Source organism: Anopheles cruzii, chromosome 2 (genome assembly GCF_943734635.1).
Source record: "Anopheles cruzii chromosome 2, idAnoCruzAS_RS32_06, whole genome shotgun sequence".
Lineage (NCBI taxonomy): Eukaryota > Metazoa > Arthropoda > Insecta > Diptera > Culicidae > Anopheles > Anopheles cruzii.
Genome location: NC_069144.1, coordinates 39,627,767 through 39,762,820, shown reverse-complemented (window position 1 = coordinate 39,762,820; position 135,054 = coordinate 39,627,767). Strand labels below are relative to the sequence as shown.

Here is a 135,054-nt window from a genome sequence, read left to right as displayed (position 1 = left end):
AGCCATCGGGCAAACACGGTCCGCCCGGTGGCGGCTTCGATCCGGACTAGGATCGTCGCGTTTCGAGTGGCAACGTGGCAGCATTTTCAATTAAACCGCACTTTTACTCGCCGACGTTAGCATTCCGGGCCCAGAATCGAACTCCAACTAGTGGGAACTAACTTTGAAGAGATTATAATCATGCAAATCAACACTTGTTATTGAAGCGAATCGACACCACAAAGCACTCGGTTCGGTTCGAGACAGCGGCAATGGAACTGGTGACGCAAGTTTCGTGATTCGTGAAGTGAATGGTGATGCGTTGCGACACCAAAACTCACCGTTTATTGAGCGATTCTTTTTCCCCGATTTAATGTGCTGTGGCCGACTTTGGATTCACCAAAGTTTGCTCGAAATTGGAATTTTTATTAACTCATTTTCGACGGTCCGGACTCCGCCGGTCCGGAGAGGAAAACTGTCAGAGGCCGGAAGAAGGGGCTTGTCGGGCTGTCAATTGCAACCGTAATTGCATCCGATTGCTCTCTCTCTCTCTACGAATGACAGCGGTGAAAAGAAAAGAAGGCCCCAACCAGAGGCCCCTCCCAAAGGACTTCCGAAATCCCGGCCCGGGTGCTGGTGACAATCTGTTTATCGATCTCCTCGTTGATTAAACTCTCGATAATGGATCCGTCAAACTAGAATGCGGGCCAACGGTAAAGTAGCACACATACAAAAACAAGGAAAAGGAACGGGAAAACTACTGCTTCGAAAGAACGTCCGCAAGGATGTTGCGTCGAAAAACATCGATACCGTTCCGGTGTCCGGCGAGCGGAGCTGCTTTGCATAAATTTGTCGCTCAGCTTCCTCCCGGAGGTGGCCAGCCAGCCCTCAGGATGCCTGCTTCGTGTGGCCGCGGTGTTTGTTTTTGTGTTTAATTTTTCCGTTTTTCTCATTATTCGCACGAAGGAAAGCGAAACACCAATAATGGGATCGGGCGCACGGGGAAAAAGAAACGCCACAGACCGCTCCGAGCAGGGCGCGATCCTGCTCTTAATGGCCCTCGGTGGCGAATGATGGACTGGCGATAATAAGATGAAAGCAAACAAGCGTCACAATGCGGCCGGCGCGTGTTCTCTTTTGCAACCGTCAGCCGAAAGGCACGGTGAAACGGGCGATAAGTGGAAAATTCATTTCCAGTTGTCATCGGGCGTTCTTGGGACGTGTTAAAAATATGCTTCCCGGTGGCCAGCTTGTCTTCACCTGACAGCATGAAAGCAAAGTGGCGTTCGGTTTCAGTTTCCTCGGCCCTGAAGCGTGCGTCATTCACGGGTTTGCATTTCCGTTCCGTTTTCCGCAAAGCCGGCATTTTTAGCAGTAACTCCAGTTCGTCAGTTGGCGTGTGGGAAGGACACTGAACGAGAGCGGTCTGAAGCTGAAGTACTCTTGTTGATGCAGATGGACTGCTTTTATGAAAATGATAGCCCAATGGGGTTCTCCTGGCGAAGCTCGAAACACATTATGCCTAAAATAAATAACTCAACGCGAAACCCAAATAAAACCTCAATTTGGCCAAAGTTCGGTCCTTAAACAATATCCGTGCCGTGGCCATTCCGGTGCGGGCCCTTCTGGGTAGCTCTGTAAAACCGACATCATTTGCAACTGCAGCAGAACGTTGTACGCTAAAATACACATTACAGCCATCCAATGTAATAACAACTGTGTGTTCTAACTAAATATTACTGTGCTCTTAGGAAACGGAAACAGAAGCCGTCCCGAAATGAACTCAGCTGCAGCCGCTAAACGCCGAAGGACGAAACGACATGCGGCCGGGGTCGCTCATACATCCGGCAGCATGTTTCTGGATGCCGCGTGATGGATGCTTTTTAATTAAATATCGATTAGCATTGCGCCACTATCGATCGTAAACTGTCTAAACACCGTCACCGTAGCTGCTGCCAGCTGCCGACACCGAAATAGCCGACAGCCGCCAGGATCGGGGCCGATAAATTACTGGCGCAAGTGGACAGACGATTACGCTCGAATGTTTCCCCCGAATCACGTGTCAAGTGGCCGGCTTTGGTGGATTTGGCAACTGAGCTCAGGCGGGCTCATTTGCACAACGATTACCCAACACACAACCAGCGGAGCTCGTAATTCACTTTTTACGAGTCAGCATCATCCGCAGGGCTGCTGACACAAAGATACATTTGGCTCTCGATCCTGATGCGAGGCTGGCCACCCATCCATCCATCCATCAACTAGCGCCCTGCCTGCGACTGACGTTAGTTACTCGTCATTCGGCCTCCCGGAGTGCGGTCTCTCCAAGAAATCATCGATTCCCCTCGGTCGGTTCTGCAGCCGGCAGGACGAATATTATAAACGGCCCCGTCCTGAGCGAACGGGGCCGAAAGTTGCATGTCATTTGCTCGAACACACGACGGGATAGCAGCTTCTGTTTGACCACACAAACCACCACCGGAAATAGATTTAGTTACACATCACATCAAACAAGCGCCGTGCCGTCTGGCTGAACCGAGAACCGAGAACCGAGTCGAGTCGGTGCCAAGGAAAAAATCGTTAAACCAACAACTGTTACGTTCGATTTGATCGGCGACCAGTGCGAACTTCCGGTACAAGTGCGGTTGGCCGTTCGCCGGTTTTTTTTCCCGGCGTAGCGTACCGTTACCGAGCCGGGGAGTTGACGTGTTGACGGTGGGCAAATACGCAGCGCTCGCTGCGTGTTTGTTGAAGCGCAGACAGCAATTCAATTAAACATTAAATTTACATATTTCCCACATTTTGCCACGCTTGGCAAGCTGCCTGATGAGAGCTGTTAGCCGGCTCAGCCGATGATCGCACCAGCCGGACGATGGATGAGAAGGATGGTGAGCGTGTTGCAGGTGAAGGCGAAAGATGAGCCAACATTGAATATTTACATTGTTAGTGTTAGTCCGCACCGAAAAATGTGCGAAAATATCCTTCACCCACCACGGGGGGGGGGGAGATATTTAATAATCTTTTGTGCCATCATTTTCTTGTCTAAACAGTCGCCATCGGGGCGTTCCTTACCTTCCGGTTCCTGGGCGATCCAATCCGTCGGGATGGTCCTGGTGCTTGGTGCTACCGGCGGCGAGCCGGTGGCCATGATCCTTGCGCTGGGCGATGGCTTTGGCAGCGGCGTGGCACCGTTCGGTGGCCGTGGGCTCGATGTGGCCCCACCGGAAGCGATGGATGACGTTGATGATGGTGCTGTTGGGGACGGTGCGGCTGATGATGTCACCGGTGGGTGGGCTGGCGGGTTGGTTAGTGGATGGGAAAGAAGCGGCACGAAATGGCAGCGAAACGGTCGTCGGAAATGATTAGCATTCTTGGGGTGTAAATGAGCGTTAGGTTAGCAGGGGTTAGTTTTTGTGGGCCGCGTATTTTTGGGGCAACTAATCTCGCAACTATAACTTTAAAATAACCCATAACGCCGGAACACACAAACTGCCAAAAGGCGCCCTTTAGAGGATCTTTTGGGGCTGTTCCTCGGGTTAGTCCGTTGGGTCAGTCCAAAGGTGATCTCGGTTACCAGATAAAATTTCTAGGCCTCTGATTAATTGTTTAGTTTGGTTGAAAGGTTTTTATAAAAGTGGAAAACATAAAACAGTGAAAAACAATTGAGATGCTAATAATTGCATAAATGGAAAGAACTGATCTGGCTGGTCTGGCGATTTTTTCTGAACTTCTGTTGGGATTTCGATATTTAAATTTTTCCTTTAGGCAATTTAAATTTGATTTAAGCCTTCCATTAAAAAAACTCCAAATAAAAAAACAATTTATTAAAATCATAAACCGTTAAAATAATAAGTATGTAACACAACACAGTGTGCTTAATCACGACAGGGAATATTTAAATGTTAGATAACAAATGAACAAGATTGCAAAACACACAAAAAGTGGGTGTTTTAAATGTTTTAAATGTTCAGTTCTTCAATGGTCTTCGGTTGACTGGCATAAACCTTACTCTTCAAAAAGCCCCACAGAAAAAAAACAGAAGAAATTCCTCAACAATAAACACGCATAGTTTTTACAATCGAACGATTATTTTCACTGTAGAGCGCTACAATTTCAGTCCATTTTTTGGCGTAAATTTAGTCATGACTGAAACGGCATAGACTAACGTTTCGAAATCTGGCAGATTTGTAAAAATTGTCTAACAGGTGACGGAGTTATTCTACATTTAAATATCGCCTGTCGTGATTACGCACCCTGTACATTTGCGCAATTGCCTTATGCCATTGATAGTAACATTTAGAAAGATGTCCACGTACCAATGAATGCAGTATTAGTAGTACTAACTATAAGGCACGATTAAAAATGTGATGCGCCAAGAAAGCTACAGATTAACGTATCAGACGCATGAGGACTTTCAAACGCTATACTAAAACATCAAACTAACCTAAAACAAAACAAGCATAACACAGCATATAATATGTAAAATGCATTTGAAATGATAATATTGTTTAATGAAACCTAACCAAAGCCTTGTTGAAATGATTGCATTGAAAATCGACATCACTTTAAGGTGAACCCAATAACACAGCCCGTTCCTTGGCTCCCGGTTTAAGCTCGCGACACCGGAGCATCCCAACACGCGTTACCTCCAGCATAAAAACGGGCACATTCGAGGCATAAAGTTTATGTCTGCCTCTGCAAAAGTCCCGGCTTTCGCGGGACTGGCTGTGACCGCCACACCCCGGGACCGGCTCACCGGAGTTTTCCCGCGGTCGGAACCATCGCCGGCGGTTGCGGTAGCGCATTAGTTTAATCGAGCGTACGAGCGTCTTGTGCGCTCAGCTGAGCGTGAAGTCTGCGCTGAGCTAATGCGTGTGATATGCAACCCGGCCCCGCTGAGTCAGGACTTTCCGCGTCGGAGTCACGGATTTCGCATGAATGAACTACGAGTGCCCCAACTTCACACCACCACGCGGAGCGGTAAACGCGACGGAAAAGGTAAGGTTCGTCCCGGGGTGCCAGCCGGCGCAATGTAATAATGGAACGGTCCCGAAAAAGTTTCCCCCCCGAATATTTCCGACTCCCAGAGTGGCCAGGACAATAAAACCCCGCTTGTGGTTGCGGCCACACAAACACAGCTTGCCGGTGCCGGGCCGGCCAGGTACACTTACCGTTCACCACGACCGTCACGTTGACCGAAACGTTGCCGAGAGCGTTTCCGGCGCAGCAGGTGTAGACGCCGTTGTCGTCCAGTGTCGACGCCGGCAGGATGAGCGACCCGTTGCCGAACAGCTTGATGCGTCCGTTCTGGATGCCGTCGCCATTGAACTTCCACATGATGCTCGGCGTGGGAGCACCTAGCAATGAGCACCAAGACATGAGGGGGGTTGGATCATAACGCGGGGGGGTGGGGCTCGGTTCCACCGTCCTACCTACCAGTAACGACACAATCCAGCACGATGGGATCGCCCTCGAGCAGCTCGCGCTGGTCGGCAGGTGTTCGCAGGAACTTCGGAGCTTCGGCTTCACTCTCCACCACCTCGTTGTTGACCGTCAGGCGGGCCGAGCGGGACCTCGTGCTGCCCAGCGTGTTCCGGGCCACGCACCGATACCGGCCGGCGTCGGCCGGTACGACCTCGTCGATCCGTAGCGAGCCGTCGGGCAGGAAAGTGGTCCGTCCGTCGGCCGATTCCGCCCGGATCGGCTGCTCGTCCGCCAGCCACGCAATGTCTGGCCGCGGGTCACCCGTTGCCTTGCAGCTAAAGATGGCCGTCTGACCGTAGCCGACCTCGATGTCCTTCGGCTCGGTACTGATTTCCGGCTTGGCTGGTGTGCGAGGAAAAGTCGGGAAGGAAAAAGGCATCAAAACACGGCGCCACACCGGACTGACCCACACCGGAGGGTGGGTTCCAAATTAGGGGATGAAACCCTACGATAAGCACGATAGCCTGCTGGTCCCCCCCCAAGGGATCGCGGTCTAATCGGATTTCGGGGATCGAGTTTGGGGAAATGGTTTCAAAATTGATTCCAGCCGGCGGCGTGGCGAAGATACGAAGCGGTAGGGCTCGGTCTCGACACCGACTTTTAAAGTCCTGCATACGGTGGGGTTCGCGAGCTGGAGGTGTTACCCCGAAGGCGTCGTTCCGTCGGAGTTGGGTCGAGTTAGAGTTAGTGGATGGTTGGTGCCAGACCAATCAGCTAATTTATCTACTTTGAAGTGTGAAACGGGTACCGAACGGTTCGAATCGGACGTTGCTTTTGCTCGGCGCCCGTAAACTTTATGTAGAAACTGAGCACTGAGTGCTTGCAAAGTCCATTAAATGAGTTTACTCAGTTTGTTCAGTGAAAGGTTGAAGAAAGTGTTCATTTACCTATCGCTTTTCCTAGATTGACTAAAGTGTCTTTCTGCTTTTGAGGAAGGAACATTCTTTGAGCCGACTAAAAGAGATCAACTATAGTATTCTAAGTATATTATATATTATTCTGACTTTAAAAAGGTCGAATAAGACCGAGAGATGGTAGATTTACTAAAAGAAAATGAATAATGAAGAACTGGGGACTAAACTGCTTAACAAATTTCATTCCAAAATTCTAAACCTTGACCTTTTTCTAATCAGTAAATATGTTTGGCTTCATTGGTTATTTCCGGCTACTGTTCCAACAGAATTTGTAACGTTTTCTAACAACAAAATGTGTATTCCACCTCCAATTCAAGAAACCTTGAGGAAACACACACATTTAATTGCGTTAGAATCCTTTTCGAGCCATTAAGCCCTCGAGACACTCAAGCGACTCGAGATTAAGTGCCCAAGACACGAAAATCGTCCGCAACGCTCGGTTTAAGCACCATAATTGATTTCTTTGACACTCACAAACCAATCGTAGTAATCAGCGGTGAAGCGTTTTTCTTCGTGTAGAAAGTGAATGGCGAACATCGCTCACGTTGCAACTTCGTTTTCCGTCCCGTAAATCGGAGGTCGCGGTCGCGCTGGTGATAAACGACTTCCAAGATATGAGACGGAGCAAAGCCAAAAAAAAAGTCAACGGCTGTCCCACTAATTAAGCAGTTCGACACGCCCGGTGAAACGCTGTTGAAACCGCTGTTGGCCGTGAAAGCTGAACTTACCGCAGTGAAAATCGTCCTCCGTGATCGCGCTAATTGGTTGCCCTTCGAGGGTGGGTGGGGTGGCGCAGGTGGCCCCGGCCACCAGGGCTTTCCGGTTCGGGTGCTGCATCGTCCGCACGAACCACAGCAACGAGCAGTCGCATTCCAGCGCATTATCGTCCAGCCGGAGCCGGTGCAGCGACGGCAACCCCTCGAAGCTGCCCTCCGGTAGGTGCTTAATTTGGTTGCCGTGCAAATACCTGCCAGGTGTGGGTGTGTGTGTGTGTGGGAGGAGTTAAATTAGTCGAAGAAGTGAAGCTGACCCGCACCCGCACAGCACGTGTCGCCTGTCGGTGCAATCAACCGCTTCCTTTCACGGCAAAGGGGAACTTGAACAGCGGAACGTAAACACAGCATGTGCAGGGGCCGTGGCTTTGGGATGAATTAAAGTGGACACCAAGAAAAAAGGATGCACTGGAGAATCGCAGCAGAGTGCCGCGCCGGTGGATGGGAAACATCAAAGTGCTTTGTAGATGAATTGGTTCCAAATACTGGGCGGAATGTAGGGAATCTCGGTTGCAGCTTTCTTTGGAAAATGTCATACCAAAATGTTGCTGTTAAATGTGTTTGCTAAATTGGTGGAGGAATTCCGCCAGTATTCTGATGCCCGCCAGCTGCAGCCAGATCGGGCTTCTCAGAATCGAAATCCCATCAAACGTTGTTCGCATCACACAGAATGTTGTGCGCCCGTAACATGGCTCGTAAGCCAATAAGTACCCACAACCTGCGTCAAAGTAACTCGAAGCAGTTCATATCCAACTTCTTACGTGGGGCCAATCTGCCCTAAAACCCGGGAACCGATTTCGTAATCAGATTTCCAGCATTTTCCTCTGTTTGCGCAGCATTTATTAAAAGTTGTTGCACCGATTTCGCTTCGCTTCTAATTATTTGCAGTATCAAGTGTCATCATTAACGCTTATTATTTCTTGGTCCCTCATCATAGGCAGCCTGGTCCGAAGGGACCACCCAGCAGGGATGAAGAACCGAGCAAAGTGGAGCAAGTATCGGGTCGAAGGCGACCAGCCTGCACGGGATGCCTAGGATGCCGGGGCAACGGCAACTGGCAACGGCAATGTTTGCTTTTAATTGCTCGCCCATTCGGCTGTGCGGCCACCGAATACGAAGGGCCCGACCGACATAGGGAGCCGGACCCCCCCAGGCGCCTGGAAGGCGTAAAAAATCTCGGCCACGTCGAGAATGGTTCCACCGGCCACGGGTCCCGGTTCCAGGAAGCTATTTCCGTTTTCGGTAAGCTCCTGCGGCAACGTTCCTGTTTTCTTCCCTCAAACACACTGTGTGTCTGGCCGTTTAATTTCATCTTCTACCGGAATAATCCGCTGCCAAAGGCGGCCGCGTTTTCTTTTTTGCACCGCCCATTTCTTTCCACTCCGGAAGCAAGAAAAGCACAACAGGAGATAGATTGCAGCCAGTGGAAACGGTACACACCCGAAAGGTGTTTCTTTTTTGGGCCTTTTTGGGCGCCGAAAGCGAAGGTAGCCGGTGGGCCGACGGAAAACAACAAAACCTGGGACCGAGTTTTAAAAAGCGTGAAGAATACCAAAACCAAAACCTCTACGATACTTTTAATTTCTTTAATGCACACCCACGTGGCTTCGACGGAGGACGTGGCTGTGGAGAATTTGTTGAAAAAACTAACTTCACGTAATACTTCTTGATTCGGCAATATCGGTAGAGTGGCAACGATAATGTCGAAAAGCTTCAAATTACACCCGGTTTGGCCCGGGGTCTTGATTCGGACCGGAAGTCACGGTACTGACGTTGCCGGAGTGACAGCAACAGCAGCTGCCAGCGATGTTTAGACAAGGCAATTTAAGTTTAACAGGATTGATTACGTCTGTTTAGAAAATGTTACTGTCCGCCAGTGCTTCTTAGTCCTTCAATTCTTAGTCCAACAATTTTAGGTGTGTTTTCTTGCTTTTTCGGGTCGATGTGCCCGTTTCGGGTCGATGTTGTCAGCCACAATTTATCACAATCACAATTGATCGATAAATCTTTCCTCCGTTTTCGTCGTTCTTTGATTTCTCTCGTTTTATTGCTTATGTTGCGAACCATAAGTTGCGAAAGGTACACAATGGCTAAAAGTTGGCGGTCTCCCGCCGCCAAAGGAATCCTTCCGCCTTGTGCAGCGAGATACAATGGCCCGGCGACGACGACGACGATGACGATGTTTTAGCTCTGCTCTTCAATCTGCCGGCAGCATAATCCGTTCCCGCTGGATCACGTACTCAAGGAGTGGAGTTTGGCCACCGAACCACGGCTGGCTGGGCGTGTTTTAATCAAATGGTTAATATAGCTGAGCCCGCGAGGCGCTTAGTTTAAATTAAAAACTGGAAACTTTGCACACACCACATTTTCCGCACTCCCGGTGGGCATAAGGTGCGGTCACTGCCGAGCGGGGCGTGTGTATCTGCGTCGAACATGTCCGATCCGTTAAAAGATTAACTTTTGTCAGCTATACACGTAGGTTCCGTAGGGCCACGGGCAGCGCATCGATCATCGGTCGCGGATCGTTGTTGGCCAGGAAATTAAAAACCGTTTTCGCTGGTTTCCCCGCGGCACGGATCGGGTCGTCAAAGTATTTATCAAGTACCTCCATCAGCTCCATCAGCCATCAGAGGATTGGATTATTTCGCACCCGCGAGTGGCCTCCAAAAAGAGAAGTACCCGTTTCGGAGAAGGACCTATTACGTTGCGAGTGCTTGCACCATTTCACTGCTCCAGTGCCAGGAAGTAATTGCATTCACTATAACACAGACACAGACAAAAGTACTTCAGCGCTCCGAGGGTTGCGGTAAATTAATTGCCAACGAAGACCCACACAGCGTTCTTCGTACGAAACCCACGATTTTACGGTGGAACCAAATTTTTCCACAAATTTTGATTAACGACGCTAATGATTCCCAAAATAGATCTAAGACACCAGTTCTCTCGAATTTAGCTAATTATAATCGTGGTAACTACCCCTGCAGAGCTGGGCCAGTTCCTGCGAACCACCCCATCCTTCTTTTCGGTCTTCGGTGCGAAAAATGAAATAATGGAAATCCCCGTTTCCCGTCCGGGGCAAGTTCGTAAATTACAACAAACAATCGTCGAAATTGGCTTAAAGCGAAAGTTTTCCTTTGCCGGCCGGATTGACTGCATTAGCGGCCGGGTTGGTTGCACCGGTACACGGCGAACGGGAACCGGAAGCCACCGGAAGCGCCACCATACTTACAGCCGCTCCAGCGATGGCATACTGGTGAAGGTTTGCGGTTGCAGCGCGCTCAGATTGTTGAAGTGTAGGTACCTTTTGTTGCGCCACGAAGCCCCGAGCAAAACACGCACCGGAACATGGAACGAAACAGCGAACGAAAAATTCGGTTGCAGAGCTCTCGGGGCGGAGTGAATGGATTTAGCAATCAGTGGCGATTCATCAATTATTCCGGAAGAGTTTACCGGAAAGCGCTCGACGAGCCGGGCGGACGATTTTTAGCGGCAAAAAATCCGGCCTGTCTTGCGTACTTACATGCTGTGCAGACGGTTCAGTGCCGTAAATGCATCCGGTGCGATGGCTGCGATCCGGTTGCGGTTCAGGTAGAGGTACTTGAGCGCCGGCAGGTCCCGGAACGCACCGGAGTGCACCCGCGTCAGCTGGTTCTCGTTCAGGAAGATCGTGTGCAGATGCTGCAGTCCCTCGAAGGCACCGGTTGGCACTTCGCGGATGTGGTTGTAGCGGAGGTCGCTGAAAGTTGAAGAGCGAGGGAACGAATCGATTAGCATTCGCCTCGTTACGGGGCAGTTAACGCAAACACTCTGGATCGAAAGATTGAAAAAATAGGTTCGGATGGACAGAGCAGGGATGCCGTTTTTTTGAAGGAATTTAATATTCAAGGTACCCGATATTAATTGAATCATTTAAAAAGGGGAGCAAATTATTGCAAAATTAGTACACGAAAGCTGTCGATGTTTTTTTTCAACCGGTTTCACCACAATTTATGGCCTCCGCTAGGTTCACTGCTTAACAATGCCACAAACCACAACATGGGTTCCCGGGGGCAGCATGCAGCTGTTGTGGGTCTATTTTATTTCCCTCACTTTGGCGGTGTTTGCGCTTACATTTGCGCCTAGCAGCATTGCGTTTTGCAATTTTCCAAAAGGAAAAAAAAGCTTGTTATAAAAACATAAAGCAATTACTTTCTTTTGTTGCAACAAACCACACGCAACGCACGGATCATTTACTATTTTATTATGCTCAATGTATTTGCATTTTACAGTGTCAATTTTCGTCGTCCACTTTATTGTCCTGCCGAAAGAAACAGTGAATTAATTTAAATCACACCCAACCGATCGGTCGATAACCAGGCGGCTATCACTCTGGTGACAATACAAATGGTATAATTTGTTTGACGACGCCAAGTACGCCAAGTGCGATATCTAAAAAGGAAAAGTTAGTACAAATCGCTAGAGTGCCTTTTTGACGGTCCGCCGCCAGCGAAGCCATTCTCCGGCGCGAGGTCGCGTCAGGACAACGCGTCGCATGAGTGCAGTCGGCTCCCGGGGGGGACGAAACGCTGCACGGTAAGTAAAAGCAAATCTAACTTTGCTAACGAAATATTCATATTTCCATTTGCACATTCCCATGGCTGGGCGAAGAGCCAAGGACTCAACAGTACGCTGTAAGGAGGGCCCCAGAAGAATGCAGCCAAAAGTCACAGCACAGATAAGTGAGATCGAGGACGGGGACCGGACCCGAAGCCAGGAGTGCAGAAAGTGAAATGTGAAGTCGGGAAAAAAGACGCACACACCCCAGATCGGTACCGTCGACAGGAATGGATCGTTCCTGGTCGAGGAGTAAAAGTTTTGCCACCACCCCGAAAGGCCATCGTCTTGATCAAACTTCTCCCACCGTCGGTCCCCGGTCGCTGGCAGCGTTATTTAAAGTGTTTTTCCACTAGCGCATCGACCCTTGGTCGAAGCAGATAGACAGACAGAGAGAGAGAACGCCCGAAACCGCTAGCATTCCACAGGTCTATAAATGATTCGGTCGGCACCGCGTTTTTCCGTCTTATCGCACGCTTTGTCGCCAGGATTTTTTTCTGCTGGGGTTCTTTTTGGCCGCTTCGCATGGAAAAAGATGTATTGTGGGCGATATTTTTCACGCGCTTCGCATCGTCGTCTCGTAAATCCCGAGATTTTCTGCCCCGTGCGACCCTCGATGGAGGCGCCCGGTTCCCGGTGTCCTGCGTCGGCAAATGATACAAAGCATGCCATATATCCGCCAACGATGGTTCATTGGCACCTGTTCGGTTCGGCTCGGCCCCGTCACCGGCCCGTGAACCACCCGCTGGCTGGCTGGCCCGGAGCCAGGAGCAACTTTCTCGAGGCGCCCAAAACTTGCCCAAACTCGGGGTTTCTGTGTCCCTCGCATCACATTCCATCATACGAATGAGTTGGGGCGTTTCAGGTTGGGTGAGTTTGTTTGCGCACAAATGGCAAGATCTGCCACTGGCAGTCCCTCGCCCTTGCGTTGGCGCGTCTCCACAGCATGATAAGTTATGATTTTTGGCGAAATAATAGACACAAGTGCTGCCAACGCGGGCGCGCGTACCAAACGGGCGCAAACTTTTACCCAAGCACCCACCCGGTGGGGGGTCGCTTTGGTTGCGAGCGGATGAAAAGATTGGCTCAACTTTGCATCCGAGAGGCGGCCCCGGCCGAAACTTTATCCTTCTCGCGACGACGACAACCCAAAAAAAAAACCCTGGCTCCGGAGTTGGGTTGCGCTGGCGAGAGTTTTGCAATCAAACAACGATTGTTGAAGCCGAATCGTCGGAAAATTGTTGCCGCCGCACCGGACTCCGATGTGATTATGAATTATCCCGTGTCTTGCATGGTACCCGGGAGGACGCTGCATAAACATGTCCCGTCTAGACAAGTTTATGGTCGTAGAACTATATTTATCATGCACAGATAGGACCACCCGGTTAAAAGTGCTCCCAATATCGATCCATCTTTCGTCCGGGCCATTGCGGAGGGGAAGAACTTTCATTACACCCGGAGCATGATAGCCGCACGATCCAGCACCAGCAGATGCTGCGCCGTTTTTGGACCAACTCTCGTGCGATGGCGACAACGGCAAGGCAGCATACGTCGTCGTCGTCCTGTAGCAGACGTAGACCAGTGTTGGTTCACCCAACGGCGGGCAGGACGGAAGCGTGGGGACGGGTGGTCCCCCGATGCGAAAGAGTTAGAACTTAATTTACGCCTGCATAAATAATTAACTTATCGTTCTTGGTGCTGCAGTTCCCAATTGCCTCCAATGCGGCACAGAATGAGAGAGAGAGAGAGAGAAGCACACCCTCGGCGAAGAACTTGGAAAGTGGGCAAATTTGTGTGCCGAGGACGGATACGGTGAAAGTGTGTTTTAAGGATGTGCATTTGTTAATGCCCGGACCTCCGCTTCCCGCGGGGGCGACTGCTGTGCGATGGCGAAGTGTTGTTGGAAATTTATGAGCAATTACCCGCCCAATGACACTCCACGGGGAGCACGGGTCCAGCCATCCCCCCGGGGGCAAGGACATGTTGTGGAGCGCTCGAAGAAGTACCCGGACCCGGTCCGACGGGTGGATGGATGGATTATAAAATCATGTGAAACCATGGAATTGAGCGATCACGCGTCACGGGAGATTATATCTCGGTGCAGGTCGCCGGACCGTTCGGATGAATGATTCATTGCCACCATAAATGATGTATTCGGTAAGATTCCTGCACAGTCATTCGGTCGGCTTATCGGCAGAATTTGTTTTCAAACCTATTTGCAAACAACAGTCAGGTTTGGTAAAGAATCTTGGAGGTTAAAAGTTTCCGTTGCCGGTCACTCAAAATGCTTTCCACTGATCCTTTTGATATTGCAACATGGTCACCAAGATGTTGGACTGCCAAACGACGATTTTGGAGCACCTATTCTTTGATTTTATTAACATCACTTGATGTCGTCCTGGCCGTCGCTCGCCCTTAACGCTTTCCCGACCCTCTTTGAACATTTTGTACCACTTATAAGCTCTGGTTTTCGAAAGAGCTTGACCACCGAAGAGCTTTTGCTACATTTTTCAAACTTTTTGGCAGCAAAAATTCACTCCCAATACCGTGAAGGATTTTATTTTAAAAGAATTAATAAATAAAACGTAAAAGAGGACGGCAAAACTGTCCAAATGATGCCAACAATCGGATGCCTGAACTCCTGACCAGACGTGGCCCTATCAAACTGCATTGCACACGAAAAGCTGCACAACAGCTGGCCGGTTTAAACGAAACTTTGAAAAATTGACCCCGAAACCAAACAATTTCAGGAGAGAAATTTATAATCAGCGTAAGAGGAAGCGAAAATGTGTACCTAACTAATTCACTTTCAATAGGTCCGAAGATCATCCCTCGCCCACACTACAGACTACGGGCCATTAGCGGGCTTCAGTCGCCCAAAAAAGAAAAGCTACAATTTAAAGCAGCAGGATTTAAAATCAAACCCCGAACCACTCCGGAGCTGAACCGCTGCTGCGTTCCGGAGTGAGCTGATCAAATTTACCACTTGAAACAACATTTCGAGCCCACATCAAACAAACGCCGCTCCGCTCCGGACGCTGACGGCTGATACTGAATTAAAACCAGCCCTTTGATGCTTCACAGTGCACGAGTGCCGCCCGGGTCCGTGCGGCGTGAAATTTGAGCCGGCCGACAACAACCGACAGTACAGTTGGGCACGGCAACACTTGGGGTCGGTGCTCGTGAAACAATATTAAAGTGAAACCCCTGACGGCTGGCGGCGCGATTCGGGACTCCGGGACCCGGGCACTGCATTATTGCGGTTTTGCACCCACGCACCCCAACCCCGCCAGCCGGCCAATCAGTCCCGGGACGGTGGGCGGTCGTGGCCACAAGAACGTTCCATGCTCGATTATTTACATTCCGGTCAACCGCACAGCGGAGCACGGGCACAAGCGGACCATAAAACCGGCACCAGCTCGCACCACGGTACAGGTCATTACAGACTCCGGCACCGGGTTCCGGCATTTTTCGGTGTCCCTCCGGACTGCTCCGGAGCTGCTGTTTGTACCCGAACCGAGGGGGCGCGCCAGGCTCCGGTTCAACATCACCGCATCGTGTTCGGGTGCGGTCCTGGACCTGGAGCCTTCTGAAGTGTCGGGGCCGGTAAAACTGTAAATGTAATTAAAATTATCCCTTAACTTATTGCTCCGGCACCGGACGCGAGAGAAGGGACCGGTTTCACGAAGGCCACCAGTTGGCCGCATGAACCGTACCGTCATTTGTCGCATTCTGTGTGCCGTGTTTCTCGCACCTAAGGGGTGACGTAATCCAGACCGGACGTGGCCAGCCAGCCAGCCAGCCCGGTGCAGTCCGTTCCGAAAGGAATGAAGTAGCAACCGAATGGAGTATTAATCTTTACGCTTAATGCCGTGCTGAGGTGGGAAGATTATCCAACCTTAGGGATTGGGTTTGGGGGATTGGCAATTAAATTTGCAAAGTGAACCCGAGAACGAGCCGGGACAACAGTTTGTTTGTCAATCGTCTGAAAATATTCCGACACGGGTCCGATTCACCGACCAAGGCTTGGCGCATCAACCGAGATTAATGCAGCGACCGAAGCAAGTCCTCGAAACGGGGAAACAATGGCCCTTTGGCAACAGATTCAGCAACCCTAAATCGCTGCCACTTTCAGAGAGAGGAAGGAACCCACATTAATCGGCTTAACATGACGGAGAACATTGGCCTCGTGTGTGTGTGTGTGTGCCGGCACTCCGCATAAACATGTCCCCGCATGTGGTACGCGGAACGGAACGACCAACAACAAATCAGCCCGCGGCCTCCGCGAGATGGGTCTCATGGGGTCGAGGCACGGCACATGAAATGAGTATTATTTTTCAACACGGTCCTATCACGCCGCCATCAAGCCGCGCCGCCAGCCGTGATCGCGGTGATGGATTCATCGTCCGGGAGTTCGAGTTCTAGGTCGGCGCGCCCCACACGAAGAAGCCCCATTCATTTGTTTGCGACCAAACAGGCAGGTGACAATTTTGGACCCCCCCCTGGGGGGGGACCCAAAAAATGGAGTAAATTTCCCAAATGGATAGCTTCCTTCCCATCGAAGCGAGAGCGAAGATAAATGGCTGTTTAAGGTTCAACGCCTCACCAACGTCGAGCGGATTGCGAAAGGTACGAAAACAGTGTCTGTTCCCCGGCCGAGGCTCGAGGTGTGTTGGGGTGGTGTGGGCGTTGTAATCCGATAGGGTGCCGAGATTTTTCTTAAGTCACTTCTGGCTTCCGCCCGGTGAACCCGGTGTGTGCAGTTTAATGGAACCGACAAATATGAACGACGGCAGCACGACGAGTTCTGGTGATCACAAATTGAATCTACTCCCAATCATGGATTTATTAGGGGCCAGCGACGTTGGGTAGACGGTAATGAATTGTGGGGTTTGTGTGCCATTTTTTACGGAGCACCAGGCGTCTCCATCAACGTTTCAAACCAGCAACGAGTATCCTAACGAAAAATGCGCAATGGAACTCAAATTTTTCAAACGTTTTATATACTTTTGCCAAAACCAATTTATCGTAAAATGAGAAAATAGAAGCAAAGAACGAAAGAACAGCAGAGAAAATATGCTTCGCGATTTTCACGTTCACTGCGCAACACTTCAAAACATAAAACCGAAGCCTTGCGCGCTAAGCCGAAAGCCTTGTGTGAAGTCTGTGACAGGCGGACGCATGATGGATGGCAGCCATGGTGGCCAATGTGTTGCATGTGCTGTGAGATTTTTATGAAGGCAACCTGCCATGAAGCCAGCCAGCCCCACGGTTCATCAAATCGGTCCCACAGGCGTCGTCAGCCAGGCCTGTGCGAACTTCACCTTTCAGCTTAATGTTGGACGCGCTGGTCTTCCAAATATGTAAAACTGCGCCATAACGCTGTGCCGTTGTTATAAGTATTAAATTCACACCCAAAATTCGGTGACTGAACCCAGAAAGTTGCTATCCACAATCAATTATCGGCCAGGCTAGGCGCTTCATCACTCCTGCGAAACATCAAACGCGCCTGGCGCAACCCCTATCGAATGCTGCCAACCTTTGATTGCGCTCCGATCGATTGTGGCCCGACAAACATAACCTAATTTGGAACGAATTTCCAAACCGACCGGCCATGAATCTTCCTAATCATCCACTTTTCACCATTTGCCGATCAAATGGGGCAATTTGTGTCCAAGCGCCTTAGCGTATCGAAATCCCCGAACGACGGACCAGCGGGGATTGATGAACAAAAATTAATCATTGAACCGGGAGGCGCAATGTTTTGGGCCACTGCGGTTGATTGTCTTCGGGGGAGCGAGCATAAAAAAGGACTGTCCGGTTCATCTTTTTGCCCCGTTTTCCTGTCCTGGCCACTTACTCCCGAACCGTGGGGTGAACGGGTTCGAGGGTAAAACCGTACGAATGTGGCAATAAAACCGAGTGTGTACAGTGTTTCTTATCATTCCTTTTATCACTGTTTACAGGAGCGGAGAGGGGTGCACGCGACAAGAACCGTCTGCCGCGTCGCGTGCGGGTTCGTAATCCATAAACGCGCTACATTATCGGGGCGTCGGGGCGTCGTTAAATTTGCATAAGTTTGTGCCGACCGACCGACCGACCTACTCGAAGAAAGGAGCTCAGGCTCGGGGTCCCAAAAAAGGGTCAGCCCTTTGCTGATGGGAATGAGAGTGAGAGCAACATCTGTGTGGCTCGATTAGCCCTCCCGATCCCGGACCCCCCCCCCCCTTGTGGACCGTTTTTGATCGCTTTTTTGCTGTTACTACTCACATAATGCTCGTATCGGGTGGCATTTCCGGGACCTTATCGAGCTGCTGCTTGATACAGCGCACCGTCCGCTGCTGGCAGAAGCACTTGTCCGGGCAGCGGACCGCGCCGACCATCGTCGGCATCATCGCCATGGCAACGCAGAGCGACGCGATAGCGGCAATTAGCAACAGCCTGCTGCTGTTGCTGCTGCTGCTACTGCAACCGCTAATCATCACCCGCCGATACTGCTGCTGCCTTCGCTCCATCTTGTGACCCTCGGTTTTCGTACACGCGTCAGCAAAGGTCACTGCTTCTTCTGGAACCCTTCACTTCAGCCGATAAACATGTGTGCCGCCGGTCGGAGTTTGCTATCAATGACGGTGCGATTAACACTGCACGGCACTATGTTGCTAGCGACTTCTTTCTTTGACGTTTCACTCTTGATTTCTGCTGCGTCGGCTTCACGGAGTCAGTATTAGCCAGTTCTTGGAGTTATTTAAAAGGCCAAGCACTGTCCTAGTTGGCTATGTTGAGCTGTCCTGCAAACGAACCAAATCGACATTTGAATCGTACAGATTGACGCAACAAATAACCTTCTAAATCATCTTGCTAATAACCGGAGCCAACACTTTTGGATCACAACTTTTCCAATAGATTCCCCGTTCCCTGGTAACTTTCTCGACAGTCTTTGTTCGAGTGTTTTCGCCCAAAAATTTCATTTCACAGCACTCCGTATCGTTCCGAACCGCCGTCACTAAACGCAGCAACTTAACGAATGTTTAGGGCCCCCCGAAAAGTTTCCCGAGCGTTGTTCTCGGTGCGCCAACGGTGACAACGCGCAACGATTGAAGTATTTCGCAAGACAAACAATTTTCCAGGCCTACTCTGAAAGGGCTCGCCTTTTTTTTTGTTTTGTCACTCGACACTTCCAAAGGAAACTACTGGCTGGCAGGGCAAGGCACTGGTAAGAATCCTTTCGGTGCCCGGAACGGGCCGGGACACTCCGGGCTCCGGGCGTTGAGTTCGTTTTTAATTAGCAAAGTTTCCGGGTGCAGCAAAGTCGGACCGGAAATTAGATCGACCCGAGAATGTTCCAAGGCGGACCGTTCCATAGGGCAGCGCCGGGCCATCCCATCCCGGGGTTGTCCGGGGCCGCGGCCATAATTGCATATTGGCGCGGCGACGCATCCCTGGGTTGCGCTTTTTGGCAAATTGTTTCCCGAGTGTCCCGGCCGGGCCATGCGGGTCCCGACATTCCGTTGCGCTACGGCCCCTCCGTTGGTCGGTGTAAAGTAGTTCCAATTTGTGGAATCGCTGGCGAGATGGCTAATTAATTGGATCCACATTCCGGGCGGCGAAACTTTTACGCTCTTTCTCGGCTGTCGACTGGAATGTCCTTCAAATACCGGAAAGGTATGCTATGGAGCCGATTTTTACGCAGCCGGATTTGGGCCGCACCGGAACGGAATGTCTTTTGGCGGTGGATGATGAAGGCCCCAACCACAAGGACATCATCCTTGTGGACGTACCCTTGAAGGCTACCAGCGGAAAGCGCAGGGGAGCTCAGGGTTAAAGCCGCCTATCGGGGGCAGCAGCCGAAGCGTTCAATCAACGCAACGGAATGGCAAGATCCGACGGACGATGACGGCCACAATAAAGTCACCGGACCGACCGACCGCGCCGATACCGAAAAAGCCGGTTCCGGGGCCCCACCGTGTAATGCCGATAGTGTGCCTACCCCGATTCGGCCGTTTCCGCCGGATACGAAGATAAAAGCATCGGCAGCTCTCGGAATAGTTGAGTGCCGCAAATGGGGCTCTCTGGCCGGCTGGTGACTTTCGGTGCTTTTGGGACGACTTCTAAGGAGCCGAGGACCGAGCAAGAAAAAAATCCCCCATCCCGGTCCGCACGTCTGCGAGCGCTTTATACCGCCTCCAGATAAAAGGATTACGTGTGGATGAGGCACACACACACAGACAGGCCCGAGGGCTTTGGGCGTTTGGGGTTTTTCCCGTGCACTTTTAATCGAATTACGGAGTAAGCTCTTAGAAGCAAACGATTACTCCGGATCTTGTCAGTTTTGTTTGTTTGCACTAAAAGACACAAATGATTAAGCCAAGAAACTACACTGACTAGAGGTCCTTAGTTCGGTTAAGACCGGTCCTCTTAGCCTTGAGACTGGAGCCCGACCGAAGAACCTTTCCAAAGCTGAGCGGACTATTCGCCCCGCGTTGGCAGCAATTCCATCGAGAGCCACATTTCGCATTCCGGCCCCGGCTCCCGGTCCGACCCGGCTAGGATCCGCTTTTTAGTCGTCCGTGCCGTCGAAGCGCAAAGTAAAGTTTGACCGTCTACTACTCGTTCATCCGTCGGACGTGATGGAATGGCTTCCAAAGTTTGTTCGTTGGTTTTTGGTGGTCCGTTTCCGAACCGAACGCGGCTGACGATTCCCGGCAGCCCACTAACCTAACCGCGGAGCGTGCATATTTACTTTCGATTTCCACTTTGTTTATGATCTCCGGAAGCGGTTGCAAAGTAATAAAGTTCGGTCGAGCGGACATCCGCCGATGCGGCGCGATGATTGTTTTCTCTTTCAGCATAAAAACCCCTCCAACGATCGGTCGGTGCTGATAACCGAACCGACACGGTTTCTTTGTGATGAAGGCGCGTTTCTTGTTAACTCGAGTGATCACCGGCCAAAAACCGGTCCCGGGAATTGGTAACTAATATTTTGTTTAAAGAACGTTTGATTCGCAGTATTCACGTTCGTGGCCGCCACTAGCTAGGGTCCTTCGGATGGTTTGTAGTTTTAATATTACACAGACCATAAAGCACTCCACAAATAGCTTAATCCTTGATAGGAACATGCGAACACACACGCGAGCACTGAACTAAAGGCAATCACCATTTAACCAGTCAACCGATCGCACAATTCTCTACGAACGCTCATGTGCCGGGAGACAACTAGAGCACCGACCCTGACCACAGATTAGCACATTAGCGCACGACATTGACCGGCTTTCCGGGGGTGGTTCAAACCGACCCGCCAAGCTGGCAACCCGCCACAGAAATAATGTGACACACTTTCGGCCGACGGCACCGGCACCGTCCGCAATCTAATCTCCGGATCGGTTAGTTAAAACTCTTCACCGACACCGACGATGTCACCGACACCATCATCTTACCGGAGGACAACGCAAACGATGCTGTCGCTCCACCGGGCGGTCTAGCGGACACTGAGCGGACTCTCTGTGTGCGGGTGTGTGGTAAGGGCAAAACGCTTCCCGAGGCAAACGGCTTCGTTCGTTCGGCTTCCGGCGCACGCACATCCAGCTTCGAGCTCTGTTTGTGGCCGACTGTCGGACTCGGAGCAGCACTCTGGGGCGCTCCATCGCAGCATCGGAACTTCCTTTTCCTCTCACTCTCGCGCTCACGCGCGCTCCCCGGTTCCGTATCGCTCATCTGAGAAACTGCATCCGCGCACTGTGGGTGTACGGGGGGTGGGTTTGGGGGCCAGACACTGGCCCCGTGCATCGGAGTTGCTGCGCGCTGCAGGGAATGCTTTACACAAAAAGGTCAGACTGGCTGGCTATCTCTCCGGCCGGATGCCGGCAGTTCGATGAGTCGGAGAGCGCGAATTGGCCGAGCACACACACACACCCACACAGGGAGGCGCTCGGGTCAGGCTTCGGCCGCCGCTGCCTGCTTTTTGTTTTCTTTGGGAGAAACATCCCCAAACAACCCCCTTTTTGTGGACGGCATTTTCTACCTCCTGTGCTGTCGCTGATTTTTGACACTTGACCACCCGGCGAGCCAGTCGGGGGTCTTGGTTGGCGATTGGGATCGGACAGGGGTTATTGGTTAATCCACCGGCAAAGGAGGCCGCACGCACGGATTACGGCCGCATTTAGCATGACCTTTCGGACTTTTGGGTGGGTATCAGGACCCGACTTAATCATGGCCAAAAGTTGGTGGAATTTGCCGACAGTATTATTAGTATTATTATGCTGGTGTGGGTTTCGGTCGAGGTCCTTTAAAAAGGTGTAAGATAAATGTTAAATGTCAATCGCCCTCAACATTGAGCTGATGCTAATAGTCTTTTCGGTAATCGGAGCCAAGAACTCTCTCATCCAGTGAGCGATATTGGTGAGCTGGTGAGAAGACACTCACTGTGAGAAAACCGAACTCACTATGCACTTAGACGGTTCTGAACTCTATATAGGAGTTGGTAAAATAATCATTTTGGCTGCAATTCTGAGCGTATCCCGGGAAAAGTTGGCCACTAACGTCTTACTGTTTATGTTTCCGCCTCATCGGTCCATCCATTGGTCCGACGAAACAGACGGAACTTAACGGGCTCTCCACGTTATTTCTCAAGAGATTCCCCTCTGTCCAGTAATTAACGACCGAAACCGTATAAAATTAGTCAACGATTCCGTGCGGCTCTCGGCAGATGGCGGTGGGATCCCCTTCCGCGTATCTCCCCGTTCCGCACATTGCACTGAAATTCTTGCATAAAATACATAAACCCCTTTTCCGGTTCCGGTGTTCTCCCTTTGAAGTATTCGTCCTTGGCGCTCGGTCTCGCCCGTTAGGAGCCGCCACGGAACGGCACGGAATGCAGACTTCATTTGCCATGACACTTGGAATGCAAAGTGCACCAGCCAGCCCGTGGGTGAGGCAACCGGATGGGGATACTTATGTCCCGGTTTTTTATGACGACGCCATCCGACTCCCAGTCCCAGTTCCAGTTTTGTTTCGCTCGTGCCGCTAGCGAAGTTTCCAATCGATTCAGCGGCGGCGGTCGCGTTTGCATACCGATTAACGGAGGCAACCTTAATCCGGGCCGCGTTCCGATTTCTTGAGCCGCCGGCCGACTACAAAGCGAACGAAGAACGAACGAGCTGTCGCGATCAAATGTAAGGTCCCACAAGTTTCGAGTGGCCTCTCGAATGACACAAAGTCCGCCGCCGGGCCGCCGGGCCTTTCTTGGTGTGGGAAAACAGCTGTTGGGTCGTGCCGGCCCGTGCCAGTTCCGGTCGCGCGGAAGCCGCTTCCGGCAACAGCACGTGACAATTTCCCAAAACACTTGAAAGCACTTCAGCCGCGCGCTCTCGCTGGCCCGGTCCGTTCGCCCGTCCGTTACATCGTGTTAGGGAAGGAATTTACCCTAGGAGATATTAAATTACGGGCGCTCATGGGATGCTCTGAAGCGGATTTGCAATCCGAACAGATTCGGGAACGATTCGGGACCGCTGGGGTTGGGACTGTGGTAATTCAAATATTTGCCAACATTTTATACGCCCGGGCCCCGGTGTTTGGGGAAACAATTCTCGAGGATGCACTTCATCGATGGTGGCCCGCCGTGAAAGTTTTCGTAAATTACAAACTACGGACCAACTGCGAACCGAATCCGGTTGGCTTCCACATCCTGCCGGCTGGCAGGATATCGATTGCGAATATGTAATCCGCGGGCCGCTGGTTTGTGGCGATTGTGGGACATGGAAGCGCTGCCACAACGAGGCCACGAAGAGCTGGCCGTCCATCTCGGTAGATCGGCGTGTATCCTGTCTCTCGCAGGGGTCCTTTGGCGCCATGATCTTACAACAACCCGCATCCCGGTCGGAGCAGCTTGATAAAACTTTCATTAACTAACTTTTGGCCACCTCCAATGGAGCGGGGCTTCCGCATTTGTGGCGCAGCACTGTTGGCGGCAAATAAATTATTTATATTTTCTTAAAACACACCAGCGCGCCCCCAAAAAGTGGTCCAGATAAACTTTCGGTTTGTTGTAGCTGGTGGCTGGCTGGATGCTTCCGGAATTGTTGTGTGCGCGCGATGGGTCGCACCCAAAGTTTTCCACCCAGGAGTCAGGAGTTTTTACTTGCTCGGCCTTGTTTGCGGCCTAGTTTTGCGGGTGACCCACAAAACACAACCGCACAACAACAGCACACGAAAGGTGTCTCACCCGGTTGGGGAATTTCTTGGCGCTTTTGCGAGAAAACTGCGCTATCCGTTTTTCGTTTTCCAATCGGCCTCAAGGTGACGCTCTTTCACTGGGGCGAAATAAAACCAGGCGAATCGCCAGTTTGATTGAATCCACAAGCAAGCAACCCGAAACGCGGTCCCGGTTCGGCAGAGGCTTCCCATTGCATCCGGCCGTTGGTGAAGCGCAGAATCGAATCCTTTGGAGGATGCACTCGCCGTGGAAACGCCGGTGGAAACACGAACCACCGGAAAATGGAGCAAAAAATGCGGACACTAATTCGATTGCGCCGGCTTTCTTGTTGCTTCCGTCGGTTGCTTCGACAGACAAGTCGTCTGGCATTGGCTGTGAGCCTTGGCTCATTAGTCGCGCTTAAACTTTCCTGCCCTCTCTGCCTCTCTCTCTCTCGCTCTTTGCATTTCTTTCGTTTTCGCTGAAGCCACAACTTTACAGCGCAAAGTTAGTGTTTTGCGTTGCCGGTTTTTTTTTCGGATCCCGGACAGTTATCGGACGATTTTCCAGTTCCATTCCATTTTCCTGGGAACAAGAACGGCGATGGTAAATGGGGATTTCTTTTCATTTCACAGGTTCCCTCATCGTCGGCACCGGCGATTTATGGAGAAGTCTTTACATCTTTTGCTTCATTCGAGGCACCAAAAACCGATTTGCGTAAAACGATTGCACTGTTTGGTGCGATGCTGCCACATTTTTTTTAGCCCTACAAAACAGCCCTTTCACGGAGCGTTGGCCATTGGCCATGGATGGCCATGGCCTGCCCGCAACGGATGTGCTGCAAGCGCAAGTGGTTCTCGGTTTTTGGGGCGAACAAATTGGGCGAACGAACCTGACGATTGGCTTGGCGATACCGGACACCGGAAGTAGGGAGCACGGGGAGTGTGTTATTATAGGCCTGGGGTCAGTTAATGAGTTGTGTGCGTGCTTGTGTGCACCCGAATCGCGTTTCGTTGCCTCTTTCGCTGTGTGGTGAAAATTGCATTTTATGATCGCCGGTTTTGGCTGGCGCTGCTCGGGCGTGTTTCGATTAAATTTTGTCGGTGCCCGGGGGATCGGAGGTGGCCAGTGAAACGTGCTGGTGTGCCTGGTTGGAAATTCATCCGGGTGTATGTGTGTAATTTTTATCGTTTTGCAACATTAATGCAGTCTAGTCACATGCACGCTCGTTAGCCGACGTCGCGAACGTGCCCCGGCTAGCAGAGACCGGCACCGGAACATGCGTTCCTGCAACACACTCGTGTGCGGGTCAACGTACCAAAAGTACCGGAAGAGGGTCTGCAATGGACCATCTTAAATCTCGGCTACCACGGCTCGATTATTGGCTTGATAATATAATTAAAATCATCCCATTTTCAGTGACTGATCCGTCGGCAGGGCAAAGGTCCTCGGAAAATTTATTAGTAGCGGACGAAAACTTCATCCTTGCTGTCCATCTCACACCTACCTCCCTTAGGCTGATCTGGAATGCCTGGACCGGGAATTGAATTCTGACAAACGCACACTCATCATCCGATGTTCCGATGGTGTGCGTGTGAGTGGCCCAGCGCTGCATCAAAGTCGCGGTGCAGCTGCCACGCAGCAGCAGCGCATGCATCTCATAAAACTTTTAATGGCCACCAATGGATGGACCCACGGGGACTCGGCAGCGACGGATGCATTATTAAACATTCATTCATTATCGCCATGTCGCCCCGGCGCCCGGCCAGCCCGATGCTTTCCGCCGTGTCCAATGCCGGCAATAATGCTGGCCCAGGCCCACCATTTGGCCGCTAGTTAGCCAAATGGTCGGCGTGTGAATTGTGGACAGTTAATATTTGATTATTGACACCGGTGGGCCACGTAGCGCATAGCTCGGCGCCAAAAAAGGCAGCCAAAGAGAACCGGCCGGCCGACCAACCGACAGGAGCAATAACGGTACGGTGCCAAATGATGCCCAAACATGGTTGCTATTCCGAGGACCGTGGCCCGGGGCGCGATATTGTCGCCATTTTGCCGTGTGGCCGATTATTTGAGCTACACCGAAGCGTATTGCGAAACCGTATTTGCGCAGGAACTGGTGCTGTTTACGAAAGCGCGATCCCGAGTCAATATTGGGTCCGCGGAACTTTCCAGAAGTCAATCACCGTGATGGATTGGAGCTGCTACCGTTCTGCCTGCCACACGAACACCTTGGGCCCAATGGGCGCTTTATTGTTTTTCGCTGCCCATTAAAAACCCAACGCCAACCCGGGGGGCGACAAACGAGCGCGGTGAGTTATTTAATAAACACACAATTCACTCGACCTCGACCGGGCGAAGCAATAAAGCTCGTAACAAATGTCTTCATATATCCATTTACTATGACAAATGGTGGCCACGTTCTGGAGTTTATACGCGCGCACGCTTAATCAATTCCGGTGCGCCGCATGTCTTGGATTTGGCCAGGATTTGGCCCGCAGTTCGTCGCAAATTTAGCTACGGCCCCGGTCGCCGGGAACCTTTCCACTTCCGGCTAAAGAATGTTAATCTCCATTTTTGAGCAACTTCACGTACCACGTCGGAAGCCGAAGCCACCACACACACACACACACGCATGTCGGTGGGAAACCACCAACGGAAGGATTGTTGGTTTGCCGTGCGGCGGGAAGCAAACCGCATCCTTCCGGGATCCGCTCGCCATCCGCTCGCCTGCCTAAAGAAGCCTGCTGCCAGCTGCGGAAGAAAAACAACGTTTTGCTTGGCGAAAACAACACCGCCGCACTTGCACTCGAGCGCATCGAGCGGTGCAGGTGCAGGAATTTTGGGAAGGAGCAGCTCCCCGAAGAAGCACTTTCCGTCTGCTGGACGGTCGGTCGGTAGTTTGCTGGCGCAAGCGACTAGCGACGTGGTCCATATTTCGGGCTAGGAGAAGTCGAAAACCTCAGGAAAGCCGAAAAAGACGAAACAATTCAACATTCTCATAAAAACCACTCAACCCAAAAACGAGACTCGTTCCATCAAGGGTGGGCGAACCCTTGGCGAGGCCAGTTCGCCCCAGGATACCGGGATGCCTGTGGGTCTTCTTAGGTCTGCCCGGTGGTGGTCGGTGGCGATTGTGAAGAAGCCAGCCCGAGAAGGATGAAAGAAATAACCAAGCGACTCTGTGGCTTTATGCGGTGGTTTCGGTGGCCATCGGAGGGTCATCTCTTTCGGGAGTCTTTTGGGAGCGCCTTAACAGATGTATGAATCAAAGCGAGCATGATGTTGTAGCTTCGGTAGCAAAAGCCAACAATTAGGTATGGTACAAAAGGGTGCAGCTGCATCACTTTTAAAATGTGAGACAAAACAGTAAACTAGTAAAGGTAGTAAAGCGCACGAATAATTTGAAATACGTATTGAGAACATGAAATTGTCCGAGAGGTAAGCAATAAAATGGCGTGTCAAAAAGTAGAAGGAACGGAGCAATTACTCCGAGGTTTCGTTGGAAACACCTTAATGAAAAGATATTTCACGAAGTATGAAAACCACTCCGGTTTCGGGCCGCACAAAAGAAAATGTTTAACAAATTACGCCACCAACACGGGGTTCTGTTGAAGGCAATGAAAAAAAAAATACGAAAGGCAAAGAATATTTCCACCCGAAATGAGATGAGTAATGAAAGGGTCCAATACATTAGAAAAGAAATGACGGGGTAAAAAGGGAAGGATTCAAGTCAAACACACTCAACGGAACGGCTGGGACGTAGCGCGCGCGCCCACACACACGCACACGGATTTCAAGTGGAAAGGACGGAGAAAAAATTAACAAACTAATATAATGAAAATTTATTACACTTCTTGGTGTGCAATGAAAAGAGGTAATTTCGCCGCAGCACAATGGCACCGCAGGAAACCCACGGCCCTACCGTCGCTAACCTGGCAGAGCCCTCTGGCGAGCCCTAGCTTACTGAAGCAGCTCAACCGGTGGCCAAACAATGACTAACGGCCAGGAAGGTTTTACTGGATATTTGGTGAAGCTTGAAATGAATCCTTTATTATGAGTTACTTCCGTGTGGCAAAATACTAAATGCAGATCTCTACTGTTAGCAACAGAACCGTTTGAATCTAACGATTGACCAGAAACAGAGTTGACCAAGAGAAGAGTGATAGGTTCCTGAATCATAAAAAATTGACAAGTACTGTAAAAATAGATTGCTACAGTTTTTCACCAATAACGACCAAGGAAGAGAGGCATTATGAAGCTTCCTTTAAAAGGCAACAAATTTTCCAATAACACGGTGACGCAAATCGGACCTTGGGAACCATCTTTATAAAAGTTTTGAATTTCACGCAAAAATAATGGATTTCTTTTTCCCCAACCTTATAATTACACTGCTGATTGTGAATTGCTGAAAGCAATCATTACAAACCGTGATCACCGGTCATCCCTATCATTTGGCAATTCAGCCCGAACCCGTCGACCCTTTAGCTGACCTACTTGTAGCCCCTTTAGACCCTACGGTACTTTAGGTAAGTTCCTCCTGGGTTGCTTGCCGGTTCCGTAGAGACCATAACCACCTCCGTATTTATGGCATGAATTCATACAGTTGAATGCACCGTTTTTGTAATCAGCAAGTCGAGCAATAAAACTGAATACTTGAAATTAAACATCGTATGGAACGACATATCATTATCAGCACCGTAATGACATTAACATTTCACGCCACCATAATTGACTGGACAGTGGCGCATCCGTATGCGCCACTGCGCCGGGCCCTATGCCCCGTTGCAATGCGATTTTATGAATTATAAACGAAACGGCTAAAAAACCGGGAAGCTGCAGGCTGCGCGAGTCCGTAAGCGCTTACACGCGGACCGAACGAAATTTATCGCCACAATAATAACACTATTTGCCGCGTGGCGTGGCCCGCGACAGAACTGAAACGAATAATATTCAAATCATTGCAACATTAATGTGCACCCGCTCCCAGGAAGCCTGGATCCTGAATCCGGGGACCGGTCGAACACGTACCGGGGGCCACGGCATTCGTTATCGACTGTGTGTGTCTCGACCAGCCCCCAATTGCCACTGCCAGCCCCGTCTGCTCTCCGTCCACCCCGGGTGCGCGCAATCGCTTCGTTTATGAAATATTTATTCATTAGCGAAAACGCGGCCACACGACGCACGGATTGTCGGCCTGGCCTGGTCGACAAATCGGCTCCGCAAGGTTCGACTTTCCACCCAGGATCAGCCAGCCAGCCGCGGCGAGATAAATTTTGCAACCCACTTTTCCGTCCCGAATATATGTTGTGCAAATTGATTAGCGGCCCCGCGGGAGACGCGACGCTTTTGGGCTTGGCGCGCTGATTGAAGTGCATTTGTGGCGTCGAACGGAGGGTCCTTAAAAAACCGTGCGCGCCATCAATCCGCGCGATAACCGTGCGCGACGTTAATTTGATGCGCACACGGTAATTGTTAACGCAAACCTAATTATGATAATGTGTTTTATACACAGTTTGTTGGGAGCCAACCGGGGGAACAGCAACCCATATGTCGTGCGATTGAGAAGAAAAAAACGCGCCAGAATCCTGCCGCACGATTCCCGGCATCCCGGTGTCCAATTATTGTTAATTGGAATTTATATTATCACACTTTGTTGCCGGAACCGGAATCGAAAATGGAGGCCCCGTGTGTGTGTGTGAATTGTGTTAATTAAAAAACAACACATTTTTTCGCACGGCTCCGTTATCAACACAAACGCTTGGACAACGCAAAAAGGCGCCAAAGCGTGGCACACAGACAAGGTGTCTATCAGTGTTTGTGGGCACTGAATCTTTAAACACCACTCTGTCTGGGGTTTTAAAAATGGAACGCCCAACAGGAACCGTAGGCGCATTCCACCTCCCACGCTGGTTGTCACCGGGATCCCGGCCACGAAACGGCCCAAATCCGATCCGAGCCACGGCCGCAAAGCCAACCGAAGCCCGGCGCCACAGATACGGATCTTGGGCGCCGAGTCGGAGGGATTACAAGGAGTAGTGTCCCGTTCGCCAGCCAGTCAGGTGGCCAGCATGAAGCAACGTCCGGTGGAGGTGTGTTTGTGTGTGTGTGTGTGCGCGGTGTTTTCATGTGGTCAAGCGGAACAACTCCACGCCGGGAGAGTCCGGGAGTTTGCTGGCATGTTTGGTTTGTGGTTCGGTTTCTTTTATGCTGCCCGCGCGCTCTTTTATGGCCACCGGACCGGACCTGGGAAATGGGATAAACATAAGCCAGCATATTTCACTTAGCTTCAGCAGTTTCAGCACACACACACGGGGAGAAAAAACAGAACGTTAATGAAATGGCTGCACCTGGAACGTATGCACACCAGGACCTCCACGAACGAATGCCGGGAGTGCAAGTCTTTTGAACATGGCATTTTGTTTTTCTATCTCTGCGTACCTTCGGACAGGAAACGGGACACGTATGCAGTGGCCGCGCACCACACTCGGGACCGAACCCGGGCGTCATGTTATACGATTATTTATTGTGTAATATTTTCATATTTGCCAGCACCATTACCCGCCCAGCGCGGGCGAGCGCGGGAGAGGAATTGATGTTGTTGCTGCAAGCCCACAGGACAGGACTCGTCACACACACACACAGTGGACAAACGTGAGGGTTGAACTCGTAGAGGCACTTTTCCAATCCATAGCGCTTGGTACGTACTATTTCAAAGCCCCGACGCACCTGTCGGCACCCAAGGGGAGGCAGGTGTACTCGGGGAGGGAAAAAACTGGAAAACGGACACTGGCACGTGTTACGACCTGCAGTGCCTGCCGCCTGCTATAAAATCGTCCAAAGGAATCGTCACCATGGTGCCCGGAGCCATTATATCAGAGCACTTCGATGTGTCCTTCCGCAACAAGTTCCCAACACTTCCCTTCTTTAATGCTGTTTACTTGGTCTCTGCCTTGGCCCGGCGGGAGTCGGCCGGCCATAAATTGCCGTTAGCAACGTCATCCCGTTTTGCCGAAGGACTCGATTTTTCTGGTGCACCGATCGCTTGGTGCACTCGCTCGTAAGTAAGTAAGATGGTGGCTCGTGCCACCAACCTCGTCGCAATGGCCGACGGTGCTCGTAAAGACCCGTAAAAACGGGTTCCGTCCGCGACCCCGAGTATTGATGGGTTCCGATGTTCCGTGTGGCGATATGCTAAATTGGATTTCTCTTATCTGCTGCCCGAGAAAGCGGCGAGGCGTGGAGGGCTACACGAATCGGTGGCGCGAGTTCCGGTGGACCCAGGAACCAGGAAGAATGCCCGGAATCACCCCGTAATCCCATTGCCTCGGTTTAGTGTGTGTGTGTGTAACAGACCAACAAAACCGAAACCGAAGCCACCGAAAGAAGGAAATTGTTTTTTCCTTCCATCCGAATGGAACCGAATGCTTTTGCGCCACCGGCACGTAATTGGAAAGCGTAAAACCCCGTGCCGAGTGTCACTGGATTACGGGTGGCCGTAAGCTCCAGTTTTTTAAAGGTCCAGGAAAATAGTTTTCAAATTTGTGTACGTCCACCAGCAGCGCAGCGCAGTAGCGATGTACTTTATAAGGAGAGCACAGAAGCGATACGGTTGCGCTTTCGTCCTACAACCCAAACAAAACGATATTTCTGTTCTGACACTTCATTCTGGTGATAAAAATGTTGTAATTATAAAACGTCGACAAAGTACATTTGTCTAGAATACATGGAATATTTGGAATCTAACTAACTAACTCACTGCCCGACAAAGCTTCTTGGAGCAACAAAAAAGTCTCCGCCTTCTAGATTCTTTTTTTCCTAAGAATCTACATTTATCTTGACATATTGATTTTCTACTTTCAAGAACTCCTATCGGCTAAGAGAACTTTCTAGTTTCATGATTGGTTGTTAGGCATACATATTAAAAAACAGAATTAGTCTTTTTTTTAAAATATCTGGTCTTTATAAAAATATCTGGTTTTTGGAAATATCTGGAAATTTGGTCAAAATTCATAGTGTTTTCGGTATCTTTTTGTCAGTGGATTTTGTGAGTGAACAGAAAACAATAGCAAAACACACGCAAATTGGTCACGGAGATTTGGCTGAGTGTTTGATGGAGTTAGCTTGGAACCATTTTTGTGAGCTACATCATGTCGAGTTACTTATTCGTACAGTGCTTGTATTCCTGGGAGGACACTTTAAAAAAATAAAAGAGGATTCCTGGCTAATCCTAAAATCATTTGGTACACATTTGACCTAAATCAGTTCACTCGAACTATGCTCTATAAAAGCCTCCACATACGCAAAACAAACGGATAAAATACAGATGCAGTTTGCACCACATTTCATTTTATGTTGTCGATAGAAATGCACCACAATCGAATCGGAAGGAATGTCGCCGAACCAAAAATACAACCCCGGAAAATCGCGATAAATTTATGGCATTGAACAAAGCATCTTTGAAACTCGGAGTAACCGATTTTAAATCGCCGATTGCTCTTTTACATCTTTCCAAAGTCATTCCAAGTGAGCAACACAAACGGTGGGGTTCGAGGGGCCCCCCGATACGCCGATACTGCCATCGATTGAAGCCTTCCAGGAACGGACCTCTTTTCTTCGCCGTATTTCAAATCAAACGCTTCTCAGCCCACTTTATTACTTTCATCTCCCACCCGCCAGCCGGTTGGCCGGTGCCACTTGATTGTACAGCCGGGGTGATCGATCGCATCCGAGTGGATGAGGGACAGAGAGAGAGAGAGCGATGCTTCCGTTACAATAAATGTGCAGAAAACGGACTGGTCTTGTTTGCATCAACCGCTTGCACCGAAGCGGCGACTGCTCACGACAAAGTCGGGGAAAACAGCCCGATTACCGGGTTTCGGATCGAATCGGGTCGCAACGCGCATTCCGTTGACACAATCGAAATCGTCAGCTTATTTCCGCTCGATTGTTCCGTTTGCCAGCCAACCGGAAACATACTTCGCCTTGCGAGCGCCGTCAGCAAGGCAGCTGGGCAATCAGTGTGTCCCTCGGGCACCGTGCGAAGAGGTATGTTTTAGCACCGATCAAAGCGCCTGGATGGCCGGTTTTTGTGACTCCTTGAACTTTCTCCCTTTCGCCCGGCCATCTTGTCGGCAAAACCAGCCTGGACCCGACGAGCCTGGAAGGCGATTTAAAAAATATCGATTCTTCCGTACGCGCTTTGATGTTCTTGCTGTCTGTGTGTTTCCGTAGCTCCCACGTCCTGGTATCGGGTTCCTTTCGAGTAGAGAAATTGAGCAAAAATAAACTTTGACACACAACCGGCTTTCGGTGTTTCTCGTCGCATCCCGCGTTTAAAAGATAGCACTTCGGCGTGAATCGAATGCGAGTATCAATTTTTAACAACACGAACTCTCCGCTTCACCGAGTGGGAATCCTTCCGAGACCGGACCGGACAAACGGAAAACGAACTCCGAAAGGAAGTCGTTTTTCTGTTCGCCAACTTTCGCTAAACAACGGGATGGTCCGAGCAGTGGCGAAAGACACTTCGAATTCACTAACTAGCGAGTGTGTTTGCCGGCGAACCGAACTTTGGCTTTGCGGGAGCCGTAGACGAACGGGAATTGGCAACGATCAGCGGCAAAAATTACGCCCCACATTAGTTTATTGACGGAAAGGATTAAGGATCCTGTAGCAACCGTTGCCACACTCCACCAGCTGGCGGCCGATGGCGGCATTACAGTGGACTCTGTGCAAATATGAGAAACTGATTCAAACGGAAGTAATCCCGGCGAATGGTCACATTTGCAGCACAGCTTTCGTACGGCTTTCCGGGAAAAGGACCTCCCACCCGAACGGCGTAACGGGTGTGTGGCGTAGAGAAAGTTTGGCCACCAACGAAAACACTGCTTACATCCGGGGCCCCCCCGGACCACGTATGGTATCGATGAGGAAAAATTTAATTTGCTCCCCAACAAAACTTTCCCATTGAGCTTGGCACGGTGCCACCCTCCTGATACGGCTGCGCTGACCTGGCTGAAGGCGCTGGATAGCTTATCTCCTGCAGTCCACACACTTTTCGCCGGCACCTGCATCCCCGGTGCCATTTGCGACCGAAATCCGACTCGGCGGACCGGCGGAGTTTTTCTTTTTCGGAGGCAATAGAAGTCACCAGTATTAACTGTCTCTCTCTCTCTCTCTCTCTCTCTGTGTCTCTGTTCCTTTCTGTCTGTCGGAACGGTTCCCAACTAGTGACAGTAACAAATGGAGCAAACAGTGGCCGGTTGGTCTGTTAGTTGGGGCGGTCCCATTCACTGTCCCGTGTTTGTCTCAACTTTTTCCGACAGTTTTGAACTGGCTCGGGAAAAATCTGAACTCATTCACCGCCAGACAAAACGCGCTCGTTAGGCTGCCAATTGGTTCACCAATAAAACAACCATAAATTTGGCCTCTTTAATCACATCGTTTCGCGCGGGTTTCCACAAACTTTTAAATTCACCCAACCGGGTTTTCCCACCTATTGTTTGTTTTCGTTTCCTGATCGTTATTTACTGGCCGTCTGCCGTCAAACGGAACCGCGTTTCACGTTTGCATACATTTTTATTTACGTACACATACAATGATCATCCAACGGTCGTTCCACGCCATCGCACGGTGGCAGTAAATAACTTCCGCACGATTACGCGCGCGGGCGTGTTACATTAAAGTGCAGCAAACAAGTGCATGGTACGGGTGCAGATAAAGACAGAGGACCGGTCCGAATGCACTTTGCCGCCATTTCCGTGCCCATTTCCGAATGCTCGTAAACGTAAATATCACGCCGTAAGCCCGCAGCGGGCCGAGCTTCATTTCCAAACTATAAAATTTAGCACCACCGAGCACCAACCGGGCGCGCCTCCGGCTGAAGGATATAACGTGCGCCACGAAGCGTCCCAGAAAAGCATCCAACACCGCAGCGGCCAGCAAAACATTTTAATTACCGATTCGGCCCAAAAACAAAACGCTTCCGGTATTCGTTTTTAATTGGGCCATTTTGGCTCACGTTCTCCCCGGGTTCCGGGTGCCGGGTTTAGGTTCCGTTTAGGTTCCTGGGAGTGAAAAATCGATCGACCGACCGAGTGGCTGGCTGGATGGTTTCCTGTTTTTTTTTTCGTTTTTCCTGGTCACGGCAAAGCATGAAAAATTAATGTTTCTGTATTTTATTTCCCCATCGCCGTTCGCCGTGCCGTGTTTGCTGGTTGGTTCGCCGCCATTTGGGTCCACAGGATTGCGTGCACGGCTGGCAGCCCGAAACGGAGGAGGAAGCCCTAATTAATGAGTATGTCGGATTGTTGCAAAAATACCATCGAAATCCCTTCGGATGACACATGTTTCGCGGTGTGGTGGCCCTGGCGGGGGACATAATTTTGGGGCTTAGAAGCGTGTGGATTCAGCTGTTGGCTGAATGAATATATTTTAGACTCGCTTTGGGGTGTGCGTGATACGGGACCAAAAGAATTCCAATTCAGGCAGACACAGCCAGTTCCAATGGTGCACCTCGCATCTGAAAATCCTCACATCCGCGGCTCAGCATAAATAATCGACACATCTTATGAACCTTCCTCAGTGGGGGGTGCTCGGTAATTAATTCACCCACCGCCCACAGTGGCCACAATCAATCTGGCCGGCAAAGATTAATCTATCCCGATAGCGAAATGCCCATTTCTATCGCCCAGCTGCGGCCCCATTACCGAAGCTCGTTACCCGAAAAGCATAGTTCTTCGGTCGAGACACAACGGTACGGATAATTAGGCTCATTTGCCGGAGAGAATTATCGAATACCACGAAAGCCCATTGGTCACACAGGCCCCAGCATGCCCAGAGAAAAATGTTTGCCATTCGACCAGCTCCGCCCGACCGATGGGCCAGTGGCATTTCCTGTTCACTGCACACTCTGCCGACAGAAAAAAATATCGACATTCCAGTGAAAACCATCGGCCCCGGTCGGCCCAAAACTAATGATCCGGCGAGACTTCCGGCGAATACCACGAAGAAGGCGAACGTAGACCCCCCCCCCCGGCGGCAGCTGATGGCAGAAAGAAATGATTCAATTTAAAGATAGTTGCCCTTCGGCATGTGAAGTATGCTGGACGTTCTCCGGGTCCCACATTTGGTCCCGTTTTGGTCCAGCTCCCCTCTCCCAGCCACAGCGGCTGATTGCAACCAGACGGAGACGGTCCGGAAATGGTCCGGGCTGCTGCTACTGCTTTCGGCGCATATCAAAATGTCAACTAAATTTGCTCTAATTTTGAGAACGATTCAATTCAATTACTGCCACTTCAGGGCGAAATGTGCCGTGCCGACGTGCCAACCAAAAACCGGGACATCGGAATGCTCGTCAACATGGTAGCCGCCCGTAAAGGACACACATGGCTGGCGGGCCCCTTTTTCTAGAATGCGACTTAAAATAAATCCCAAAGAAAAAGTCGGTCGACAATTCTTCGGGCTCTTCGGGCTCGTTCGGCGAATTGCTGCCGCGGGCCCAAAGCCCAAGCCGGCATCAGGTTAATTCCATTAGACGGAGTATGCACCATCCTAGCCGACAGCATATTTTCAGTTTGCAACTTCAACGCTCTAATTTTGTGCCACCCCACCCGGGATATCAAGGACCCGCTCGGCACACACACACCCAGTGGCCCTGGTTCCGTAAACTTTGGAACGCTGTTTTTTTTTTGCTTTGTTGCGATAATGCCATCCGAGCGTCCTTGAGCATCCTGTGGCCCTTGGTACGTGACCGGAGTGCACAAGGAGCACGTCGCTTCGACTCCCGACTAGCGTGACAGTATTTCTAGGACGAAAATCTCGCACGGCGACCGTTTAACCCAGTGAGCCCTCGGCGAGGTTGTTATTTTTTTTTTGCCGGCCACTACTGTTAGCCACGTAAACCCACCATTTTCGGAATCGCCACGCTCACGCTCCGCTCATCGGTGTCTTCAAATGTCTCCCGCACGAGTGTGCGGAGGCCGGCGCCTTAAAAGAAACCAAATTCCCCCCCAAAAAGATCCTGAACGTCCAATTTCCGGCGTTCTGCTACGAAGAACGAAGCGGAGCTCAGAGAAGAAAAAAAAATCAAACCTACAAAACCTTTCGCTTTCTTGGCCCGCGGTGCCCATGATGAATTCGGGGCATCCTTTTTTGACTGCGTCATTGGGTCGATCCGAGAGGGCGACCGTGTCTCGTCGCGAGTGAATTCGGTAACTTATTCTGTTCCGTAGGTGCGCCTCGGGTGGTCTGGCCGCACTGGGAAAGGAAAGGATTGTTATGCTGTGGCTTAGATTGGCAACGCGTCCTACGCGGCCTTATGACTTGCATCGTTTTCTTTTTAAAAAATGGGGCTACGAACGCTCGATTCGCTTCGCTGGCTGACGGTGATTTATCTTGACGCTTTGAGCGACATTTTACAAATTAAAACCCCCGACCGACCGGGCGGCGAAGTGATACGGTGTTGGCGCTCTTCTGCCCCGATGACTCGGTTATCACACGAGTGCAGGAAATGGGTGAAACATCACTTTGAGTGGCTGCTGCAGTATAGATGTCCTTCGGGCTTGTATTTATCTGCGCCGTCGGCCTACTAGATTTTAAAATAATGTCATTGCAGACGACGAACAAATATCGCAGCGGGCCGTTCCACTTTTGGGCTGTCGGAAAACATTCGCTCCGCAGCAAAAATTTATGTAAAATCACGAAACCCCAACACCCGGGTGGGCCAGCGCATCCACCCGCAGCAGATACGGCGAAACAAGATGAAATCGGCAAATAAAATTTGGCCAAACATCACTTTCGGCGCTTTTAGTGAGCGTTAACTTTTCAAAAGCATCGTTTTGCAACCGCACAGTAACTCATCGCTGTTCGCAACTTTCCTCCTTCGGCGGGCACGGGTTGGCTGGCTGGCTGGGCGGCTTTTTGGGGCAAAAGTTTTCGAAACGGAATATTCATGTTTGCGCCACACCAGGCGCCCGCGGGCTCACTGAGCCGGCCGGCCGGCTCGGTCGAGTGGTGAAATATGTTTCGCAAACATGGCTAATATTTTGCACCACCACTTCCGGTGAGCATCGCGTGTACCGAAAACTCGGTCGCCGATCGGAAAAGTTCGCCTCCCTCCGGAGCGCGGTGTGCAGCTACGAGGACTTCTTTTATCTTGTGATCCCACTTTACTGTTGTTTCTTTTTCGACTGCAGGAAACTTGTTGAAAATGTGAAAGTTTTTGCGGCAAATAGTAGCTATCATTTCCCGTCACGCGATCGGCCTTTGGAGCTTAGTTTCGACCGACATTCGAAGGTATTTTGATTTCCTTACCCTAATACAAAGCCAGTTGGGGCCGTCCCTTAATTGAGATAGAAAACGGCAAAAAAGCTTTCCTCAAAAGAAGAGGTTTTCCCGGGTTCTCGTTCTCCAGACGAATACGTGTCCGTGCCCAAAACAACTTACAGAGCGGAACGCCAAAAGATCGGAACGGCCGTGCTCGTAGCCATCCAGCCACGGCACGTAGCAGAGGCATAAATCTCGTTACAAAACCACACGTTGATGAGCTGCTGCTGGCGTACGTGAGCTACTGTTTTCTGGAACAACCTCCCGCCAGGCACGGTCCGCTCGGGTCTGCTCAGGACCCGTCATTGCAACAGCAAACCCGTGAAGTGGTACACACGCACCGAGCTGCCCGGGAATTTATGATTTTATGCCGTACGCGAAAAGAATCCTAGCCAAGGGTCCGCGCCATGTAAAATGAGAGGGCGGCTGGCTGGCCGACTGAAAGGCGATGATGTGTGTGTGTGTACACTCACAGGAACGTGGAAACGGATAATGCACAATGCGCTCCATTTTCGGGAGCCGCATTTGGTGTTCCGCTGTTCCACTTCAGCACAAAGCAGGCGGGTCCCCCAAAAGTAAGGCGGTCCTGCCCGTAATCCTACGGAAGACCCTTCAGACCCTGCGGCCCTGCACTCGTGCTCCGCCGTCTGGTGACAGGCCCGCAATTTAGGGCCACCGTCAACATCCGTATGTAAATGAAAGCGAATTATCAACAAACCGAAAAATTAGCTTAACAGCTGAGCTGCTCTACTGGCTACGGTTGCTGGTGACAAACGGTGGCCGCGTCGCTGACATTACTTGGCTTTTACTGCTCGAGTGTTTTGAATGCATTAGCCGTATTCATGGCGCCGCCCGCGACTTGAACCGCGCCGCCAGAAAACACGATTAAACCTGCTACTGCATAATTTGCAGCCCGTGCCATGTAAAGGTAGACGTTTGGTGACGTTGACATCTGACAACATGATCATTCGGCGAATGCGCCATTTTTAACGGGAACACGGGTAAGGCATGATTGTACCAGGAGTCACTAGGGGTACGTAACTGGGAATTAACTTGCGTTCACGGTATTTTTTTTTTCAATTCTATACATGTTTAATGACAAACGACAATTTTGCAGCAAGCAGCTGTATTTACACGACTCGATTGCTTTATTGTTGTTCCTTCTTAGAGCATCCTCGCTTTCAGTATACAAGCATGAGTTGTTATTAAGTTTGAGCCAAGATAAGCATTTTCCGAATTACAAAACTCCAAAAGTATCCGTGTATAAAATAAAAACATACTTGCGATAAGGCTCCCGATCGCCGTTCGATGTAAATGGTCTGTAAACATGCGATGTTCGTTGCCCTAAAGCCGGTGATTCGAACACGGATCACCATACAGACTCCTGTGCGGCGGCTTATTCTGTGGCCTTTGTTAAAAATTCGACTGAATTAACATTTTTATTGAATAGGCATCCGTGGAATAGAAAACATTTCATGCGAACGAACACAAAAAGCGGCTGCCGCGTGTGGTTGTTGTCGCTGCGGCAAGCGGAATTATTAAAATCTCCGAAAACATTTGTCATGTTTGTTCTGGCGGAAACATTCTCGTCCACCCTCTGGGATGCAACGCAGGACATTTTCGCGTCGCTTAGAAAGTCGTCCCCATTCTCACTTTGACCGAGCCACAACATGGAGGACCGCGCATAGTGGTCCGTCCGTGTGGACCAAGTTTGCCGTGATTGATGACAGACGATTGTGGGCCGCGGCAATTTGGGATCCGGCTCCGCGCACCAAGCGCCGGATGCCGGATGCTGGAGTAACATTTAGATCACCGTGGGTTCGGGGTTCTCACGAAATATATTGAGAAAGCTGCGGCCCACTGTTTGCGATCGCCTTTCCGCTCTGGGCGACCTGCATCACTATGCAAATGGGTTTGCATATCAATTTTTTTTTCACTATTCTTCAAATGCATTTGTGATGACATCAGCACGCCCGGGCACCCGGGGAAAGGCTGGCCCAGGCGGTTCAGGCGCCACAAGTCAACTCTCCGGCATCGCTCCGGCTCAGCATGGAGTCGGAAAAACGGAGCATCGGTGCATGTATGCGCGCCCGCGTGAAGTGCACATAAATCTTGCATCATTCAAAACCGGCGCTCTCGATGGCTTGGTGCGCTGCCGAACAATGCAACTGCACCTTGCAATCTCCCCGGTGCATAGTGCATTCGCGAAACACGCCTGACACGTTTGGGTTCGCTTTTTGCGGGCTTCCCGAGAGCACGGTAAACCTCGTGCTGAGCCTCGAACGCGAAGCATCACGCAGAAGGAGGCAGCCGAAACCCGAAAACAGGATTGTTTGTGGGCGCGTATCAAGCTCCGTTCATTTGCCAAAGACACAAAAAGGCACAACTGCACCAGGGCAGTGCTTTAGAGCACTATGCTCACTTGCTAAATGTTGCGAAGTATTTGCTCGAAATCTTGGCAGTAAAACCTTTTTCCTATTACATTCTGCGGAAAGCATTAACATGTAGCCGAGAAGAGCTCTTAAAAGATTTGGTATCATATTTTAATGTACTTGTGTTTGAAGCAACAGACGATTTTCTTCTAAATAATTTGCCGTATCCTTTTGAACTTAAATTAATTTCCAACATGAGAATGATGAAAATACATCTACGGTGAACCGGAAAGGGTTTTCCCTTGATTTATTGGACACTTCATTTACACAAGGAAGGCTACTTCTCAACACACGGCACGGCACAACGGCTCTGGCACTGGCAAGCTTTCAAGTGTCCCGGTCGCCGGTCGCGAGCGGTAAGAATCTCGAAAACAATCGTCGTCCTTGTCCGCTGTTTGGCCCGCGTTTAAAGTTCACACGGATGTCGGTAAGATCTTTTAATTATTTCCCCCTGTTTAAGCTTTCAATTTTCGCCGGACCAAAATTCACTCACGACCGGTGGCCCGGAAGCAGCCCAAGAAAAAAGGGGATTAAGGAAATTAATTGCCTCTTAGTTGGCCGAGAAGAAAATAAAACGAAGCGATCGCTGCTCGTTCTAAGCCAGCTCGCCGGAAAAGGGCAAGCTTTTTCTTCTCATTACCTTTGAGCTTTTCTGCGAGCTCGCCAAGGAATTGGAGCGGAAAGAGCGAGAAAATAAAAACCCTGGCCAATCATTCTCCGTTTGCCAATGGCACTGTGGACATCGGTATCGGTTCCGCTTCGGGGACCGCAGTACCGGGAAATCCAATCAACGGTACAAGATTAATTAGTGACAGCATTTGCTGGTCCGCAAGCTTGGGCTGGTACGGAGCTCGTTTACCTACTGACATTCTCCCATCGGCCGCACGCTCCGAGCAATTAATAGTAATCCAGTCAATCGTGGGTTTTGATGAACCGATCTACGCGGAAGACTAAAATGTACTCCGGCTGACGGTCGACTGAAGCACTTGGCACGGGACCATCAATCATGCTGGTGGGACGCTAAAACTATCCAAAATTAAACAGAAAACAACGTATAACAGAGGAGTGATAATCTGTTTAATTTGTTTAACTTAGGATCGCACCTAGGCGAGACACTTCTTCAGTAAAATGTAGCTGGTTGTCACAATTCCACAACTTTCGCCTTACGAAACATAATTTTAAACAAACAGCAAACTGTAAGAAAGCATATATTTCATTTCAGAATGACTTATTTTTATGGCCTTTAGCTCATCTGTAAAAACGATGAAGGAAACTGCTGAGAACCACCCGGTCCGACGGAAACCTACAGAAAGTTACTCCATAAAGTGCAACTACGAAGCGCATCTGTGCAGGAGTTAAGTGCACAAGAAAAAGGGACTCTTCTATCGCTAATAAGTGCATCCAGGAGCGTTTACCCCCGCTGATAGAGCAGTCGGCAACGCTCTTCGCTGTCAGCGCAGCTGGCCGTGGTTCGAATCCCGGGATCGGTTGTAACTCAACCGGCCATGGTTTCGATTCCCGATACCGGCGTGACAGGGGGGTTGGCGCGGGGCTAACAATCCCGTCCGTAAAAATTAAATGTTACAGAAGAACATCAGAGATTAACATTGTCTCTGGTGCCAGGCCAAGACTGCTCAGCGGTTGTAGCGCCAAAAGAAGAAGAAGAAGAAGAAGAAGGAGCGTAATACTTTAAATACTACTTTCAAGGGCTTTCAGAAAACATTTAAAGCATTAGTATTAAAACAGGAATAAAAAAGTTGTTTCAACATTAATACAGTTATTTAGACATTTGCGATGTTTTAGAATTACGGACCAAAATCATTTCAAAAGTTTCGTTGATAATAACCACTCCGCGAACGAAACCTGTAAAGGCGTTAAAAGCTTTCTGTCAGAACTGCGGGAACCTTTACCGGTTTTCCGTCAAACTTTCCCGAGTGCCCAAATCTCGAAGAAAATTAAACAAAACAGGCATGAACCCACCCACCGGAAAGTTCGGTTACAGCGCCGTTGGTTAGGTAATTAAATCAAATGCCAAAGTCACTTTCACTCCCGCGAGGGTCAACCCGGTGGACGAACAGCACACCAAAACGGAACGCCCGTCGCATAAAAAGGAAACGCCCCGGTTGGAAAGCTAATCCTGCGCCACCAACGCTCGAAACTCGGTTGCGAAACATAAAGCACATCGTCCGGGTCGTCCGAGCAACGGTGCACTTTAATGAGGTCCGGTTCGGTGATGCCGTGACCCGGGGGGGCCGTGGTGGGCTTCATCCACCGTACTCCATCAAAGGCTTCACCTGATTCCCCCGTACTCCGATCCGAGAGCCATCTGGTAGCCTGATGGGACGGAGACTCCACGGAAAGTCCAGCCGTCCGCCGGGACGCCGCTCCTAGAGTTTCCATTTATCTTTGGCCCGGTCCGGCACCCAAAGCATGTTTTATGGTTATGCACCACGGTCACATGCTGGTCACCTGGCCACTGGCGGGACGACCGTGTTGGCTCCGATAGGACGTAAAATGTGGTGTGCCACCCACCGGTCTCTGGGGCTTTGGGGCGCAGACCCCGACAGTGCTAAAGCGGGCGAAAAATGTTTATGCTCAGCACCGCGCATTTGTCCGGCACACGGCGCTCCGGATGAAAGAAGTCTCGGGTGGATCCGGACGAAATGTGCCAGTATCTCGCGCGTGTGTACATTTCACACCATTTTACTTCACGCTACAGCAGTATGTGCATAACATTGTTTATTGGAGCGCATCGGACACAATGTTTAATGTGACTACATTATCGCCATGCGGATGTGCAAGGCGACTACTGTTGTCACTGTTTCGTATGCGAATGAATGATGTGGATTAATAAATGCGATGCCTCTATACAAATTTATCACGTTGGAAATAGAAACATATCACTGCTTAAGCAGGATAACATTTTCTTTCCAGGTTTAGAATTACAAAAGGAGAATCACAAGTGACGCTTAAGGGGGCTTTTCCACACACAAAATGCGGTCTGCATTAAACTATGTTCAATAAATCTAAAAAATGCCGATTTTTTTTATATCGAGAGCCTCGAATTGAGACGATTTTCGCCTGATCGACTTCGGACCAGCTACCGGATTAGTTTTGTAAACATAAATTCATGATCAGTATAAAACGGCAATGTGTAGAAAGTCTTAAACAAGTATTCAAATTTGTCCACGTCCCCGAAACACCTGAACCCAGGTCCCTGTAAAACACAAAAAATACCTGTGTACGTTCGATTCGATCGGTCAATAAGGGCACGATTCGACAACGCACAACGGAGCTCCGGATCGGAAATGGTGCCGAAACTGGCGGTGACGAAACCGTTTCCGGCGGATCCGCGACTGGACACCCGTTTTTCGTTTTTTCACAGTGATTCGTTCAAATGCTCGGTGCATGGCACGGGCGCACCGCATTTTGTTAACCCGATCCCCATTGTCCCGGTGGCCGCATTACGGTTGGACACGGTCGGCAGGATTTTACACGAAGCCAGCGCACTGCATACTAATGAGGGTCCTGCTGCGGAACGCATTTTTCAATTGTCGCAGCGCAATTGTTGCAGCGTCGCGAGGACGTGACGTAAAAAACTAACGATTTGTTCCGAAACCCCCGGGCCACGCTTTTCGGACTTAAAGCCGTTCCGCACGGAGCGCACGGAGCCCGCTTACGGGCTCCTCTAACTCCGGATATTCGAACATCCATTCCGTGCGCCATTTGTAAACATCAAAGCGGTTCAAAGGCACCAAGCGACCGATAATTTCCGAACAAGGGGTTGGCCCAACCCACTCTATCGGGGCCATCAGTAAACGCATCAATTAATTATAATCGCAATTGATAGCGACCAATTGCCATAATTATCGTAGGCATTAGTGCCTTGTCACGGCCAGTATACGGCCTGCGGACACACCTAAATATGCACACAAACACGCACGCACGCACACACACCTTGTGCGGCGGCCGTTTCACACTCTAATCCATCTCCTTCGGTGTGCAATTTATTGGTGCCGAATGCGGAGCACGGAAATGCAAATTTCACCACCAATGTAAACAGCCCGACCGGCCACAGGCAATGGGCGGGGGCATGGGCCACTAAACAAAATTAAGCTCACCAATAAATAGACATACAAACGCATGCCACAAACAGCCGACCGCTTGGTAGCTGGCGTGCGGTAGCCTGGATATCTGCTCGTCAATCAGCTTCGGTATCTTTCGGTTGCTAAATTGTTTTCCATTTGTTTTTCCGTGTTTTCCCAATGATGATATTTCGAATCGCGCTAAACGCTGACGCTAAACACTTGGCTTCGCATTCGTTCCGGTTTTTTTTTTCATGGGCGTCCCTCGGCAAAACCGAAACCAAACTCAATTCAAAAGGATTTAATGAGCTTGAAAACAATCCCGAAACCGATACCGCAAACCCCATTCACATTCGGGGCCCTAGGCCACGGCCCAACGTTCGAAGGAATGTTGCGAACACTTTTCACATCTCGTTTCGGTAGGCTGTGCTTTTAAAATTTGGAAAAGTTCGCAAAAGTTTCGGGTTCTCGGGAAGCAAAACAAAAAACCGACGAAACATTCACATCATTTGTTTTCGCTTTTTTATGTTTTCCCCTCTGTCTCACTAGATCCTGTCTGCACCGCACCGCACCACCCGCAGGACCCCGCAAAAGGCAATCCGAGCCATTCGTGGGACCGTTGGGTCGTAAACTGCAGACTGAACTTCCGGCTTCGGAGCGAAACGGGATAAGAAGGGCCCGCGTACCGGTCGACACCGGAAATTAAAACAATAAACAGCTCAACGGTGCCAATCGGAACGCATGTTTGTTTTTTTTTTTGGGTCACTTTACGCTTTTACGATCATTCGTTTCGATCATAGAAATGTTGTTAACCCATGTTTTCGGAATCCTTGCCGAAACAAAGCTTGGCAAGCATTAAACGAAAATGTGTCGAAAAAGTTCGACCAGCTAGACCTGAACAAATTCGCGAAACATGTATAACAAAACAATAGCCCCAACAAGCACGATCAGCTCCCCGATGAAGTGCTAGTTCGCTGCCGGAAAGGGATGTAACCACCTACCTACGTACCAAGAATTAATGTGGCCAGCTCAGTTTGCCTACAAAATCGTTGGATCCCTGCAAACTACATGCGCAGGCAGTACAAATATTGATTCGCTGGAAATAAATATTCCCTGCCGGAAGCGCGGCCACCAGCTGGGGCAAATTAATTGCATTTCAATCCCTTCGCACTTGCGCGTTGTTTTTTTCTTTGCCCGTTCCGGAGAATTTATGTTTCGACCGCACGATGCAGCGAATGGCGAAAATCCGGCGCACGTAGAGAGTTTTATGTGCTTTCGTGCTCCAGTGGCCCAAAAGGTGGCCCACACCGCGGCCCTTACGGCGAGCAGCCATTAACTCCGTTTCCGTCGAGAGAGGTTAAAGATGCAGGTCACAACAGGAACAGGCCGTAGAAGTCGTTGCTGCAAAAATCGAAATCGGAATGCAGCATCAATTTTTGCACCCAATCCGCTTATTACACGGTTTTTTGGGGGACAAATATTTATCGCAAATGCGCACAGCGCAGCTGAAAACAAACAACGCATAAAACGATGGAATCACCGGATACATTGCATTTTTTTATGACGGAAGATTATTTTAACCACATTGTGTATTGTGATATGCAAATTGTTAAATGAGTGTATTGCCCGACAGAAAATTCTCCATTTTATTTTTGATGCCATTTGTATGTAAAGTTTGTAACGTAAAATAGAAAGTGGAATTGCTTCATTAGAGAGGAAAACGTTGAAGTACGAGGGACATCGTCGGTACCATTTTGTTCGCCATGACACCAGGGGCCAAATATGTAGAATTTCAAAGCCAAACGAAGTCAATACGACTCGAAACACCCGTAGAATGATATAGAATGAGCTAAACACACTGTAAAACGATAGAATAAAAGTAAAAAAGTGCGCAGCCGGTAGGATTCGAACCTACGCTCCCAGAGGGAATCTGATTTCGAGTCAGACGCCTTAACCACTCGGCCACGACTGCCATACTTGACGACCCCGGCTGCTAAACACTCGGTCTAAGTAGACCGTTACTAAGTAAATCAATATCAATCAATCAACATTTTTACTATTCAAGATATTTCAACGGCCACTTATTGCGAGAGCATGTTGGGCCGTTTTTTTACTAAAATGATTATGTACATTAAATATGTTAAATATTCCTTGTTAATTTTCCTTTCAACCGTTCGCTGACCTACTGACCGGTTTCGGTTCGATTTTATGTTTCTTTGCGTATGCAGATGCTGGAATTTGGCGACCCAATTTCAGGAGCACGCACACGTAACATTTGTTCAGGCAAACCCTCCCCCCCCCCTCCCTCGTTTCAACAAAACAACCCAAACAACCTTACACGCACTGGTGTTTACAAATTTCCAACTCTCGCAAGCTCCCGAAAGCAATCTTGTTTGGTCTACTTGAAAAAGTTCCGAGCCTCCGAGAACTCAGCCGTAGAGCTCAGCTGTTCGGTTCGCCCAAAACAAAGGGAAAAGTCCAGCACGATCATCAGGACGTCGGACGGGAGAAAGCGTATAATGTATGCGAAATGAAATATTTAAACACTCGACACTCGCTCGACGTCATTGTCTGGCCGGCTCGGCCACGATTCGGTTCAGTTTTAGCGGTCTTCCTTCTCATTTCGGCCGAAGAAAACGCCCGCTGACCCTCGTCAGCAGAAACTTACGAGCTACCAGCAAATGTGTTCACTCTCTTCCCGGGCAGAACCTTGAACCATGGAAACCGGAAGCACCGTGCATGGGCGGCAACAAGGGCGAGAGTTTGAATGAGACCTCGGCGAACGACATTCCCGGAACGTTTCGAGTGCACCGTACCAGATATTCTAAGTTAGCCCACTAAACGGTTCTTATCCTCGCTCGCTGCTGCTCGTTTGCTCTCCGAATGCCCGCCAACTTCAACCTGCAAGCCTTCTACCGGGGGCACCGGTTGTTTAAACTGTTCCATAAATATCAACACAAAACCCTGATGTCAATAATTGCTCAACCCGGCAATGGACCAATCTTAAGAGGCTGAGGCAGCGACCTCGCAGAGCGGGGACTTCGAGTGGTTGGCTGTCTGCTTGCTTTCGCATCATGTCCTGGTCGCTGACAGCAGTGCATCTCAAAGCAGAGAAGAGTTTGAAATTTTCTTTTTAAACATTCCTGAGGTTTGGTTGAATTGAGAGAAATCAAGCAAAAATTTCCGAATCAACAGCGTGATTGCAAGAAGAAAATCATACAAACAAACATAATTAAAATCCTAAACCCAGTCTAACAAGTCTAACAAGCCTAATCAACGATGGGAAATGATTTCTTTAAAAACAAAAATCCTAGCTAGAAAATTGAACCTGCTAAGAACCTCTGATGCCAGTGCACCTCATGAGCGGTCGGAGCAATTACGATTCACGACTCAAACGGGCCCCGACCTGACCGTACAATCCAAATATTCATAAACGTTCCAGGCAGAGCCTGTTTTCCGAATGTATTTCGCAAACACTCCGTTCACCGGTGCACATGCAGGGGGGCACATGCAGGGGGGGGCCCGCAGGGGGGCCACGTGTGCAGAGCCGTGTGCTACCACTTCAGGGGCCATATGTTTGCGCTTCACAAGACATTTTGGGAACCAATTTGCACGGGTTGGCCACAGACTGTGAGCTGAGCAAACAGTACGCATTCGTTCCCCACAAACTGCAATTTTGGGGCAACGCGCATAAATCCTTCTCCTGCGCCGGCAATGTCTCGGTGGACCGTAGTAGAGTTGAATTAAAAATTAAATGCATTTTGAAATTAGGAGTAAAAATTGAGATTTGATGACGAGAGTACGAGTGGCAGTGGCTTGGACCGGGTGGTCTAATTAACATGCAGCCTCCAAGGGGAGCACCGTGCAAACACGACCCAATCCAGCGTCGTTTGAACCCAGCTTAATAATTTACTATCGACCATACACGCAGTTGGTGCGGTCGCATGAACCCGGGCACTGCAAGTCGACTCATTAATAGCCGGTAATCCAGGCCGGTACGGGCCGGTACTGCGGTTCGGTGTTCCACAAACAGCGATAATTTAATTGCATACCGCTATCTAATATTAATATGCATCCCGGGTAATGTGTATCTCGCGGATGTGCCTGGGTTATGTGGATCGAACGCCGCCTTCGGAAACGCAACATACGTGCACCGGAAACAGCTCGCAAGTGATGGATCCATTTAGGGGCCCCGGAAGGCCCAGAAGCCCCAGAAGCCGTGAATCTAAATCCTGTGCACGTGAAAGCCGACAGATCGGTAATCTGGAACGCACAAATAATTCATCAAATTGTAAAATAGCGACCCAAAGCGCACTTCATATTAACTTCGTAAAAGCTTCGTTATAGGGGGGTTGGAATGATCTGGAAAGAAAAGCTCACTTTATTCACTTTTTTACGTATATTTATTAAATCCTAGGTTAAATGGAAAGTCAATATTTACAAACTGGCACTTATTGCATTAGTTCTACTAGTTGGTTACCTGTTCGGTACTCCGGCACACCTCCATGGGAGCTATGCTGCTTTTTAAAAACAAATGATGACCATAGTAGTCTTCAATTCTTCTGACATCGTTCCCGTACACCACACGCGTTTCGATCGCGTCTTCAGACCTAACCCGGTTCGGTGCCGCTGGCGCTTCCTCTTAATCGTCGTTCAGCAACCGCATTCGCACGTTCCGACCGAACAGGCTCCGGTTGTGGTACTCATCGACCGCCCGTGCCGCGTCGTGCCGGCTCAGGAACCGAATCATCGCTTCACCGGTCGGCTTTCCGTTGTCCAGGAACCGGCGGCGAATGTTTTCGAGCGGAAGGTCAAAGTCACGGAAAAATCGCTGCAAGTCTTCCACCGTCGTTTTGTACGCAAGATTCAGCAAACCGACCGCGCACGGTGGCGAAGGTCTCCGATCGTCGTCCGGTGTCCTGCCGTTACTCTCACGACCACCATCGTGCCGGGCGTCGCGTCGGCCACCGCCACCGCCACCACCACCACCACCAGCACCGCCTCTCGGGCCATCCTGCCAGCGCGACGAGGACCCTTTCGTGCCTCGACCCTCGTTGTGCTTTGCGATCGCGTCGAACCGCTGCATCAGATCGGCCACCTGGCCCCGGTCGAGATGGCTGGCGAACACTTTCCGGCGGCCGAGATTCTGCGACGACTTCGATTCGGCGTGCGCGGCCTCACTCGGGGACTCAAACTCGACCAAACACTCGCCCGTCCGGCGATCGTTTTCGTCCCGCACCAACAGCACGTTCCTGGGCCGGAACCCATCCTGCACGAAGAAATCGTACACGTCCTCCTCGGTGACACTGAAGTCGACGTTCCGCAGCAGCAGACAGGTGGTGCGCTGGAACAGCTCACTGCTGTCGTTGCTATTGTTACAGGGGCCGCCAACCCCGGCACCACCAACCGCCGAGGAGCTGCTGTTCTTTCCGCCCGCCCCGCGGCGCCGGGGATCGCGCTGGCTGGGACTCGGGAAGCCGCCTGCGTTCTCACTATCATTGTCCCGGAAATTGTGCCTGGTTTCGCTCGCATCACTCAGCCGCGATTCCTCTCGGAAGTCTCCTAGGTTCGCTCGCAACTCAGGGTCATTCCAGGGTGCCACCATCCCATCACCGGGTGATGCCGTGTGATCCTGCGAGCCGCTCCTCATTCCGCGTTGCTGTTGCTGGTCGTCGTCTTCGGCCCAGCTTCTGCTCCTATCCAATAGCCACGGGGCGGTGCTCTCCAGATATGGTTCGTTAAAAAACTTACTGTCCTGGTCGCTATTGTTGTCGTTCGACGCAGAGTTGGCGGCATCTTGGCCGGTGCTGAACGACGATGGGGGATTGGCGACACGGGATCCACCGTCCCGATTGCCACTGTCACCACTATCCTGGCGGAAATTTGATCCAAACAGGCCCCTCCCTGTCCCCCGACCAGCCGGTTCCATTTGGGGAGGCTCCTGAACTTGACTGTCGCACCGCCGTGCGTCCGTATCAGGCTCGTTGTCATCTGCGGCCGGATTTTCATACTCGTTCTTCGCCACCTCGTAGTCAATTTCGGGGCAGAGCCGCACCGTGACACGCTTGTTGATGATATAGTGCCGATGTTCCTGCTGCCAGGCTTCCCTGGCGTCCTCCTGCCGGTGGAACCGCACGTACCCATCGAGCTGCTTCGGAATGTGATGATTTTTCACGATCAGCACCTCGACGACCGTGAAATCCGAAAACATCTTCATAATATCCTGCTCGGTGGTAAAGGACGGCAGGTTCCACACGAGCAGCGTACTCGTCGGTGGGTGACCTTCGCCCGCTTTGCGGCCACCGTGCTGCTGCTGTCGCTGCCGCTGACCCGTCTGCTGCATGCGCTGCTGATCGTCCTGATCATCATCGATTTCGATCACGTCACCATTATCGTTGCCCCGTCCACCGAACCGGCTCCGACGGAACGATTCGCCACTGCCTCCGCGCTGGTCATCCCACTTTTGCGACGGTTTATCATTCCCGGACGGGCGGTACGAGTCGGTCGCTTGCTCAAACTCCTGATCCGTGATCGATTCTATGTGGAGGGGTGCCCGCCGCAGAATCGCCTTGTCGCGCTGCAGGGCCGCCAGCTTGCCCTCCTTGCGCATGAACTGCAAGTACGCCATGCCCGTCCGCCGGCCGTGCAGATCGTTTATCATCTTGATGCCCTGCGTCGAGATGGGCTGCTGTTTGAAGAAGCGCCGTATGTCACCGTAGCCGATGCTCGTTTCGAGGTTCGTGATGCGCACCGCAAAATCGCTGGTCGGACTCTTGACGCTCTGATAAACGCTGTCCGGGAGCGGAGAAGTGCTGCGGAACGCAACACCATTGTAGACCGGCATCGGTGGCGATATTTTGCCACTGCGGGCCGGGAACACGCCCGGTTGAGCCTGAAAACGTGACCGCTGCTGGTCCATGGCCGTTGAAGTGTGCAGGCCAAAGATCGGTTCACTCTGTTGGTTCGGTACCCCAACACCGTACATTGGTTGTGTCGCCGCATTTCCGGTAAATCCCTGCTCCATAGAACTCCACTGGTTCGGTGAGCGTGAGTCCCCGTAACGGTCACTGAACCGGGACGCACGGACGCGAGTAGAGCGCCCGGGCTCGGTCCGATCACCGTAAGCGTTCGTCGGTTCCCGGCTGTCGTTACGGTCCCGTGATCGCGAATGGCTTCGCTGGTGCCGGCCACGACCAAAGCGATCGCGGCTCGAACTACGGCTGCGACTGTTGCGAAACCGTCGGCTATACTCGCGGCTCGAACTTCGCGAACGGCGATCGCGCGAAGAGGAGCGACTGTGACCGTCCCGTTTGAACGCCCGATCACGGGAGGACGATCGGCGATCGCGGTCGCGAGACGACGAACGGCTCCTCCGTTGCTGATCACGCCGCGGCTCACCCGATGGCGACCGGCTACGGCGGGGCTTGTTCAGCATTTTCCACTGGCTTTCGCCCGTGCCCGTAGCGTACCCATTACGATCGCTGCTCAGCAGTGGCGTCGTGTTGATGCCGGTGGCCACAAGCCCGGACCCCGGAAAGGCACCCGCAGTGTTCCATGGTAGCTCCGTTTTTGCTACACCAGCTGCCAGGGTCGGTTGCTGCTGCTGGTGGCCTCTGTATTCATGCATTGCCGAGAGCCACCCGGCAATGCCGGAACTGTTGGCAGCACTGTTCGCAACGGTGACGGGGCCGGAAGTGCTTGCGGGGCCCGATGAAAGGAACGATAAACCTGGGATCTCCTGATACAACGAGCTTTGCGTTAGTAGTGGACTCACAACGGCCGACCCGGTAGCTGGTGGTGCGATGAGTTCGTTAGTCTGCGCCACGGTCCGCGGTGCACTTTGGCCCAAAAAACCGGCCAAACTGATGACCGGCGGTTGGGGCTTTGACTGCTGGTGCTGTGCTGCGGCCGCCGGTACGCCGTGCGTTAGCGTCGCCGACAACGAAGACAGTGCCGCCGCAGCGACAGCACTGATGGGGTTGGCCGCCATCGCTTTAAAGTTGGGCTGGGCCTTCGGCGGGGTGGCGACGGGTGTAGGGACCACACGACTCAGCTGCATGTAGGCCAGCGCAGCTTTCCGGGCCTGCTCGATCACTTTCTGCATCTCTGCGCGAGAAGAGAGCAGCAGCGATATTGTGACGCCTTTCATCTGGCGCCCATTCAGCGACATCGCCTGTCGGGCATCCTCGTCGGTGCTGTTATGGTTCGCGTGTGTGTGGAAAGATATATTATAAAAAGAAAAGATAACATAAAAAACACACTCTCATGTAAGAAAGCACAGAAACACAGAAAGCAGATCCACCCCGAGGATGATAGAAGTGACGATCAATCGCAAGCCGGCCATTTTTCACTGTCCACGCGGTTTGTTCAAGTCACGCTTAACAAGATCTTTTACTGGATCTTACAAAACTTTTGACTTTATTTTCGTCATACATTTGGATACCACAAAACAGGGATCCTTCACAAGATCCGAACTTACCCGGTACTCCAAGCTACATTCGAAGTGACTCTTCAACTCTTTGTCAAACGATTGTCACTAATCTAATCGCCTTTTTCCTAAGTCGAGAAGTCGTTTCACATTAACTTACGTTTCCTTGCAACGAAAAACGAATATCAACCATCAACAGCTACAATTTGATATGGATTAGACATCCGATAACCAAGCCAACAGTACATGTTTAACACATCCGAGATTTCTTTCTCGAAATACAGATTTTTCCTACTACAAATCGCCTCGCCAATTCATTTTAAAATTGGACCGCCCTTTGGGCACAAGACAACTATTACTTTGTTGTCTATGATTAGACGGGGTTGGCTGGTTCAAATCCTATCGAAAACACGCGAAAATAATAAATAGTTATCAGTGGGTGGCACTTTTGATAGCAATTGACCAAATATAATCATGCTTTGCCCGTTACGGGATGCGGAGTCAAATGATATCAACTATTGCAAGCCACTGCGGCAACAGATTTGACTTTATCGGACTTATGGTTTGGTTTGGCAAACCAAAAAAGGTTTGCGGGGCAATTCGCATTTGGCATTTGCATCGCCTGAGAAAATTTGCTCGAGTCATTGAAAACTAGCGCCTTACAATGGCCGTTGAATAAAACGGTCCTTTCCATTACCGCTCAATGAAGTTGTACTTTTCGCAGATAAAGCTGCTTTCAAACTGCAAATGAAAAGTGCACGCTTATCAACATTTGAAGTAGAATTAACGAATTGAACGGTATTTAAAGATGAATTGGAAACCGTCGCAAGAAATACTGGGAAACGAATTGCAACCTAAATCAAGCATCGCACAATCTCGTGGAATGTATGCTCGCCACATGCACTCACCTTATTATGGACACACGGGGGGAACTGGCAGATGGCACAAAATACTTCTCTTCGACCATGCCGGAATGCCGCTCATAAGGTTTACGTTTCATCGTTAATTATTTGTCCATTTTGGGCTGATATTGGCTTTGCTTAATTGCACGCCATACTATTGCTCTGACTGCAGTTCTACCGCGCATCGTGAATCACTGCCACTTTTTTTACTGTGCGGGGAAAACTCCCGATACGGCCGTGCCGATGATAACAGAGAGGGGGCTAACGGCGCACGGTGGGCCTCTGATGCTGCGGCCTCTCCGAGAAGAAATAATCCAGTTTGCGTATCGGCGCGGGAGCCGATAAAAACCGAAGGAAGGAGAAATACAAACCAACCCAACGCCGCCGCCGACCAGGCAGACAGGCGCAGCCGTCCGGAGATGATCTCTCAACTCGAAGATCCAGTTTGGCGAGCCCATCCATTTCTTCCACGACAAACGGGCTCGTTGCTGTCGCTGTCGGTGTCGTTTTGCTTGCTTCTGCGACTGCGACCATTACCAGATCCCGAACGACGCGCACCCGAATGAACGAACTTGATCGTGAAAGAAAGTACTCACCAGCGAGTGTGCGGGATCATGATCGGATCGGAACGTCTACTCACTACCTCCGGACGGCTTCCCACAGCGGGCACCATATTGGTCACAATCAGCTTTTTGGTGTGCGCGGTCGAACGGCACGGCAAGCACGTGGTCGCGCAGTTTTAACGTAATCGGTCGCTTGTGGCGACCCCAAAGGGATAGGGTAGCGTGTCTTGAGGATGCCGCAGTACGTGTTATAATATTAACTTATCATGCAATTGCACTTCCGACTGGGCGACGCTATTGCGCGAGCGCTTCCGAGTGGGTTTCGCCGTTAGATTCGCTTACCGTCCCCGCTCCCAGCGCAGCACGTGACATAACACGTCGGACATCAGATCCGCGGTTCAACTAATAACTAGTTGGTTCAAGTTATTAGGTCCCGTACCCGGCGATCGGGTGGTGCGGACCTGTGCAGCATGCGACTGGAGCACCAGCGGCACAACCTAGTCTCACCCCGACGATTCAGATTCCGGGAACCGGCGGGGTTTGTTAAAAAATTAACCGGCTACAAAAATACGGTTCACCGGGGGAAACCGGGTTCTCATTAAGAATGACTTTCGCTCAAATGAGGAGCCAGCGCTAAAAAGTGCACGGCAGGCAATATGGCGGGGCATGCAAAACTGTTGCACAGGCCGGTTGCACAACTGCATGCGATCTGCCGGAATTGCTGCGGCTGAATTTGTTGTATAACAAACATTTCCTACTCACCACAGCAGGTTACGCACCGGGGCACAGCGTCCAGAGTGGCGCGTGTGTATCTTCTCCCCAGGCCCTGGACACCAGGAAATAAAGTACGACGACAACCTCGAACTGGACCGGTCGTCCGGCTTGCAATTGACATTGTTTTCTATCATGCACTATCGAAGCTGCAAGGCAACCGTTTCCTGCGGTGCTACGGAAGATCGATGGCAGTTGACGGTAGCATCTTCAGTACGTCCGGCATGAGCGTTTCGTTACCGGCCGGATCTTCCTGAAGAAGTTACCCTACCCACGATCATCGCACGGCCGCCACGAAAATATCACCCTCCAAAACCGGCCACCACCGGGGGATCCACTGTGCGAGCAAAGTAGCTTAAATGCAATACAAACCTGAACGCAATGAACGCGTCGCCCAGCTCACCGCCGACGATATGCACGCCACCATCTGGAATCGCGAGCCCTTGGAAAAAGTTGCGCACATCGGACGCATTCGCCGTCAAGGGCAGGTTCTGCAGGCGAATGATCACACTCATGGTGCCCTTAAAAGCTCACGCGCGCGTGGAGCAACCGGCAGCCGGAGCGGAGTATAGGAGAAGAATTGGGAAGCTGCGAAAGCTGCGCTCGATTTCCTTTTTTCTTTCGACCTATCTCCCGTGCTCCCGTTGTGGTGGCACACACACACACACCAAAACCAAACCTGGCCGAATGCGCAAGTTTCGTTTTCTTTTCGTTTCAAATAAATCGGGGCAGGGTTTGCGGGAGCGCTCGTCGGGCGCTAGTACACACTGTGTCTTCTTGTCTTCAGTATACGGATAATTGAACAAAACTAGTAATGATCTGCCGTGGACTACGAAGCGTTGGTCCGGCGGTCACTGCGGTCGAGACGATACGCAGCCGGTGTCCTCGGAGCGATGATGTAGTAGTGGCAAGGAAGTTCCGTTCTTCCGCTGTTTTCTATCTGAGGTGACACCCGTTCGATTACGCCGATGCCGTGTCGTTTCTAAAATCGAGTTTTGGTAAAGAAAATAAAAAAAAACAAATGAACTATAGATAACTCAAAGTAGCGATACGGGAAGTGGAAACTGGAAAAACGTGTGCGCGCTACCAAAACTGTCACATTAAAACAAATGTAAAATCTGGTCCAGATACATTGTAACGGAAGAAGCATTACGGCCGACAGTGCGTAGCTGTCCGTTGTTTACTGATTCTTCACCGTCTACGATCGTCGGTGATCAACGGGTCGACGATATCCCATCACTCCATCAAGCTATCGGAGCACAACAACCCGGTTGCCTCTCTCGCTCGCTGACGGAGAAGAAGAACCTGTTTTGTGCCCGTGTCCAGACGCATAGCCGTATTTAGTTGTAAAGGCTCATAATCGCATTCGTTCCCGTAGTAAATGCAAAAAAGTGAAACAGCTGCAGTGGGTGCACCGCAAAGTTTAGCTCAAAATGATGCGGGACACTTTTTATAACCATCCACTAAGGATACACGCAGATGTATTCCTTTTAATGCATTCTTATTTTTTCTTTCGCATGCATTGGCGGACGACTAACATAAAAATTTGAAATGAGGATTGCGTTTTCTGACACCAAAATCGCATCCGCGGTGATCCTGATTTTCCTGCAAACCACCGTTACGATCGAGAATAGTTTAAACAGGCGGACAAGATCAGCTGATGGGACGCATTCGATCACACTCACGAGAGGGCCGTTATCGTTTCTTTCCAGTCAACCCTCATACTTTTATTAGATACGCAAAGACATAAAGAAAGAGACGTAGAGAGCAAGACCCGTGAAGGAGACCCCCCACACGGAGCCGATCGTCGCTGTGCGTTGAAAAAATAAGCCTAATCCAGCGATCGTGAATGATCTCTCACGACTAGTATAAGGACTAGGCTTCTCTCGGCAGGGAGAAGAAGTTGGAAAATCCCTTTCCCCATTTTCACTTCCAGTTCCGAACGGGCACACGAGCGAGGAACGGAAAAACGCGTCGAAACTATAAAGTGCCTGTGATCGGACGGAAAATCGCACAGTCTCCGACAGATCGACCTTCCGAAACGCCGTAAACCACCATTTTCTTCTGGCACACCATTAGTAAAGGCAACGTGAGGCAAAGCCTTGTGACGACCATGCAGCAGTTAGTGAAAGTGAGTCGCCAGTCGAGTATCGGTCGCTTGTGAACATTCATTACTCCCTCCTTAAAAGGATGCCCACAGTGCACGTTGAACTACGTTCGGATTATGTGACATTGCTGGAAAAGATAAATTGCGCCGTAAACTAATGGCACCTTAAGTTATCGCGACGCAATCAGCCGATCGTCTCACGGCGTTAAGCCTTTCAGGAAGGAAATTCCGCGATATGCTTCTGTGGAAAACACTATGGGTCAGAATCCACGCAAACGTTCCACGACAACCAATCGATCAGACATTCGGGCGTTCGGTTTCAGTAGAACAAATATATTTACAAACACAAAATGCAGTCAATGTGTCGATCACACGATACTGGACCCTCGAGCTGACTTTGAATCACCGCCCGTCATCGACGGACGCTGGCCCTGCCGTCTCCGGTGGGGGGCGAAGTTTGGCCGCCAGTTCTAGGATGCGTGTAACCTGCTCCTCCGTTAGCCGCTCATCCGAGTCCTCGATCATGAGCTGAATGTGCAGCGGTGAAGATGGTGGATCGTTCACCATCATCAGGCACTCGTTCTTGGTCAGGTTGAACTGCTTCATCGCTTGCAGGAACTCGACGATGCCGGCCTGCGTTTGCTCCTTGCACGCAGTGTCCTCCAGATACTGCACCGTTTCGTACGTGATGGTGGCCAGATTGCGAAGCCCGTACTTTGTTTTGTTGCTCTTCATGTTTTTAAGCGCCGCCATCACCTCATAGTTCGTGAGGATCGCCGCATTAGGATTAACTATCTCCATATTAAGTCTTGCGATCCGAGATCCCGCGATCGAGAGTGCGAGTGTGCGAGTCGGTGACGGATTACGACGTGCGGGGTTTGAAAACGGGGATCGTCTAAAAAACGTGCAGTCGCGAGGCGAAGGAAATGGATGTTTGTGCGTTAAAGACATGTTTACCGAAGCTAACCAGATAAATTAATCAATCTTATATTCATCTCTTTTGCTGAAAACAACGTCTTACGGCTTTTCGTTCCCCTTTCCTTAGGCCCTCCTAGTGTGGCAGGCAGTTTTCGCACTCCGCGCAACGGTGATCGATGGCAAAGCGCTGGAAATTGAGCATCCACACAGCTTTTCCGTGTTTAAACGAGGCGTCATGTTGGGCGATGTGTCCTACAGTTACTCGGCAACCGATATGGGGTCGCCGGAGAGCGGTCGCTACAAAACGGTTACGGTGATCAAGAACATTGCCATGCCCAAACCGACAAGCACAATGTTTAACGATCGCACCGAACACTTTTACGAGACGCTCGAAAAGGGTATCGCCGGTCACAAGAAGCACACCCAGGTGGAGTACTGGCCACCGAGGGAGGACAATCATTTAAAACAGAAAAAGGAACAACCGGCCCCGAAGCAGCAGATCACGAGCACGAACCGCCCGTACCGCCACAGACAGCAAGACTTTGGTGCGAAAACTGTGAATACAGCCGAACCAGCGGCGATCAAGGAAGTGTTCCAGGAGGAAGCTAAGCATCCGATCGATTTGCTAGACCTGGCAAAGTCAGCCGTCCGAACGCTCAGCCAAAAGGCGAACGGTGCGTCGGGAGACAATACTGGCCCGGTAACCTTCCCGCTTGATGGCGGAAAGCCGACGATGAAGAAGAAGGTGAACGGAATCGTCAGCGTGGCCAAGGAGTACACCAGCGTACTGACAACCGATCCACTCGAGCGGCAGACAATCGTGAGCAAGTTGAAAACGAAAGTGGATCCACCGATGAAGGTATCGTTTAAGGAGTACCCCGCATCCAGCGGGTCCAGTGAGGAGATTCCACTGAAGGACTTTGAGCAGTCGGAGTACGTTTTCAACCACAAAACTGGATCGTTCGAGTTTCGGTCCGCATCGAAGGCACCGAAGGAGGTGCAGGAGTACCTGCGCGCCAGTCCGTATGGGTACCGGGAGCGACCAGTTTCTGTGGGCGAAGAGAAAACGATCGACTTTACGCTCAACACGAACACGTACAACACGCCCAAGGAGCTGCTCTTTGCCGAGCTGCAGAATGCCGTGTCTTCGCGCAACGTTACCATGATCAAGTCGCTGGCTGGACAGCTGGAGGAAACGATCAACATAGGAAAGATCAACTTTGAGTCACTGAAAACGGAAGACTTCAGCCGGCGGCCAACGGAAGCGCCAGCGGAAACGACCACGGGTCGGTCAATGATCGACTTCGGCTTTGCTAGCATGGAAACCACTACCGAATATCAGGAGGAACCAGTTACCGAGGCGCTTATCATGGCGATGACGACCCTGCCACCGACGACCGCAACTACTAAACGGCCGGTGCGCTACATCGCACCGCGGCTGCGAGGCTTTAAGCGTTTTTCCTCGAAGAAACAGAACAACTGACGGTGGCAAACGAAAGACGATACGTGCATCTCTAGCTGCTAATTCTTTGTTATACTAGATTTAACTCAAGCAGCAACCACCTGCAAAACCAGGCCACTATTCGCAGGAAATACGAACAACTGGTGAGCCCGCGGGTATTTTATTTATTTTCCGCCGGATACGTGTGATGCTGGGCGCTTATTAAGCAACTAAAATAACACGTAGTGCGGGAGAGAATCTCAGTTTCTTGTCCGTGCTAAGGATCGTTCCTCCGATTTGGCATTCTTATTGTACTGCTCAAGCAACCGAAATAAACGTAGATACATATCTTTTCATTAAATGTGACTAAACGTGACCATTGTTACTGATGATCAAGCCTTGTGAAATTGAGAACCAATCGACCAACCAATTCCGTAAACGGTTGATAGTATTCTTTCGGATTTCGATATCACATGCCTAGAATATAGAGCGCCTAAAAAGTTACAAGGAAATTAGAACCAAACGCCGAACCGGCGGTACGGAACGATAACTTCCGATCATCTTTTTGCAACTCCACAAGCTCATTTGTAGATTCTTACCTCGAACATTATGTTTTCCAACTCCATTAAATACAATAAATATCCATCAAGAACAATGACTAAATATCGGAATCGTGTGATATGAATGTTAGTTGAAACATTTTGACCACTTGAAAGCACTGTGCGCACTTCTGTGTGCGTAAATGGCGCTTGATAAAGGGTCAAAATGTAACCGAAAGGGTCATAGATTGGCACCACATAAAGGGCATTTCTTCCAACCACCGTCAACGTTACGTCGACTTTCTGGATCAAACAAACTGCTTAAAAAGTGATTCCAGCTGAACAGATTTTAATAAATTCGTGTTGACAAGCCCGAGATTGATTGAAGTTTCCTTCCGGGCACTGGGTGTAATGTGTAAACCTTTTAAAAACTGTCTTAGGTACACAATATACACATAATATACACAAGTGTATAGGTTACTTTTAAAGCTACTTCTTAATATTTTGAGCGCTTTAAAAGAAATATATATTCAAAATACATTCAAAATATCGCGAGTAAAAGTATAAGAGTACATTTTGACTAGTCTACGAATTGTTGCTGTTTTAGTGTAATATATGACCACAATGTATTCGTAACTCTCTAAACTTAGGAAATAAAAAAACTAATCTTATTAAAGCGTGGAGCTTGGCACCAAATACGGAGCAAAGGCGGTGCATAATGTGTAAAACAACTGCGACAGTTTTGTAAAGTTGTGAAACTCTTTCCTAGAAACTGAGGTTTACGATATAATTTACCGAACTATTGTTTCGATTGACGACGGTGTTTTATTTGACTTTTTTGTGAAAGACAATGTAATTCATTAGACGCACTCGGTGGTCATGTCAAAATCAGTAACCGGCATCAAGCGCGTTGATGCATCATTCTTACTGATTTCCCTCGCCCCTGTCCGAACCTGCGTTCTCCGTCGGAACGCACAGCTGCGCACATAGAAGCCTAACCGAGCCCCTTCTGGTGCTATGGGAATCCACAATCGGTTTTTTATTCAACTTTTTATACTATTTCACTGTTTTCTTTACAAGATTATGGGCAACGTAAAAGTTACAGCGTTCTGCTCACAAAATTACGCCGTTGCAATTAAGACTTTTTGGGGTGGGGTGTCGTTTCCGGAACTAGGAAATACATACTCTAGGCGCATACACACACACACACACACATGGTTTTCTTCACGCAGAAGGCCGTGTTACGCGAGCAGCAAGAGGATGAATGTTTTCGATCCTTCGCTCGCACTGAAACTTACCTAAACACTTCGAAAACTTATTTTCCACGCACTACTGTACTTGTTCAGTATATTTTCAGCGCCGATCTTGCGCTACCGTGAGATAGAAATATCTAATTTCCTCTGGTCGGCCAACCAAACGCGAGCAAAGCGTTCCGTACAAGTTTCTTGCCTTTTCTGAAAAGCCTACTGTCACGCGCCGCTTGCTTCGGGGCAATGTTGGCAGCATTGGGCCGTTACGCTACCTGCTTCAAGCGTTACCAACTGTCAACGTCCGTAACGCTACGGCGAATTTCGAAGGGTTTCTATCGTCTTTCTATCGTCATTCTCATTTTAACGAAATAAATAAATAAACATTAAACATAAATAAAAAACATTAAAAAACACTAACATTAACATTAAATAAACATTTTAATTGTTAGATATGCTGTCGGATTTTGCCTGCAGCGGAAAACAACAGACAGTGATTAAAATAAATAACGGAATAAAAGAGGTGCTGCAAAAAAGGTTTTTTTTCTTCGCCATCTGTTTGTTTTGTGTCGCTTTTTCTTTCAGAGTTTGGAAAACTTTAACATTAATAATTAATTGTAATTACATTTTCCAATTTCACGGTTCAAGGAAACGTTTATGGGAAAATTTACTATTGAAAATTAAATTTGTATCTGCTGCTGAAACTTTGCAAGAACAAAGGAATTTTGGCGAGATTGTACGAATACATTAATAGATTAGATTTTGTTTAATGTCGTTTATTTTTTTTTTTCTTTCCAGATTATAGAGACTTTGAGCTGCAGTATTTATTATTATTTATTTATTTTTCGTCTATTATTTCGCAAAAAATTTTGCATCTTTGTTTTAATGGTTGGAAGATTGTGGCTAGTCGATGAGTATACATTTAACAGTTTTCTTAATAAATGTAAAATATCTTCTCTATGTCCAATAACATTTTCACTTCCCTGCCAAGTTAAAGTTTTGCAAAACTTTGCAGTAAATATTGCATGCATTATATGCTTAAATAAGCTGCCTTCCACATCCTTATCAACTCCATGTATTGTAAAATACTCATCTACCTGGTCTTCAACTAGTTTTAGTGTATCATCATCAATATCTGCTGCTGCAGCTTCCAGCAAATCAAGTTTTGCAGCAGTATTTGCTGGAAGCTGCTTGATGATGATTTGATTTGATGATGGCGCTTCGCGTTCCTCGAGTGATACATCGCCCTCAATAACTACATCCTCGATATTACCATCAGCCTCTTCCTCGATATTAATGTCCTGTGGATTGTTAGAATTGGCTAGATTAATAAAAGTAGTAAAACTAGAATAAATATTTACTTCTTGTGCGTTTTCGTCGTCGTCGTTTGATGTAGTACCATCAGCCTCTTCCTCGGTACTTATTAAATCCTGCAGGTTGATGACGTCATCACGTTGCTCGTGTTCATCATCTGATGCATCTGATGCATCTGATGTAGTACCATAATCTTCCTCGATAATAATGTCCTGTGGATTGTTAGAATTGGCTAAATTAATAAAAGTAGTGAAACTAGAATAAATATTTACTTCTTGTGCGTTTTCGTCGTCGTCGTCTGATGTAGTACCATAATCTTCCTCGATAATAATGTCCTGTGGATTGTTAGAATTGTCTAAATTAATAAAAGTAGTGAAACTAGAATAAATATTTACTTCTTGTGCATTTTCGTCGTCGTCGTTTGATGTAGTACCATCAGCCTCTTCCTCGGTACTTATTAAATCCTGCAGGTTGATGACGTCATCACGTTGCTCGTGTTCATCATCTGATGCATCTGATGCATCTGATGCATCTGATGCATCTGATGCATCATCATCATCTAGTGGTCCGATCTAATAAATGAAAGAAATGATGAATAAAAAAAATTAAAAACTAAAATAAAATCAGAATACAATGAATAAGAAATAACACACCTGCCGCTGTTTCTTCAAGTTGTCATACTTTTTTGGTATGTTTTTGCGTGATCTGAGTTGCCGTCGTCTTTCTGCAAGTCGTTGTGGTTGTCGTTCAAGTGGAATATGCTGGATAAAGTTGTACTCTTCCACAAAACTTTTAAACGATCCACCTCCTCCTCTTCCTGCTCTCCACAACCTCTTCATACCGGTGTAGAATTTCTTTACGCTTGGAACGTCCATTTCCATTTTTTTTGCAAGGTCATTCCACTCCTCTGTCGCGGCTTCTCTATTTCCAGGTTCTCCGATATCATCTTTTAAAAACGCTGGTTTGTTCAGTAACGCATTCCGAAATTGTGTATAATCTCTTGTACCAGCTCTATACTCTCTTGCGTTACCTTGCACCGTTAAATTATCCATTATAAACACGTAAAACACGTAATACGTAAATTTAACGTAGTAGCGTCACGAAACCAATGGTCAGATGGTGACAAGAAAAAACAGGAAATCTTTTGTTCTCGGCTTGGCGTGTTGGATGTGCAGATCGGCCACCCACGCCACACGAACACAAGGATCGGTGAATCTTTCAGAGGCTTTACCCCAAAAGAGAATCTTCCCTACAACAGAGTAAACTCCTTAAAGCCCTTGCTTAGCTTAACTTGTTTAGCATTGGGTCCGTTATATTACAAAATAACCACTTATATCACTTCACCGCTTCACCAGAGCTACTTCATAGCCTCCGCCTACTACTAACATTCTTTTCATTTGTGGGCACCTGAATCTAGCCCTATAAACTCGAACCCGGCGTTATAGACGTGAGCCGGGAGAAATTGTCATTGTCAAATTGTCACTTTCTTGTCGTCGTGCAGCCGTTGAAAAGAATCGTGAAAGAAAATTTACCCTAATTTCAATTTACCCTAATTAAATTTGCGCAATTTAACCCTGCGTGTTAAAGCCGCCAAACATTCGTGTTGCAAATATCGTGAAAATTTCGCGAAAATTCCGTTTAAAAATCTACCCGATTAAAGTAAACAAAGTGGTTAACAACAACAAGTGGTTTAGAACGGTGCCTTCAAGCTGTTCAAACTCGCTAAAAAAGGTGTTTGTTTCGCGGCAAACTTGAAACAAACGGTTAACGAAGGTGAACAAAGTAGTAACAAAGTGTAACATTTCAATATTATCAATTTATTCTGTTTTTTTGCCTTATCGCAGAATGTCAACATGGGCGATCAGGATTCCGAGCAGGCAATAGAAATTAAAACAGAACCAAGCGAAAGTGAAAACGACGTCGAAAGCGTACTACCCACATTCGAAATCGGTTCGTTGCAACAGCTGTTGGACCGCGAAGTGGAGGTTATCGATCTGACGGAGGATGAATATATGAAGGAATTTCAAACCTTCCTCAGCACACTCGCCGAGCGGCGCATTGACATTGAAGCACGTTCGGCAACGACCAAACTTAAATCCAAAAAGATCCGTTACGTGCTGGGCGTGGCGGTGGAGTATCTGGAAGAGATCTGCTTCCACCAGGATGCTTCAATAGGCGAGTTGTTTGATTTGCAGTTCAAAAATCTGCTTATGTATGGCCGTTTGGTAGAGCAGCTTCAAAAAGATGATATGACTATCTACAACCTCGACGATGGAACCGGCCGGGTAGCGGTCTATTACAAACATAAACATGAGAAAGAGAAAGGTACGTGTTTCGATCGTTCGTGTCCGTGGTTTTTCTCACATTCCGCTTTGCAGGCATTCTCAGTAAACTGGACTACCTCGAGCATGTTCTACGGGACGCAAACCAGCCGCTGAACGATGAGGGTGTGCCTGAGTCGGCAGAATTGAGGGACCATTTGAAAACGATAATTGAGATGACCAAGGCCAACTGTTTAAGGCGTATGCATCACCCAGCACTCGGAACACGATGCTTCGTCCTAGGTGTCCCGTTTATACGGCACGACGATACCGTTGCCATTTACGCCTTCAGTTTGCTACCTGAACTCGAGAGAGGTAAATCTAGTGAATTGTTTTGGAAAAGTTACCTGATATCCTTCTACGAACCGTACTTTGTTGACGAAGAGAGCGAAACATGTTCCGAAGAGTCTGATACCGAAGCGGCGGAGGTTAGCGAAGGGGAGGCGGTTAGAGAAGCTGTGGAGGTCAGCGAAGCCGAGAAGGTTAGCGATGCCGCGGAACCTAATGAAGTGATTTGAGTCATTAATTCATCTCAAATGTTGATTACTGTTTATTATCTGTTTATCCGAATATAAGAGCCTGATCGTAGGGAATATTCATTATTGTTACTATCTTGTATTGATTGCGCCATTCTTAAACCAAGCGATATAAACTGCTCCCTAAACCTAATCGAACTTTGATTACTAAATAACCGAAAACATAGGACAGTAATCCGCCATCGACAAGCCGATGGTAAGATTGGATAGAGTGAAGCCCGCAAGGCGCTGTGTTTCAATTCCGTCGCTTGAGGCTTGGACGAGAAAAACAAATATGTAGCTAAAAACAAACAGAATGAAACAGCCACCACAGTCATTTGCAACATATGAACACCACCGCCCATCCAGTGCGTCTGATGTGCCACGTTAGGCGGTCTTGGCACGCATCGCGGCACGTTTGCTGGTGACGGCCTGGAAACCGGATTTAATACTAGCGACCGAGCAACGCGAACCGCACGATTCGCACTGGAGGAAGAACAGTCGCGTATCCTTCTGCAGGATGGTGTCGGGCGAGCGGCAGGTGTGGCAGGTGACGTACTCCTTGATGTATCTTCGCAGCACGTTTTCAATCTGTTTCGGCTGGAAGCGACCCTTGATGATGAGCTGATTGTTTCCGTCGACAGACCCGCTGGTGCCCAGTTCGGCAAGCAGAAAGTCCAACAAATGCTTCTGGAGTCGATGCAGCGTTTTGCAGATTTCCGTAAAGTTGGCAAACGATGTTTTCTTGGTGCCAACCCGCAGAACTTGCGGTGGTCGCATCACAAACTTCGGCTTGCGACCACCGGCCATTTCCGGGTTCTTGTCGAGAATGATCTCAAACACACGGTTCAGCAGTTCGTCATAGGTGTAATCGCGATCGGAACCGGCCCATGTAGAAGCATTTTCATCCACTGTTGATCAGATTTCATTGAAAAAAATGGAATGACAAATAGACAAATTAATACAAGTATACAAATCGGATAAAAGTAAACTAAAAACTTAAACTAAAACCACTAATACAATCGATTAGAATACCATGTTCGATGACGGCTCCATCATTGTCGGTAAGGCATGTAAAATCAACGCAATGGCAAAATATCGTCAGATTTGAAGCATTTCTCAACCCAGGGCCCAATTTTAATCACTGGCCTCGGTGAATATACCCAAAGTGACGTTCAAACAGAGGAACTTACCATTATCCTTATCATCGTCCTGTCCGTCCTGGCCGTCCGCCAATTCTGCCTCCATGAGTTCCGTAAGATCCTTCTTCTTCTTCTTTTTTTTCTTCATGCTAAAGTCCATCTTAAAATCTTCGTCTAGTCCATCGTCGGCGCCGGCGCCTTCACCATCTTCGCGGTTCTCCTTTCCCTCGGCATCGGCATCAGCCGATCCCGACGGTAGCGAACCTTCCAAGTCGTCCAGATTGAACGGCTTCTTCTTCTTCTTTTTCTTTTTGTTAAAGTTCTCCAGATCGAGATCGTCTTCTTCATCGCCGGCCGGTTTGGCTTCAGTGGCCACGGGTTCGACCTCGGCCGAACCTTCTGTCGCTGCCATCGCGGCATCCAGATCGAACGGGGTCTTCTTCTTTTTCTTTTTCTTCATCAAAGAAGGGTCAAAGATCTGCGTGAACAACGACAAACGAAGAGAAAGTGTCCAAAGTTCATACTTTAACCGGTGCACTATCAACACAATTTAATCATGAAATTCACGAAACCATAACCTAAACCTCGTCGACATTGTAGCAGGCTGTGCTCTGTTACTTCTACGCCAGCGATGTGGCTGGTTTCTGACAAACGAGGCACACTTTTTCCTCGCCTATTTCCATTTCCCAGCTTCTGACCATGAACTTACCGCGTCTTCTTCCGCCATGGCTAGCTCTGGCAATTTATACCACACAGATGTAATTTGCTAACTGAAACAATGGCGATTAAACAGCCTTTTAGGAGAAATAAATCTAGCCACTCTAGTGATATTGCATCAGCTTTTCATGAGTCTCGCTGGGCGAAGTGACAGAGGCATCGCGGGCACGAATGCGCCTGACAGTTCGAGCGCTGTCAGCTTGCTGCGTGCCGGAGGTAACGCTTGTAACGTGGTAACGCCGTTAGCAGCACTCGTTTGGGCAGGTTTAGTTTGGCACGCGTTTGGACATTAAAAATTTTCCGTTTTTCCCAAGATGGAAACATATGATTAATAGCCTGAAGCCAATCGATTATCACCTGTCCATGGCAGGAATTCAGCGAACAAAACAATGCATATTCATTCCTGATGCTTTGAGTATGGTTAAGCCTTCAATTCAACCGACAAAAAAGGACTTATTTTTACTACAACCTATATTTGTGTTTCATGTAGTGGGAATTTATTCTCGTAAGCCACGTAATGAAAGGAAGGGTCAAAATTAAAAACTACACACAACACACAAACGCCCCTCGTTACTCTACTCAATTCCGTACAGCTTCAGTGTACGGTCCATACTCGTCGATGCGATGTACTGTGCATGCTTTCCGAACCGGACGCCTGTTGCAAGTGCCGTGTGATCGTTAAATACCTTCAACTCTTGCCATTGCTTGCAGAGATAAACGCTGGAAACGAATAAATCATTATTGTGGGCATCTCTGAAATACGTACCAACTTCATGAGACACACTTACCGGATGTCGGTGCCCGCTATGGAAAGATAAGTTCCGCTTTGGTCGAAGCACAAATCCTTCACCTCGTACCCATCGTCCAGCTGAATGGTTTTGAAGTTTTTCAACTTTCGCAAATCCCACAACTTCACGCACGCATCGTCGGCGGCAGTAGCAAGATAATAACCGTTTTCCGAGAACGAAATCGCCGTTATGGGTCCGGTATGGCCGGCGAAGTTTGCCACATTGCTTTGCTCCTTCAAATCCCAGATCTTTACTTGAGAATCTTCCGTTCCGGTACCGAAGATCAGACCGTCCGGATGGAACTGCGCGGTGGTCAGTCCATGATCGGCCGTGTCCGCCACCTTCGTGAGCAAGCGCCCCGAACGGATGTCCGAGAAAGCCCAATGCTTATCGGAAGACGTAGACAGCACGTAATCTCCGGTCGGGTGTAATGAAAGTCCCGTAACCGGCCCTTCATGGCAGCGAAGCAGCAACTGCGTCTGTGAGGTGGGCACATGCCACACACGGATGCTTGCGTCCGGCGACGCCGTAATTACTGTATCTTCCTCCGGGTGGAAAATAACCTTGGTCACCTTTTTCGTGTGACCCTTCAGTATAGCAACGATCTGTTCGGTGTCCTTGTTAAACACCGTCGCATTTTTGTCATTGCCCCCGGTGAGAATTTTGCTCTGATCGGAATGATTAATATCGAGGGCCAAGATACCGGGAACACTGGCCGAATGCAGACCCGGATGTGATGCGAGCGTTAAGAAACCACGGATCTTTTCCTGGCTCACCAGTTCCTCTGGTACGGTGCGTCCCTTCTTTTTACGCTCCTGCGTCAACACTGTGGCCTTATCCTGCAGCTTCTGAATAACTTCCACACTCATGCCAGCCTGCTCGACCGGTTGTATCGCAACGCCGCCCGCTTCCGCCGCAATGGATGGCTGTGGAGCGGCCTGGATGGCTGAAATGCCAGTTTGGGGTTTCAGTGTGGCCAATGCTTCACGTGCCGCAGCCACTTCCTTGTTGAGCCTAGCAATGACGCGACAAGCGGCATCGTGCTGGTAGAGTGCGTGGGACAGTTCCTGTCGGGCAGTTTGCAGCTGCTGCCGCTGGGTGAACGCATGCAGCATCAGTGCATCCCACTCATCCTGCATCGTTTTCAGTGTCGCCGGAATGCTAGTGGCACTCGGTGGCTTCGGCCGTACGATTGGTGGCGCTTTGGTGGTAGAATAGTCAAATACGAGATACGAAAGGTTACCGGTTGGAACTGGTAATTTAATGACAATTTACACTTACTTTTGACATCAATCAATTCGTCGGCCGTCAATGGCTGCCCGTTGATGGGATCACACTCATTCTCCACAATGTACTTCTCGATGAGTCGTCGCTCGAAGATGGCACCGGATTTCGGTGATATGCACGGGTGTTCCGGTACCTCATTCGATACTGCACAGAAAGGGAAAATGTTTATAAGCGGTATAACCTCAATCTTCGCGTTAGTTGAATACAAACAACTACACAAAGAATAGGTGCCATTGTGCGTGATACGTACTGCTGCAAATTAGCGACATGTTGACCAATGAAAGCGCTGCCTTTGATTCGTCTCAACAAACTCAGCACAAAACTTTTCGGTTGGAATAAATTTTACCGAAATTCTGCAGACGCTTTCGCTCTTCGAGTCCCAGTCGCATCTGTCACTCTGGCATTTGACAGTTCGTGATTTAGCTCAATTTTGAGCACATTGAGCACAAACCGTGACCGAATCCCATCACTAGATTTGTAAAAACAGTTCAAAAACTAATTTTTGAAAAAAGCACTGAATTTTCCAACTAGGGGCGCTTTCCATCGTTTCTTCTTGCTAATACCTTTCGGTTTTCTCTTTTGAGTACCCTCTTTCTTTCTAAATCGAATTCTTTCGCACTTCGGGAACCAACCGTGCAAGAAATTTGTTTTACACCTAATTTCACCGAGATTGTCTAGACTAGACAAACTAGACAAAATTATATAAAAATAAATCAAAATAACATTCATTCATCATCATTTTTCTCTTAGAACCTTAAACTAACTATTGACATCTTGAAAGGACGATTTTAAAAGAAAATATACTGATATTTCACATAGTGATTAGATGTAACGCATCACACGATTTTCCCATTCGGGTACTTTCTTTGCTGACGTTGAGAGAATTGGTCCGACACTTTCATCATAAGATTACTCTACCATACAGGTTGTATCGCGAGCTCATTAAAAAAGCATTAACCAACTCCAAGAACTACCTCGAGATGTAAACAAATTCTTCCATCATCACTTACTGGCGTGACAACTCTATATAAAAAAATGACAGCGTGTGTTCGCAGTTATTTTGTGAGGACGAAAACAGTCCTTGGAATTTCGCAAAAAAACCTGGCCCAAGCTAACCGGTTCTTGGTGCAACCTGTATATTAGAGTAATCTTACCACCCACCATTCGGGCGACTCGGTTCAACTTCGCTTCGTGGCCAGTGTTCAGTGTTAACCCGCGGCGGAAACGAGATTAGAGCAAGTCAATTTTCCAATCGTAGCGAAGAAAACGGGATTTCAGTCAAAAATGTCGGTTAATCTGCGGTCAGTTTATGCGTTTGCTAGGGAGTATCATCCGAAAAAGGAGAACCAAAAGGACATTCAGTACGGAACGGCAGGCTTCAGATCGCAGTGAGTATATTCTTGCACAAAACAAGGCGAAAGGAATGCGCTCGATCTGAAAGTGAATGGTGGATTAATACATTTACATTCACTTCCTGTACTCGGGCGATCGCCTGCTACGGTAGAAAAACGGAGCAAAACATGAAATTTCACCGCACTAACTAACCAAGCCGTTCTTATCTCTTTGTGTTTCCCACATTTGCTCTTTTTGGTTCATTTGCTTTCTCCACTAGCGCCGATAATCTGGACTACGTTATGTTCCGCATGGGAGTGCTCGCGGCTTTGCGGTCACGTGCGAAGGCAAGCCAAGCGATTGGCGTGATGATAACTGCCTCGCATAACCCGGCCCCCGATAACGGGGTAAAGCTAATCGATCCACACGGGGAAATGCTCGAGCAAAGCTGGGAGCGGTTAGCTACCGACCTGGTGAACGTAAGCGATAGCGACCTGGTGGCGCAGGTGGCCAAAATCTGCGAACAAGAAGCGATCGACAATAATGCGGCCGCCCGGGTTTTCGTGGGCATGGACACGCGCTACCACAGCCCGCAGTTATCGCGCTCGGTAATGAACGGAGTAATGGCGGTGAAGGGAATGGTCCAAGAATTTGGTATCGTGACGACACCGATGCTGCACTACTTTGTGACGTGCGCCAACACGCAGCACGCGTACGGATTGCCAACGGAGGAAGGCTATATGGGCAAGCTGATGGGTGCCTTCCGGGCGCTGCGTGGAGATGCGAGCGGCCAGCACGGAAACTACCGTAGTCAGCTGTTCTACGACGGAGCGAACGGTGTGGGATCCCTGAAAATGCTCGGATTCAGCAAAAAAATCCAGGACGCTCTGCAGGTGAAGGTGTTCAATAGCGAGGGAAATATCAATTTCCGATGTGGGGCCGACTTCGTCAAAACAAACCATTGCGCTCCGGATGGATTGCCAGAAGCCGCCGTTCCGGGCGGACGTTGCGTGTCGGTTGATGGTGATGCCGATCGGATTGTTTATTACTTCACAGACAGTGAGGGAACGTTCCACCTGCTCGACGGTGATCGGATAGCGACACTGTTGGCTGGATACCTGAAAGAGCAGATCGAACAGTGCTGCGTTCAGATGAAGATGGGTTTGGTGCAGACAGCCTACGCGAATGGTGCATCGACGGATTACATCGTGAACCGGATGAAAATACCTGTGAGCTGTACAAGGACCGGTGTGAAGCATTTGCACCATAAGGCGCTCGAGTACGATATTGGTGTGTACTTCGAGGCGAACGGACACGGCACGATCATCTACAGTGAGCGGGCCAAGGACATGATTCGAACGGCGAGCAACGATCAGCAGCTGACCGAAGAGCAGCGTCAAACTGCCGATCGATTGTTACAATTTATGGATCTGACCAACGAAACGGTAGGCGATGCCATTTCGGATATGCTGCTGGTGGAAACGGTGCTGCACGCCAAGGGATGGAGTCTTGAAGATTGGCTCGGCAGTTACACCGACCTGCCGAACGTTCTGGAGAAGGTGTATCTAACCGATAGGAACGTGATCACCGTTACGGACGCGGATCGGATCGTTGTAACCCCTGCTGGACTGCAGGAAGCGATCGACGAGATTGTGAACAAGTTTCCGAAGGGCCGATCTTTTGTACGACCTTCGGGAACGGAAGATATCGTGCGGGTGTACGCAGAGGCAGACACACGTGCAAATGCCGTGCAATTGGCCCATGAGGTGGCTAACCTTGTATTCGACCGTGCCGGCGGTATCGGTAGCCGTCCGCAAAAAATGGCAATCTAGTAGATTGGTCGCACAAAGACGTAGAGAGAGAATTCTGGGCTTCATCGTGTGCTACTATAACTGCCAAATAATCGAAATTATTCACAATTGATCGCTATCGCAGGCAATCGTAGACGGTGCTAGAGATTTTAGAGATTATGATTTACGGCAACATTTAAGGCACATGGCTAGGTTAGAGATCATTTATTTTTATACTGTCAGTTAAAGTTGTGAAATTAGTTGTGTCTACCGTTTGGAAAGGTATGTTTTAGTTTAAATTGTTTCAAAAGAGAAAAAAATGCTAAGATAAAATATTTAAAATAAGAATGGTGTCGCTTTTGCGTTCCCGTCGCTGTTCGTTTGTTTGATATTTATGCTCCGTTCGTTGATTCAAAGGTTAACAGTTACCATAGCAACGGTTGTAACCGTTTATCGGATCACAGTCACAGCCACGTATTTCATCGCGTAAGTGCAAGTAGTTCCAATTGTCTTCACGCTGCAAAATGTTCTGGGGATTTTCAGAAGCTCTCGATTTCGTGCACGAGTACAAAAAACTGCTTCCTGAGGACGAGCCACTTCCCGAATCGTTGAATATTTTACTTTTTGGAGGCGGAGATCCTCGGCATGTGTTGGCGACGGCAGCAAAACTTTGCGAAAACCCCAAACTAACTGTGAACTTGTATTGCGTCGAAGGATGTATCGAACTGATCGCCCGTCAAATGCTCCTGGTATCGATCGCATTCGAGGATCCGGCACTGCTGTCCGTGAAGGGAAAAACGCACCTTTTCATGGATCTGTTCGGCAACACGCTGATTCGTCCCTTTAGCACTGCCTACTTGAATGGCAAAGCATGCGTTTTAACCAACATCGTCACCGATCCGGAATACGCTCAACGGTATGCTCCGATATTCGTCCTGGACGCACTGAAATACAAGGAGCTCGATCAGCTGGAAAATGTGTTTCGATTCTGGACAAACGGCCCGCAGCATGTGTTCAATATTGCGCGATACTGGGACGATCGTATACGAGTGCAGATGGGCGAAAGGTACGATAACCGGAACGGGGCTTTCGATTGGGACCTTCAGATGCGGTTGCGTGAGAACGGTGCGAAGCAAATTTGTCCACAAGAGTACAAGCACTGGCGTGAATCGGGTGTAGCGTTTACGTTTCCCGAGTACGAACAGAGTGACCCGAACAAAACGTTTGCCGTTGGGTTAGTGCGCAACGGAATGGCTTACCACCACCGTGGATCCGTGGGCGATAATGCAACCGGGCCGTACATTTCATTTGGGCAACACGCTCCCGAAGAGCGGCTGATACGTTCAAAACACGGTGTAAATGATTTTCGTTCGACAGACATCACCGAACGGAACGTGCTGCAGATGGTGTACGAAATACAGGAGAGACAACCGTATCGGTTCGATCCGCGCGACATTCATCAGTTCGGAGCACACCAGCTAGACGTGGGAAAGAGTCTCAACAAATATGAGTCACGCACAGACCCGTTACACGCCGTAAGCTACGATGCGAGCCCATTGCTGGAATGCAACAATCTAAAGCTGCACTTTCTTTCCGTCGAAGACGTTCTACGGGTGCAAGAGGGCGATAAATTTTCGAATCGGTTCGATGCTGTTTTTGTGGCATCCAACTACTTTTCGCTTCTGAAGGATGGTTTCGCACGCTCGTGGAAGGAAAGGTGTTTGCTGTGCTGCGAAACTCGTCAATTGACCACATTCAGTAAGGAAGAAATTAACACTCATAATGAGGCGATAAAAATGTGGGCAAAACGGAACGCTCTCCAGCCGGTAACGAACTTTTCGATAAACAAAAATCACGCCGTGCTCATGTACAAGCACCTCGGATAGGGACAGTGCGTTGTATTTAAAGCTAATAAACATTGGAAACAGAAAACAGGAATTGCTCTCGGACCACTCCTACGATGTGGCAATCTCTTTCAGCGGGCCTTCGAGATAGTTCGCCAGAGCTTCGGCTTTCTGCTTCAGTATTCCCAGGCCAACATTATCCCGTGCGTAGAGGCACAGTAGCAGATTAGCGACCTGGGTGATCACTACGTTGCCATTTTCGCACTGAAGGAACACATACTGGAGCCGGTCTTCGCGAAACGCATTACGGCCATTCTTCTCATACACCGACCATATGTTGCTGGCGATCGCCGTCGTTACGGTAGGATCACGATCTCCAAAGCCAGAAAACGCCAACAGTGCTCCCTCGTGTGTTAAGAGTCTGCAAAACATACAATTTCTCTTGAGACGATACTTCAATAAAAAGGCGAATGGATGTATTTACATTGTGTTTTCCACTCCACCCGTATTTGCTTGGCTTAGCACCGATGTGAGCACTTTTGGTTGAAGCATTTTGTTCTGCGAACGTAACAAAGTTGGGCTTATCAAGGACTTAGGACTCAAGGCTGGAAATCAGTGTAATATTGTTTTTCTTAATCTACAACTCGCTTTCAAACTAAAAGCGAATGTTTTTGTTTATTGTGAAGATGAGAGTAACTGTCACAGGACCGTCTTATCCACAGTTCTACGCAAAAGTTTCGTACCGTGTTCCATTCAATAATAACAGTGTCATTTAATAATAGAACGAACATCTCAAAACTATTCATTGATTGTTAACTGACTTCAAACAATTTGCAAAAGCCTCTCAAAAACGTGAAAATCAGCATTAGAACCTTCGAACAAATCTTTAGTTGAACGAATTATACGCTCAGCCAAATTGACATTTTTCTCTCCAAGGGTTAACCGTTAGCTAATGTCATTCTGTTGTCAATACTCGAATGCTTTTTCAGGTGGAAAATTTCGTCCCAGAAAACAACAAACGCAGCAAAGTGAAATTGTAAAAGCGTCTCTCTAATAAAAAACTTCCAACATGGAAGAGCTAGAACAGTTGGAACATTTATCTCTGGTGTCCAAAATCTGCACGGAATTGGAGAACCATCTCGGGTTGAATGATAAGGATTTAGGTAGGTAAACGGTGGAGGACGGGCTAAACTTTTGTGGACACAACTTAACTAGGTTCTATTGCATATTCTTTTCCTATTTATGTTCTGTACAGCTGAATTCATCATCGATTTGGCCCGGAAGAACCCAACCCTCGACGCATTCAAACGGGTACTGCTGGAAAATGGTGCCGAATTCTCCGAATCTTTCACAGCCAACTTGCTGCGCATCATCCAACTCATGCGCTCGGCCAGCGGCAAGGTCCCCGGAACCGGTTTCGAGGACGATGATGACAATGGGAAAGTGCTGGCGAATAAATTCCCTGGTCTCGCGATACCGAACAACCGGAAAGCGTACTCTTCGGATGAGGAGGAAGAGAAAAAGGAAGACAAAAAACGGCGTCCTGATGCTGCGGTTGATGATATGTTGGCAGAGCTAGAGCAAATGGCGCCCTCGAAAGCCGGCAACAGTAAGGTGTCCCGGGAGCAGCAGGAAGTGAACAATATGTTGGCTGAGCTCGAAAGCTTAGCTCCCTCCAAGGAAACGGATGGTGGCACGAAGGAAAGCAAACGGCGTACCGAACGACGCAGTTCTTCCAAGGAGCGGCACAGGAAAGAGCGAAGCCGGTCACGGGAGCGGCGTCGAGATCGGAGTCGATCGCGTGACCGACGAAGACGAAGATCACGCTCGAGGGACCACAAACGACGAAGTCGTTCGAAGAGCCGGGACAGGGGTCGCGATCGCAGTAACCGTGATCGTCGGGATCGTGATTATGATCGCCGCTCGCGCCGCAGTCGTTCGGGAAGTCGTTCAAAGGATCGTGGTCACGCTCGAAACAGAAGTGCTTCCCGAGAACCAGCACCGGCGATGGTCGAACGCCGCAAACGCACGCCGCCAATGCCGGAGGAACCCGAAGCGGGCAAAATCTATGAAGGACGCGTCGTAAATATCGTGGCGTTCGGGTGCTTTGTGCAGCTGGTTGGTTTTCGTCGCAAAAAGGAAGGCCTCGTGCACATCTCCCAGCTGTCTACGGAGGGGCGCGTGAATCTTGTGACCGATGTCGTCAATCGCGGAGACGACGTGAAGGTGAAGGTAATGTCGCTGGCAGGCAATAAGATCTCCCTCAGTATGAAGGAGGTAGACCAAGCAACGGGCCGCGATTTGAATCCTCTGTCGCATGCCCATCTTCAAGAGGCGGCCGACTTGCAGAGTCGCAATCCGGATCGGCCAATGTCCGTGCCGTCTATGCTTAGCCTGCAGGAGGGAGCACTGGAGCCGCTGGAGGAAACATCTCGCAAGAAGGTAACACGCATCAGTAGCCCCGAACGGTGGGAAATTAAACAGATGATCTCGTCCGGTGTGATCGATCGCTCCGAGATGCCCGACTTTGATGAGGAAACGGGGCTGCTGCCGAAAGACGAGGACAGTGAGGCGGACATTGAGATCGAAATCGTCGAAGATGAACCACCGTTCCTGCAGGGGCACGGTCGGGCTTTGCATGATCTGTCCCCGGTGCGCATTGTTAAGAATCCGGATGGTTCACTGGCCCAAGCTGCCATGATGCAAACGGCACTCGCCAAGGAACGGCGAGAGCAAAAAATGCTACAGCGTGAACAAGAGATGGACGCGGTGCCTACGACGATGAACAAAAACTGGATCGATCCGCTCCCGGATGAGGACGATGAGCGTACGATGGCTTCGAACACGCGTGGCGTTGGTATGTCCACGCAGGACGTGCCCGAATGGAAAAAGGCCATCATCGGCGGTAAGAAAAGTTCGTTCGGACGCAAAACGGATATGAGCCTCGTGGAGCAACGCCAATCGCTACCCATCTACAAACTTCGCGACGATCTGATCAAGGCCGTAACGGACAATCAAATGCTGATCGTGATCGGTGAGACGGGTTCCGGGAAAACGACACAAATTACCCAATACCTGGCCGAAAGCGGATTTATTGCGCGCGGAAAAATTGGCTGTACGCAACCGAGACGTGTGGCGGCCATGTCGGTCGCTAAGCGTGTGGCCGAAGAGTACGGTTGTCGGTTGGGACAAGAGGTCGGCTACACGATCCGATTCGAGGATTGCACCAGCCAGGAAACGGTGATCAAGTACATGACGGACGGTATGCTGTTGCGCGAGTGTTTGGTCGATTTCGATCTCAAGCAGTACTCCGTGATCATGTTGGACGAAGCGCACGAACGGACCATCCACACGGACGTGTTATTTGGGTTGCTCAAGCAAGCCGTCCAGAAGCGCCCCGAGCTGAAGCTGATCGTAACGTCGGCCACACTTGATGCGGTTAAATTTTCGCAGTACTTCTTCGAAGCCCCGATCTTCACCATTCCGGGTCGAACGTTCCCGGTGGAGATACTGTACACGAAGGAACCGGAAACGGACTATCTGGACGCTTCCCTCATCACCGTAATGCAGATTCACTTGCGCGAACCACCCGGCGACGTGCTGCTCTTTCTCACTGGCCAAGAGGAGATCGATACGGCGTGCGAGATACTTTACGAGCGTATGAAATCACTCGGACCGGACGTTCCGGAATTGATCATTTTGCCCGTCTATTCGGCGCTTCCCTCCGAGATGCAGACGCGAATCTTTGACCCGGCGCCGCCCGGCAGTCGGAAGGTTGTGATCGCAACCAACATCGCCGAAACATCACTCACGATCGATGGTATTTACTACGTCGTCGATCCCGGTTTTGTGAAGCAAAAGGTGTACAACTCAAAGACCGGCATGGATTCGCTCGTCGTGACACCGATTTCACAAGCGGCCGCCAAACAGCGTGCGGGACGTGCTGGGCGTACGGGCCCGGGAAAAGCCTACCGTTTGTACACCGAGCGTGCATACCGTGACGAAATGTTGCCAACGCCCGTGCCCGAGATACAGCGTACCAATCTGGCCACCACCGTGCTGCAGTTGAAAACGATGGGCATTAACGATTTGCTTCACTTTGATTTCATGGACGCTCCGCCCGTTGAGTCCCTGGTGATGGCACTGGAGCAGCTCCACTCGCTGTCGGCGCTGGATAATGAAGGATTGCTCACACGCCTTGGCCGGCGGATGGCCGAATTTCCGCTCGAGCCGAACCTCTCCAAGTTACTCATCATGTCCGTGGCTCTACAGTGCTCGGACGAGGTGCTGACGATCGTGTCGATGCTGTCGGTGCAGAACGTGTTCTACCGACCAAAGGACAAGCAAGCGCTGGCCGATCAAAAGAAGGCCAAATTTAATCAGATCGAGGGTGACCATCTGACGCTGCTGGCGGTGTACAATAGTTGGAAGAATAACAAGTTTTCTAATGCTTGGTGCTATGAAAACTTTGTGCAAATCCGCACACTGAAACGGGCCCAGGATGTACGCAAACAGTTGCTTGGCATCATGGACCGACACAAGCTGGATGTGGTGTCGGCCGGAAAGAACACGGTGCGCGTGCAGAAGGCAGTCTGTTCCGGATTCTTCCGCAATGCAGCGAAAAAGGATCCACAGGAGGGCTACCGTACGTTGGTGGATTCGCAGGTCGTTTACATTCACCCATCGAGCGCGTTGTTCAATCGACAACCGGAATGGTAAGTGTTTTGCGAGGAATAAACATTCTATCAAAAATCGTCTTTTAATTTTGTTATTTTCTCCTCCTCTCCCCTAGGGTGGTTTACCACGAACTCGTCCAAACGACAAAGGAATACATGCGCGAGGTAACGACCATCGATCCGAAGTGGCTGGTCGAGTTTGCACCCGCCTTCTTCCGGTTCTCCGATCCCACGAAACTAAGCAAGTTCAAGAAGAACCAACGGCTGGAACCCCTGTACAACAAGTATGAGGAACCGCACGCTTGGCGTATCAGTCGAACGCGAAGAAGACGCAACTAAGCTCCTCCAACTCTGGAAAGAGCTATTCCTTTTCCTGAGATTGTAGACTATTTTACGGGCAAAACAAAAGAACTACAAATACAATCCGACTGCCGTAGTGCTAAAACACACCTACAAAATGTTTATCGAATCTTCCGTTTGCCACTGTTCCAGTGCTCATTTGTGGGACGTTTCATGTTGAACTTGAACTTGCTGGCCTGATGTCTCTGTTTCTGTTGCTGCTCTTGCAGAGCCCTCTCCTCGTTCAGTTCAATCACCTTCCGCCGTGGGACGTGTCGCAAGGCACGCTCAAAATTGTTGCTCATCTTTAGCTCGAGCATGATCTGCATCATCTGATCGATCGTAAGTGATTTGCCGCTCTTGAACTGAAAGTACCGGTCAAGCGGAAGACGTGCCATCCGTAGGCCGAGCTTTTTGGCTTTCCCCAACGAAACTGCTTCCTGTGACGTTTTGTCCACCATCGCCCCAACGATATAGATATCGTCCGGGTTGAATTCGTCGAGGTCGGTTTTGCAGTGTGGCGTCAGATACACTAGCCGCTCTTTGGGAAACATCTCCATGTAGCTCCGCTCGGTTACGTTGAACGGAAACTCCGGTTGATGCATCTGCCCCAGGTGCTTCTCGAGTGCGTGCATCGTCGTTTTCCTAAAGTTTGCATTGCAATGGTGCACGTTGAACGGTTCCGGATGGGCACGGTTCACGGCGAAGGACAGCATCAGCTGTTTGGCTGTATTGCGCATTTCCTTGTCGTTCATGTAATCATCGTACGAACAGTCGATCACCAGATTGATACCGAACTGCATCGCTTGGATGAGCCTGGAAGCGAGAAGTAAAAGATCACGAGTTATTTTTATCGGCATATGACATTACCATCGGCTACGCACCGGTTGTTGTGAAAGTGGTCCACTTTGGAGTCATATATCCGCAGGAACATGGTATTGTGAAACAGACCGTAAACGATGTGATCGTTCTCCGCGGTCGCCTTCTGTAACTCCTCGCGACGCTGCGCAATTTCCAGCTGCTTGCGTTCCTTTTTTACCTTGGCATTCAGCCGTACGATCTCCGTGTTCCAGAGATACAGATAGTACTGGCGTCGTTGATTTCTGAAGGGGAAAACCTCGTCACGGTTAATGGGTTAACACGGTTCCAATCGATTGCCTTCGATCACTACCTTGACGAAAGTGTCAGAAGATGATCCCACTGCTGCGGCTTGATGGCGGACAGTGACGGCACTTTTCTGCCCTCTTGGCGCATCACCTCGAGCTCCAGTTCAAGCACTTTCCTCCGTTTCACCTCATCGATTGGTTTGGGCGGCTGTGGTGGTGCTCCGTCGACGGTGGTGGCAGCATCGCTTCCAGGATTCGCTTTGCTGGATGGAAGATTTGCGTAACTTTTCCACAACACTCCAATAGGCTGTACAGAACGAAACGTTGGGGTGCTGATGACGCCCGCGATGGGGGCCTTTGTAAGGAGTCTCGCAGTTAAATACAACGTGCGTAACATTTTCGATTTCTGTGGACCGATTTTGCATTAAACACGCCGGCGGGGTTTTGTTGTGACAGCAACCTCACGCGGCTTTGTTTACATTCGGAGCTGTCAAAAATTACAGTAGAGGGCAGGAGTAACTCTCTTGCATTTGAATTTTGAATATCCTTAAACGCTGTTTATGGCATATACAGTTATGGCCCATTTATTTAACCAGTATTACATCAAACGGGATGTATTTTGAACCAGCTTTGAAGCAATCGTTCTTCGTTGGAATAAATCTCGTCCTTTCCCAGACGGACAAAATATCGCAGCCTCGTGTGTCGTGTCATCTCTCTCTCACCCGCTCTCCCTTTCGTGTTCGGGATTTTCGTAGGTTGACTCGGGTGTCAGGTTCGTCATCAAAGTCAGGTTCGCATGGTCAAAGTTAGGTTTCAAAATCGGTCGGATTCATAAAACCGACATTCGGTGTTTAGGGTAAATTAACAAAAATCCATTGAAGCTTCAAGCTAAACATCTAAACATCTAAAGATAAACCGCACACTCAGAATCGTTCGGTTGGTAGGTTCGTGCCAAAAGAAGTTCGGTACTTTGGCTTCCCAGTTTCTTCGGAATTAACGGAACCTTTTCTTGGTGGAATTTGAATCTTGCTATAACAAGTACGTTGCAGTGCGTTTTAACCATGGTGAATTGCTGCTACTGTTGAGTTCGAGCGTCGCGTAAGGGTTTAAATGTTTGAAGAGTGAAATCAAAGCCATCTAAGCAACATGCGTCTATCTGCTCGCATCAAGTGCTTCAAGTACTTGGTTTACGCCTATGTGATCCTAATATCGGTGAGTTCAGGTGGCCAATGTTTGGGTTGTTAGTGAAGTAAAAAGATTTGAAAATCTAAAGTGCCTCGCCGCGCGGTGATTTATAATAAGTGGGAATTCCACGCAAGTGATCTCGCAAATCATTGTCGGCCAAACGGGTTCCCCAAGAAGGGTGTCCCTTCGTTTGTACGACCTCGATACCTTCATCTAGTTGCACCTCGTCCAGTGGAAGGGAGATGGTAGAGCAAGAAAAAGTGGTTCCTCGGAATTGGCAGTGTCGCCGGCAACCGGTCACTTGGGTTGCCTCGTTCGGTTGCATCCCAAGCGATCAACAGCAAAAATGCAGCAATTTGCGTCGTCAGCGCTCAGGTCTGCACGCTTGCATTCATGTGGCCACGCCATGGTACCAACACACGTGTGCAAAGGTGTGCACGGCGCCTGGAAGGGGGTTTTCCGTGTAGTGGTGTTAGTTCCAAGTTAATTTAATCTAAAGACCTCCTTCATCGAAGCAACCTTTTCATCGGCCAGGTAAACTGCAGCCAGGTGAGATCGAAACACTCACGAGAGCGTAAACAGCAGGCCGTGAGAAAGGGACCGAGAGTGAGTGGGAACGAAAGAAAAAACGCTTCTCAGACCCTACTGTGTTAACCCTCAGGTGTTGAGGAGGTAAAGACGATCGCATCGCAGCTGTGTTTGTGTCCATCAGCCACTATATAGGTCCGACAATTTCTAGAAGTACTTACGCATTCCTCTCATTGTTGTTCCAAATTTCCGAGACCGCACGAATACTGCTGTCAACTGTAAAACAAATAAACGAAACATAAGCGTGATCTCCGGGAACCGTCCCAGAACGTGGCCCAGCATTGAACAATGTTTCAACAATGGCGTTGTGTGGCCCGCTCACTGTGGTTATGCTTCAGTGAGCGCACTAAGCGGGAACTGCACGATCACCGCCGTCCGTCCCGTTAGGTTTTGTTTGTATAATTATTTTAAAACCGGATTTTTCGACTTTTCCGTTGACCCGCTATGTAAATGATCGTCGTTTTTTTTCATGAACCCGATTTTGTTAAATGGCGCGTAACTAAACTGTGCGGCCGCAGCGGGAATACATGCTGAAAATAGAAAAACACTTGTCATACACGTTGCGTGTTTTTCGCTGGAAATTGGAATTTCCTTCCGCGGCATTCAAATCGATCCATCCGGCATTCTTTTGTGGGGTATGTTGAAGCACATGACTGAGCTGGTGTCTAATTTTAACACATATCCATCATCCTCTTGGGATCTGGAATGCCCAGTACCCAGGATTAAGTTGCTTTATTTAGCCAACGGATATTCTTGTTTACTGAACCACCTCGTTGTCCATTGAGCAGTTTGAAACGAACCTAATAACTTGACTGGGTCTGGATATATTATTATGTATCGTCAGCGTTTTATTGAATCCCAAATCGGTACCTTTTAGCGATGCTTTGAGCAAAAGCATCCAAAAGGGAGATGAGAACCAAATTTGAATTACCTTTGAAAACGCCCCACACAACCTTCTGGGTTGGCTGTAAACAAAACTTATCACGGTTCGTACTCGGCGTGAATCAACACATTCGCCAACGGTCGTCACCGTGCCCCGTTGGGGAGCGCCCAAATGGTTACGTTTTCCGGTTAATGAGGTTCCGATTGGTTTGGTAAACTTTTCAGCACCAACAGCAAATAAAACAGTGGAGCGCATGAGTAATGTGGAGGGCGTAAATAGAGGCCCACCGAATGCGCCATTTAGGGAAATAGTTAAATTTTTATACCAAATGCCGTTAGCTTCGAAAATGTTTAAAATATGAACTGTGAATGGTTCGCGAACACACGGATGTGCGTGAAGAAGGTTACCGAGCCTCGCGTTACCTTCGCCATCACCCGACCCAACTTCGACGTTGACTCATGAAAGAAGCATTTGTAGTGCTTGTGCCTACCGAGCAAACTTTTGGGGTAGGTTTGCTGGGCACACAAAGGACCCGACCCACGAGAGGACGGGGCCAACACATGACCGGCTAAGAATGCGACTACGATGGGCCTCATTTTAGATGAAAAGTACACAGACGCCCGTTTTATCTACGTTCAGCGCCCCATAATGGCACACCGGTGGGCGACAGACAAAACCACCAAAAATATTCCACGAAATATACATTTGACGCCACCGAAGGCGGTACCTTATCGTGTGCGACTGTCTGCCGGGTGGTGGCTCGAAAACGGCGGAACACCAGCGGAAGAAAACACATCATTATCTGACTTGTGTTGGCCAGACCAATTCTCTGCGGAATTGCGTTTTCCCCTTCTAATTATCTGATTCACCTTCTTGTGCCGTGCCATGCGTTTGGAGAATGACAACAGGAAACTGTACTTTTTGAAGCGTTCCTCAGTCAACATTCTGTGATCGTTTGGACGTTCCTTTCTCCGTTTTGTGCCAACAACAATAGGGCTTACACAGAGCGGATGTTCGTTCCGTTGATTATGCGGACGCTGACCAAACACGAGGACACACACGTCCAAGGATTAACGTGCCCAAGAGTTAATCCTTGGTTGGGTTTGGGCCTTGCGGGAAGGATAAGATAGGTCATTTGCCAAGTGCGAGCTGATATCCTCCATCTAATGTCCCCTCTCGTGCCCTCTGGTTGGTTGACAGTGCCCGGGTTTCCCGGCAAATGCTCCACAGGAGTAATAAGCTTCAATGTGGCCTCATTTAATTCAGTTAAGCATGCCCGGGGCCTCGGACCGGCGACACCGTCATAATTCTTAGCATGTATTAGAGATAAAAAATAATTCCACAACATCATCATGTCCTCTTCGAATCTTCGCGCCCTTCGTTGGGAATGCCACGCGGGGCGGGGATTACTCAAAACATTATTCTCGTAAAACATTGCCCCAGTGTGCTGCTGTGCGCGGAGGTTCTTTTGTCTTTTGGCCGGGGTCCAAATTATGATCTTTTCTATATTCCAAAGCACAGCGCGCGCCCGTCTTCCGCACATTTCTTAGGACCGAATGGAGATAGTTCCAGTCAGTTGGTTGGTCAGTTTACAGCCCAAAGCACACCCGGGAGGGAAGGACAAAACGCGGTTGCCCGTTGCGAGGCGTGTGGCGTGTGCGAGAGCAGGATTACTCGCTTCGGATGGTTTTCCTTTGCACCATCACAACACGATGCTCCTTGACCGCTCCTTTCTGCTGCGAGCCATATGTAAAGCTTCTTTGTGTTCTCGGGTCGAAAGTTGACGATTTTGCAAACGACAAACGAAGGCACACCACCCATTATACTGATCACTGGCTCAGTTGTGTTTAACATATGCAACGAATTGACTGCCGTTCCTTTGCCTTTCTCTAGCCTGGCCGGTGGTGGTGCCACATGTGCCACCACAGTACAGTACAGATGGTTTCATTTTGCATAATGGTTCCGTAGGTTCTTGAGTTGTTCTTACAGTTCGCGGCCGGAGGATGCTGCACTGTCAATTTATTGCGATTAACTTCTGCCACGCACTTCCCGCGAGTGGTTGTCGGCCGACCGAATTTGAGTTTCCCCCTTTTTCATCAACCGATGCACAGAGAAGGCAACATAATTGAGGGGCGCTAAATCAAAACCTGCGACGACGCGTGCCCAAGGTTTCGGGCTGTAAAATACGCAATAACGTGTACCACGCGAGTGCAGCCATTTGCGCAGCATTTAATAAATCTCGCACTTCCTTTCGATTCGGCGGGGTGTGTTCGGGCATTTTGCTTTCCAGCCCCAGTTCCACGCCGGTCCGTTTTATGATGCACGCTGGAGTTGTCTCCCCTACTTCAGCTGGCCCGGAACGTGCTTCAGTGGCATGGCTTTCCGTGTCGATGCGTAGTAAGTGAAAAGGATAACAAAGGAACCTGGCCACAACACAGTTATTCGAGCACCAAAGTTGGGTGGTAGCATTGCAGCCACTTAACTGCATCATCGGTAGCTGCGGGCGAATTATCGGGTTACTCCCGGGCCGAAAGTTTCCTCTGATTCAAGCGAAACTTTTCTCAATCACCTAATGGAACTCGTGCAAGACTAATCTAAGAACAGGATGAAAATGCATTGAAAGTGCAAGCGAATACATTTTTTTTGGCCGAAGCTGCATTGTCAGTCTCTGAAGATTAGCTCATGTGGTGAAGCGTAACCACTTGTCTGGGGAAGTTTATTGAAGGTCTTAACATCGCTTAGAGTTTCCATAATTTATTTGACACACAATTTGTCAGCTAAATTACAAAAATAAACACAACGGGCTTGATAGGAACTAGGAACGCGAAGACGCGCCCTACTTTTTGGCATCATCTTCATCGTGATTCCTTTTGTACCACGAACGTGAGAATTGATGCTAACAGCTTTTTTAACGATCCCGAAAACTGTGACTGACTCCCATGCGGCCCCCGGCGGCGATGATCAGATTATGAATGGGCCATTATTGATATTTTGTCCGTCCCCGCCGCCGCAGCCGCAGCCGAGTGTCAGCATCTTTCGTTTTGATCCGAAGTTCAAACGATGGTACCGCTGCTTCCGGTACTGGCGAGATTTATGTTCGCCATCGCTTCTGGCGAGGTTTGCGTGTTTTGCAGTGAAAAATGGACGCTTTTCACGGGTTTCTGTTGCACGGCGGTTTGTGGCCGGATTAGAAGCGATAGGAGAATGATAGGAGGAAATAGATAGTGTCCTTTTCTTCTACTCTAAAAGCATGCAGCTTTTGTTTGTATCGCGAATTTTTGTTTGGCTCTCGGAAGTAGTTTGTTACGGGTGTGATGGTTGGTTGCTCGTTTGCAATCGTCACCACCGTCAGAAGATCGTGTCCGCCTCCGATAGTTGATGATTTTTCCAAGCAAATACACATCTTCGACTAGTACTGGCAGTATAAATAAACAGTCTCGGTCGGTTCCACCTCAGGCCAGCAGCAGCGCCGCCGCCAACGACGTCTTCTCAGGGCCCAGTGCTGCTCGTTCTAGCGTGGCTTGCCAGCCGGCGAGACTTATTCTACGGTTCAGTGAATTGAGCCGCAAAAACGCCCGCCGATTGGATCGCCGAGCAGTCACTTTTTACACCGAGTACTCCGAAAAATCGACGTAAGACGCGGAGTGGAAACGGTACTCCTCTCAGCGCTTGACGGAAGACGGTTGGGCGGGCGCGGGTCTATGTTTAGCCCGAAAAACAGTGACGCGTCTCGAACGAGCAACAGCGTGTATGGAAGGGCATTACCCCATTTCAAGCTGAAACGTTTTTAAAGCCCGCTTAACCCCCGGGAAAGAAGGAACCAACGGAGGAACCCATCCCCACCGGAGACAAGTTGGCAGAAAACAGATCAGCGGCCCTCGAGAATCGATAGCAGTCGAAGGCGATCACTAATGGCTAATGGATGAAGCGGCCGGTCGGTACTAGGTTTCGATCGGTTCACTTGGAAATCATTTTATTTTATCCTCGAACGATAAAATGCTTGATCTTCGGCGTATGAATCGGAGGTTTCTGCATGCCTTAAGCGTCGTCCCCTCAGTTGAACATTCATAATTCGTGTCAAACAACAGCCGATCGGGCCCTCTTTTAGGCGCTCAATAGAGCTTTCCGGTCCGGATTTTATTGCCAAGCCATGAACTCCTATCCTACCCGTGTTTATGCAACGAGGATGTAACGGGATTTTTATTACTTTCAGAGAAATGGTGTTTGTAGTGCTTCTCGGCCTCTCAGAGTTCCTTTCGGGATTGCACATCCCGGAAGTCGACACAAGCGATCAAGTGTGATCGCGTGGCCAAAGAACTGTTGCCAAACCAATTTCCTTTCTCCGACGTTCTACTTCCACAAACGATTTCCCGGTTTCGTGGCCCTGTGTTTATCACATAAACATTATGTTACAGAGCGGTGGTTTCGGTATTAATACGCGTATAACACAATACTTTAGTGTTGAGTCAAAAAAGGCTTCAAAATTTTTATTACCCTGCCATATAAATGCGACATAATCGCTTGTAGCTTGTAGGTAGTAAATGTGTTCCACCCATTTGTGAATAAAGCCTTAGTTTAATTACTACAAAATCTCGTGGAGTCGAACGAATTCCACATCGCTTCGTCCGCCGCGTCTCTTGCTGTCGCTACCACCGGATTCTGTTGGAGCGAAAAAATATGATTTATTACCCAACACACTTCATTTGCTGAAAATTATGTTCCCGGCCGCGGCGGTTGATGAGCTCACGGTCCGTGAAAAATGGGTTTTCTTCTGATCCGCCGTGGCACACATCTGCGCGCGTACACCACTGGGTCAGCTGGGACGACGACGTTTAGGACGGGCTTCAGTGGATTCCGTTTCCATTTTTTCTTTGTATTTTAATTTTATCACTCTCGCGACGAGAGACGGTTTTCTTCTTCTAAGATTAGAAGAGATGCTTCGAGCCGCGCTCTGGGGATCGGGATCTGTGCGTTTGTGTGTTGCTCTAATAAATTTTTAAACAAAACTCCTCGCTGCGCGATCGCGTTCTGATCCGCCAAACTAACCGACAGCAGCCCGGGGTGGCCTGTGGAAGATCGAGCTCGGGGTTGTTTTTCTTCACACTCCCACGGCGGGACTTCCCTCATTAGCTTCGTTTTTCATCTTTTTGGTTAATGATTTGCATGTGAAGAGGAAAAAAACACGGTTTGTGCCAATGAAACGATCTGCCACTTGGGCCGACGGTCGGTCAGTCGCCATTTTGCTTATGTTGCTCCGGGAGACTATAGCCAAAGCAAAAATATGCGCCCAAAGTTATGCGCTTGAAACGAGAGCTGCGCTGAAGGATTGTTTCCAAAAACACTTACCTCTTAATGTGCATAAAATCTTAATTTGTATCCACCACCGGGCCTTCAATCGAGGAGCACAGGAGGAGAGGGTATCGATCAAGGCGGCGGCCGAAATGTTTAGGATTATGTGTGGAATTTTAAAACACCCACATTCCGCCAAAGACCGGCCCGGCCATGGCGGTAGATGAAATGCGGGCCGAAATGGTGGCAGTGTTTATAGAGTGCAGTACTAAATTTGCACAACATTGTGCTGCCTGCCCGCGCCCGTCCGGTGCCGTATCACACGATAGGTCGCGCGATTCCGCGGCTCGAGCACATGAAAGAGTGTGCCAAAATGTGTGTTGTGCTACACCGCGCAAAGTACGTTGTAAAGTTTGACGTTACTCCCCAACGGGTGGTTCGGGAGGGAGATCGTTCAATTTTCGAGCCGTGGATTGGCTTAGTTCAGCACCAAAAGCAAACAAATGCCCCACGACGACGCTTGTGGCAAAACATGGGGGGACGGTGTGCATGCTGACGCGGGATCATCCGGCACGGCGGCCTGCGGTTTTGCTTTATTATTCCGTCCTCTCACAATGTTAGACAGCATCTCCGGATTATGTTACAAATTTCTGCTGCTACGTTGTTTGCCTCTGAGTGGTGTGCTGGCCTGGCGGGAGCGCCAAGAGTGTCAACTTTTTCGCCATTGAGCCCGAGCTGTGAACGTGATGTGACTAAAAATTGTGCATATCCGAGGTCGTGTTAGTGTGTATTTGGATACCAAATGGCTGACCCCGTCGTTGCCGTTTTCCACCGAAACAACCCGGAGTGGAGATGATGGGCTAAACGATGGTGCGGTACATTCATACATCTTCCGAGCTAATTGGGGTATGATTGTAGGCAATTATCGCTTCATGGAAACTAACACCTTGTGGGCCCGAGAAACGCCTGAACCGTGTTTATGGTTGTAATTCTGACACTTAATCATCAATATTTGCGCCCGATAAAGCCCATCCCTTCTAGGCCCTTCCGTCGCTGGTCCTATTTATTCAAATATTTAAGGTCTTCGATTATTTTTTTTCAGGCCGGTTGAAGAAATTTTGAGTTTCTCTTGTGCTTTTTCTTGTGACATTTAGTCCAATTTATAAGATTTTGATTACAACCTTATGAGATACCTTATGAAATCAAGAAGACCAATTTTAGGCCTGTGAAGCGCAATAGAAAAGAGTAGATCGTCGGTAATGCGCACCAATTAAAATACATAACATTTCTGGTTTTGCTCCTTATGTCCGTCGTTGTCAATCGAAGAACTTCACGCACAGGAGTTTCCACCAACTTTGCACAACTCTACCACCAGCGATCAATCACCGGGTCGGTTCTGGGCGACTAAAAGGAGGAGGGCCAGTCATCAGCAGCATTAGAACGCGTCAGTCACAGGCCGAGGGTTTCCGTTTCGCAAATACACTCGCGTGCATCCGTCACCGCTTGGTTTGTGAAACACACCACACAGTCTTTGGACCATCAGCAGCAGCACCATCATCGGCTACTCATTATGGATCGGGAGATTTTCGTGCCAACGAAGGGACGGAGATCAACACTACACACACGCATGCTAGCACCCACAGATGGATTGTTTATTCTGCTTTTCCAACTAAGTCCCACAACGCCCGGTGAAAACGTGTCCGTTGATGTGTTGTTTATGCTAGAGCAGTCTATCGCACGACGAATTTATGAACTCTCACTAATTATCTATTCTCTTCCATCGCGCGTCGGGTTTCACTGATGGGTCTGTCCGATGGGAAGTAACAACACTGTGCCAAGGACTCCGCCGCACGATCATGCTGCAGTGGAAAATCCTTTACGCAGCGTGTTTGGGGCGGAACACCGGATCGTACTGTGCAGAATTTTATTTTCCAATTTTATATTCTCCCCAAAACTGTAGGTATGTGGAGGCGCGCAACTGGTGATCGGAGCATTCCTACTGTGGACCCACCGGCAGTACTCGCCGATCGTGAAGGATCAGTTCTGGGAACCGTTTGCCGTGCTGATCGTACTGGGTGTGATCTCGCAGTTGCTTTGCTATCTCGGGTGGACATCGACGAGCCGGAAGCATCGTTGTTACCTAGGAACGGTGAGCAAACGCTTTTTTGGTGCAGTCAGTTGACCATCGCGCCCATCTCACGCGGCAAACTCTTTTGCTCCTCGTTACAGTTCTGCGCATTTCTACTGCTCTTCATTGTGATCTTATTCTTAGTTAGTGGCTGGGCCGTCGCTACCAGGGCACACTTGATCGTGCCGGCCGAGTTGGCCATCGAGGCCAGTTTTACGGAGTTTCTGTCCAAAAGTCTCTCCACAGACCAGACGCACCTATGGAACCGCTTGCAGCGCGACGTAAGTGCAAAGAAATGGCCGAATTAGCCAAACAAGCGATCGTTACCGTGTCTCGTGTCCGTTTTAGTATCACTGCTGCGGTTTCAATGGCATCCATGACTACAAAAAAGTGGGAGTTCCCTGGTCCTGTTACGATCCGATCAACGCGAAAGTCTACAGTGCCGACTGTATGCACGTGCTGGTACGCAGCATAGAGATCAACATGATCCGTGTCGCCGTCGTGGCTGTTTGCTCCGCCATAATACAGGTAGGTGTGCAGTGCTGGGCGTAAGAATGCTGTCCTCTTAAATCTTTTCCACTTATCGAGCACGACGAAGCACGGAGGGAGGTGGGATCGATAAATCTTGCCGTGATAAATGGAGGAACTAATTAAGAAAATTAGTCACTCAACCCGTCCAGAGCGGGAAAACCAGCGAGCATGCCGAGCATAAGATTCGGAGCTCTCGAAAGCGCATACAAACGCACACCGAAGCGTCTGTGGCCCTTCATTCACTCGGAGGGCAGATTTCAAAATAATGAATAGATTATTTATATTCTCAACCTTACGGTGTGCTGCTGCTGCTGCTGCGAACGGCGGTTGCAGCATCTGGTGCTGCTGCTGCTTTCCGTGGACGGTTGTGGTCGTGCTCTAAAATAAAATGCCATCCCCTGTTTACGCATTCACCCGCGCGACAACGACGACGTCACGTTCCGTTGTCCATCATCGCGGATGCGTGAGGGTGCCCGTACTACCACCACCACGGCGACGGTCATCCCAGAATGTGGCAAGAAAATGTGTGGTGTAAATAGTTTTCATTCCTACGCAGATGTCCACTGATTTAGTGGCCACACGACTCTGACTGATATGAAGACGAGACGACGGGCCGTAAGGATGCGGCCGCCATCCCCCACATGCGCGCACGTGCGTTTTTCGCGGCCGCTCACAATCCGACCATTGTTGTGCCGCTGTGCCTACTTGCACGGCGGGGTCATTTTTTCTGTCTTCTGTCTCATTTCTGTTCTGATACCGTTGCCACCATAGGCGGATCAGCACCTCGTCGTCCTCAGAGTGCGTGAAGATATAGGTCAGGGTCCTTGACTTGCTCGGTGTTTAATGGAACCTTGCCAGCCCCCACCGCACACAAACGAATGGTAACAAATTTCTCAATTTTTCAACTCTCGCAGACGTACGCTCACCACAGTGCTGACGTCATTTGGTGTTCCGCGGTACTCGGCTTGACATATTAGTTTCAAACGCAGCTGCAGCATGCATTTCGGGTCAAGTAATTAATACACCGTTTTGTTGCTATTTATCCTCCGATAAGTCGATACGTTTCGTCGAACCGAACAAGACCGAACATTCCACCTGCGCCCTCAGGCCGCAGTTGTTGTGGAAGTTTATAATTGCGGAAGTGTTTCCCGAGACGAAAGCAAATAGGGCAGAGAAAGGCCGTTTGTCGGCGGCTTTCTGCTACGGTACTACGGTAGAAGAAATTGCTTTTCCATTCTTTGTTGCGTGTGTGCGGTCGGCACAAAAATGCACAAACGTTTATATCCCGGCAAGCAGCATAAACACTGCAGCACATCTCGCGCGCGCCCTCACACACTCGGCGGTCGTTTGCAGTATCTATGCTTTCCCGCGATGTTTGCGACCAATTTATAAACACCACCGTGCCATGGAGCAAACCATTTTTGCGTTGATCGGTTTGTTGGGGGTGAGCGAAAACAATAATAAACAAATCCGTTGTGTTGTTTCGCGGGGGGTTCTACATTTTGTCTGTGCTGCTGCCTTGACCACTAGCTTTGATGATTTTTTTTCAATACCGTGGCCTTCACCAAAAAGATAAATTCACTGTTAAGAGAAGATTAACTTCTGCGATCGCGTGTATTGAATCGCGACCGGTGATTCGATGACTTCAGTACGATGGTATTTTTCGAGCGAATGATGATGGACTTCATATGAAGTTATGCTTTGGTTAATTTCAGTTTGTTTCTTAAGCTGCTGGTTTTTTTGCCTCTTTTGATTTTCAGTTAACATAAGTATTCAAGATGGCTTAAGTTGAAATTGATAAAAATCTTTTGGAATCTTTTTGTTTAACCCTGTAGAAAAGTCTAGGCAATTCGGCGTAGAGGCTCAACTGTGTAGAACATTTCGTTTGTGCACTTTTTCTCGCAACGATAACACGGAAAATGCGTTTAGAATTAAAAAGGAAAAACAATCAATATCACATTTCTCGGCACTTTGCGTACTACGTATCATTCTAATGATTAGCTTGCATGCGACTTTCATGGGTTCCGTGCAACGCGACGGGAAAATGAAACATTTCCACAGAGTGAAATATTTCAATGGGTTCGCTTCGAGCAATGCACATGTTTGAATTTACTAATCGACGATACACGCGTTTCTCGCTTTTATTTACAGAGTCTAGGCATATTTTGCGTCATCCAGCTGACATTGTTGCTGCGCCGGCCCATTTTGATGCTGCCCAACGGGGATAACCATTCGACGCGAGTCAAGCCGTCATACGAGCAGGCTCCACTGCAATCGGCTGCACACCACCACTCGAATCCGGCGTCTCAGAGCAGTAGCAGTAGTAGTACAAAGCCAAAGCCGGCGATTGCACCGAAGCCGGTGCTGACACGAGTGGACCCACCGGTCATCAAGCCGATCCACTGAGTCCAACCATTCATCAAACCTGCCAGCGATCGTAGCGGGGCGATGTGCCTATAATTTAAGTTTTACTCGAGCCTCCTTAAACGATACGATCTTTTAGCGGTTAGAGAGTTTTATGAACGTACGAAAGTATCAGTCGGCATTTTTTCGAAAGCATTCGTCCATAGGCTATAGTTGATAATTCCCCGCGGTAACTCATGTACTTAAGTTCCGGTTCTTTCAACTCTACCACAGCGTCGTTGTTGGGAGTCCCAGACGGACGAGCGAATGAAATAAATATTTGTAAAATAGACGTTATAAAAAGACGAATGAAATAAGCCAAGGTCTAACAGGGTGACAAGCCATAGATCCGAAAAACAAAGCTTACTATCACCCCCCCGACGGTAGGCAAATAATTTACGGCTACGTCGGTACGTTGTATTCTTTTGAGTCTCTGGCACCTACACGTCACAAGCACCGTGTACACGCTTCGCCAGTGAGAATAGCTGCGAAACGATTTTCAAACAATGCTATCAGCAAACGTTTACAACGTGAGTAACCTATGAATCATAAGGGCAAACTGCTGTTGCTGCGGTACGAGATAACATCCTTTTGGTGGCATATGGTAGAATTGGATGATACACTGCAGCAAAACGGGAAGTAAAGTGTCCAAATTGGAATGAAGCACGCCTAGGGGCCATAGGAGAGTATGAACTATCCGCGAACTCTGGAGGAAACTATTTATCCCTTGTGGGAGCGTTTGAAAAATCAAAACTAGGAGATCTGCATTTGTTAAGGAAACTAGAATTGCCAAGTACTTTTTACACTCGACTAAATAACTGGTAGCAAATAACTCAGTTTGTGCATATACTTATGAAACGCAACGGCCGATTGTGCGCGAAGCAACGGCCATGAATTACTTTGAATTGAACACGGGAAATGCGGCGAAGTAGGGGCACTGGACGAAAAAGATGTAATATATCGAATAAATTGTTCTTACAGTTTTGACCAAAAATTTTTGCATATTCGAACGATTTTTGTTTGTATGTATGTGTGTATGTATGTTGTGTGTACTCAATTGTAGCCGCTGCAGTTTCTCTCTCTCGCCCCGCTCTTCGCTCTCCGTTTCGTGTTCGGATTTGTTCGGGATTTTCATTCGTACCCAGTGAACATAATTGGCACTCATCGAGCACTCGGGAACTCAATTTTGTTCATGTTGCACTATGGGTAAATGGAGCACATAAAGCAACTTTAACAAGTTACTATTTATGTAAAAAAAAATTTTATCATGGAGGAAAACATTAATGACGATATCGCGGATGTTCATGTATTTAATCAAGTAGATAATATCGCTTTAAGTTTGGATGAAAAAAGGCTAATTAGTACTCTATCAAACGTTGCAATCATAGTTCAGGGGTAATAATTTGGATGGTAAAAATTACTTGTTTAAAAATTCCCACAAACGCAATGGGTTAAGCCCATCGATCATTTCATATCCTTGTTCAAATTCATAAGGCATTAGATTAAAACATTTTAAATATGTGCACTATGCGATATAAATTCCCCACAGTGCATTAAAAAGTCGCGTGACGGATGAATTCGTGAGATACTTTGCCCGCTACGATTGAAAAAAGCGAGAAAGGAACGAAAACCACACGGATTCCTCGGAAGCGCGAGCTTGTGGGCCCGAGGGGGTAGGAACGAGGAGTGCCAGATGAATTGTGAGCTACCTTCGGGATTGTCGTAGGTTGACTCGGCTTTTTTCGGGATTATCGTAGGTTGACTCGGGTGTCAGGTTCGTCATCAAAGTTAGGTTCGCAGTGTCTTAGTTAGGTTCCAAAATCTGTCAAATTTATAAAAACAACATTCATAAAATATTTTTGACGTTAAACGAAAAATCCATTACATTGAGACGAAATAAGCGTCAAGCTCAAATAGTCGGTTGGATTTCGCTAGCGCTCGAATTGTTCGGTTGGTTATTTCAGAACGTGTTAAATCGTGTTTTTTCCGTGGTAAGCTACCGGTGACTCTGTGGCTTGCGAGCGAAACAAAGTGTTCCCCCTGGTTCCACGCGTTACCTGCCTGTGGCAAACAGTGACCAAAATTTAGAGTGTGTGCCTTTTCTTCCCCTCTAATCGACAGCACCAGCGCCGTATAGTTCACCGGAAACGTTAACGATCATCGCTACAAAATGGCTCTCAACTGTGGTCATTCGACGATAAAGTATCTGCTCTTCATCTTCAATCTCCTGTGCTCGGTATGTGTAATTATTTTCGTGCTTTTAGAAGATAAGATTTTCGACAAATCCCGGCTGTGGGCAGCGAGTGCGCGCGTCACAGGAAGAGACAAAAACAGACAACAAAAGGGAAAGTACCGATGCGTAGTAAGCCTTGTCTGCGATGATCGCATCGTATTGTTGTAGCAGGCAACGGCCGGTCCCTTCGGAAATATAAACTGGGAGAGAGGCACGGACACGGAACAAAACAATCCGCCGTGCCGCCAGATTTGTTGCATGGCGGGGTCGTTGTATCCACAAGTCTGTCTGGTTGAAACTTTAAACCATTTCTTGTTTCTTTTCCAAGTGTATATTTAGAACCACGTAACGCTCGGGTTACCTCGCTGTCGAGAATCGGCCGCACTTCGTTCGCACTCCATTCGCTTCCGACCTTTCCAAGGACGGTACAGTTTCCAACAGTTTCCAACACTTTCGAACATGAATCATTGCCCGAGATCGTTGTTCTCGAAGAAGGCGCCGATGACCGTAAAATCTGCTGCGTAAATAAAATCAAAATATGCCGCGCTACCGGCAATGGGAGACGATTCCCGCGAATCCATCGCTTAAGCACACACACACACACGCGCGCCACAATCTTTACGTGAATCTTGTTTCTGGTGCGGTCGGTGGGAATCAGATTTCCGCTCCGTCGACGTCGGAAACGAGACAAACACACACACACACACACATAATGTGAGTCAGAATGTATACGGCGAAGTTTTGCACAGAAACAGAAGGATTCGGCAAAACGAAACAAACTTCCTGTCGAGACGATGGGTGGTCCCTATGACAACGTCGGTCGAGTGTGTGAGTGTGCTTACCTGTTGCTATAACGAGACACTTGCAAAGGTGCTACTTTCCTCACCGAGCTCTTAATTTGGCGGAGTGAGGAGTCCGTCTCAAGCCTTGTTAAAACACCCCGAGACGATGTGTTTGGAAATGGTGCGTCTGGCCGCAATCCCTTTTTTGCGCTGCTGCGCCTTCTCTGGGGAGTTTCAGCCCACCAAAAACACGGAGGGGTTTCTCTTTAGCAACGGGAGGGCAATGTTTGCTTGGTGAAGTTTTCATGTTTATTCATGCCGCCGCACCGTTGGAACACGCACACATACGCACCGCGACGAATGTGTCATCCATCGATCCTCCTGTCGATCGTCACCAGACCCCGGTGGCGGCAATTAAGGGTGTGTGCGCCACGCCCGCAGGCGAACGTGTGTGCGTAGGCTCATAAGAAGCAATGGAATGTGGTGTGTGGTTTAATATAGGTGGGGGAGCAACGTGTTAAAAAGAGGGGACACTTACGTAAATACGTACCTCAAATGCAAACGTCTGGGGTCGTGGTGACTTTCCGTCAATCGTTTCGAATCTTAGGTGGAGACCGTTCTTCTCACCGTAAAAAGAGCGAAACAACATTGTGTGTTAGTCACAATTCAACCTTTCGTCCTTTTCAATTAAACTGATCAAAAGCATATGAAAGCGGCTGTGCGGTTCTGTTCAATCGACTGACTGCACACGCACACACGCTGAAGTGTGGGAATGATCTCATCGGCAATTCAATTTTAATATTTCTTTTTTATGTCCATTGCTTAGGCACAGCGAGCGAACCAGTGGCACCACCACCGTGCGCAACAGGTTGTTTTTATCCGAGCAATTTAACGCCGGCTCGGCTGAAAATCGATAGATTCGAACTGGAACACATGGGTCGACCATTGACGGTGGACGACCGAGCAGCAGCCGCCTTATCATAAGATAAACTATGCATTTTACATACCGGAAGCTCACACACACACACTCGGTGGCGTCCTCCAGGTTGTACTCAGCCGGTTGCGAAATAATTCCGCTTCCCCTGCAATCGGCAACGCGTTTGAAAGGTTGATAACAATGTGGGTTTCCGCCTCATTTTGCCGGCTAAATTCTGGTGTCCCCACCCCGCCGTTTATAAGCGCTGGGGTACGTTTCTATCGCTCGATAAAGATAACGAGTCCCTAGTCCCCCCCGAGTGCAACATGAATCATCTACCTCTTTCAGCCCCAAAAGCACTCCGTCCTCGGCCTCATTATCGCGGCATCGCGGGCGTTTCTCGATAACGTGCTCTCGACCACTCATGCCCGAGCATTGCAACATAATTGGTTTGTAGCGTTTTTAACAATTATGATTATAGCTTTTGCCTTCTTTGTTTACTAAATCATGAGCGCGCTACGTGATCGGACGGGGATCGATCTCACGGATTCGTTCTCCAAAAAGAGCGCGTCCATAAGTGCCGTTTTCTTCTGCTTCTCATACGACGGCCCGATTTATAAACACACTATAAGCAAGGCGCGCGAAGAAGCAAATAAACAAACTTTGTGCGTTCTTCTGGCCCATTAAACGTTGCCCCGTATTCCCAGCCCCAGAGCTGGGAGAAGTTTCTGACAAAATGCGTGCTTGAGGTTATGTAGCGTTTGCGGCGATAGTTTGTTTATTTGAAACATTCATGCAAACGATCGACGGCGGAATGTAGGAAGCATCCTAAAGGCCGCGCTCGATCGGGTTTCGTTCGCAGAAATCGATATTGTACCACGAAAACAACTCCAGTTACGGAAAACTGTCTTTTGGAGGAGCGTCTTAGCCCGACCCCGGTGGGGCAACGTTTAAGATTACAGCCGAATGTCGTGTGGCAGCCGTTCCATCATGATGTGTTGCTGTCAGTGTGACTATCGGACTATCTTATCGGCGAAATACCTCGACGAAACATTACGATTAGATACGCTCTTTGGCCTAGCTACTACCAGCATGCTTGTCGGTCCGGGGATATGGACGTGTCTGCTACTGGACAAGTTTTCGTGTCCCGCCGCCGTTCTATGAAATATTGAAATTAAGTAACGTATCGTTCATTGTCGACCGGACGCTGTTGTTACCAACCATTGTCAATAAATACCTGAAGTGGTCAGCAGCTACCTTATAGTCATGGGCATGGCTTGATCGGTTCGATTCACGTTTTTCGAACAGCAGACGGTTGAATAATATTATTCACGTTTTGATGTATAGGTCCCCCAGGTTGCCGTGACGCGGCGTACCGGGCGAATTGCATCCCTCGGTCGCGAATCTCGGTTGTTCCGCAGTTGATAAGATTACGATTGTGGAACACTCACTCCTAACCCGGGGGCGACCGATTAGGAAAACACACTCTCGACACCCGAACGCGTCGTCTGCGGTGGTTATTGAAACGCTGGCCTATAAGATGGTTATCTGTTTTGTGTTTTTCTTGGGACACCATCCAAAGCCGAAGATGAATTATGTGCGCCGCACCCGTTGTTGCTTCTGTTGCACGCTCTGCCACCTTCAAGGCGGGTCAGTGGAAGTGCTCGAGTGTTTTATTGCCTTTAACCTGCTACGCTATTTCAAGCGCAATCGCGCACGGAACACAACACCGTGCAGTGATCCACTAGCAGCGCTTGATCGTACTGCTTTTTGCCGGGCGATCCGGTGGGTGTCCCTGAGCGGTGACATATCGGGACGTGAATCGCGAGCACGCATGGTGTGAACATGCTGCTTTGTGGTGCAAGGCTCCATATCCTTGTCCATCCCCACGCAAGGCTATTGGCGCGTGGTTTCCATTTTGTTGTTGCTTCAATTCCTCGCCAAATGAGGCGCCCTGTGTTGGTACCTTGTGTACGATTGTGAAGCAATTTAGAAAACCTAACCTTTTTTGTGGTGATTCACCGTGTGCGATTCTGAAAAATCGAAAATGACGATCAGCGCCGTGTCGGTTGATCTCATCAAGCAACTCTGCCCACCGGAAGCACTTCGCTGGGACGCAAAAATGTGGCTCACATGACACACAGAACGGCGGCGGCGGCGCTGTTTGTGGTTGATTCACAACAGTCCGGGCGGCCCTGTGCTGCCTGCCGCGACTCGCCACCACCCTCTGCTGGTCGATCCTCTTGCGCGTGTGCTACGTGAATTGCAAATGGCGACCGTGGTCCGTCGATCGCGCGCGCACAGATCACGAACACTGTAAGCGCGCGAGCCGGGTTAGCTTGGGTGGAGAGGTTATGGAAAGCCAGCGAAGCTCGGAGAGCAGATTGAGGGATGCGTTGTATGTGTATGTGTGTGCGGGCTCGATCGTGCAAAAACTGCGCGAAACCACAATATGCAAAGAGAGCCCCTCTACAGAACAACGCTGCCAAGGTCAACTTCTCGGGGAGCAGAAACTACGCCGATGGATTAGCTTGGCTTGGCTTTAGTTCTGCGTTTAAAGTGTTTCACTTTTCCAAGAGACAGGCAACGGTGTGCGCGGAGTCTCACTCACACAAACGGTCGGAGGTTGGTGGGGCATCTTATCGCACGAGGGGGGCAATTACCCACCACACAGCGCTAACCACTAGAATCACGCAAACGGTGGAACTCTCTCGTGTACTTTTCTAGAACGTGGGCAAATACGTTCTCATAGGCCACTAGAAAATGCGCGCGGTGGTGGACACGTGCTGTGTTGCGGTCGCTTGCGCAAACCGAGCGCAACATGTGCAAACCACCATCTGCTTGACCTGTTATTGCCTGCTGATGATTCCATTTTGATTTCGTTTTAGTTCGTATCGTCTCGTCTGGATTGACAGCAAATTCCTCTCAATTGCGAAAATAAGCCCAAATCCAAGGTTTTATCGCGGCCCTACACAAATCAATAAACAAGAGGGGCCCTGTTGCGAGTGTGGGCCCCAAACCCGCCTACACGACGCGGTTCGCAAACCCTTCAAACAGTGCGCCCCATCGTCTCGAGAACCGCAAACAAAAAACTCGCGCCATGTTTTTCGTCATCGTCCCCTGAGGGGGAATATCACCTGAGTAAATTGGACTTCGGGGAGAGAGACTGCGGAACGCTGTGGTGCGTTCCGTGCGTCACCGTGAACCAGTCCGACTAATTTTTCGATTTGCCAAGCACAAACCGGCGCGCGAGGTGCCGGTTGAAGGTTGAATACTTTTTCCGCAGCTCTCTATCAGAATAGCAGAGAGCTCTGGTATCGATGAGTCAAAACTGTACCATTTTATTAATGGCTGTTTACCCCCGCCGAATGGGGGATGATCGAGCGCCTTTTCTCGGTAACGTTCTTTCGACACCCTGGCATAGGGGAAACACCACAACCGAAGGACGATCCGATCATGACACGGCGCTAACTTTCATTCCCGAGCCGCGGATAACATTCTGTGACCTACATTTTTTGGGACACCCGAGAAAGGTGAAATCTGTTGAACCTCCGTTGGGTTTGGGGCTGCCGTGGTCACCGCAAACGGGTCACACGCTGTCGGTTCGGTTCGATTTCCCCTTCCGACGATAACCTAATTCTGTTCGATTTGCGTACCGCTCTGTTGTCCCCTTATCGGCAGCAGCAGCAGGTGGTGGTGGTTGGTTTTGGGGCTAGGACAGGCGCCCGTTGATTGATATTTCATTCGGGGTCGCTGCTTGCTAAAGGAAATGGAATCGTCCCCGGGACCTTCGACTCCATTTGGCACACAGAGAAACAATGAGCATGACGATTCAACACGTGACGTCATACCACACGGCCACAGAAGGGGTCGGCCAAAGTCAGTGCATGTCATCCTTGCACATTCCATTCGATCCCTTAGCGGGCGTGCTTTAAATTGTAAGTTGTTCATAATCATAATCATCAGCCACTGGCCCGCCACGGCCAAGGTCAGCCGCTAAGGCCGTTCGCGTGCTCACGCGGCCACCACCAACACTTCCCATATGGTGCACAAAACGATGGCGTATGTAGGCGACCAAAAGTTCCCCGTATTAATGGGCGATTGTTGCTCGCCACGGTCACCGATGATGATGGTGACATCATCTCGGGGAGCAGCGCACGTTAATGATATGTGGTGTGTATGGGTGGGTGGTGGGAATGGTGCTATGCAAAATAGATGAAGCGTCATTTGTCACCAGCGCGAGCGGTACTGTTGTCCACAGACGACGATAATGGAGCCCGCGGAACACCTTACGCCGCGTAGCTATATTTATTACCGTGAGTCGGTATTTTGTCGCCCGAAATTCCTACGACAACAAACGCGGTTTGTTTGTGGACCTTTCGGCGGCGAATGGCGTCTTAACTGTGGTGCCAAAGAGAGCGCGTCCTGTGGGCAAGCTTTTTCCGAAGCCGCAATAACCACGCGGAAGCCCCCCGAAACGTACGCGCGTGTCCTTCAGCGAGAAAGAACGGTGTGGGGCCTGCCAAAGATGAGCCGCGCGCAGACTCACTGCATTTCTGTTGTTATGATTTTGGTCCGTGGTCGTCTTTCGGGGCAAACACGGGGTTGTGTGTCCCTTCCGTTCCTTCCATTTACGAGACGGCTTCCGTCCCGAAGAAAGAAAGAGAGAGCAAGACGGGTGTGTTTTGTTGCCGTCGTCTTCGTCCCTTTTTTTGCCAACGGCTCGCAACGGATTTGTTTTGGGGCGGCAAAAGTTAGGCTTCTCCGCCGCGCAATTATTTACTTACTTCGCCCGACATGCTGGTGCCATGCTCCTCTTTCCATTCAAGAATCGTGGCACCGCGCTATGACCGTATGACCGGGGAGGGGAAGGCGGCAGAAGAGACCATAAGCGGCGAACTGAGCATTACAATATCCCGCTTTTAAGTGCGGCCCGAAGGGGAAACCCTGCTGCGTTGCTCCGGATATCTTAACCCGATGCGTGCGTGTGTTTCCATCGATGTGTCCCCCCCAGAGGAAGTGTCTTGCCGACGGACGACAGTGTTGGGGCTAGTTGGGGGGGACGAGCACAGGAATCCAATGGTGTGGTGTTGGGCACACCAACAACCGGTTGTTGTCGCTTCCGTCCGCAGCAGCTACGACGGACGCACGGAACGAACCCGTGATCTAATCGGCGAAACATTTTATTATTCGCCCGGGGCAACACTACTCACTCTTGGGTTCCGCGCGTTCCGCTATGCTGCCCATATCCGTTGATCGATCGATGAAAGGTTCGAATCAGTGGTGTTGGTGATAAGATGCCTGATGATTACGATGATGTATCTATATTTTAAACGATACAAACTATCACCACCGATTGTCGGGGCGCGCTCTGTGGGGGTTCGAGTTTCCAAGAAAGACACTCCCGATTCCGGGAAACGGTTTTTGGCACTACGGCCTCGCGGCCTCCAAAATCATCTCGTTACGTTTTGCAATGTTTCGTGCGGGAACGTGTGTTTGAATATTTAAAATTTACGCCGCACTTTTTTACGGCGATCTTACGATTGTTCCACGTTTTGGGGTTGACCACAAACCACCATCTCTGGCAAAAGGGGTTACTCGTGTGCCGTTCAGTCACAGAAAAAGGAAACCATAAAAGAAGCGACACACGTCGGAGGTTTTATGGTTGGTTTGGGTGTGGCTTTCGAACGTTGGCGTCTCGTCGCGGAAACGACCGGGATCGAGTTTGCAAAAATCAACAGCAGATTTATACCTTAAACTGGGAAACGCATTTTGGTCTTTGGTTTGCTAATTGTTGACATCATCTCTTCCGATTGCAGCTCTGCGGTATTGCACTGATCGTGATTGGTGCCATTTCGTTGGTGAAATTGGACGACATCCGCGACATCAGCGATGAGTACAACATTATTGCCCCCTCCGTTCTGCTGATCGTGTTCGGTTCGGTCGTGTTCTTCATCGCGTTCTTCGGCTGCTGCGGTGCCATCCGCGAGTCGTACTGTATGACATCGACCGTAAGTAGCGTACTCCGTTGATGTCCGTGTTGGTCGCCAAAAAGTTTGTTTTAATTTCGCTGCCATTCTTTCGCCCCCCAACAGTACAGCTTCTGCTTGATTCTGCTCGTGATTGCCCAAATCGTGATTGCCGTGCTGGTGTTTGTCTTCATCGGTGACGTAACCGAAGCCATCCAGAAGGGCTTCGAGCGTGTCTTTAACGCCCGCGATCAGAACGCCATCAACGCCGATCTGGTCAATACGATCCAAGCCAATGTAAGTATTGGTCGCCCGCGCTTTCTTTGATATCTATTTACTGATCATCGCAAACTGTTTTGTTTTCTTGTAGCTGGAATGCTGCGGCAAGACTAGCTTCTTGGACTGGGGCGTCAGCATCCCGCAGTCGTGCTGCAGCAGCAGCGGTACCGCTCCGCTGTGCGTTCCATTCGTGACCGGTTGTGTTAACCGTTTGGCCGACTTCCTCGACAGTGCCGGAAACGTGGTGGCCTGGGTTTCGCTGGGAGTTGCAGGCGTCGAGCTGCTGGGACTCATCTCGGCCTGCTGCCTGGCCAACGCCATCCGCAACGGAGAGAGAAGGTCGGGATACTAAGGCTGTGACAAAAAACAGATTGAAGGGAGAGGGAAAAGGGTGGTGCATTTCATTAATATCCACTCTCCCAATAACCACACACCGCCATCATCCCGCGACGCGACGGTTCTCGGTTGTGCAACGGTAACACAACTAACACATAACGCGCCGCACACGCTGAGAACGGTCAAACCAAACCCCGGAAAGGAAGCCTCCCCAATTCCCCGGGGTGATCGCGTATCTTGCCGGTCGGACACAGTCGTACAGTTTCCTCATTCCACACATTTCAACAATCCCTTCATGGTGCGCACCACACCACACCCGTATTGATCGTTGATAACAAATACAAACTAACACTCGTGTCTCTCACCGAATTAAACCCGCCAACGATCCGGACGTGATCTTCTCACCACGCAGAGGTGTTGGGGCATCCACGAATGGAGGAAACGCGGTGACCGCGTGAAATCGATCTTATTAATTCTAATGAAACAATGTGTCTTTTTCTGTCTACCCGTTTGTCCTCTGTCCCCCTTCCGTGTCTCCCAACAGATACAGTTAAGCCTGTGGTGTGGAGCCACGATCGCGCTTTTATGTGCCGCTAGAGGTGTGGTGTGTGCCACGGTGTGTTTCGGAGCGTCTATGCAACATTATAATCGTGCTTTATAATCGTACAAGATATATGTTAAGCGAGAGCCACTAGGGCACGGGGGGACACATCGGGGCAAAAAGCGTACCACTTGTGCACATTACTCTCAAATCCATCCATCAAATCCGGGACGCGCGACCCGCAGATTCTTAAGAGCGGCACACATTCAGCACAATCAGATACAGAGACATGGTGAAGACGAAAATTCACACACAAACACTCGAAAGGACCTGCCCATCCACAACAGCAGTGGCGGTCCGCCATCGGTGGGGGGGACTCCAAAACAACAGCGGAAGGCAGACAGAACGCGGTGTCGTTGGGTTTGTTGCAGGAAGCGGTAACTACAGAAAGTGCATCTGTAGAGAGGACACACGGACAAAGGAAGTAGCAGTCCAGCCAGAACACCGCCTGCGTGACCCGAACGAAAGAAGACCAGAAGTTCCCGCTTGATGAGCAGAAAATGATCACTGCTGTGTCGTATTGTCGTTCCCCTGTTTGTATCAGTTCAGTTCTATTTCCATTCGCATCGGTGTAAGAAACTCATCCCCCCGAGCCACGGTTTTATCCGTCGGGGCCGCCACACCCGGTTCGATTCGTTCCGATCTTCGAATATTCCTGTGTGCCGATAGGGACAAACACAAAACGACAGCAAAACTAGGAGCATCGGCTAAATTTAATCATTTTTTCACACTGTTCAAGTAGCACTTAAGAGCAGGAAGAAGTAATAAGGGCGATCGATTTGCACTGTTGCACGAAGGTTTAGTAAGGATTGTCTCGATTCTCAAGCTTCTTTCGCGTACGGAGATTTACTTTAAATTGCGTGTTTGCTTTCTTCAGTATGGTGTTGCAGTTGCGCACTATCTATCTAAACGTTTGAATATTTATTGATAAAGAAAATGGATTAAAGAAGTTGAATTCAAGCTTTCAGTAGCATAACCACACACTTCCCGCAACCGGAGAAGAAGATCCTTAGCACTCGCTCGCACACACCTAGTGTGTCCATGGGGTGCGTAACGGTGCGTAGAGTTGTTGAATTTTTTCGATGTTGACGATTCGAAGCTACAAGTATAGAAATATATGTACCGGGCAACCACTTTTTGTCGCTATATTGTGTCGTTGTTGTGTTGCTTCATTGTTCATGGTGTAATTGTTGTCGTCTGCTTGCTGCTTCGCAGGGTTTCTGTTGTCTGTTTTCCTTTTTTGTGTCCGGTGACGTCCTATTCGTTGATAAGATTTATATTTCAGGACTGAAAGAAATCATTCTAAAGGTACATGAAAGAAAACCGTGCTGTTGATTGATTTATCCTGGAAACTTGGGGTACTTTCTTACAATTCGCTACTACATTCCTTCGTGAGTCCTTAAATTCTTCACACCGTAACAAACCCAAGACCGCTCGGCGGTTGTAGCCGGATAAGGTGAAAAAATAATAAACCATTTGGTACGTAAGTTATGTTGTGTATTATTTTTGAAAGAATTCTGTTTCCTACTTTGTAAACAATGCGTCTGGTACGATGCTCTCGTTTCTCGATACCAAAAGCCAATTTTCGGCAGTGGATCTGAAACTTACGAAAGTTATCAGGAGCAAAGAACCGTCGCGTAGGAAGCGCAAGTTCGCTGGGGAGATTGTCTGCCCTTGTCAGTCCTTCAGCTAGGGTGATTTATTTCTATCTGTGGGACCTGTTACCACCAAGGCCTGAAAGAGGGGACACAAAGTGGCCAGTGAGAATCCGACACGGATTGATTTTCTTCAAGAAATATTGTGTCGACGAATTGGGGAAACAATTTTCTCCATTATTCGTGTGTGTTGTTCCCGAGTCCCTGACCAAAATCATTGACGATTAGAATATTGCAAATCTGTGAACGATGCTGTAGGCCATTCTGATTTGAGTTATTACAACAACAGCATCTACATGTTTTAACGTGCTTTAAAAGAAGGCATTGCGAGTATATTCAATTTTAAACCGAATCTTAACCACCTTTCTTTTACAGACCAAAACAGCTGATTTTGACGTTTCGTTTGGCGGGAAAGTTACACTGCCTTGCGGTTGTTGAACATTCAGAAACCATTTTCAGTTTACGCAACGAAATAACGTTTTGGTAATGGAGAATTTTTTTTGCGAAAACATCTTTCTACTTTATTCTAATTCGTACTCACGTCTCGTCAGTATATCCGGTTTGTGCCAGTAACACTGATAGTTGTGCACGTTTGTTTTTTAAATACAAAATTACCACTATTTACAACTAAACTTCATAAAATATGACTAGTAGTACCATTGTTGTTTCCACGCGGAAGAGGACTTTTTAATCTACCGCGTTCACGTTAGAATTTCACTGTCTTGGCGTAGCAACGACTCGGCCGGACCAGGTTTCCGCTTGCGTATCAGCACGGCAATGATTCTGTATGGACGAACATAAAAAAATAAATCACAGAGTTGGTGCGCTATTTTACGGATAAAAGACCAGCACAAATGCTTACCCAACAAAAATCACGTTGATGCTAAATATCCCCGAAGCGACAAAGTTGAACACTTCCGGCGCTGTCGCCACGGTTGCGTTGTAGATGTACGTAAAAAGCGGTGCCGACGCCAACGAAACCGTATTGGTCAGAGCCATCGCGATCGAGTAGAACTTGGCGATCTCACCGGAGGGAATGATGGCCGAGCAGATTGCCATCAGGGCGGGTCCTTCCGTTGCTTTAAGTGGAGTGACACCGGTGGCCAGAAACAGTTGCCATCCCTGCTGCGCCAATCCTTTGATGAGCGCGTCGATCGAATAGTTCACCACCGATAGCAACGCGAGCCAAACGTCCGGTAGTTTAAGCATCGTTTTCAGCAGCGATATGCCGATCAGGTTGCCAGCGATTATCGAAAGGAGCTCGACCGCTTGCCAGATGGTAAAATCCTGTATGGTCCACCCAAAGACGCGGCGGGTGTACAGGAAAAACACGGTACTGCCACCGGAACCCAGCACGGTCACTACACCGATGGCGATCGTTAGCCACACAATGCCCCGATCGAAAGTTGATCGTTTCTTGAAGAACGTTTTTAGCAGTTCGCTCAGGTGGTTGACGCGGAAGATTTCGCGCACCTGACGGTGGACCATGTTCGGGTCCGGATGGATGCTGTCTTCGAGGTAGAAGTGTAGAAAAGCACAGCTGGCAGCCATCGAACCGGCAGCAAGGAAGAACATGGTCGGTACATTGGTCAACTGCAGGATGAAGCTACTGGACAGCAGCCCAATGAAGGCTCCGAGCATTGTGCAGGCTTGCAAAATGCCGATCCGCACAGTGCGATTCTTTTCCGTCGTAATATCCGTGAGGTAGCTAAAGATGGCAGCCATCAGAACGGTAGTTCCGCCCAGGACGGCGGCCGGTATGTGTGCTACGACGTAGCACCAGGGATCGACCAGGAAGTGTCTCGACAGTAGCGAAAGGATGCCAATCATTACGTAAGTGGTAACGTATCCTACAGCCGGTACCAACATTGCCGGCTTTCGGCCATACTTATCTGACCAGGGCCCCATGAGCAAGGCACAAAGCGCTGGCAGAACCGAAGTTATGATCGTGTTCACCATTCCGATCCGGGCAGCGTATGGCTGAACGATCGTTTCTAGCTGCGCCACTTCGGACGAGTTGCTTTTAGTGCCTAGCTGGGCACACAGTTTCGGGTCGTAGCCCAGCGTCACGACACACGATTGGTAGATGATTTGATCCGCCAATACGACAGCTTTCGAAAAAGAAGGTAAAACATTATGAACAAAAACTTGCAAGTCATGTACGATTTGTTACACAGCGAGGAAGTACAATAAGGCCACGCGATAAATGGCCGCCGTGGTTTTATGCGACTTACCTGATACACTTAGTCCGAAACACAGTAAAACGAGAATCGGTTCAAAGGTACAAACACGATCAGCCTTGGGTTCACCTGCCATCGTTGGAGCTGCGGATGGCGCAGTTGTGGTTAGTGGCGGCATCGAGAAGATTGGTGTTGTGGCCAATAGTGGCGTATCTTCATCACTGTCCCATGCGTTGTTGTTTGTGCGAGTTCTTCGCGTGGCGCCACTCATCGTGCTGGCTTAAATTCAACACGGACTAAGATCTCACACCGTTACCAACTATTGTGTGTGCTCCGGACTTGGCCAGCGAACGGTGTCGCGATGGCTGAACGCAGCTTTATCTGTAGCTATCAGCTGTGCGTTATCTGCGCGCGACAGCGGTCCACATTACTCGTCGCACCTGATGAACGGCACATGAATCACAGGCATTATTTGAGGCGTATTTTCAATTGATTGGCGGTTAGATTACGATTTCATGAATCACGCTTACAATCCAGCGGTTTTTGGAGGTTTTAGCCAAAGCCAAAAACTGACCACACTGCATAGAACTTATCCATTTGTACACATTTCTGCGTTTTCTTACCCGAATTGCTGTCTGGAACAACGTGGTGCTAAGGTCGGGAAAATGATGCCGCTCGTCGGTACTACAATGCGCAACTGCGAGCTCTGTGAGTGCGTCTATCGGTGCACTATCGATATCGGAAATTAATCTTCGATTACTTGTTTACTAAACTTGCGCAATGTGTCTCTCAATGTTGCCGGAAGAGTGAAGCGTGCGACCGCTCCTATGGCCTGCGCAATGACCAGCACTGTGCCGGAAGAGCAACTGTCGAATGTAACGACCGCGAGTCACGCTAGCAAATAAAACGTGAAGTCGCCGTTGCCATCAATATTAACGGTTCGTACCTGTCGTGGGACTATCGCGCGGCATTTCGAATACGAACGAAACTCCATGACTCATTGTTGCAGCGAGCATTGGCAGCCTGGGCGGAAAGTGGGGAGACCAATTTGAGCAAATTAGCAACACCACGGGTGACTGGTTGTTCGGATGGTCCTTTCGATAACGGCGAGATTGAATCGTTCAGCTTCCATCCACCAGTCGTACGCGCACGACTATCGAATGCCCCTGGGAACGCCAATGATTATGCCTTTAAGTGTTGGTTCTGGCCAGCCATAGGACGTCATTGTTGTTCCATGTTGCAGCTAATGATGAAGGTGGGCTTATCATCGACGTGCATTCAGGGTCAAAATCTTAATCGGTTGCGTTGGGACTTAACCAGGTTGGGTAGTCGCTGCATACTACCAAATAACGTACAGTCAACGTGCGAAATTTTGCACCATTAAATGGCTATAAAGCAGGTATAATTTAAAAAAATAATCATGATCAAATAATAAATAACGCTTCCAGAAAGACAATAAGAAAGCTAAGAAACTAGTGCAACAACCTCAAACAATATCAGAACGTATCATTCGCTCGTGTTTAATGATTGTTTATTTTTTTTACATCCTTTGCGCTCTGGGGTTACTGACCGTTGTTGGCGGCAATTCCACCCTGCTCTCAACTACATCACGAAGCTGATCTGCGGGCACCAGAAGCTCCTCCAGTCCGCGCTGATTTGTGAGCCACGCGTTCTGGCAAAGCCTTTGTTTTCGCACATGCATCGGGATATGTTATCACCATGGGCTTAAGAATATATTACAGCGTACTCCACGATCCCGTTTTTTTCTCTGTTTGTGCCCAAGGATTTAACGTGTTTGGCAAAGCGTAAGAGTACAGAGAACTTGGTCCAATTGTCAAGAACAGGAAAGAAACATGTACAATGTTAGTGATTAAAAAGTTTTTGGTACTTCAGCTTTTCTTCGGCGTCCCGCAAACGAGCCTGGTTCTGCAATTTGGAAAGTTCGCTGTTGATTGCGTTCCGCAAGCTGGCGTCCAGCTGAGCGCATCGCTCAAAATCGGCTCGTGCTCGGTCAAGATGCCAAGTCCCGGCGTAGGCCTTGCCGCGCCGAAACAGCGCCTTCACGCACTCTTTGTCGTACTTCAGCACCTCGGAACAGTGCTCGATGACTGCGTAGTAGTCCTTCTCCAACAGCTTGCACTGTGAGTAGTTTAACAACAGTGGAACCTTTAGCTGTGCCAGCTCGCACCACTCCGGATCGTCTGGCTTTTCCTTCAACATCAACTGCTCGATAATTCCGGTCGCGCGGGAGTATGCTTCGAGGGCGGCCGCGTAACGCTGCTCGCCGTAGGCTTGGTTTCCTTGCTCGCGTAGCTTCCTCACCAGTTGCAGCTTGTCGTCATCGCTCAGCTGCCACGATTCCTGGTCGTACTCGTCCGCGTTCTCAACCGACAGTATCTCGATGGTGAACTCGAGATCCTGCGGGTTCATAAACAGCTCATCCAGGTCTTTGTAGCCGAGGCCCTCGTTCTGCATCGTCATACCGCAACAGTGCTTCCGCTCTTCGGGCGTCTTCTCCGCATCGCGTATGATCTTCGCCACGAACGGATACTGCACCACCAGGGACCGGTGGCAGCGAAATTTGGACACCTCGTTGAGTGCCATTTGCTGCACTATCGATTCCCACACTTCGAGCTTGAACTTCTTCCCCAACACCAGCTCCATTGGCTTCTGGCGGACGCGGCTGTCGTCGATCAGGGTTCCCGCCGGGTCACATTTTCTGGTCTGACAGTGGAACCTCACCTTGGTACCATCGCGACACGGTACAACCCGCGTTCCGGCGTGTAGAATGGTTTTGACTATTTTCACATCTTCGCTGCCGCCGCTGTCCATCGGAACGTCCGCGAGTGCATGTACTGCCACGTTATCCGGAGAGATGCTTTTAACGCCGTTTGAGGCCGCAGTATTGAATGCTGTAAGTAATGTTAGTCAAAACAAATTCACAGTTATTGACATTGCAGCCTTCCAGGATGCCGCTGTGAACGCTACTTCGACTGATGGTCAGAAAAAGGCAAATAAATGCATTCATCATTCATATTTGGCATTAATTTGATAACCTATGCTTAAACCAAGAGGCAGCATTCCGCAGAAATGCAACAGATGCAACAATCAGTGTTTCGGTGGTCAACATGGAAGAAGGTCGTTCGGATAGTGTGTACTCTAGCGGCGAGGAAGACACTTTCGCCAAGCAGAGTCTGTTGCGCCTGCGAAATGCCGCCCGTTGGCGAGAGCAAAGCCAGTACATTAGTTTCGAGCCGGCCCTTCTGCTATTGTGCTTCGTTGTGAGCCTGTCAGGTTGAGTAAAACTGAACATAGAACATCAAAATGGACCATCATAAAGGCGATCTGTGATGATCGGAATTTTACAGAGGTCGTCCTTGCGAATCACATCATCCTCGAAGCATGCATCGGCGAAGGGCTTGGCAAAGAAGTCTGCCAGCATCTCAGCAACGATACAAACGCGACCGAGCGAGCAATGATTGAGACGAAAGTGCAACCGCTTGCCGCCAACATTACTATGACTATCGTTATCATAAAATCTGTCGTTCCTGTGCTGAGTGCGGTTCTGCTCGGTGCCTGGTCGGATCGATACGGAAGAAAACCGGCGATGCTGATCGCCAGTGCGGGTGTGTAGCGATGTGGATTTATTCCTGCTGCATCCTGATGTGAATGAGTGAATTTCTTGTCGTTCTAGGACTGCTTGTCTCGTACGTTCTTTTGACTTTGCTTGCCTTCCTATCAATGCGGGTCACTGTTAACCCGTGGTATTACACCGCCGCTTATCTTCCGCTAGCTATCTTGGGCGGCATGACCGTGGTAACCGCGGCAGCCTTTAGCTACCTATCTGATGTAGCGAACGAACAGAACCGCACGGTGCGCATGGGTTTCATGGAAGCGGCAATGATGGTCGGCGCGTTGCTGGGATTCATCTCGAGTAGCTATATCCTGGAGTGGTTTAACGTTGCCATCACCTTCGCTATTGCTACCGGTCTGATCGGAGTGGCCGTGGCGTACATCATCTTCTTCACAGAGGATAGCATAATACTGAGCAGCAGCCGGAGCACGGTTGAAAAACTGTGCGATATGTTTTCTTGCGATCGTGTGCGCGAAATATTTGCTACACTCTTTTCACAGCGCTCACGACACGTGCGGGAAATGTTATGGGCCATCGTGATTCTAACTTCTTTCATAGAATTTGCAGGCGGAACTGGAGGCATTTTCTATATGTACACAAGACGAATGTTCGGATGGGATTTGAAGCAATACTCCTATTTTCAATTTACCGACATTCTTATCATAATTGTGGGAAACGTGGTTGGATTACCTATTCTAAAGAAGGTAGGCAAGGCTTATCGAATTAGAGGATGAATTCTCTCAGACTAACGTGATAATAATTACTACTTGTGCAGGTACTTCACTGCTCCGACACGACGGTTGCTCTCCTATCAATAGCCAGTTATGCCGCAGACTCTTTGATGATGGGTTTCGCGACCAAAGGTTGGGTTTTATACCTTGCGACGTCTTTAACGGTCCTGAAGGGCACGGACGGTGCTGCGTTGTTGACGATTTGCTCCTCGATTCTTCCTTCGGGCGATATGGCAAAGTTTTTCACACTGGCGTTTTCACTCACCGCTATTGTTCCGCTGGTGTCTGCTCCCGTATTCACGTTCATTTATGAAAGTACACTACAAACTGCACCACAGGTGTTTAATTTCGTGGCTGGAGGCTTTTTCGTTGCGGCACTAGTGCTGATGATGTGAGCATCTTTCTAATTTCGTTTTTATCACGATTTCTGTATCATTCGTTCATCTCTCTTATTTCAGGGGCATCACTTTTCTTGTGCGCCGATTTTCCCAGCCTGAGTTGTTGCTGTGAAGCGAAAACAGTTTTGCATTGAGGATGGCGATTCAATAAAGTTCCAATTCAATAAGACTGTAATAAAGTAATTGATCTTCTATTTTCATGTATCATTGAATCAATTTCTCCGTTTTCAAAAGCCCAATGCCGACAAACCTTCGATGAAGTCATGTACAGTTTCACCGCTCAATAACTAGTTTCCTGTGGAAAACAAACGGCTATTTGCTTGACACCAAAGATGACACACAACGCAAAATTAGCAAATGCATTATCACGTACGTAGCAGCGATATTGTTTAAGTACCACAGTTAAAAACGAGTGAGCAGCAACCAACACCAGTTCTATTGTGCAAAGACACATCACTCACACAAGTAATTCATCGTAGAAAACGAAACGGCTAGAAAAAGACAAAGATCAGCTGTTAAATGTCACATGCAATTTCATACCGTTTGTTTTGATTGTGCAGCGTCCTGTTTCGTTCGTTGTTTCGTGTGTTACAAGTTATTAGCGATAAGAGCCGATGTCATTGTATCTTTAATGCACAGATCACAAGCGAATTTCCCTACTCACTGTTTTGAAGAGCATGCGCGAAATGCTCAAACCTAGTTACCCTCTTCAGTTCCTGTGCGATCGTTGTGCGAGCTGGACGAGAAGCGGCGATAGCAACGATCGTGGATCTTTTCCGCTTGTTAGCATCAAACGTAGGGGAAGCTGAGCAAGAGAGACGACAATGTCGCAGAACTAAGCTCTTTGTTTACGCACGTTTACGTTTTAGTCATCGCCAAGGGCGCTGGAACGAGTTGAATTGTGCGCGGAAACGCGATAGTGCCTAGTTCGCAATTCGAAGCAAAACCTTGGAGAAATGAGGAAATACGATTAGAATAAGGTGGTTGGTTTGCATTCTTGATATTTTTGTTGTTCCGAGTTTTGTATAGTTTAAGTGTAAAACGAATTCCAAAAAATGAATGAAAACGAGATAGACTCCCGTGAGGAAGGTTCCAGGCTAGAAGGTGCGGAGACGAGTAGCGAGCCGTATATTCCGAAACGAGCGTTAACCATAGAACCAGCTATTCTTTTAATATTTTTCGCCTGGAATGTTTCAGGTACTGTTTGTGAACCTACGACAAAAGATCTATCAAGCTAAACCATCTGTTTATTTGCATTTCAGCCGCCGTATTCGCTAATCAGATCGTATATCAGACGTGTACTGTCGCCTTTGGGAAGAACGAATCTTTATGCGCGATGCTCGGCACGGAAAATGAAACAGAAGCAATCCAACAACTAGAAAAGGAGGTCCAACCGTACTCGTCCAACATTCTAATGGCAAAATCTCTAGTTGAATCGATTTTACCAGCACTGTTTAGCATGCTGATCGGTCCGTGGTCCGATCGATATGGTCGCAAACCGGTGCTCGTTTCGTGTTTCACTGGAATATTCTTGTCATATGGCTCTGTTGCGTTAATCAGTTTTCTTTCTATGCGATTTTCCGTCAACCCGTGGTACTACGTTTTGGCCTCGACCACGACCGCACTGTCCGGTGGCACTTGTGCTCTTATAACAATTTCGTACTGTTACATGACTGACGTCACCACCGAAAGTAATCGCGCAATGAAGTAAGAATCTTAGAATGTTCACTTTACATCTCTGTCGGTGGTTACCAGATTTTGCAATCGTGTTTTAGAATGTCGTTCTTGGAGGCTGCAATATTCACTGGTCTGCTGGGGGGAACATTGAGCAGTAGCTACATACTGAGCTGGACGAACGCCTGTACTGTATTTACGATAGCATCCTTCGCAGTATTTTTGGGATTAGTTTATATAATATTTTACGTCGAGGAAAGCATCAAACCGGACGAGCTGGGAATAGCGGATAATAAGCTGCGTGAACTGTTTCGATGGGATTTAGTGTCGGAACTCACGCAAACTTGCTTCAAACGACGGCCAAACTATGACCGTCTCATCATTTGGTTCGTGATATCTGCACTAGCACTCAATATTCTTGCGATGGGTAAGTTGCTACAATGCATTAGTTTTGTTGTTTATTTAAACAATAAACGTTCTTTCAGATGGCACGAACACCGTTTATCTTTTGTTTCTACGTGAACAATTTGGGTGGACCGTTAAGGAGTACTCCTTCTACGATGCCACCAGCATCTCTTGTATCATTTTTGGTACCACAGCAGGACTGTACATCATACGGAAAGTATTCCGCCCGTCAGAGACTGTACTCGCGGCGATCGGATTCTGTTCTTATGCGATCAGCAGTGCAGTACAAGGCATGGCCACGCTGTCATGGCAACTTTACCTTGCCATCGGGCTATCCTTTATGAAAGGAATCGCCGGTCCAATGAGTCGGACGGTTATATCGAATACGGCACCGCCGCATGATATTGGCAAGATCTTTTCATTAACAACTTCGATCGAATCTCTTACACCGCTCGCATCGGCACCGTTATACAACTATGTCTATAAGAGTACCTTATCGTGGTACCCAGGAGCATTTAATCTGATCTCGGCTTTCTTGTACTTCAGTTGTTTTTGCATAATGGTGTAAGTAACACATGTTAAATCGTTGCTACGGTAGGATTAAATTCATTTTCTATCTTCGCAGATTCGTAAGAATTTTCCAGAGTATGCACCAGTCAACAACCTACACGTCAATTCATTAGGTCATTCGCGAGATTTTAATCGTTACAGAAGAGGAAGAGGTGAACGACCCAGCACAGGGAAAAATTATAGAAAATAATAATTTGTTGATATTACCAGTGATGGAATAAACCATATTTTTAGATCTTGAGAAGATATTTTACTGTACCGTAGTAACATTGTTAATCTTTCTTATTTTGCACCTGAAATTGCCAGCTTCAAGTGTCAGCTTTGACTAAACATGTGATCTTCTGATTGATAAGAAAACTTTGATTGAACTCATTGTATATGAAGTACTTGAACGGAAGAGAACTCCAGTGCCTTCTCGGTCTGTTGCCGAAGTCAAAACACTCCTTCAAAACGCATGTTTTCCTCCTGTTGCCATCACGTACTTCAACCGTGCGCAAATCATTCTTCATTTGGGTACTGCAACCATTTTGGTTTTCCGTTTCGGCCCATGAAGGAATCTCGAAGATGTTTATAGATTCTTTTTTGCCATGCCTTTTCCTTTGCTTTGCTTCGGAGTTTTTTTTCGGAAAAGACTGACGCTTGGGACAATGAGGGCTGGAAAGCATAAAGATACCATTCTGTAGAACTATTATAAAAGCAACGGACATTTGTAAACATAATCAAATTTGAAATCATATTAAGTTACTTTGTGTTTAGGTAATTTTTTTATTTATGACTTTAAACATTGTTTTACATAAAACTGTTCTTGTAACAAGTAGTTCTTATTCAATTTTAAAAGGGAGTCAGAAACCGAAAAACTTTAACGGACGCTTTTAAACATTTTCGCGGCAGTAATTGTAGATCGAAATCGACGTTGCTAGGCGAACTGTCAAACCAAACATCGAGTCCTTGGGAATCGAGCAAGAGTTGTAGCTCGATGAATGACGCATCTGCTCATTTGTTCAGGAATAAAAGGAAAACACAATAATCTTTTAGGAATCTTTTCTTATTTATACAAGCTCCTGCACGATTTCGTGTTCCTAAAGCAGTTTAGCCAGCTGAGCAAGTAAGTGGTAGGCAACTGAGAATGCGTGCGCTTTGTTAAATTGCTCTAAAGCACGGTGGTTGTGTCGTGAGCGTTTGTTTATGGTCCGTTCATTCTTCTCGACTCTCCGTACAGTTAGGCTATAGCGTCGGACTACAAAGATGAGTTTCTTTGGAAAGTTGTTTTCTGGCAAAAAGGGTGAACCCGCCCCAACGCCCAGTGAAGCCATTCAGAAGCTACGCGACATAGAAAATATGCTCACGAAAAAGCAGGAGTTTTTGGAGAAAAAAATTGAGTTAGAGCTTGATACGGCAAGGAAAAATGGTAGCAAAAACAAACGGGGTAAGTGTAGCGCAGGGTGGTGTGTGGCGTCGATGAGTCATTGAGGTTGGTTCCATTCGCAGCGGCTCTACAGGCGCTGAAACGAAAGAAGCGATACGAAAAGCAGCTACAACAAATAGATGGCACACTGTCGACGATCGAAATGCAACGAGAGGCCCTGGAGAATGCAAACACAAATGCGGAAGTGCTCAAGACTATGAAGAAGGCTTCCGATGCGCTTAAGGTTACCCATAAGGATATGTAAGTGCCGGCACTCCGTTCACTTCCGTTCGGTCACTCGTAAACTTTGACACTCGTTTTCCTCTGCTCCATAGGAATATCGACGATGTGCACGACCTGATGGATGATATCGCCGAACAAAACGATATCGCGAATGAAATCTCTAATGCTGTGTCGACCGCGGTTGGATTTGGGCAAGACATAGACGACGACGAGCTAGAAAAGGAGCTGGAAGAACTGGAGCAAGAAGAGCTCGACAAAGAGCTATTGGGAGTGCAACCAGAGACCGACGAACTGCCCGAAGTTCCTTCCACTAACTTGCCCACTAAGGCAAAGGAAAAGGAGAAAAAGAAGGGTAATTATTGAGGCATTCGCATGGCGAGGGTTCAGATTGCTCACCAGGTATTTTGTTTCTTATCCAATAGCCGTTGCTGAGGAAGATGATCCGGACATGAAGGAGCTAATGTCCTGGGCTAACTAAATGTAACGGGCTTGGTACATGCTTCGCACTGTTCGTTACTAATTACCGTACGATATCCCTAATAGCCCAGCTATCGTCCTCACCTTGGCCGTTCCGTAGTGTGTGGTTGAAAACTTATGTTGATAATTTACTTTTATTACATCGCTTAAACAGTGCAACATAGAGGAGTACTCCAGTGTGTTGATTGAAGGGACACGCAGTGGATGCCGGCGAAAGACGTTGGATCGATTGATAGTGGAGCGTTCTCAATAAAAATTCAATACAACCTCCTTTAATTGTTATAACTACGTGCAAGTTCGTTCCTTTAAGAGCAAAACACTTTAGATTGTAACATATTGGTAGTTTAGTGAACTAATCAACAAGTTCTGGTAAAATACACCCTGCAGGAATAAGTCCAAAGTAGATTGTGAAATCGTATCACGTTCAACTTTCTTTAACCTTGGAACTTGACTGCCTATTTCAATTCGGAAACACGAATTTTAGCTGGCCAAAAGCAAATTCAGCCTGCCAGTAAGCGTACTATCGCTTCAATTGGTGTGACGTAACGGCAGCGCATAAAAATGGAAGGGTGGACACTACTCAATTGAACCCGTAGAGCATACAAATTAGGCTAGTTTTATAATGCACATCCTCCCTTCCACCATTGGCAATCGATGCATCGGAAATATGTTGCCGGTATTACCTCCGGTTAAGTAAACCGAGGATCATTCAAACCTTTGGTACGATCGGGTTAAGACTTGTGTTTTCGGAATGGAGCTTGCGGTAGGACGTGTAAGCGATTTTTTGGGATACTTTGTTGGGCAATTTCTCACTAGTTTGTTTTGCACTTTCCAGTTTTCTGTTTGTGTGGTACTGTTTACAGTATTTCTCAAAGTGGACAGTTCGTACAACCCATATGACTACAACTTAAACTTGCAGAAGTTTGAGTTTTTCAAATACCCTGTGGCAGCCAAACGACCACCGACGAACGATGTAAGCATGGCGCAAAAAGCACTACTAGTGGTGGCGTACTTCCGCAATCTGCTGGCGGGACATCCGGTGCAGGATAATTCGTACTACATTCCGTTTGATCCACATGGCGGATTGGCTCTGCGTGTCGCATATCAGCGCCAGTTTGGCTATCGAGGAGAAAATCTCATTTCACTTGTAGGTAAAGGATACTCACTACAAGCTTTGCGATACTACGGGGCGATTGGAAAAGACTTTGGAAAACACTAGAATGTTTGAATTTTCCTGTCGTATCAAAATAAATTAATTTATTAAAAAGCTGCTCGTAAAACATGGTCTGAAGAATCCTCCAAACGTATATTTCATAATTTGAAGATGGCTTTGTTTACAGCGGCACCAAATGACATTTTGACATTTTGCGTTATTATTATTATTGTTATTTATTATTACATTATTGTTTTCGTTTTTCGCGACGCTCGAGTGTGAAGAAGCCGATATTTTGTTCCGGAGAGTATTGAAATAGGTGAATATTTAAAATAATAAGGCACTGTTTAATGGGAAAGCCATACGATTCACGAGGCATTCGATATGAATGTTCTGTTTGTTCCGATGTTGCTTTGAACACGTCTAAAGGCGGATTTGGGGTGCGGCATTCCAAATGTTGTGAATTGTAGACGCTGTTGATTTTTTGCCACTTTATTATTTCAAGCATTCGTTTTGTCCACAGGAGAAATATGTCGCGCAAGGAAGCTTTATCTCAATTCATTAATCAAATCCATGGACGTCCTGTCGTGGTAAAACTTAACAGCGGTGTCGATTACAGAGGTAAGCCATCGCGGAGTTTCGTGGTTGCCTTTTCTTTAAACTTTTCATCATATTTTTCCTATAATAGGTGTTCTTGCTTGTTTGGATGGTTACATGAACATAGCTCTGGACCAAACAGAGGAATACGTAAATGGGCAGTTGAAGAATAAATACGGCGACGCTTTCATTAGAGGCAACAACGTTCTGTATATTTCTACGCAAAAGAGAAGAGTGTAATGAAAAAGGCAATTGAATAAAAAAAACATTTTCTTAAAAATGGCTGTATTTATTTGGTAACAGGCATCAGTTTTTCGCTAAAGATGCAGGAATAAAAATGGGCACTGCAGCTTTTCTTTGCACACTAATAATTATCATGAAGTCTTTGAAAATTGCTGCTATCCGGCCATTTATGCTAGTTTGAACCGTCGGATGACCTATTCACGACTCTTACAACGTATGATGACTACAAATAACGTGATGTGAACTAAGCGACTTTGGGAAACAGACAACAGGATTTAATCAACTTGATAACACGACATCGCTTTTCGGCTCAACGTTTCTTTCAGTAGACTCCTAGTGTATGCCATCCAGCGGTGAGAAGCTTTTGTATTGGTACAACTCCGGTCCTCCGTAACCGTACAAGAGCTTTCCTTTGCCATTTTCATCGTAATAAGGATACCGGTACTTTGGTCTAAAAAAAGGAAGGTAAAGGAAGGTAACTAATTTGCATTCAGTTTTGGTTTTGTAACAACGAATCACGTACCTTTCAAAATATTGGAAATTTGGTGCTTTCGGTTGTAATGTCGATTCTGCAGCTGGTATCAAAGCAATGGCCAGCACGACAACAATCTGCAAGTAGGGAGTGACATAAAGTAAAACTTATAATTAATGAAACATTTTAGTAGCATAAGGCGTTAGCCTTATCAATGATTGGTTTGTCTTTGGGCGCACGTTGTTTTATGTTCACAAACGATGCTTATTCGTTTAAGCATACGTTGCATTAGTGCAGAAAGTAGAAAGGCAAAGTATCATGTGCTAATAGCAAGTGATAGCAAGTACCATTACAATTTACAATCAATTTACAATTTTTTGGATTGTGAGGCTATTGGCATCCGAACGAAACTTCACAGCCCATTGTTTGTAGCAAAATGCGCATCACAATCACGATTAACTAACATTGGGCGGGAGGAACACGCCTCCGTTCAATGCGCGAGTGAATTGGCCCACATGATTATGCAATAGTGGTGAGCCATCGTTCAAGGAAAGCTGCTTACGTGCAGAGCACGACGTTCCCGCCACCTCGTCTTCGGTCGACTGGTCGAAGGCCCTTGCCTTCGAAAGCGTTTTCCAGCGTCTTTCGAGGACGATTTGTGTTTCACGACTGTCCTCGTTCCGATTCGAACACTTTCTACACCCAAAACATGGCGGTTCCCGGCGAGTGTAACACTTTCCCGAGCCCCGTTCAAATCCCGGCCTGCCCGCAGAACGTGCTGCGTACGGTTCGTTAATTTCACCAATCTCCCCGCTACGTACCGTAAAGCACCACGCTATACAACGGTGCTTCATTTTCCTGTGTATCGTCTATTTGGCACTAATGTATATTTCTAACGCACTCTATCCAAAGTGTATGCACGACAACTGTTGAAGCTGTTTGGATTGAAGTTTTCTATAAACGAAAGATTCAATCTCATATTAGGTCACCAGATTGCGTGAGGCTCTGGTAGTACAACACAAGTAACCACAACCTTCACATGAACCAGCTCTAGTCTACACACAGTCACGAACCGTGTTCAACAACAGAAAGGTCACCAATTGGGCGCTTTCGAAAACTACGTGCGGCTCCGCTACTAGCTCCGGCTCGCAAGACTTCCCACCACGATCTGAGGCCGATCTTCGGGTATTTGGGCGGCCGAAGATGGCCGCCGGATCGCGTAAACTTTCGGTTTTTACCTCCGAATGGTGGGGCACCCTGTTCGTATTGCATGTGGGGGGCAAAAGCGGAGAAAACAATCCACCAAGAGCTCGACAGGGTTTTGTTTCTGAAGAATGCAACAAGTCCATTGGAATGCAATTTTCACATAATCGGCAATAAGGAAATGAATCGAAATTTAAACTTATTGGCATTACTTTACGATGTTTGTACAGAAATTGTTTTCACCATATAAACTTCCATTTGGACGACAATATGTGACCGTGACAGCGTGATCGTCGATTGCTTCGGATAGGGAAGCGTTTCGGAGGAGAAAAGTGAAAGTAGGAATTTATGGAACTTTGGACTAAATTACACCTGTGTGCGTTCCAGTAGGCCTCGGCGACCCCGTGTGTGACGCAGCGTAGGGTAGGTTCGAGAGCATTTCCTTTTAAAGGCGGTATCTATTATCGATCAGTTCCCTGTCGAGAGTTGCAGCTGCAATTTTACAGTAGGCGCTCGAGAGAGTGTTAGCTACGACCCACAATGACACAATGGAGAGACGGAGCGCCACATGTGGGGCAGTAATACAAAAACACTTTGGTATTAGTAGTGGTCGTGCTCGTAGGCTCCACGATCTTCTCTTTGGCGGGGCCATTCCTGCAGAGAGCTGAACGCGCGATGACGCGACGAACTTTGGTCTCGCGGACTACTTTGATGAATCGCATCCTCATTGCCTCAACGGAAAGATTCGGCCGGTTCACGGAAACTTTTAGCTGTACAAAGGTCAACAGGTTTTCTAGTCTACTAACTTAAAACGTTTCTTTTGTCGAATGAGAGTGATAGGTAAATGAAGTTGATACAATAAACGTTTGGGATTCCATTGAATATCGTTTTAATTCAAATATTTGGTTGCCTATGCAGAGAGCACTGAAGGTGTAAACGATTCCGAGGTCGCTGCCGAGGTCCTACGGTATGCAGGCTTACTTTCAACAAATCTTAAGGCTTCTTTTAGCTGAAAGCAAGGGTCGAGGACACAGTCTGGTGGCGGTCGTGATTACGAAATTCAAAACGAGAACGGCCAAAAAACACTCAAACGGCGTCTGTATCCTTAGCACTTTGTGAGTTAGCTTGGCTTTTAATTGGAATCATGCACAGGTCACCATTCGTGTTTGAGGAACACTTAGATTTTAGATTCCGGCTTACGTTTGCAGTGAAGTGCAGCAAAAAAATCATTTCTCTCCCAATTTGGTTGAGACTTCCTTCATAACAACGACCCGGTACAGGTGAAAATTGGGTCAAACGGTTCAGGGCGATCGCTGCTGATTGTGGGCCGCCTCAGACTGCTGCGATAATTTGGCTCCGTTTTTTTCTGCACACACTTTGCGTTGCCACAATACATGGGCTCGATCATCTTCGTTCCGAAGATGATTTAATCGCTTCTCGCATCCCCCCACCGAAATTCCGACGGGTAGCGTGGTCGGTTTGCTACCCGTTCGGCTTGCGCGCCCATTACGGTTCCGCGTTGTGCGTTCCGCTTGGCGCTTCGCCGGGAAGTGAATTTGGGTATTTTCACCTTCTTTCCTACTTCTTTGTTTCGTGTGCTGTCTTAAGCTAGTAGCCCCAGAAATGGCTGCCCTTCGACGCACTGACTATTCGTGAATGATTTTCCTGCACATTAACAGGTTGCATGAGTACCGACCGGTTTGCATGGCAAGTCGATCAAATGGTTACTAAACGAACCCCTGACACGGGATTGCGCACAGCGCTTGAGGGGTTCACTTGAGAATGGCTAGGCGCAGTGGGCGCCTCGAATTGGTGTTTGTTTTTTTTATTGGTTGGTTTTCCTTCGTCGGCTGCTGACTAGTGTATGGCGTAATCGTCGGTTGGGGATCGCTGGCAGCCACCGCGAAACATGCCAGAAAAGTTGATGGTGCAGTCTGCGCTGTAAGTTCTTTGCGAACGGTTCGCCCCGTGTTCGTGCTTTACGTGGTGGCCATGGCGAAGTTGGCGGTTATTGTAAGTGAGATCGCGTGTTGCGCATTACTAGCTTAATTGCAGTAGAAACCGCTTAAGTGCATCGTTTGGTACATTTTCGATTTTAGATCTGTGCGGTTGTACTGATGTCAGGTGTTGAGCGGCGTGTCGAAGCAACCGTTGTGCGGTTGTTGACAGATTTTATCCAAAACAATGTTGCCGGAATTCCGTTGATTCATAAAACGGAAGAATATGACTTCGACCCTGAGATTAGCCAGAAGCGGCGTGAGCTTTACTACGAGGTTCGTATTGTTTGATAGAATGACACACGAGAGGCTTAGCCGGAACAACTCAAAATTTTGTCTATGTGAGTTGTGAGTTTTTGTAACAAGGATGGTATTAAGTTTCTAACTGGTTCTAATACGTTGTAGGACCGGTTAATCCTGTCCACACTAGTAGCAATACTATAAATTGTTTGAGACACGGCTAATACATTGAGATGGCTAAGATAGATGGGCAACATTGCGAGTTCAACCGGTTGAGCTTTCGTAATGTTGGTATCTGCAAGCGTCATAAGATTTTGTATTTTTGTGGTATTGTAAATTAGAAAAGTGTGAATGGAGTACTTTGTTACTTTAATTTGAAACAAACACTGCAGTCTGTAATTGTTGGAGTATTTGGTAATGTTTCGTGCTGCTGCCTAGGCGTGCCGTTTCATTTCGTTTCCCACGTACTCATAAGGAATACATGCTGTTTTTTAATTCGTTTCAGTTACATGGCTACCGAGGGGAGAAGGTAATCGAAAGATTGGGTCTTGGCATCGATGGCAAGCACCATGAGCGATCGGCATACCAGCGCCAGCGTGATGATGGACATTTACAAGGTCTCAACTATCTGCAACCATAGGAAAAAACCATCGTTGGACCCCTGCTTGGAGGTCGTCACTATAGGGGTTAAGTAGTCGAATGTAGTTTGTAAGGCTCCGTGCGGTAGAACTGTTTAAAATGTAAGATCGTGTGGTGAATTAAAGGCAGTGCCAAAAACGTAAATTGATCTAAAACTAGGATAAATTTAAAATAAATTACAATGTGTTCGACGGTAATGTTACATTCGTTAGTTGAATATACACATAGAAGAGAAACACTTTGATTCGGGTTTTTTTTCATTGGATTGGTCAAGGTAAATTGCTTTTTTACTTTTGCCCATTAACATTATTCTGCGGTCTTTTCACGATGCCGACGTTTCCGGCACGTGTTTGATCCAAGCCTCGGGAACGAATAAACTGCTTGAGTCACTATAAAACTGGTAGTGTTGAAGAAAAAAACTATTCTTAGTTATATTGATCGAATTCAACGAATTGCCATTAATCGTGCTTCAACGAAGCAATTTGGAAAGTTCCGACTGCAGCCCCGAAAAGAGAACACCGACCATCGGCAGCGAGCTTTAACAATTTTTAATTAAATCCCAGCTTACCATCTTCTGGCGTATTTCACTAGAACGTTCGGTCCCAACACGGGCCGGATGCTGAACTCGTCGTCAGTCTCGTGAAAAGACCGCAGAATGACGCTGATGAGCGAAAGTTAAAAAATTACCGAAACCGAATCCCAAATCTGCTCCGCTTTTGGCAACTGGAATGGAAGTTAATTTTCTCAAATCGTGGGTGCGGCGTAGGGCAGCGGGCTTCCTGTTGGCGTTCCGGTTCGCCCCTATCAAAGGCGCGCGACACGTCAACACGTGACTCGGGAGGAAGGTGTGAAGGATCCGATGTCGGTTGCGTTCGGAAGTTGGTTTAGCGGAAGCGAGGGACGCTGGACCGTAACCGTTGAAACGATAATTCCCAAAATTCATCATGAGACTAAACAAATGCGCCATTATCCTTCCGTGCAGCGCAGGCTGGGTTGGGATGGGACCCGCGGTGGGATAGGCAAACGGTAGACAGAGGCCAATGATCAAAGCGCTTGGTTGTAAAAACATTTCGAACAGTTTTATTTTATAGAATAATTAATTGCATTTTCTGTTTGCTTGTCCCGTTAAACCGAGACCGAGGTACAATAAGGAGAGAATATAACGGAACGGGATGCTAAAGAACAGGCAGTCGGTAAAAGTGTTCCACAAGATTTACAATCCACAGGGGATGGCAGCAGTTTGATATCTTTTGACCTCTGGTGTTATTAAATCGAAAGCCTCTCTTAGGTAATTGTTGTACGTTTCGTTTGGTGATGGTAATAGAAAATTACAACTAAATAATTTGGAAACTTATAAATTACTAACATTTTTCCAACTTCAAAATTTTTTTTAAACAAGTCCGGTCGTTATCGAGGAAAAATTCCAGAAGAAAGTCGTTGAATGGTGAAATATTTCGATGAAACTTATTTCGCGGGTAGATGTTTGGTGTACTAATATTGCATATCCAAAGGCGTTTGTTGAAGAATTTCTCAATTAAAAAAATGCTTTTTTGTATCCCAAAGCTTAACAATTTTAAATCACTATTCAAATTTAAGATATTAGTTAAATATTAGTAGCGCCGGTAGTGATAACATTCACTGAGAATGTTTACGATGTATGAAATTTAAATAAAACTGTTTACGTATATCAATACGGTGGAGTTGCTGCTCTCTTTCGACTGACTATAAAGCCATTCATTTCATGTACATGCAAGCCGGCTAATTGAAATCCAGCACAAAAGACTTTTAACTGAATCTGGAGAAACTATGCGTTCATGTGTCCGCAATTCATGTGGAAAATTTTCGTATCTGAACGGGCAAATGTGAAACATTCTGAAGCCCAGGAAGCAACAGCAGGCCCCAGCATCAGCAGGTATGTAAGTGTTCCGCAAATGGCAATCTCAAGCAACAAAGCGTTTCCGTTTCGGCGACGAATGGACCGCTTGAACGGTGTGTCACCCTCACCTTCACCCGGGGACCGACAGAGGGGTTGGGGTAGAAATTAATAACTTTTGAAGGAAAATTGAGTGTAAAATAAGGGCACATTTCAGAAGCTCTGTAACGCAGCGCACCGAAGAACGAACCGAAGCACGGCGAAACTCATAAATAACGTTATCGGGTAAAGTCGACCGAAAGGTTAGCGTAATTCCTTCCGCCGCTCGCCCCGGCCGCGAACCGCGTGCGTGCCACCCCCAAAACTCGGTGTGTTTGAGGGCCAATAAATGAAAATGAGACATTTCCCAAACCCCGCGGACCCCACCGTTGTGGCATCGCAAGTGGTTCCGTTCCGACGGTCGACTTGTTCGCGCTCGGCTGCACTCTCAATTGGCCTTGTTGGCCCCGCCGGTGTGCCCGGTGCGAAAAACAAAGACCTCCAGGAACAGCCAGATCCCGATCCCGTGACAGAGCAGAAGACGTCTCAGGGAGCCGGCCCGCCCCTCTTTGGCGGATGTGGCAACATGAAAAGAAAATGTGAAAAATTGTCTCTCGACAGCAGCACCGGGCCTTGCTGCGTGTTTTTTTTGTCATACGCTTTCCATGGGACGGGATGTGGGTGGTTAGTATTGACCATTCATTCTCCACGACCCCAGCCCCAGCTCCGGCCGGCAGCCGGTAGTGGGGACTGCCGGGGACAGCATGCAATTCAGCATCACGCTGGAGGATGCTGGAAGAGAGAACAAAAGAAATTAAATTGCTTAAGTTATTATGCGAATGACGCGAAGGATGACAACGACGACAAAGATGGTCACGAAGGCGAGGATTAATGCTGTAATCGATGCCCTCCGAGCAGCCAGGGGGCAAGAGGGCTTGCCCCTTGGCTTGAAAAGGAAAGGCTGGCTGAACGGGAAACGGTTGACATTTAGCAGCAATCTTGTGCCGGGATCGTGAATAATAACGATCATGTTGATGATGTGGCTTAATTTAGATACCAGCCAACCAGTTGGACGGTGGGGAGTTCGCCATGAAGCGACCCGACATTCAAAGAACAATTTGCACTGAACCCTGCAGTGGGTGGTACCTACCGGGGGCGAAGGATAATTACACCGTTATACCGTTTTGTAAAACTAACTCTTGGTTTCGTAGCGCTGCAGTAGTATTGGGACAGTACCACACCAACACCCGGTGTTGAGGCTGAAAAACATTTGAAAACCAAAGTTTTCCAATTAACAACTGATGATGATAATAATGAGTAATGGAAAAATCAGCAGGATATCGAAGCACCACCGGAGCGGTATTTTCCGTTTCGTAAGTCCCGACCCGACGAAGAGGCGGGCAGATAGTTGCGGGTGGTTAAAGTGAATCGTTTTCCCGACGAGAGGCAAATGTCAAAAACATGTTCATTATGTCCTCGGTGTCTCCCCCTCGGTCGTCTTGAGAAAGGGGGGGTCCCATTGTATGTGGGTTTGATATTGTGAAGAAAATGAGATAAAGCGTCTGGATGTTTAAATTGTAAGAGAAATAGATTCGATTTCATTCCGGGCGTAAAGAAAAAGAAAACAATTAGTCTGAGCATCCGCGGCACTGACTAAATTACGGAACAGTTGCTGTTTCGTTTAGGTTTAGTTTAGTAGGTTTTATCATAAAAATCGTACGATATACTAACTAGAAACCAGTTACTCTGACATTGAAATTGGGAAGAAGTGTGTAAATGTTTTTGAACAATGTTTTTGTTGCATGATTCTGTTGTATTGTTTTTCTTGCAAATTTGGTCAAGATTTATGTTGACGTTAAAAAAGAATTTATTCCATTCATAAAATTTACCATTTATTTTATGAAAACAACTGACATGTAACCCTAATGCAGATTTAACAAACAAGTATTAACGACCTATTTCATAGATATTGATTTTAAAATATTTGGCAGAAGTATATCTGCATCTGTCGAATTAGTAATAAATTAGTGTGTATCATGCGAATGGTTTCCTGATCCTGTCTGTAAACAGTTCTTCATCCGTCCGTCTGTTCAATTGGCAAGCAGCACAGTTCAAGGGCCCCGTTTTTCGACGAATCCAAATGTCGACTCATTTGTGCGAAAAGTAGCAAATGAAATCTTTTGAATAAATGTCCCCTCCTAAAATCCGGCGACACGACGACAAAATTGATATGATCCGCGGCATAAACAGTCACTTGCGGGTATTTCGATGGAGATTAAGGGGAAATAATCGAATTCGGAAGAACCTGCCCTAAGATCGCACGGAAGCAGTCACCGCTTCGGCGCGCAGTTGGACGAATCGAAAGCTTGAAATGCCGATTTTATTGCTGGCACCGGAGCTCCATCTTATCGTGATTATCTGCGGCGGGCAGAGGAAATCTTTATTTTATTAAATATTTCTACCTTTACAGAGCCAGCTTCTTGAAAACTTCTTCTCGGCGGCATTTATTCACCCGTTGCGTCAATAATCGTCACTTCGGTGGGACTCTGGGATTTTCCCGGTGCTAGGATGTTACGCGAATGATGGCGAAAGAGAGAAGAAAAGTCGAAAGGGCTTACTGTCAAACCTGCAACTCCACCGTATCTTGAGGTGAGCCAAAGCGCTTTTGGTTCATTTCACTCAATTTTGAATTTTTATTTGACTTTACCCAATATGTTTCCTTTCGATTGCCATTTCGCCTATCGGCGGCTGAATGGAGCGAGTTCTGTGCACCGGCAACGGAAAGTATGCAGCACAATCCTTCAGGGCAGATTGATCTCTCTTCGAATGTTACAGTGTGTGCTGGATGCGGCGTTACGGAGTTATCGAATGTAAATGCTGTGCTAAGCGATTGCTGATACGACTTTCGATGCGAGCATGCCGGCCATGAACATCACGATTCGGTGAATTATTTTAAAATGTTTGAACTACAGTAAAATGGTTGGGTTTCCGAATTTTCCCCAACTCGTTCGGCACTGTACCAACCATCGTTGTCCGTTGTTCGAGCAGTGCTGGGCATATGACGGTGTTGGCGGAGGATGCCACTGAAAAGAAAACTCAATTCCCTTCAGTATATTAGATTTTTCTCTTGTGTAGAAAAACATTATTAAATTTCCAATAATGTACAACCGTGTTGAGTGAATTGATTTCAATCTTGCTGTACACATACTACCGGAACGTGATGTTTAAACGCAAGTAGACAGCTTACGGCTGGCGTACGTTTCTTATCGGTATACACACTATCGATGATCGTTGAAAGTCTTCTTAGTCGTGGGCATAACCACAGGGAGCAGTAAAATAATCACAAAGAAACGCTGCGTTGGATGACTTTTGTGTTTCGTTATGGAAACATTGACATTTTATCTTTCTACGATCTCGAAAAACGAATGAAAATGTGTCTAAAATGTATGGATAGACTCGGTTTTTTAAGCAATATTACAAAACCTATTATTACTAAACCAAAATTGAACTAACTGTACTGATAATATCGGTCAGTAGTCTGCATGTCATTATCTACTGCAACAGCTAGCATCTTCAGTTACATTATTTTGAGCATGACTAGCAGACGCAATTAGAATGTAATTTAAAAATAGATTTGCATAATTAATGAATAGTTTAACATAATATTTAAATAATCTACCACCGTCAGTCACAAACGATTTCATGAGGTTGATAACCTCAGATTACAGTGGTTATAGTGGCTCTTCAGACTTACAGATGTCCGCAAATGATTTTTTTCGACTATCAAATCCTTTTTAAACATTTTCAGGAATTTATAACCAATCTTGAATGTGCGATTGAAGATAAAAAACGTTCAAATGTTTACGACTATCTTCACAAGTTACTTAATGATTTTACTTAACAAGTTTTTGTAAGCTTTTATAAATTCACAGACAATTTGATTATTTCTCTCATTGATGTAGGAGAATATTTGGTAAGTGTTTCGCTCTGTTCGGCCCGTTTCAATTTCAATTTCTCTGATATAGCCAGGATAGTTTTATACTCCTCATTATACTCCTAGAGTCCACGTATCCAGAAATGGCGCACACTTTAATTGATAATCATATTACAAAATTGAATCAGTTTAAAATTTCCAAATACACTTAAAAGTGCGATATTTCATTACTATAGAGCCTCGAATCTTGCCCAGTCTCATCTACTACTCATTTTGATTTCTGCAGAGTTGTAGTTTTTCTCAGACACATTATTTTTTCACCTTTTCATCTGCATACGTTGCTACAAACTGAAACCGTGCCCCGGTTTGAGGTCAACAGTTAGTCGGCGCTAGGGCCCATTAGGAATCATTTGTGTTCGGAAAATCCACTTGACCAGCTGGCCATAAACCGGCACCGGCAAAACACGATAAGCTCCCGACTTCACTTCTCACCTTGAGCATGAAATGGTACAGAAATGGCATAAAATAAAATGGTATCAAAACCGGCGAGAGCGCACGGTGGGCTCTGGAACGGGGGGGTGGTGGTAATGGCAGTGCCTTCGGTCAATAATGTAGCGTGTGTGTGTGTGTGTGCGCCGGAGTACCGAGATCGGTTTGAATGCCAGTTTTAATTCACGGCACTTTGCTCATTTCACGGCACAGTCCTGGGTCCTTGAAATTTCACGCTTTATATTGGCATCACTAGTCAGGCGCATTATCGCTCCCCGCTCCCCGGCGATGGAGAGTTGTTTTTCTTGTGCAGTTCATCAGAGAATCGGAACCGCCCTACATCCGCTTCCGACCATTTTCCAGCGTCAGCGGCACACATTTCGCTCCGCGTTCCCCGGTCCGGGGCTGTACGATGCACAATTCTTCTCGTAAAAAGTTTCTGCTCCCACCCGGCTGGGGGGAGTGGCGCTGGAACAAGGGCCGCGGAGTGACGAGGCGAGGGAAAATCGAGTGAAAAGGTAGAAAAGTTCAAGTGGATTTACCATTTACAGGCTCTTTATTTCGTTACTTTGTCGTGGCCCCGGCCAGGTCCTTGACTGTGCAACGAAGGCGGAGAGAGCCGCTGGTCTGAGCCGGCTGATATCCTTGACGCCATTTGATTGTCACCCCACTTTGGTCGTCGGCGAACGTGGCGGTGGCCAGGCAGAGATCAGAGGCATCCTTCGAGGCCCGCGAAGAGTTTGATGGAGTGGCAGGATTTGGTTGGCTGGAATGTTTTGGAACTTCGCATTACATACCATGCGGACAGAGAAAGACAGAATGTTTGAGAGAGAATGAGAGAGAGAGAAGGGGAGAGCAAAAGGTGGGAAAAGGAATTTAAAAGCAATAGAAAATCGCACAAGAGCCTGAAGTCACCTGAAGCAGACTGGTGCTGGAAAGCTGGGAGACAATTGAAAATTTTGTCTGTTAATTTTCCATTCATCGAACGCTTTTCCCAACACCGCTGGCCCGGTTCCGTTCCGGTTGCAATTCATTGGAATGAAAATCTGATTCTCGTTTCAAGTGCCTTGGTTCAGGGGGGCGCAAGCTCGACAGTAGCAACTGTTTGATGCTATAAAGGAACTCTATTGTTCGCTGATTTGGAAAAAAGCGGACCGATTATTTGCCCTTCGGTCCGTCGGGTCGTGCAATTCCATCGTTATGGGCGCAATTTGGACCGACACCCTTTATGATGGTGCGCATTAAGGGGGCACGGCATTGAAGTTAGCTAAGTGAAGGGCTGAAGGATTCTTATTTTACCGTCTATAGTTGGGCTGTGAATGTTGAAATTTTGAATAAATTATCGTTCATCCATTTAGCAGCTAGCAAATAGTTAGTAAACTGCCAATCAATCAGTGTGTTGTAAAATTGTTTGTGATCGAATTGAATTGAACTGTTTTTAAAGATTCACCTAGATTGACGTATTCGAGGTCAAACGGCTGGCGAGTTGGACACCAGTGTCCTTGAGCTGCATTTGCAAGGCTTACGCACGTATCCTGCCCGCCACAAGCACACAAAAAACCAACAGACCAAAGAAGACTTGTCGGCCAGATTCACATCGATCAGTTTGCCCAGAGTCCTAAGAAAACATATCCTTTTACTGCAAAGAAAAAGACGGCACCGTGTGGGCCCGGTGCGCTATGCATGTCTCATATGGGTCTCCGGTTTCTGGCCGGCAGACCGTCTGCACAATGAAAACAAAGCATTATGTTTGCAAATAAGAGCATTGTCGCCCACGCTTAAGCTCTCCGGCCACCGGCTTGGATTAGCTCGATTGAGGTGGTGGGCACTTTGTTTTGAATACTCATTTTCTGCTGATCCGACTGAGGCTTTTCTCACTCATTTGACGCACCGCACCGCAGCACGTTCCAAGGAGCTTCCAAAGGACCAATGGATGGGTCGATGGCTAAAAAGTGGAGCAAATATTGGTGGCTTGTGGCGCAAAGGCAGGAGCTCAATCTCACAACCCACCGAAGGGCTCCATGAAACGGCACTCTTTGGTCCACTTCTCCTGTCTCTCCTGCCCCCGTGCTGGCCTTCTCCTTCTTCCCTTCGTCGTTGACCGCAACGTAATGTTTATATTGTTATGTTAAAGGATTTGCTTAATCCGTCCCGAGGAACTGCTCTAGATTATGATCTATTTTTCTTATGCTTTGTGCCATACGGGCAGCCTCGATCGGACAGCGTACCTCTCCGCCTGTTGTTTGCCTCCGTGGCGGGTGCATGTGCTTGGGTTCTGAAAGATGGCAACAACAGAAAACCGTCTTCCACATGATTTTGGCACCGTTCTCGTAATAGATATGCATCGAATGTAGGGTTTTTTGTGCGGTTTGAGGGCTGCCATATGCACGCTAAGTCGCCTGTAGATTTGCAGGTCGGCGTTGGTTTGGTCGAAAGGATCACACATGACCGCTTGCATTGGCCGTGACCATTCTCCGCTCAATTTACTTCACTACGCTCTCTTCGCGCTGTTGAAGTACTTGAAACCTTTTGTAATGTGATGCCGTTCGCGGCTAATCGGTGTGAGGCATGTGAGGCACGGCAACCACTTCAAGATGTTCGTGTTTTATGCGAACCAGCAAAGAAACGTTTCGGTTCCTAGGAAAACCTTATAGAAAGCCGCCTGAATCGAACGGGCCTGTTGTGGACTTTCACAGACAACACGCGGGCGCTGCCCACCGATGTTGCGATAAACTTGACCAGTGGCCACATATGGCCACACCTCAAACAATGATCAGCTCAGTGCATTTGAGCCACAGTCTGGTGGCCGCAGATGCACCTCGCCGGTGCATCGTCGCACCCCGAACGCATTGTGCATCGCCGCACCTTTTGTAGATTAGCTCTCTCTCGCTGGGCAGCAGAGTGGACAGCTACCGGAGTTATTGATTGTTTGCCGTGGCCGCTGCCTTAACACAATTAGGAAGCTGCACTCGTGTTTACTCGGAAACCTGGGGGTGACAAATTGGCTTTAATCCCGTTGCAGAGTGCCCAAAGAGCTGGCGCGGGAAGAAAGCAGTTCGTGGCGTGGCATCCCTTTTGCTGTGGGAAAACGGCCGGGGGTCAGTACGAATCTTCTGCCAACCCTATTTGAAGACTCCCACGGCAGGCGCACGAAGTGGCCAATCGTTGTTGTTGAGCGAACCAAAAGGGGAAGGTTTATTGGATCCAATTCAACGGCTAATTTAACGGCCAGTAACGTTATGAAAAAATAATGCTTACTCTGTGTGAATTCGGCGATTATTTTTGTGCTTTATTATGCTTCTTAATTGTTGCAGATTTAGTTAAACCAGTAAATTTTGATCTTTTGGTGAATAGCATTCGATTTGCTCACAGATTGTATCAAAAATGAAATGATGAATTAAGGAGACTTTTAAACCGAATGCCCCCTCTTATTGATTGAAGGATGACATGACCATATTGAAGGATAATAATGAACTAAGCGAAGCCACCTTATAACGGCCACTAGCAACGCTTCATAACGGCATTGGCCCCCAAATTTACAGGTTTACACTTCTTCATTCAGGTTTCGACACATCTTACTCACGGTTTTTGTTAACAGTGAGAACAACTTCCAGCATCGGTCATCATTATCCTACTCCATGCCTGAGAGTGACATAAATATTCAAAAAGCATATGTTCCGGAGCTTCTTCAACAGGCGTTCCACCGCTTAGCTATTTGGGAGAGAAATTCTTATCTCTGGAAATATGTTTGAACTTCTGCAGTAAGAAACAGATTTCAATGGAAGTTCAGCTCATCTTGCTGTTTAGGATTAGTTCCACGT

At 48.4% G+C, this 135,054-nt stretch overlaps 21 protein-coding genes and 1 non-coding gene across 27 annotated transcripts in view; 12 read left to right on the top strand and 10 right to left on the bottom strand.

Annotated features, from left to right (window-relative positions):
- The window catches only part of LOC128279054 (peroxidasin), a 28,452-nt gene extending 10,197 nt beyond the window's left edge, over nucleotides 1–18,255 (bottom strand). The window contains exons 1-7 of the mRNA XM_053017775.1: nucleotides 18,011–18,255; nucleotides 10,668–10,883; nucleotides 10,377–10,448; nucleotides 7,103–7,341; nucleotides 5,413–5,802; nucleotides 5,148–5,333; nucleotides 3,049–3,270 (exon numbers count right to left, since the gene is read on the bottom strand). Coding sequence (XP_052873735.1) covers nucleotides 3,049–3,270; nucleotides 5,148–5,333; nucleotides 5,413–5,802; nucleotides 7,103–7,341; nucleotides 10,377–10,448; nucleotides 10,668–10,883; nucleotides 18,011–18,255 — 1,570 coding nt within the window. The remainder of the gene's footprint in view (nucleotides 1–3,048; nucleotides 3,271–5,147; nucleotides 5,334–5,412; nucleotides 5,803–7,102; nucleotides 7,342–10,376; nucleotides 10,449–10,667; nucleotides 10,884–18,010) is intronic.
- Nucleotides 18,256–46,662: 28,407 nt separating this feature from the next.
- Nucleotides 46,663–46,744, bottom strand: Trnas-cga (transfer RNA serine (anticodon CGA)). The gene has a single exon. It is a non-coding gene; the product is annotated as a tRNA-Ser (tRNA).
- A 2,553-nt stretch (nucleotides 46,745–49,297) lies between these two features.
- On the bottom strand, nucleotides 49,298–55,951 carry LOC128279053 (uncharacterized). Its single transcript, XM_053017774.1, has 2 exons — nucleotides 55,809–55,951; nucleotides 49,298–52,967 (listed from the first exon to the last, which is right to left on the bottom strand). Exons 1-2 carry the CDS (start codon nucleotides 55,949–55,951, stop codon nucleotides 49,415–49,417), a joined length of 3,696 nt encoding a protein of 1,231 aa, XP_052873734.1. The 3' UTR covers nucleotides 49,298–49,414.
- A 1,511-nt stretch (nucleotides 55,952–57,462) lies between these two features.
- On the top strand, nucleotides 57,463–59,944 carry LOC128267447 (uncharacterized). Its single transcript, XM_053004279.1, has 2 exons — nucleotides 57,463–57,567; nucleotides 58,589–59,944. The coding sequence occupies exons 1-2, from the start codon at nucleotides 57,550–57,552 to the stop codon at nucleotides 59,942–59,944; spliced, it is 1,374 nt and encodes a 457-aa protein (XP_052860239.1). The 5' UTR covers nucleotides 57,463–57,549.
- A 4,911-nt stretch (nucleotides 59,945–64,855) lies between these two features.
- Nucleotides 64,856–65,841, top strand: LOC128279051 (uncharacterized). Its single transcript, XM_053017772.1, has 2 exons — nucleotides 64,856–65,327; nucleotides 65,381–65,841. Exons 1-2 carry the CDS (start codon nucleotides 64,856–64,858, stop codon nucleotides 65,839–65,841), a joined length of 933 nt encoding a protein of 310 aa, XP_052873732.1.
- Nucleotides 65,842–65,876: 35 nt separating this feature from the next.
- On the bottom strand, nucleotides 65,877–67,830 carry LOC128277583 (eukaryotic translation initiation factor 2 subunit 2). Of its 2 annotated transcripts, XM_053016062.1 has the most exons (4): nucleotides 67,690–67,830; nucleotides 67,034–67,458; nucleotides 66,874–66,920; nucleotides 65,877–66,749 (listed from the first exon to the last, which is right to left on the bottom strand). In XM_053016062.1, exons 1-4 carry the CDS (start codon nucleotides 67,705–67,707, stop codon nucleotides 66,226–66,228), a joined length of 1,014 nt encoding a protein of 337 aa, XP_052872022.1. In that variant the 5' UTR covers nucleotides 67,708–67,830; the 3' UTR covers nucleotides 65,877–66,225. The 2 variants fall into 2 exon arrangements, with proteins under 2 accessions (XP_052872022.1, XP_052872023.1); XM_053016063.1 differs by lacking the exon at nucleotides 66,874–66,920 and having other exon boundaries at nucleotides 67,032–67,458.
- Nucleotides 67,831–68,227: 397 nt separating this feature from the next.
- Nucleotides 68,228–70,139, bottom strand: LOC128267667 (pre-mRNA-processing factor 19). Its single transcript, XM_053004555.1, has 4 exons — nucleotides 70,023–70,139; nucleotides 69,767–69,916; nucleotides 68,486–69,686; nucleotides 68,228–68,417 (listed from the first exon to the last, which is right to left on the bottom strand). Exons 1-4 carry the CDS (start codon nucleotides 70,039–70,041, stop codon nucleotides 68,273–68,275), a joined length of 1,515 nt encoding a protein of 504 aa, XP_052860515.1. The 5' UTR covers nucleotides 70,042–70,139; the 3' UTR covers nucleotides 68,228–68,272.
- An 895-nt stretch (nucleotides 70,140–71,034) lies between these two features.
- Nucleotides 71,035–73,130, top strand: LOC128277809 (phosphoacetylglucosamine mutase). The gene is made up of 2 exons (XM_053016337.1): nucleotides 71,035–71,160; nucleotides 71,385–73,130. The coding sequence occupies exons 1-2, from the start codon at nucleotides 71,057–71,059 to the stop codon at nucleotides 72,934–72,936; spliced, it is 1,656 nt and encodes a 551-aa protein (XP_052872297.1). The 5' UTR covers nucleotides 71,035–71,056; the 3' UTR covers nucleotides 72,937–73,130.
- Nucleotides 73,131–73,418: 288 nt separating this feature from the next.
- On the top strand, nucleotides 73,419–74,780 carry LOC128279050 (dynein axonemal assembly factor 3 homolog). The gene has a single exon (XM_053017771.1). It carries the CDS (start codon nucleotides 73,419–73,421, stop codon nucleotides 74,778–74,780), a length of 1,362 nt encoding a protein of 453 aa, XP_052873731.1.
- Nucleotides 74,778–75,405, bottom strand: LOC128267233 (ragulator complex protein LAMTOR2 homolog). The gene is made up of 2 exons (XM_053004034.1): nucleotides 75,223–75,405; nucleotides 74,778–75,159 (listed from the first exon to the last, which is right to left on the bottom strand). The coding sequence occupies exons 1-2, from the start codon at nucleotides 75,288–75,290 to the stop codon at nucleotides 74,850–74,852; spliced, it is 378 nt and encodes a 125-aa protein (XP_052859994.1). The 5' UTR covers nucleotides 75,291–75,405; the 3' UTR covers nucleotides 74,778–74,849.
- Nucleotides 75,406–75,767: 362 nt separating this feature from the next.
- Nucleotides 75,768–79,836, top strand: LOC128268719 (ATP-dependent RNA helicase DHX8). The gene is made up of 3 exons (XM_053005914.1): nucleotides 75,768–75,901; nucleotides 75,994–79,453; nucleotides 79,531–79,836. The coding sequence occupies exons 1-3, from the start codon at nucleotides 75,808–75,810 to the stop codon at nucleotides 79,751–79,753; spliced, it is 3,777 nt and encodes a 1,258-aa protein (XP_052861874.1). The 5' UTR covers nucleotides 75,768–75,807; the 3' UTR covers nucleotides 79,754–79,836.
- On the bottom strand, nucleotides 79,537–81,262 carry LOC128268720 (mitochondrial ribonuclease P protein 1 homolog). The gene is made up of 3 exons (XM_053005916.1): nucleotides 80,925–81,262; nucleotides 80,638–80,856; nucleotides 79,537–80,569 (listed from the first exon to the last, which is right to left on the bottom strand). The coding sequence occupies exons 1-3, from the start codon at nucleotides 81,254–81,256 to the stop codon at nucleotides 79,876–79,878; spliced, it is 1,245 nt and encodes a 414-aa protein (XP_052861876.1). The 5' UTR covers nucleotides 81,257–81,262; the 3' UTR covers nucleotides 79,537–79,875.
- A 501-nt stretch (nucleotides 81,263–81,763) lies between these two features.
- On the top strand, nucleotides 81,764–94,802 carry LOC128267221 (tetraspanin-1). Its single transcript, XM_053004021.1, has 5 exons — nucleotides 81,764–82,071; nucleotides 90,765–90,953; nucleotides 91,034–91,213; nucleotides 91,281–91,460; nucleotides 93,615–94,802. The coding sequence occupies exons 1-5, from the start codon at nucleotides 82,006–82,008 to the stop codon at nucleotides 93,867–93,869; spliced, it is 870 nt and encodes a 289-aa protein (XP_052859981.1). The 5' UTR covers nucleotides 81,764–82,005; the 3' UTR covers nucleotides 93,870–94,802.
- A 931-nt stretch (nucleotides 94,803–95,733) lies between these two features.
- On the top strand, nucleotides 95,734–106,130 carry LOC128269105 (CD63 antigen-like). Of its 2 annotated transcripts, XM_053006467.1 has the most exons (6): nucleotides 95,734–95,857; nucleotides 95,988–96,102; nucleotides 103,617–103,808; nucleotides 103,893–104,063; nucleotides 104,137–104,384; nucleotides 104,926–106,130. In XM_053006467.1, the coding sequence occupies exons 2-6, from the start codon at nucleotides 96,037–96,039 to the stop codon at nucleotides 104,933–104,935; spliced, it is 687 nt and encodes a 228-aa protein (XP_052862427.1). In that variant the 5' UTR covers nucleotides 95,734–95,857; nucleotides 95,988–96,036; the 3' UTR covers nucleotides 104,936–106,130. The 2 variants fall into 2 exon arrangements, with proteins under 2 accessions (XP_052862427.1, XP_052862426.1); XM_053006466.1 differs by lacking the exon at nucleotides 104,926–106,130 and having other exon boundaries at nucleotides 104,137–104,918.
- Nucleotides 106,131–107,203: 1,073 nt separating this feature from the next.
- On the bottom strand, nucleotides 107,204–109,495 carry LOC128267385 (proton-coupled folate transporter-like). The gene is made up of 4 exons (XM_053004209.1): nucleotides 109,441–109,495; nucleotides 108,872–109,257; nucleotides 107,500–108,748; nucleotides 107,204–107,420 (listed from the first exon to the last, which is right to left on the bottom strand). The coding sequence occupies exons 2-4, from the start codon at nucleotides 109,086–109,088 to the stop codon at nucleotides 107,339–107,341; spliced, it is 1,548 nt and encodes a 515-aa protein (XP_052860169.1). The 5' UTR covers nucleotides 109,089–109,257; nucleotides 109,441–109,495; the 3' UTR covers nucleotides 107,204–107,338.
- Nucleotides 109,496–110,336: 841 nt separating this feature from the next.
- On the bottom strand, nucleotides 110,337–113,976 carry LOC128278042 (AH receptor-interacting protein-like). Of its 3 annotated transcripts, XM_053016678.1 has the most exons (3): nucleotides 113,831–113,976; nucleotides 113,448–113,686; nucleotides 110,337–111,729 (listed from the first exon to the last, which is right to left on the bottom strand). In XM_053016678.1, the coding sequence occupies exon 3, from the start codon at nucleotides 111,647–111,649 to the stop codon at nucleotides 110,681–110,683; it is 969 nt and encodes a 322-aa protein (XP_052872638.1). In that variant the 5' UTR covers nucleotides 111,650–111,729; nucleotides 113,448–113,686; nucleotides 113,831–113,976; the 3' UTR covers nucleotides 110,337–110,680. The 3 variants fall into 3 exon arrangements, with proteins under 3 accessions (XP_052872638.1, XP_052872641.1, XP_052872640.1); XM_053016681.1 differs by lacking the exons at nucleotides 113,448–113,686; nucleotides 113,831–113,976 and adding an exon at nucleotides 113,329–113,359; XM_053016680.1 differs by lacking the exons at nucleotides 113,448–113,686; nucleotides 113,831–113,976 and adding an exon at nucleotides 113,202–113,299.
- Nucleotides 111,931–113,692, top strand: LOC128278043 (proton-coupled folate transporter-like). Its single transcript, XM_053016682.1, has 5 exons — nucleotides 111,931–112,111; nucleotides 112,186–112,443; nucleotides 112,512–113,155; nucleotides 113,227–113,573; nucleotides 113,641–113,692. The coding sequence occupies exons 1-5, from the start codon at nucleotides 111,946–111,948 to the stop codon at nucleotides 113,690–113,692; spliced, it is 1,467 nt and encodes a 488-aa protein (XP_052872642.1). The 5' UTR covers nucleotides 111,931–111,945.
- Nucleotides 113,977–114,150: 174 nt separating the features above from the next.
- LOC128277941 (proton-coupled folate transporter-like) lies at nucleotides 114,151–116,401 on the top strand. Of its 2 annotated transcripts, XM_053016551.1 has the most exons (6): nucleotides 114,338–114,375; nucleotides 114,450–114,777; nucleotides 114,843–115,287; nucleotides 115,356–115,681; nucleotides 115,740–116,223; nucleotides 116,285–116,401. In XM_053016551.1, the coding sequence occupies exons 2-6, from the start codon at nucleotides 114,636–114,638 to the stop codon at nucleotides 116,340–116,342; spliced, it is 1,455 nt and encodes a 484-aa protein (XP_052872511.1). In that variant the 5' UTR covers nucleotides 114,338–114,375; nucleotides 114,450–114,635; the 3' UTR covers nucleotides 116,343–116,401. The 2 variants fall into 2 exon arrangements, with proteins under 2 accessions (XP_052872510.1, XP_052872511.1); XM_053016550.1 differs by having other exon boundaries at nucleotides 114,151–114,777.
- Nucleotides 116,402–117,203: 802 nt separating this feature from the next.
- Nucleotides 117,204–118,678, top strand: LOC128277880 (charged multivesicular body protein 4b). Its single transcript, XM_053016478.1, has 5 exons — nucleotides 117,204–117,334; nucleotides 117,449–117,655; nucleotides 117,718–117,895; nucleotides 117,970–118,229; nucleotides 118,300–118,678. The coding sequence occupies exons 2-5, from the start codon at nucleotides 117,475–117,477 to the stop codon at nucleotides 118,353–118,355; spliced, it is 675 nt and encodes a 224-aa protein (XP_052872438.1). The 5' UTR covers nucleotides 117,204–117,334; nucleotides 117,449–117,474; the 3' UTR covers nucleotides 118,356–118,678.
- Nucleotides 118,679–119,766: 1,088 nt separating this feature from the next.
- On the top strand, nucleotides 119,767–120,373 carry LOC128268169 (U6 snRNA-associated Sm-like protein LSm6). Its single transcript, XM_053005195.1, has 3 exons — nucleotides 119,767–119,826; nucleotides 120,031–120,128; nucleotides 120,196–120,373. Exons 2-3 carry the CDS (start codon nucleotides 120,038–120,040, stop codon nucleotides 120,342–120,344), a joined length of 240 nt encoding a protein of 79 aa, XP_052861155.1. The 5' UTR covers nucleotides 119,767–119,826; nucleotides 120,031–120,037; the 3' UTR covers nucleotides 120,345–120,373.
- A 76-nt stretch (nucleotides 120,374–120,449) lies between these two features.
- Nucleotides 120,450–121,981, bottom strand: LOC128267979 (uncharacterized). The gene is made up of 4 exons (XM_053004961.1): nucleotides 121,893–121,981; nucleotides 121,641–121,773; nucleotides 120,871–120,956; nucleotides 120,450–120,798 (listed from the first exon to the last, which is right to left on the bottom strand). Exons 2-4 carry the CDS (start codon nucleotides 121,671–121,673, stop codon nucleotides 120,681–120,683), a joined length of 237 nt encoding a protein of 78 aa, XP_052860921.1. The 5' UTR covers nucleotides 121,674–121,773; nucleotides 121,893–121,981; the 3' UTR covers nucleotides 120,450–120,680.
- A 1,919-nt stretch (nucleotides 121,982–123,900) lies between these two features.
- On the top strand, nucleotides 123,901–125,007 carry LOC128268244 (uncharacterized). Its single transcript, XM_053005283.1, has 3 exons — nucleotides 123,901–124,035; nucleotides 124,122–124,295; nucleotides 124,765–125,007. Exons 1-3 carry the CDS (start codon nucleotides 124,015–124,017, stop codon nucleotides 124,897–124,899), a joined length of 330 nt encoding a protein of 109 aa, XP_052861243.1. The 5' UTR covers nucleotides 123,901–124,014; the 3' UTR covers nucleotides 124,900–125,007.
- Nucleotides 125,008–135,054: the final 10,047 nt, after the last annotated feature.

Bases quoted from the DNA above. Each gene is read 5' to 3' on its own strand.
- LOC128267385 (XM_053004209.1), bottom strand. From the start codon at position 109,088: ATGAGTGGCGCCACGCGAAGAACTCGCACAAACAACAACGCATGGGAC. The intron at 108,749-108,871 runs GTAAGTCGCATA...CTTTTTCGAAAG, and splicing joins TTTCGGACTAAGTGTATCAG to CTGTCGTATTGGCGGATCAA. The intron at 107,421-107,499 runs GTAAGCATTTGT...TCGTCCATACAG, and splicing joins ATCAACGTGATTTTTGTTGG to AATCATTGCCGTGCTGATAC.
- LOC128279051 (XM_053017772.1), top strand. From the start codon at position 64,856: ATGGGCGATCAGGATTCCGAGCAGGCAATAGAAATTAAAACAGAACCA. The intron at 65,328-65,380 runs GTACGTGTTTCG...TCCGCTTTGCAG, and splicing joins TAAACATGAGAAAGAGAAAG to GCATTCTCAGTAAACTGGAC.
- LOC128267221 (XM_053004021.1), top strand. From the start codon at position 82,006: ATGCGTCTATCTGCTCGCATCAAGTGCTTCAAGTACTTGGTTTACGCC. The intron at 90,954-91,033 runs GTGAGCAAACGC...TCCTCGTTACAG, and splicing joins ATCGTTGTTACCTAGGAACG to TTCTGCGCATTTCTACTGCT. The intron at 91,214-91,280 runs GTAAGTGCAAAG...TGTCCGTTTTAG, and splicing joins GGAACCGCTTGCAGCGCGAC to TATCACTGCTGCGGTTTCAA.
- LOC128268720 (XM_053005916.1), bottom strand. From the start codon at position 81,256: ATGTTACGCACGTTGTATTTAACTGCGAGACTCCTTACAAAGGCCCCC. The intron at 80,857-80,924 runs GTAGTGATCGAA...TTTCCCCTTCAG, and splicing joins CTTCTGACACTTTCGTCAAG to AAATCAACGACGCCAGTACT. The intron at 80,570-80,637 runs GTGCGTAGCCGA...TCTCGCTTCCAG, and splicing joins GACCACTTTCACAACAACCG to GCTCATCCAAGCGATGCAGT.
- LOC128277583 (XM_053016062.1), bottom strand. The intron at 66,921-67,033 runs TGGTAAGTTCCT...TTGCCATTGCGT, and splicing joins CAGGACGATGATAAGGATAA to TGATTTTACATGCCTTACCG. The intron at 66,750-66,873 runs GTATTCTAATCG...TCTGATCAACAG, and splicing joins TGGAGCCGTCATCGAACATG to TGGATGAAAATGCTTCTACA.
- LOC128268244 (XM_053005283.1), top strand. From the start codon at position 124,015: ATGGCGAAGTTGGCGGTTATT. The intron at 124,036-124,121 runs GTAAGTGAGATC...TTTCGATTTTAG, and splicing joins TGGCGAAGTTGGCGGTTATT to ATCTGTGCGGTTGTACTGAT. The intron at 124,296-124,764 runs GTTCGTATTGTT...AATTCGTTTCAG, and splicing joins GGCGTGAGCTTTACTACGAG to TTACATGGCTACCGAGGGGA.
- LOC128268719 (XM_053005914.1), top strand. From the start codon at position 75,808: ATGGAAGAGCTAGAACAGTTGGAACATTTATCTCTGGTGTCCAAAATC. The intron at 75,902-75,993 runs GTAGGTAAACGG...TGTTCTGTACAG, and splicing joins GTTGAATGATAAGGATTTAG to CTGAATTCATCATCGATTTG. The intron at 79,454-79,530 runs GTAAGTGTTTTG...CCTCTCCCCTAG, and splicing joins TTCAATCGACAACCGGAATG to GGTGGTTTACCACGAACTCG.
- LOC128267233 (XM_053004034.1), bottom strand. From the start codon at position 75,290: ATGCTTCAACCAAAAGTGCTCACATCGGTGCTAAGCCAAGCAAATACG. The intron at 75,160-75,222 runs GTAAATACATCC...TATGTTTTGCAG, and splicing joins GGTGGAGTGGAAAACACAAT to ACTCTTAACACACGAGGGAG.
- LOC128277809 (XM_053016337.1), top strand. From the start codon at position 71,057: ATGTCGGTTAATCTGCGGTCAGTTTATGCGTTTGCTAGGGAGTATCAT. The intron at 71,161-71,384 runs GTGAGTATATTC...TTTCTCCACTAG, and splicing joins ACGGCAGGCTTCAGATCGCA to CGCCGATAATCTGGACTACG.
- LOC128269105 (XM_053006466.1), top strand. From the start codon at position 96,037: ATGGCTCTCAACTGTGGTCATTCGACGATAAAGTATCTGCTCTTCATC. The intron at 96,103-103,616 runs GTATGTGTAATT...TTCCGATTGCAG, and splicing joins TCTTCAATCTCCTGTGCTCG to CTCTGCGGTATTGCACTGAT. The intron at 103,809-103,892 runs GTAAGTAGCGTA...GCCCCCCAACAG, and splicing joins CGTACTGTATGACATCGACC to TACAGCTTCTGCTTGATTCT.
- LOC128268169 (XM_053005195.1), top strand. From the start codon at position 120,038: ATGTCGCGCAAGGAAGCTTTATCTCAATTCATTAATCAAATCCATGGA. The intron at 120,129-120,195 runs GTAAGCCATCGC...TTCCTATAATAG, and splicing joins CAGCGGTGTCGATTACAGAG to GTGTTCTTGCTTGTTTGGAT.
- LOC128267979 (XM_053004961.1), bottom strand. From the start codon at position 121,673: ATGAAGCACCGTTGTATAGCGTGGTGCTTTACG. The intron at 120,957-121,640 runs GTACGTAGCGGG...CCCTACTTGCAG, and splicing joins GTATAGCGTGGTGCTTTACG to ATTGTTGTCGTGCTGGCCAT. The intron at 120,799-120,870 runs GTACGTGATTCG...TCCTTTTTTTAG, and splicing joins AATTTCCAATATTTTGAAAG to ACCAAAGTACCGGTATCCTT.
- LOC128277880 (XM_053016478.1), top strand. From the start codon at position 117,475: ATGAGTTTCTTTGGAAAGTTGTTTTCTGGCAAAAAGGGTGAACCCGCC. The intron at 117,896-117,969 runs GTAAGTGCCGGC...TCTGCTCCATAG, and splicing joins AAGGTTACCCATAAGGATAT to GAATATCGACGATGTGCACG. The intron at 118,230-118,299 runs GTAATTATTGAG...CTTATCCAATAG, and splicing joins GGAAAAGGAGAAAAAGAAGG to CCGTTGCTGAGGAAGATGAT.
- LOC128277941 (XM_053016550.1), top strand. From the start codon at position 114,636: ATGAATGAAAACGAGATAGACTCCCGTGAGGAAGGTTCCAGGCTAGAA. The intron at 115,288-115,355 runs GTAAGAATCTTA...ATCGTGTTTTAG, and splicing joins GAAAGTAATCGCGCAATGAA to AATGTCGTTCTTGGAGGCTG. The intron at 115,682-115,739 runs GTAAGTTGCTAC...ACGTTCTTTCAG, and splicing joins ACTCAATATTCTTGCGATGG to ATGGCACGAACACCGTTTAT.
- LOC128279050 (XM_053017771.1), top strand. From the start codon at position 73,419: ATGTTCTGGGGATTTTCAGAAGCTCTCGATTTCGTGCACGAGTACAAA.
- LOC128278042 (XM_053016678.1), bottom strand. From the start codon at position 111,649: ATGGACAGCGGCGGCAGCGAAGATGTGAAAATAGTCAAAACCATTCTA.
- LOC128267667 (XM_053004555.1), bottom strand. The intron at 69,687-69,766 runs GTAAGTGTAAAT...CTACCACCAAAG, and splicing joins CGAATTGATTGATGTCAAAA to CGCCACCAATCGTACGGCCG. The intron at 68,418-68,485 runs GTAAGTGTGTCT...ATTCGTTTCCAG, and splicing joins ATAGCGGGCACCGACATCCG to CGTTTATCTCTGCAAGCAAT.
- LOC128279053 (XM_053017774.1), bottom strand. From the start codon at position 55,951: ATGAGTGTGATCATTCGCCTGCAGAACCTGCCCTTGACGGCGAATGCG. The intron at 52,968-55,808 runs GTTTGTATTGCA...GAACCATAACAG, and splicing joins GACGCGTTCATTGCGTTCAG to CACCGACGAGGATGCCCGAC.
- LOC128278043 (XM_053016682.1), top strand. From the start codon at position 111,946: ATGGAAGAAGGTCGTTCGGATAGTGTGTACTCTAGCGGCGAGGAAGAC. The intron at 112,444-112,511 runs GTGTGTAGCGAT...TTGTCGTTCTAG, and splicing joins GATGCTGATCGCCAGTGCGG to GACTGCTTGTCTCGTACGTT. The intron at 113,574-113,640 runs GTGAGCATCTTT...CTCTTATTTCAG, and splicing joins GCGGCACTAGTGCTGATGAT to GGGCATCACTTTTCTTGTGC.